The sequence below is a fragment of the Oncorhynchus tshawytscha genome, linkage group LG02 (genome assembly GCF_018296145.1).
Source record: "Oncorhynchus tshawytscha isolate Ot180627B linkage group LG02, Otsh_v2.0, whole genome shotgun sequence".
Classification (NCBI taxonomy): Eukaryota; Metazoa; Chordata; class Actinopteri; order Salmoniformes; family Salmonidae; genus Oncorhynchus; species Oncorhynchus tshawytscha.
In genome coordinates this window covers 27,915,883-28,032,229 of record NC_056430.1, presented here as the reverse complement: position 1 = coordinate 28,032,229, position 116,347 = coordinate 27,915,883, and the positions used below count along the sequence as shown (strand labels likewise).

At 42.5% G+C, this 116,347-nt stretch overlaps 1 protein-coding gene across 5 annotated transcripts; it reads left to right on the top strand.

Moving 5' to 3' along the window:
• The first annotated feature begins 4,838 nt into the window (after positions 1-4,838).
• On the top strand, positions 4,839-110,124 carry LOC112218458 (rho guanine nucleotide exchange factor 10-like protein). Of its 5 annotated transcripts, none has more exons than XM_042296019.1 (27): positions 4,839-5,116; positions 13,801-14,082; positions 14,863-14,890; positions 17,922-18,109; positions 24,187-24,291; positions 24,566-24,696; positions 25,665-25,763; positions 26,411-26,519; positions 27,435-27,538; positions 27,932-28,009; positions 29,071-29,250; positions 30,246-30,362; positions 31,832-31,924; positions 32,799-32,969; positions 34,804-34,949; positions 38,481-38,653; positions 41,864-41,979; positions 43,226-43,353; positions 47,957-48,057; positions 64,632-64,750; positions 75,858-75,944; positions 90,956-91,170; positions 92,039-92,196; positions 94,765-94,907; positions 98,010-98,181; positions 107,006-107,128; positions 107,262-110,124. In XM_042296019.1, the coding sequence occupies exons 2-27, from the start codon at positions 13,806-13,808 to the stop codon at positions 107,804-107,806; spliced, it is 3,906 nt and encodes a 1,301-aa protein (XP_042151953.1). In that variant the 5' UTR covers positions 4,839-5,116; positions 13,801-13,805; the 3' UTR covers positions 107,807-110,124. The 5 variants fall into 5 exon arrangements, with proteins under 5 accessions (XP_042151953.1, XP_042151959.1, XP_042151957.1 ...); XM_042296023.1 differs by lacking the exon at positions 4,839-5,116 and adding an exon at positions 11,751-11,821; XM_042296026.1 differs by lacking the exons at positions 4,839-5,116; positions 13,801-14,082 and adding exons at positions 14,101-14,476; positions 14,613-14,660.
• The last annotated feature ends 6,223 nt before the right edge of the window (positions 110,125-116,347 follow it).

Sequence of the window (116,347 nt, the reverse complement as noted above, 5' to 3'; positions counted from 1 at the left end):
TTGCTAAAAAAAAAAAAAAAGAAGCTATTTTTGTTTCATTTTTATCATTTTATTCGAAAACAATCACAGTAAGGCACTTAATTGTTACCCGGAAATGATTTTATATTGAGATAAGAACGTTTGCATTGGACCTTTAAATGCGATGTTTGCTCTTATTTTTCTCTCAAAGACTAGAGGCATTACACTACCGTTCAAAAGTTTGGGCTCACTTAGAAATGTCCTTGTTTTTAAAAGAAAAGCACATTTTTTGTCCATTAAAATAACATCAAATTGATCAGAAATACAGTGTAGACATTGTTAATGTTGTAAATGACTATTGTAGCTGGAAATGGCAGATTTTTTTTAATGGAATATCTACATAAGCATACAGAGAGCAATTATTAGCAACCATCACTCCTGTGTCGCAATAGCACGTTGTGTTAGCTAATCCAAGTTTATCATTTTAAAAGGCTAATAGATCATTAGAAACCCCTTTTGCAATTATGATAGCACAGCTGAAAAATGCAGTCCTGTTTAAAGAAGTAATAAAACTGGCCTTCTTTAGACTAGTTGAGTATCTGGAGCATCAGCATTTGTGGGTTTGATTACAGGCTCAAAATGGCTAGAAACAAAGTACTTTCTTCTGAAACTCGTCAGTCTATTCTTGTTCTGGGAAATGAAGGCTATTCCATGCAAGAATTTGTCAAGAAACTGAAGATCTCGTATAACGCTGTACTACTCCCTTCACAGAACAGCGCAAACTGGATCTAACCAGAAAAGAAAGGAGTGGGAGGCCCCGGTGCACAACTGAACAAGAGGACAAGTACATTAGAGTGTAGCGGAACCCCTCCGCAATAGCCAGTGAAAAGTGCATGGCGCCAAATTCAAAACAACAAAAATCTCATAATTAAAATTCCTCAAGCATACAAGTATTTTACACCATTTTAAAGATAAAATTCTCATTAATCCAGCCACCGTGTCTGATTTCCAAAAGGATTTACAGTGAAAGTACCACAAACGATTATGTTAGGTCACCACCCAGCCACAGAAAAACACAGCCATTTTTCCAGCCATAGAGAGGAGTCACAAAAAGCAGAAATATGATGATCTTCATCAGATGACACTCATAGGACTTCATGTTACACAATACATGTATGTTTTGTTTGATAAAGTTCATATTTATATAAAAAAAATCTGAGTTTACATTGGCGCGTTACGTTTAGTAGTTCTAAAACATGCGGTGATTGTGCAGAGAGGCACATCAAATGACAGAAATACTCATAATAAACATTGATAAATTATACATGGAACTTTAGATAAATTTCTCCTTAATGCAACCGCTGTGTCAGATTTAAAAAAAAAAACTTTACGGAGAAAGCAAACCATGCAATAATCTGAGTACAGCCTTTAGACAACAAAGCAGCCAAAAGATACCCACCATATTGGGTAGTCAACATTACTCAGAAAAAGCATTTTAAATATTCACTTACCTTTGCTGATCTTCATCAGAATGCACTCCCAGGAATCCCAGTTCCACCATAAATGTTTAATTTGTTCGATAATGTCCACCAGTTATGTCCAAATATCTTCTTTTGTTAGGGCGTTTGGTAAACAAATCCAAAAGCGCGTTCAGTTCGCGCCGAACGAAAAGTTCAAAAAGTTCCGTTACAGCCCGTAGAAACATGCCAAACTAAGTATGGAATTAATCTTTAGGATGTTTTTAACATAAAACTTTATTAATGTTCCAACCGGACAATTCCTTTGTCTGTAAAAATGAAGTGGAACATTTCACGTGAGCGCGCCTGACCGAGGCTGTGGCACTCTGCCAGACCACTCACTCAAAGAACTCTTATGAGCCCGTTCTTTAGAGTATAATCTTCAAAACAGGTTCTAAATACTGTTGACATCTAGTGGAAGCCGTGGGAAGTGAAACATAACTAATATCCCACTGTATCTTCAATGGGGGCTGAGTTGAAAAACTACAAACCTCAGATTTCCCACTTCCTGGTTGGATTTTTTCTCAGGTTTTTGCCTGCCATATGAGTTCTGTTATACTCACAGACATCATTCAAACAGTTTTAGAAACGTCAGAGTGTTTTCTATCCAAATATATTAATTATATTCATATTCTAGCTTTTACGTCTGAGTAGCAGGCAGCTTAATTTGGGCACGTTTTTCATCCAAGCTACCCAATACTGCCCCCTACCCCAAATAAGTTAATTTCTCAGAACAAGAATAGACTGACGAGTTTCAGAAGAAAGTTCTTTGTTTCTAGCCATTTTGAGCATGTAATCGAACCCACAAACATTGATACTCAACTAGTCTAAAGGCCAGTTTTATTGCTTCAGTAATTCAGGACAACAGTTTTCAGCTATGCTAACATAATTGCAAAAGGGGTTTCTAGTGATCTATTAGCCTTTTAAAATTATAAACTTGGATTAGCTAAGACAACATGCCATTGGAACATCGGAGTGATGGTTGCTGATAATGGGTCTCTGTACGCCTATGTAGATATTCCATAAAAAATCTGCTGTTTCCAGCTACAATAGTCATTTACAACATTAACCATGTCTACACTGTATTTCTGATCAATTTGATGTTATTTTAATGGACTAAAAATGTGCTTTTCTTTTAAAAACAAGGACATTTGTAAGTGACCCCAAACTTTTGAACAGTAGTGTACCTATTTGTATTATTTTTAATGACGCGGCTATAGCCCTCATGTAGAGGTCTTGAGAAAGGAATTGTAAATGTCCTGAACTGAAGAGATTACTGTATACAGGGTGTGATTGTAGCTCTGCTCTATAGGCTTTTTATATGAATGTTCTGAGGTGCTCTGTTGGCTGAAAAGTGTTACTGCCCGTGTCTGACTGTCTTCTCAGACAAAGCACTTTACCTGAAGTTTAACTGAGTGCAGTATCACACGGCCTTGACTGACCTCATTCAATTACAAACACAACAATAGATATTGGCCAGTTGAAATAGGAATAACAAATAGGGCACATGTCAGTTCTTAGGCTACTATTTTGCCCCCAATTTAGTGCGTGTTTATCAGTGCTGTTCTGTCCATGGAGTGTACAGTCCCAGTGTTTCTGTTCAGCCTGTTACTCCATTTGTAAGTCATGTGAGGGTCACTGTGTGGACTAGCTATAGTGTAGGTTTGGACAAGACCCACACACCTTGTCATTGATTGAAATAGTGTTACTGGATAGCAGCATATAACAACGCTATGTAAATACTAAGATTTACAGTGCTTTGTCTCTCTCATACTCTTATCGATCATGTACCTAACTACACAGTATGCATGAGAGAAACTGAATGTTGCAGGGTAGTTGCCATAGAACTGCAATGTGCGCACAGGATGTGTTCAATCAAATCCACATGTCTGTTTCCTTACGGAGTGCTGAAGTGACTATGAAATGCAATCAAACTGAAGTCAGTATGAATGTAATGTGTTTGTAAGAAGGCCTCAGTCTAATTCTATAAATATATTTACAGTGTATGTACATGCTTATAAACAAGGCTTCAAAAGCTACCAAATGACCCTGGTAAAGGCACCTTTGTTGCAGTGAATGTACAGCATGTGAAATCTTTTGTATGAAGGTTCACTTTGGTAAAGTTCGTAAAGTTCAGAGATGGTTGCTCTGTGTAGCTAGCTTTGAGAGAGACATTGAATTCAAGCAGTGTTATAATGGTACAGATGTTTGTGCTAAATTGCAAATGAATGAAAAAAGAGAATTGTCATCTTTTACTTTGTACTCTGTGTATTTGTTCAATGTGTTTTAATAAATCCCCTCAACAACAATAGACATACCTCATTGCTTAAATGCACATCTGAGAAAATAAGCTAATTCTCAGTTTGAGTATGTGTGAGCTGTGAAATTATATATTTGAAGGTGACTTTCTTTTGCTGAGAGTGAAACCCACAGGGCAGAAGGAAGGTTGGCTGCCCAAAAAAAGACATGGAACAGCACAAATGAGGAGAAGGTGAAGGCAGGAACCACCTGGAATGAAAATCAAGAAAACGTTCCAGAACAGAGTTTTCTGGAGTTGCAGCTCTGAGGCCCTTTGTTCCACTAGGAGCTGAAAGGAATAAGCCAAGTAAGTCAAGTTGCCTTGAAACATCAATAAAGAGAATTAATAAATAGTTTGATTTTAGAACTGCAGGCTTGTTAATGGGGCTTGTCCCCTGATGTCTGCCAGTGGTCCAGGTCACTCACTGCCTTGCCGTAAAGTAAAAGAACTTAGGAGCAGAAATTGAGCCATTGACATATTAAGTCAGAGTTCAAGACATTCAGCCAATCACAGTTTTTACGGTACATTATTCTCTTTCCTTGAATATATAAATTGACCAAAATGTTTGTGCCTAAAAAGGAGATGTGTTTACTGACAATTGTTACACGGTAGTTATAAAACATATTGCACTAATATTCTCAGGTACTTCTCTTTCCTCTCTACTGATGTCCATCTTAGTTCAGTTGACATTAGTATTTTTTCAGTTTAAAATTTGTATTCCTCAAGTCCTTGGCTTGGTGATGTAATCACTAACATTGTTCCAAACTATTCCCCCTTTCACCCAAGTTTCCCATCCTAATACCTCTTGGCCCACCCTCTACATCTGCATATCTGCTCTGATTGGGCATGTGCCATACTTTAGCATTTCTATTGGCCGAAGCCAAGACTTTTGCTCTGCCATTGGCCAATCAATGCTGAGAAAGCCCTTTGGCCTGCTTTGTGTCTGTTAAGCAGCAGGGGGCAGGAGATTGGAGGAGGGAGGGAGGGACTAAACATAAGGGGAGAGAAAAAGAGGGAAGAGGGACAGGAAGACCGGGCAAGAAATTGTGAGAAAAAGAGCGAGAGGGAGGGACTGAACCATAGAATCGAGAGAGGAGGGAGTAGGGGGAGCCTCATTCAGAGCAGCTAGTGTGAGGAGTGGAGCTGACCTAATGTGGGAAAGTAAACAGTATTTCCAGTCTATTCTGCCGGAGCCCTAGGAGCTCTTAAAGCAGACATACAGGGGAATGAGTGAGGAACCTGCCAGTATATACACGGAATGTTCATGGGAGGTAACCAGGATTAAAGAGTCCACAGGGAGTAACTGAAGCTTGTTGGAGGAAATACTACCGAGGACAAGAAGGTGAGAGGTGTATTTTTATTGTATTCTACTATATACACTCTTCCTCTTTTTTGTTTCACTTCTCTGCATGTTCACCAAGACAAGAGCTTTGTTGAAGGGGCCATGGAGGGAGTGGGGGTGGGTGGGTGTGTTGTTTTGTGCTCTCAGACCCTGGGTCCGATAGCTTGCAGCTTCGGGCAGCGGAGTTACAGAGGAGGAAAGGAGAGCAGAGGCAATACCCAAAGCCGGGTGGCCTCTTTGTTGAATACACTCTTTCACAGACGATTACACCAGGACTAACCTTCAGAGAGGGCTGTGTCTGGGGCTTGGCTACCCATATTATCAAGGGAAAGACCATGAGGCACTCTGGTCCAGAGACATACACCATCAATAGGGAGGATCTATACATTGATTCCAGGCAGAACTGGGCCAGAGATACTCCACTCCAGTATATTCATTACTGTACCCCCTCCATAGCCCCGGGCTGAAACTGGAGTCGTCTATCCAGCCCTAGTCTTGGGGCTCCTTCCTGGAGTACAATAGCCCCTCCCTGAATGAATTTCACGCTGCCTCATCCCCACTAAGGAGAAAGGAATGGGGAGAGGGGGACCTCTGATCTGCATTTTGGAAAGATGTAGTGTTTCCCGCTTTAGTCGGATGTCCCAGCATTCCCTGAGTCAGACTGTTAAACTTTTGTTCGACAATCAAGTTCCATTAATTAATAGTCCATGCATGTCTGGCCTGGAGCTTAAACCACAAAGATTCTCCTATGAATGGGACCCCACTCGCCTTTTCCTCTCACGCCATAGTGAATACACAGCTGAGGCCTTCCCACTCCCGGAAGCCCTAGGGGAATTAGTACAGACAGTTATGGATGAAGACCATCATGAAAATAAAGTAACCGTCATAACCACTTTAAAAAATAATTGGAAAGAATGGCTGACTGAAGACGGGACGGTCGGCCATTTGTGCCCGTTTCCGCTGTAACGTGAAACTTTATTGCTCCTCGCTAAAACAAGCAAGGTGTTGTAGCGAATCATTATTGTAGGCAACGGCCCCTCCCTGCAGCAGCAGCACACATAGAAATATAATATAAAGGGGGGGGGGGGACGTTTTAACAGTGAGCGCGCTCATTTGGCTGACCAATAAGTCATCCAAAATTCCATGACCATCACAGCCCTACCATCTCTCTGTACTGTGTCACATCCTTCATGCTTGCTGTAACTGTGCCGTAAGTTGCATTCATACATTAATAGCAAAGTCAAATTCCTACGACTGCATCAAAGGGACAGCTCAACCCCCCTCTGTATTGAAACAGCTAACAATTCTGTATAATGATACTGAACAACCCTGGCTGGCCAAGACTGAACAATAGGGAAGTATCAACAATTAACATGTACACAAAGCTTCAAACCGAGCTTTCATTGGCCCAAGAAAAGATCATTCAGATGCGCCATTGACAGGGATCACAATGGAGAGTGTGGGAACAGGACACCCAGGTCAGTGAACCTGCTGTCACACAGTGACGTTTTGGTCATTCTGACACCCAACCATAACCCTAGATGGGAATGTTTGATTATTAAGGACTTACCATACACCTAGAATGTTTGATCTTGATCTTTGATCAAATAACATTTTATTTGTCAAATACACAGTAGGTATTTACAGCAGGTATAAAAGGGGCAGTGAAATGCTTACATGCTAGCTCCCTCAACATTGTAGTACGTTATCAATATCAATAATAATAATAAAATAAGTCAATAGAGGATGGTAGTATGCATAGTAATAAAACTGCTATGTACACAACAGGATGTACAATATACATTTATGAATGTGCAATGTCAACTATGACTGCGTTACAAATATAAAGTGGATTTCTACTATAATTACATTGCTATTAGGGAAGTGACTTACCTGCAGTGTTTGGACTTAGGTATGTACTGTGACAAGAAAAAGTATGTGAACCCCTTGGAATTATCTGGATTTCTGCATAAACTGGTTATAAAATTAGATCTGATCTTCATCTAAGTCACAACAACAGACAAACACAGTCTGCTTAAACTAATAACTCACAAATTATTGTATTTTTCTTGTTTTATATTGAATACATAATTTAAACATTCACAGTGTAGGTTGGAAAAATTGTGAACCCCAAGCCTAATGACTTCTCCAAAAGCTAATTGGAGTCAGGAGTCCGTTAACCTGGAGTACAATCATTGAGATGAGATTGGAGATGTTAGTTAGAGCTGCCCTGCCGTATTAAAAACATTCACAAAATTGGAGTTTGCTTTTCACATTGCCTGATGTGAACCATGCCTTGAACAAAAGAGATCTCAGAAGACCCAAGATTTAGAATTGTTGACTTGCATAAAGCTGGAAAGGGTTACAGAAGTATGTCTAAAAGCCTTGATGTTCATCAGTCCACGGTAAGACAAATTGTCTATAAATGGAGAATGTTCAGCACTGTTGCTACTCTTCTTTGGAGTGGCCGTCCTGTAAAGATGACTGCGTGAGCACAGCGCAGGATGCTCAATGAGGTTAAGAAGAATCCTAGTGTCAGCTAAAGAACATGCTAACATCTCTGTTGACAAGTCTATGATACGTATAACACAAAACAAGAATGGTGTTCATGGGAGGACACCATGGAAGAAGCCACTGCTGTCCAAAAAAATACATTCCATGTCTGAAGTTCGCAAAAAAACATCTGGATGTTCCACAGCACTACTGGCAAAATATTCTGTGGACAGATGAAACTATAGTTGAGTTGCTTGGAAGGAACACACAGCACTACTGGCAACATATTCTGTGGACAGATGAAACTATAGTTGAGTTGCTTGGAAGGAACACACAGCACTATGTGTGGAGGAAAAAAGGCACAACACACCAACATCAAAACTTCATCCCAACTGTAAAGTATGATGGAGGGAGCATCATGGTTTCGGGCTGCTTTGCTGCCTCAGGGCCTGGACGGTACGCTATCATCGACAGGAAAATTAATTCCCAAGTTTATCAAGACATTTTTCAGGAGAATGTAAGGCTATCTGTCCACCAATTGAAGCTCAACAGAAGTTGGGTGATGCAACATGACAATGACCCAGAACACAGAAGTAAATCAACAACAGAATGGCTTCAACAGAAGAAAATACACCTTCTGGAGTGGCCCAGTCCGAGTCCTGACCTCAACCTGATTGAAATGCTGTAGCATGACCTCAAGTGAGCGGTTCACACCAGACATCCCAAGAATATTGCTGAACTGAAACAGTTTTGTAAAGAGGAATGGACCAAAATTCCCCCTGACCGTTGTGCTGGTCTGATCTGCAACTACAGAAAACATTTGTTTGTTGCTGCCAGAGGGTCAACCAGTTATTAAATCCAAGGATTCACATACTTTCCCCACCCTGCACTGTGAATGTTTACACCGTGTGTTCAATAAAGACATGAAAACATATAATTGTTTGCGTGTTATTGGTTTAAGCAGAGTGTTTGTCAGCTGTTGTGACCTAGATGAAAATCAGATCAAATTTTATGACCAATTTATGCAGAAATCCAGATTTTTCCAAAGGGTTCACATACTTTTTCTTGCCACTGTACAGTCAGTGGTCAGAGCCCAGATGGAGAAACAGTGGAGAACAGTAACACTCACTGTGACCTTGAGTAGTGTGACTACCATCACAGACTACCTTCGTACACAGTGGGCACAGCAACAGCTTCTGTAGTGGAGGGCAATTGAAGGCCCATGTGGCTCTTGTATGAATAATGTATACCTGCATGTCTGAACAGTGCCGACCATGGCAGTGCGTATGAAAGCAGCGCATCATGAATGTTTCACTATGCTGTCCATACAGTCTATGATGCTGACAAATATTTGTTCTCAATGTTCAGTAATCAGTACACTATAACACAGCTTTCTGTACTGTAGCTTACAATGGAGCTTACATCAGGAGAAAAACAAACTGAGTTCTGGTTTATGATAAATCTGGTTTAAGTTAAATCTGACAGTCAGATAATCTAACAGGTCCCTATGCTCAATGTTTGGCAGGAGTTAGTTGGGGAATCAAGGAGGAGGCATACAATCCATTAGTATGTGTTACAAACACTCCCACTCACGGAGCTCTGTTTTTGACAGCTAAAGGATGACAGACAACTGCTTCTGACCAGATGAACTGTTTCTTGCGTCTAAATGGGTTGTCTCACATCCCTATCTCTTCACGACAAGACTATTTCCTTTGGGATCTTGATATTCAGAAAAAGGAGGAAGAACTTCTTTGGACTGATATGTTCCATTGCATCTCCTGTCTAGTAGAGAGTGGAAGTTTGGAAACCAGTCAAACCACCCTCCATAAAACCAAGGAAGAGTCTAGATAAAAGAAGGCTGTTTTAGCTGCCTTCTGTAAGAATTCCGTTGCTGTTTATTCAGTCTATACTCTCCACCAGCTGCGGCTCTGTTCTATTGTCCATTGATGCACCCTGACTCCCTCTCCTTGCCTAACCAATGACTGCCCCGGCCTGGGCCTTATGCGGGCAGCCAGCACTGGACTCAAGTCTTTGTGGGGGATATTGCACATTCAGTTCAGCAGATCTCTCCCATCTCATGTTCGAATTCAAACATCTCTATGAATCCAGCTTGCAGTTGCACATTCTATACTCCCAAACATTGAATCATTAGGAAATATGTGCCTTCCTCCTGTCTGTAATTGCACCATCTGCTTTTGCATCCAGCAGTGAACAGGGTGTGGTCTGGAAGTCAAGGTCCAACCATACCCCAAAGACCTCCTTGTCGCCTCTGCATCTTCTCCAAACATTACCACACCACGGCTGGGCTGAACTCTTTATTTGCGTTAGGGTGTGTGGTTGTGTTTGTTTCATTTTAATTCTGCAAGGTACTGTATCCAATTTCCTCAAGAATGCCTTTAGGACAGAACTAGTTCAAGCTTAGTTTCCACTTATCCTAGTCTCTTTTGACAGGGAGTCTAAAAGATTTTTCACTTCGAGTTTGGTTTTTAAATTTATGTTGTACAAAAGTATTTCAACAAAAGGAGGGAGTTTCCTGAGTTTGAAGAGGCTATACATTCATGTACATACTACCTCAATTGGCCTGACCAACCAGTGCTCCCGCACATTGGCTAACCGGGCTATCTGCATTGTGTCCCGTCACCCATCCCCGGCCAACCCCTCTTTTACGCTACTGCTACTCTCTGTTCACCATATATGTATAGTCACTTTAACCATATCTACATGTACATACTGCCTCAATCAGCCTGACTAACCGGTGTCTGTATGTAGCCTCGCTACTTTTATAGCCTCACTACTGTTATTTTTCACTGTCTTTTTACTATTGTTTTTATTTCTTTACTTACCTGTTGTTCACCTAATACCTTTTTGCACTATTGGTTAGAGCCTGTAAGTAAGCATTTCACTATAAGGTCACCTGTTGTATTCAGCGGACATGACAAATAAACTTTGATTTGATTAGTCAGGCAGCAAACTATTTTCTGCTGGCAATGTCAAGTGCATTTTTTATGCAAAAAGTGACATCTCATTCATTTTCATTGTGCAATTGTATTGTGTTAGAGTATTTAATACATATTGCTCAATGTCAAAGAACTTAGGGGATGCTCGAAAGATCATATCAATTACACCAACATAACTTATTATGAAAGATTATTTTGCCAATCCTGCTTTTCCTTCTCTGGAAAAAACCCTGGTGATTTTTCCATTATACATGGCGGTAGACTACTAAAGTATTTAACTCGGAGGGAGGAGCAGTTCTCATTGATTTTATCCCACAGATCCTCCATTATACTGAGCAGAGCATGGCTCTGACATATCACATAAAGCACAGCATGGTCATCACCCTCTGACCTGTGATCTCACTCCCAGACAGTCCAGCAGTTCAGTGACCAATGCAGAAACAATGCTTTCTGAGAGTGAGCAGAGCTTTTCCCCTACAAAAGGCTCATTGTTTATTAGAGCAATAAGTGGGCCGTCTGGAGAAACTGGGTTTGTGGTACAGCGAAGAGGATAGAGGCCGTGGTGGGCTGGGTCCACACATGACTAGAATTGCACCAACCGAGTGAGGATATGGTCTTAGTATTACCCCTGAAGAAAAGTGACTGCAATTTTCAAACCTGGCCTACTTTGCCACTCATGTTTAATACGTCTCAAATTAAGATTAGAAAAGTATCCCTGTTTAGTAGTTTCAAGCCATCACCATGCCAACAACATTACAGTACCCCACTCCCTATAACTGACCTAATTTCCTGATAGAACTGTCAGGAGAGGGTTGAGTCAGACTTTGTATTCAGTGGAGGATTTGGGATGAAAATGAATTGTGCAATGATCTCCAAATGGGCCAGCTCCGAACTCTTTTGCCGCCCATAGTCTGGTCCACCCCACTTTACCCTATGCTGTCATTCCCCAAGGGGGCGTGCAAACAGGCCAATCAGGGTCAGGAATGTTCCTGCAGAGGAAACAGTTCAGCACTAATCGAAATGTAAAGCAGATGCTGCACTATGAGACTTCACCAGAACTCCAGGACTCGGGAGTGGTGCTCTGCTAAGGATACAGAGCCGCCCTCTACATGTAGGGAAACCCCCCCAGCTATGAGGTTGAGGTATTTAGGCCAGACACGTTGTATGTAGTGAGAGGAATACCCTATTAAAATGACAAAAACAACCCGTATGGGCTCATCACCGTCAGGGTATAGATATCTCCTTTAATCTTCAGGTAAGCCCTGTCAGACTGTTTAATTATGCTAACAGCCTTTCTCAGCAATTTTGTCCTGCTTTTATACTGGAACTGTAATCCCCTCTCTGTTGCATGTCTCTTCCTTTGTGGTTCTGGAGGCAGCCATAATTCTGCCGTGCTTAAAGGATTGGAATTTTTCACAGTACTGAGAAAGCAAACTAGTCAAAACAACCTGTTGCTAGTGACCCACATTCAGTAATGTAGGTAATACAGCGTAGTGGTCACAACAACTCAACTCTGACCAGACTTAACTATTGTTTTTTAAATTTACATCAGATGATCCAGTGAAAGGATTTAGTGACCTGTGAATCCAGGAATAGACTGTTTCTTCACAAAATATCTTGCAGTTGTCTAAATGTTATTTTGTATTACAATACATGTCTATGTAAACAGTATGAGGCTTATGTTTCCAAACTGGCGTAACATAGTAAGTGTAAATCTGGGACACTCAAGTTAGTATAATATATTACGTTTTGGTATGGTATGTATTCATTTGTGGATGTCCATCATCCATTTCTTATGATATGTTACAAATTGCAATTTTTTGTGGCTAATGTTAGCTAGGTGGCTAAAGTTAGCTAGGCTAGGGGTTAGGGTTAAGGTTAGTGTTAAGGTTAGGGTTTGGAGTTAGGTTAAAGGGTTAAGGTTAGTGTAAGGGTTAGCTATCATGCTAAGTGGTTGCAAAGTAGCTAAAAGTAATAAGTAGTTGCAAATTAGCTCAAATGCTAAAGTTGTCTGTGATGAAATTCGAACACACAACCTTCGGGTTGTTAGACATTTGTGTTATACACCTACCCAACCACCCTACTTTCATGTTTGCCTTAAATTACCTTCTGTCCTATGTAACCATACCAAATGTAACATATTATACTAATTTGTCCCAGATTAACGTTTGCTGTTATGTCTAGTCTATGAGACCAGGCTGATGTTTCACACCATTGTTTTTTCTGGAATTTAGATTGGAATGAAACTAAAACCAGTGGTGGAAATAGTACCCAATTGTCATACTTGAGTAAGGGGAAAGGGAAAGGGGGATACCTAGTCAGTTGTACAACTGAAGGCATTCAACTGAAATGTGTCTTCCACGTTTAACCTGAAGATAATGACTTAAGTGAAAGTCACCCAGTAAAATACTACTTGACGAAAGGTATTTGGTTTTAAATATACGGTACTTAAGTATCAAAAGTAAGTATATAAATCATTTAAAATTCCTTATATTAAGCAAACCAGATGGCACCATTTTTTCCTTCTTTTTACGGATCGCCAGGGGCACACTCCAACACTCAGACATCATTTACAAATGAAGCGTGTGTGTGTAGTGAGTCCATTTTCCTGTCCTGCTAAGCATTCAAAATGTAACGGGTACTTTTGGTTGTCAGGGGAAATGAAAAAAGTACATTTTCTTTAGGAATGTAGTGAAGTAAAAGTTGTCAAAAATATACATATAAGTACAGATAATCAAAAATTTTGTAATAGGGGGAACTGGAGCCCATTCCAACATAATTCCACCTTTTAAGTTTTCACCCTGAGTTCTCAGCAGCCAGCACCCATACACAAACTACAGATTAGAGTCTTAGTACTGTGTAAAGTTTAAACAACGATTAGTCATTGAAAAAAGAGCACAAAGTAAATAAGCTTTACCAAAATAATTTGTCATGTATATGAAATGGACATACCACTTGAAGTGTCTTTAAACCTTTGCATGTTCATGGTGGTTACATAGATACCTTAGTACACTTTATTAGTACTTACAACTGTTATACCTTTTTGTGGTTTGTGTATTTATACATTTAACTATTTATATGTGTTTTCTTTGTAAACAAAAACTCCAATCAGTTTCTAAATTGTAGCAACTTTTGGGAAGTCAAGTGCATGTCAGTTTTTGTCAGACAAGGAACATTATTTCTGTTTTTTCTTCAACATTTGTACTATCCATTTGTCTCTGTTCTCTGTTCCAGAGCTTATGTCCACTGTGAATTATCAGCAGCAACAGAGGGAGGAAGAGGAGGAGGAAGATGAAGAGCAAGGAGAGAAGTTTGAGTTTGATGACAGTGCTGATGAGAAAGACCCAGTGGAAGCCATGCAAACGGCAAACGAGTCATCTATGGAGGCCACAAGCCAACCACAGGACAATGCAGTAACAACACCCCTTGCACACTCACAACAGCACCTCAATGCAATGCCCCCTGCTGGTCAGGAGGACAATCCTTCACAGGGACAAGACTCCACGGCCTCTTCAGGTAAAGTGTTCTTTCTATTACAACACATTGTGAGTGACTCTTCTCCACTGGTCTCATAAGGTGCTAAGGTTCTAATTGAATAAAGAGCAGTGAAACTTGTTGATATCAGTATGCTGTTGACTACCTGAGTCATGTTGCCAAACAAGCTCTGTTAATTACACTCCTTGCTAAAGAAGGAGATTTAAATCTATGTGAACTTCTGTCGGACAAAAGGAAGCGATTAGTGCTTAATTAAAATACTTCTCACGAAGCCTACGCGTAGTAATCCGTTAAGTGGGTTGTGGTGCATTTCTCCACTGGGGAATTCTGGGGTTGATGATGCTGTACGGTGGAAGCCTGTTACCCAGTGGATGGTGGAGGACACGGGCGTCCGGCTGGGACTTTGCCCTCCCAGGTAAGATGAGAGGGCTCACATTGTCTCTGGATAAATTAAATAATAGTTTGAATAGGAATATCTTCCATAAAAGCTGATTTGCACACAGGACCTATATAGCGCTAATAATACAATTCCTGTGGTCTGTTTTCAACAGCGATTGTCTTCTTGGAGACACAGGACCTACCGCTCTTCATAAAACAAGGTCGATTAAGATGAAGTAAAGAGGAAATAAGATATACTTTTGTATAGTTTTCCTCACATTGAGACCTATCTGGATGTATTCCAAACTTTTTAGCTGTCCTTCCCATATGCTACACGTTGTACAAGTTATAGTAACAAACACAAGCATGACGTTACATTAAAAAAAAAGATGTCTAATGTCTCCCGCTTAATTCTCCCCACAGATGTTCCAGTTAGCAACCCACCCAGGCGGTAAGAGACTCTCTGCTTTCTATCTGCATTCCATCTTCAGGGGTTGTGTGGTTTGGCCTCATAGGAGGAAACATCTGTCTTCATTAAGTTATCAATATACTGTATTAGCATGACCCAAAATCAGAAACATCTCTTTTTTCATAGAGAAGGGGCGTGTCAAAGTAGAAAGATAGGTTATAGCAGTTTGCAGTGTAAAAAGTTGTATATGAGTTAGGGGGTTCACTAGAATGTACATTAGAAACATGTTATCAACCTTTTAATTTGGGGTCCCCTGTCTTGGTGGGGGCCACTGGTCCTGGTTAGGTCCCAGCATGATGGTGTGCTAGGAAGTGTGCTGGGAAACCCATGCTGATAGGAGAGCCAGGGCCTGTCGTTCCTGTGGGCTTTCCTGTGCTGAAAAGCGGGTTGTATGTGAGTGACTGTGATAGTGTGTATCTCTCAGTGTGTCTGTGTGTGTGTGTGTGTATGTTTGAACAGGGTTGGATTGTGAGAGAAGGGACTGTGGTTTCTGAGATTTCTCCTCTGGAAGATTTCTGCTGAGTAGACTGTTTCACTGCGGGTCAATATTCTCCCTTTCCTAGTGGAGCTATCAATAGCTTTTTCCTCCAACAAGGTGGAAGGTGTGTGTCAGCACGTTTGCTCTGTGTGTCTGTTTCAGCTCAGATTCAGATATTTTTGCATCGCAAAGAATACTTTGTAGTAGAAACATTGTTGTAGAACATGCATAACATGTCTACAGGTCTATTCAAGTCAGGAAAGCAGAGGTATTGTGTGTGTGTGCGCATGTCTAGGTGCATCTGTTGATTCTAGGACCTTTGACAGATAGCTTTCATTAAGTGAGACCCTTAAGATTGAAAAGTCCTGGACAACGGTCACCATGACAACTTGACACTTGACATTTATATGGCTCTGCTTTATGTTCAGTTGAGCTGTAGCCTTAGACTAGAGGGGCTCACATTTAACACTCCACTGAAGCAACCCCACTTTACAACACTCCTTTTCCTTTTTTCTTTATCTTCATTCCACCTTTCCTTGCTGTCTGCTCTGCACAGTATTCTGCTTAGTGGTAGATCTGCAAGCTGGGTTTGCAACCTGTTCAAGTAAACAATGTTACAAAAGACACCGATGCCGTATACAGACCTGTGTACACTGTCAGGGCGCAGACGCAAGATGCATTTGCTATAGCAGGTGGTGTGTTGTTTGATTAGACTCGTTATAGTAACTGTAGTTACAATGAAGGTCTAGCTAGCCCATCATCAGCATGGTCAGCACTATTTCCATAGAGACGGGAGGAAAGCCAAGTAAACATGGCTCCCTGGTTGACTGTGTTCTGTAGTTAGAGGGCGTTGAAACACATCTAAGGCCTTGCATTCAGGCTGCTCACACTGTGCCTCCGTCTGTTCTATTTGCATTGAAATACGTTTGCCATTTCTTCTGCTATAGACCTATGACTCACAGGGGCTTGTATAGACAAGTGAAGGGCGTAGGCCTACAAAGATGAACCATACAATATATACTTTTCCAGTCTTTTACACATTGAAATAGTTTGTGTTCTCAAAAAACGTCTGGTTAAATACCCATTTGAAACCACAGTAATGAGACATGCGTTCTGTATGAATTTTTTCATTTCATATGCTGTGTTATTAATATGTCTGAGGCACATTCTACCCCAGCATAGTTTTTCTTATAATTTATTTGAGAAAGTTCTTATTCATAGAAAACTGCTTGAGTAGACATTACTCTGTAAAAACTCTTAGCTGTAATATGTTGGGTTATCTTTGCCAGCCCCGTGAGCTGCTTCCTGACTGAGTCTGGTGTCTTTGGGGAGGCAGTGCAATGTGAACAGTTGAAACGTTTATTAGCGGACATTACTAGGAACTGGGTTTGAAGTTTCAACATTGCTCAAACAAGCTTTAGCTAACGCCTTTTTGTTGTCTTGCCAAAGAAGGTAATGCAATAATATATACAGAAAGTCTGGCCAACAGGTTGCTTGCAAGCTATATTTGGCTTCAAAATATTTCCTACACAACTAAACTGTGTAATTCTGTAAACATTGAGGACTGTCAGGCATGCCTGGAACAGGGGAGAGGTACAATATCTTGCTGACTGATTGACATACTGGCTGTTGGCAAAGCCGAGAGGGATGGTGGGAGGGATGCATTTAATGAGATTGGTTTCTCCTCCATCCCAGATCTAGCTGTATAATCAAGCATGTGGGAGAATTGCTGTAACTCTCACTGGTAGCTTGAAAACATAAGAAAGTGGTAGCTCTTTACAGAATACCTACAAGATCAGTATTAGGAGATGTCTCAAAGGCAATATTCCAGGGCCAGTCATTATTATGGTTAGGCTTTAGGAATGTCAGGTGATCAATGGCTATCGTTTAGGGGGATCTTTCATAGCTCACAGTTAATATATCAAGCAGGAGGTAAGGTCACATTATCATATTCATGGTCTCACATGAGTTTACCTGGATCAGATGACTCTCTCCATCCCTCACAACAGCAGTCAGCAGAATCATCACACCACAGTGAATAGGACTGACCAACCTAGCAGAAATGAGCTGCACAAGGAACATATAGCTGTGGCAGGTTTAAGGAAGTGTTACACCTCGTTCACATCAACAGCGTCATTGCGTTTTGGTACACCAGAAGTTAATTAATTTCCAATGGAACTCTGTAATTAACTTGTAGCATTGCGTTGCAGAAGCAGTTGCAGTGTGTTGTGTGGTGCATACGTTGGATTTATCGAACATATGTATCAAATGCATAGACGGCTTGACAAAAACGGTAACTTTTGCTGCACACATTTCCAGATTATGCTGCTCACCATTTTGTGCAATGACACTGTCTGTGTGATCAAGGCGTTAGCATGCTGGGACAGCAGTGCTTCATACTCTTTGCCCCGCCTACTTCACCTTTCCTCCTCGACCTCCTCCTCCTCCACACTGCAATTCACTTGTAATGAGCCACACAGCACCCAGCCTAGAGTAGTCATAACTGCTTTCAATACTCTGCCTGGTATGTTCCAGGGTCTCTGGCCCGGTCGAGCTGGTTGAGCCCATCGCTGCAGCACCTTCAGTGGGAGAGCAGCCCCGGGAGGAGTCCCAGGAAAGGTCTGGTCCTGGAGACATGTTACCAGTGGAGAACCAAACTGACTCGGAGGACCATAGCGTGGAGACTGAGAAGAAGAGCTCCAGCTTGAGAGAACACTCTGAAGGTACAGAACTACATAGATATAGATACATGAAACATGATATAGACAGAAGAGAGCAAGCTTACACCAATTACAGTATAGGCTTTCATAACTTCCATTGTTTTACAGTAATAAAATAAACTGTATTGGTTTGTAATCGTTGCGTGGAACTTCCAAAGGGCAACGGCCAGCACACACTCTCTCCCTCCCATGATTTGATTTCAACATGGACATGACAGGAATTCAATTCATTCAGGATGAGGATCAATAGTAGACTATTGGTCTATTTCCACCAAGGGAAATTGCTCTTGCTGACATTAGGCTATTTGAAGGTGGTCCACTAAGGACTCTGTAAGGAGCCTGACTAAGCCAGGCTCTGCTCAACTTTATTTCACCTTTCTCTTTAGTTGTCTTCACATACTCCCTGTTCTTGTTGATATTGAAAAATGTATGCCTTAGTTTATAATAGTAATCTATTTTAAGTGTGGTGTAAACATTTTCAGCATCATGCATGGATACTGTAGAAATCTGATTTAACAATCTGTACCTCAGTTTTGTGATCAGTTCCTCTGTCCAGTGTCTGTGTCCTTTTTCCCATCTTAATCTTTTATTTTTATTGGACAGTCTGAGATATGGCTTTTTCTTTGCAACTCTGTCTAGAAGGCCAGTATCCTGGAATCGCCTCTTCACTGTTGATGTTGAGGCTGGTGTTTTGCGCATACTATTTAATGAAGATACCAGTTGAGGACGTGTGAGGCGTCTGTTTCTCAAACTAGACACTGTCTTTGTCCTCTTGCTCAGTTGTGCACGTGGGCCTCAAACTCCTTTTCCTATTCTGGTTAGAGCCAGTTTGCACTTTTCTGTGAAGGGAGTAGTACACAGTGATGTACAAGATCTTCAGTTTCTTGGCAATTTCTCGCATTGAATAGCCTTAATTTCTCAGAACAAGGATAGACCGACGAATTTCAGAAGAAAGGTCTTTGATCTGGCCATTTTGAGCCTGTAATCAAACCCACAAATGCTGATGAGCCAGATACTCAACTAGTCTAAAGAAGGCCTGTTTTATTTCTTCTTTAATCAGAACAACAGTGTTCAGCTGAGCTAACATAATTGCAAAATTGTTTTCTAATGATCAATTAGTCTTTTTGAAATCATAAACTTGGATTAGTGCCATTGGAACATAGGAGTGATGGTTGCTGATAATGTGTCTTTGTATGCCTATGTAGATATTTCATAAAAAATCTTCTGTTTCCATCTACAATAGTCATTTACAACATTAACAATGTCTACACTGTATTTCTGATCAATTTGATGTTATTTTAATGGACAAGAAATGTGCTTTTTTTAAAAACAAGGACATTTCTATGTGACCTCAAACTTTTGAACGGTAGTGTATGTAGGGTCGAAGTAACTATGCAACAGGATAGATAATAGACAGTAGTAGCAGCTTATTTGGTGAGTGTGAAAGTGTGTGTGTGTGTGTGAGTGTACAGTTGAAGTCGGAAGTTTACATACACCTTAGCCAAATACATTTAAACTCAGTTTTTCACAAATCCTGACATTTAATCCTAGTAAAAATTCCCCGTCTTAGGTCAGTTAGGATCACCACTTTATTTTAAGAATGTGAAATGTCCGAATAATAGTAGAGAGAATTATTTATTTCAGCTTTTATTTCTATCATCACATTCCCAGTGGGTCAGAAGTTTACATCCACTCAATTAGTATTTGGTAGCATTGCCTTTAAATTGTTTAACTTGGGTCAAACTTTTCAGGTAGCCTTCCACAAGCTTCCCACAATAAGTTGGGTGAATTTTGGCCCATTCCTCCTGACAGAGCTGGTGTAACTGAGTCAGGTTTGTAGGCCTCCTTGCTCACACACACCTTTTCAGTTCTGCCCACAAATGTTTTATAGGATTGAGGTCAGGGCTTTGTGATGGCCACTCCAGTACCTTGACTTTGTTGTCCTTAAGACATTTTGCCTCAACTTTGGAAGTATGCTTGGGGTCATTGTCCGTTTGGAATACCCATTTGTGATGAAGCTTTAACTTTCTGACTGATGTCTTGAGATGTTGCTTCAATAAATCCACGTAATTTTCCTTCCTCACGATGCCATCTATTTTGTGAAGTGCACCAGTCCCTCCTGCAGTAGAGCACCCCCACAACATGATGCTGCCACCCTCGTGCTTCACGGTTGGGATGGTGTTCTTCGGCATGCAAGCCTCCCCCTTTTTCCTCCAACTATAACAATGGTCATTTTGGCCAAACAGTTCTATTTTAGTTTCATCAGTCCAGAGGACATTTCTCCAAAATTTGATTCTGATTTCTTTTGATTTTCCCATGATGTCAAGCAAAGAGGCACTGAGTTTGAAGGTAGGCCTTGAAATACATCCACAGGTACACTTCCAATTGACTGAAATTATGTCAATTAGCCTACCAGAAGCTTCTAAAGCCATGACATAATTTTCTGGAATTTTCCAAGCTGTTTAAAGGCACAGTCAACTTCTGACCCACTGGAATTGTGATACAGTGAATTATAAGTGAAATAATCTGTCTGTAAACAATTGTTGGAAAAATTACTTGTGTCATGCACAAAGTAGATGTCCTAACCGACTTGCCAAAACTATAGTTTGTTAACAAGAAATTTGTGGAGTGGTTGAAAAAATAGTTTAATGACTCCAACCTAAGTGTATGTAAACTTCCGACTTCAACTGTATGTGTGGCGTCAGAATCAAATCAAATTGTATTTGTCACATCTGCCGAATACAAGAGGTTTAGACCTTACAGTGAAATGCTTACTTTACAAGCAGTTTGCATGGGGGCTCGTGTTATGTGTGTGTGTGTTGTGGTATCAGTCAGTGCAAGTATGTGTGAGTGTGGGGAAGCATCCAGTGTGTTTACACTGTTATTGCAAAAAAGGGTCAATGAGATAGTCCGGGTAGTCATTTAATTAACTATTTAGCAGTCTTGTTAAACAGTCTTATGGTTTGGGGTTAGAAGCTGTTCAGGTTCCTGTTGGTTTCAGACTTGGTGCACTGGTACCACTTGCCATATGTTAGCTGAGAGAACAGTCTATGGCTTGGGTGGCTGGAGTCTTTGACAATTTTTTGGGCCTTCCTCTGACACCGCCTGGTATAGAGGTCTTGGGTGGCAGGGAGCTCGGCCCCAGTGATGTACTGGGCTGCACTCACCGCCCTCTGTAGCACCTTGTTGTCGGGTGCCTTGCAGTTGCCGTACTAAGCGGTGATGCAGCCAGCAAAGATGCTCTCAATGGTGCAGCTGTAGAACCTAAAAAGGTGATTTTGTGTCCACTCTATAACTGTATGGGTGTGTGTGGACTTACATTCCTGTAGATTGATACAAATCTATTTGACACATTTGATAACACTGTTGCCATTTAGTCATACTACAGTATGGATGTTCTGTGTTACTATCAGTACTGGATTACTACAGTGTAATAGTAAGTTTGTAACCCATTCAAAGATTCTGGTACCTGGGCTCTGTCATTGAGTTCAATACCAGCTTTACATTTTCTTCTGGTCCTAACATTATGACCAGTTTGGGTCCTAATCCCAGGACTACCGTCAAGAAATGCCATACTGTGCTAAAAAGGTTTTCACCAAACCAAGGTGAAACTTGCCTGAGTTCTGCTGTGTTGCCTTCTGGGATTGTTGGGGAAAATTAACTCAGCCTGAGTGTATTTCTTCAAGCTTTACACCCATGCTGTTTGAAATAATGAGCACTGTTCAGAAGACTGAGTCAGTTACTTTGCAGATCTGCAGATAGTCAGGCTGATAGCCAAGATTCAGTTATTCCCCTTCTTTCGGTACACATTCTTCACAGAGAGAGGATGTGTGCGTGTCTGTGTGTGTGCACGATTGCGTATATAATTCCTATTGTAGTAGAAGAACACTGTCTGTTTTGTCTCTCTCTTGGATTGTGTCCAAGGTTATTTAGAATCTTATATAGAGCTGTGGCGGCTAATCCATGTCAGAATACACATCTCTCATCAGATTAATTGAATCCAGTGATTGTTGATGTTTGAGGTTTATAAGGAACCGTTCCAGACAAATCACAATTTAAAAACGAATCAATAAAGCCCCTAAGCTAAATTAGGCTGAAACACTCCCAAAGCAATTAATTACAAATCCTGCAGACCGTGGAGATAGATAGGGTCGATACATTACAAACAAGGTGGATATAATCATGTTGCCACAATTACATAGCACAACCCCACACTTACCACAAATAACAACAACACACAGGGCCTCCCTGCTAAGTCCCTGCTAATATAATCAATGAACTGTTGATGTTTTCAAGACTATGATATACGGTGGCAAGAAAAGGTATGTGAACCCTTTGGAATTACCTGGATTTCTGCATAAATTGGTCATCAAATTTGATCTTATCTTCATCTAAGTCACAACAATAGACACACATAGTGTGCTTAAGCTAATAACACACAAATTATCGTATTTTTCTTGTCTTATATTGAATACTTAATTTAAACATTCACAGTGTTGGTTGGAAAAGATTGTGAACCCCTAGGCTATTGACTTCTCCAAAAGCTAATTGGAGTCAGGAGTCAGCTAACCTGGAGTCCAAACAATGAGACGGGATTGGAGATGTTGGTTAGAGCTGCCCTGCCCTATAAAAACACTCACAAAATTTGAGTTTGCTATTCACAAGAAGCATTGCCTGATGTGAACCATGCCTTGAACAAAAGAGATCTTAGAAGACCTAAGATTAAGAATGATTGTCTTACATAAAGCTGGAAAGGGTTATAAAACTATTTCTAAAAGCCTTGATATTCATCAGTCCAAATTGTCTATAAATTGAGAAAGTTCAGCACTGTTGCTACTTTCCCTAGGAGTGGCCGTTCTTGCAAAGATGACTGCATGAGCACAGCGCATAATGCTCAATGAGGTTAAGAAGAATCCTAGAGTGTCAGCTAAAGACTTACAGAAATCTCTGGAACATGCTAACATCTCTGTTGACGAGTCTACGATACGTAAAACACTAAACAAGGATGGTGTTCATGGGAAGACGCCACTGCTGTCCAAAAAAACCATTGCTGCACGTCTGACGTTTGCAAAAATTCACCTGGATGTTCCACAGCACTGCTGGCAAAATATTCTGTGGACAGATGAAACTACAGACAGACAGTTTTCCTTGTTTGGAAGGAAAACACAACACTATGTGTGGAGGAAAAAAGGCACAGCACACCAACATCATCCCAACTGTAAAGTATGGTGGAGGGAGCATCATGGTTTCGGGCTGCTTTGCTGCCTCAGGGCCTGGACAGCTTGCTATTATCGATGGAAAAACATATTCCCAAGTTTATCAAGACATTTTTCAGGAGAATGTAAGGCTATCTGTCCACCTATTGAAGCTCAACAGAAGTTGGGTGATGCAACAGGACAACAACCCAAAACACAGAAGTAAATCAACAACAGAATGGCTTCAACAGAAGAAAATACACCTTCTGGAGTGGCCCAGTCCGCGTCGTGACCTCAACCTGATTGAAATGCTGTGGCATGACCTCAAGTGAGCGGTTCACACCAGACATCCCAAGAATATTGCTGAACTGAAACAGTTTTGTAAAAATGAATGGTCCAAAATTCCTCCTGACCGTTGTGCTGGTCTGATCCGCAACTACAGAAAACATTTGTTTGTTGCTGCCAGAGGGTCAACCAGTTATTAAATCCAAGGGTTCACATACTTTTCCCACCCTGCACTGTGAATGTTTACACGGTGTGTTCAATAAACACATGAAAACATATAATTGTTTTTGTGTTATTAGTTTAAGCAGACTGTGTTTGTCTATTGTTGTGACCTAGATGAAGATCAGATCAACTTTTATGACCAATTCATGTAGAAATCCAGATTTTTCCAAAGGCTTCACATACTTTTTCTTGCCACTGTACATCTAACTGATGTAAATGACACTGACAATTACAACATAGAAGTTACAGAACCTTGGGGTATAATGCTTGTGGTTTTGCTCTTGAAGTTTGGTTGCCATGCAAAATAATCACTGACAAACCCTCCTCCTGGCTCTGTGGCTTGGGCTTGTGACTGGTCCTTACTGTCTTCCCCAATAGGTGAGGGGGTGGATGATGATGAGGCCGATGCAGCACTACAGACAGGGAGCCCGGAGGTGATCTATGATGACGTGCCCTGTGAGGGACCACTCTCCCCTGACGAAGGTGAGTTCTGGGGCAGGGGCTCGGGCCACTGACTGCTTTTATTGGATGTCTCCCCTGTCTGATACTGCACCATCAGTCTTTGGACCAATGCACATCAGACCTGGGTTCAAATGCCATTTGGTTCCTCTTAAATACTGAGCTGTGCTTGATTGAGCTTGAGGATCTGCTGTCTGACAATGCACTGTCAGTCCTTGGATCACTGTACAGTCTTTGTGCTTTGTTGATGTCAGTATATCTATGTATGTGTGTGTGTATGTGTGTGTGTGTCTGTCAGGGGACATGCTCTACGAGGATGTGCACAGAGAAGAAATGCCCCAGGGTGCAGGCAATGGTTGGAGCTCCAGTGAGTTTGAAAGTTACGACGAGCAGTCTGATACCGAGAGCAAGCTACCAACCCGCAGCAAGGTAGGAGAGATGGCGTTCTGTTGTGTCTGTCTGTGTGTGTGTCTGTGTGTCTGTCTGTCTGTCTGTGTGTGTGTCTGGATTTTTGTGTTTGTGTTCAATGCATAAGACATGACTCAAAGAGAATATTTCACCCAATGCTACTGCTCTCCCACCAAACTTATTTTATTCATGTGAGAAACTGTTGGGGAAAATACAAAGAACATGAAACATGTATCAGCCCTGTCTGGGTGGGTTAATATTCTCGCTTTGTGGCCTGAGAATAAACAAGCTTCCTTCTCACTTGAAAGGCATCAAAGTCATGACACTGTCCAGAAGCTGTATGTTATAACCATACTGTAGGTGACTGTAGGCTCTCTCTCCGCCACATGGGGGCAGTATATACTCATTGAAGTTGTGCGCTATTCTGGTCAGATTTGGTCCAGTCTCATCCCTGTGTATATACCGTGTATGCCGAGTACACTATGGGGAAGTTTTGACAAAACATATTTGACTAAGCTGGTGCTATTGATACGTAGATTGAGAAAACATTCTATGAAATGATATCCATATACAGAGGGGAGCGATGACCTGCTTGTTATGAACACTTGCTTGTTACGTTTGGGCAGAAACGATGGTGGCTTTACTGAAATGAATATCACAGCAGGAGGTAGTCTATGAACATCCCCTCCTCCCTCTTCATGTCTGCCTCAACCTCCCCCCTGCACTCACTTCCTTCACCAAGATCATTGCTATTAGTCCAGGCTGACATTACCCTTTGACCCAGCGCAGTGCTCTAAGCTTCCACTCTCCACCCTTGTGATTAATCCAGGCGTTGCCTTGCTTGTTTTGTCTTGATCCCTTTTCCCTCAATATTCCGCTGTCTCATCTCCCTTCCTTCATCCCTGTGTCCTGCTGTGTGGTTTAACACAACCTGCCCTGACCTGATTCGCACCACACTGCCCAACACCTGTGGCGTTCCCGTACTGTAGCAGTACTCCCCTGACGTGCGTCGGCTGAGGGAGCGTTGTGCCAGGACCAAACGTGAAATAGCCATGAGGCTAGGTGGGAAAAACAACTATGACACCAAGGTATATAACTGGCAGTAAGAAAACACAACATGACATCAATTTAGAACTCAAACTTACAGCACCCAGAAGGCTATGCAATGATTACAATATTACCAAAGCCAAAATATGCCTGCTGTAGTATGAAGTGCATTATAATGATTCACTTTCTTTACCATCCTGTCCTTGCTAATGTTTCTCTGCTTTCCTCCAAACAGTCGTTCTCATGAGAGATTTGTCTCTCTCCTTCTAGTTTAGTATGAGGACAAGTTTTAGGGATACATGAATGAGTAAAACACATTTGCATCCATAAACACATTGCCAGTTTCTCCAAGTTGATAACCTAGTTTCCTGAAGTGGCATCATTTAAAAATACCACCACCATGGGTATATTCTGGGTCTGTGTGCATCACTGCCAGGCCTCAGTGATGCTCAGGGTGGGGTTTGTGGTTAGCAGAATCTATGATCTCCTCATAGACTTCCTGATTAGTGACTAGATCAGACAGTTACAGACCAACTGAGAGGCGCATATGGCAGTATTCATGGCTTGATGCATCCAGTGTCCCATCTCTCTCTATCTCTCCTTGTGGATTACTCTGCAGTGTTCCCTGGCTCTGTCCTCTCTCTCCTTGTGGACTAACTGTTTTGGCCTCTTTGTCCTTTTGAACCAGGTTCATCAGCTAATGAAGGCCGCTAGAAGTGGGACCAAGGATGGATTGGACAAGACCAAAATAGCCTTCATGCGGAGAGTCTCCTTCCTGCACAAGAAGGACCACTCAGGTAATCTGGGAAAAAGTTCTTCAAAATGACTTTTTGCCAAATGACTGTCTCAGATGAAAGTATCCCTTTTATGGAGATATGTGTAAATTTGTTGTGAAATGAGAGTTTCTGTGGAAGACAGGAGTTCACATACATTTCATCTGCCGCTTTGAATTAAGCTGCTGTGGAGAACTTGTGTGACGCTAGCCGAGCCAAAAGTAATGTTCGAGGCAGATAGAGAAGAAAGCCTCCCATTTCCTTTCCAATCCCAGCTTTAAAAGAGAAAAGACTTGTGGAAAATGATCTAAACGATGTAAGATATTTCAAATGACACAGCTGGGATAAGTTGAGCGGCTCGCGCCGATTAAAGACAGACTCTGTGGCGAACGGAAGGGTTTGATGTGTGGGAGAGGAACGGGCAGAAAATCTCACATGACAGAGGTTGTACCCCAGGAAGCCTCGGTACACAATGGAACCAGATTACCATCCGTTAATGGAGTGTCGAGCAGCTCCAGAAAGCACAGATAACAGAGCCACAAATCAAATCATTTTTCAAACAATCAAAAAGAGGTAAAGAGGTCAGTGGTTCTATTTGTAGCTGTTGATCAGGGGGAATCTGGGCAGCATTATATATTTCCGATACTGACACACGATTATCGTTCCAAAGTCATTAATTGGAGTGGTGTTGGCTGGCGAAAATCAGTTTTAGTATCTATGTCTATATGGTTGCAGGGAAGTTTGGATTTTGTTGAATGCCTTTGTATTCATGCTGTTCCTTTGCAATATCTTTTTCCCTCCTAAGTCTTTCATGCAGAGTGCAAATCTCTTTATATTTGAGAGATAATAAAGTTGGAGTGCATCTGGGATTGTGGCTCCAGTTAAGATGTGAAAGCTGTAAATGTGCCTCAGTGTGCGTGTGTGTGTTCCCCTGTGCAGAGGATGTGGAGGATGATGCAGGGTACCTGGATGTGGCTGTGTCGGAGGTGAAACAGCCTCCTGCACAGCTGAGCCCCATGCCTGAGGGGCTGAGCAGCCAGCAGGTGTGTATGTGTGTATACAGATGTTTGCATGTGTGTGTGTGTGTGTCAGAGTATTCTGTGAACATCTAAATTCATGTGATATGCAGGCAATGATGCAAACAATTTTTTTTATATTGGCAACACTGACTCGGTAGTATGATTGGGAGAAATATGTCTGCTACAGTTAAGTACAGGGCTACTCATTCCAAGGGAAACCTCAGGGTAAATCCGGGCCTCATGAAAAGAAGGCTGCCCAACCCAAACTCTCTTACCCGATTACAATCACACGCCCAGGCATGACTACAGTAGCCTAGTACTATCAAACAACCTGTCACACACTCCCATCATGCCGTTTTCTTTGTGTGACCGTTGACCTCTCACTTGTATGTTTCCCTGCCTGGCCTCCTCTCTCAGGTGGTCAGACGCCACATCCTGGGTTCCATCATTCAGAGTGAGCGCAGTTATCTTGAGTCCCTCAGGAGAATCCTTCAGGTGAGTGCTTTACTCCCTACCATCCCTTCTCCGCCCTATGCTTACTCTGACAGATGTAATACTTTCATCTTTTCAGCATTTAAGAATGCGTCTGAAAAGGAAACTGGAGATGAGTATGAAATTACCAGGCTTGCTCCGCATAAATAATCGTGATAGAACAGATTCCTCTCACATCTTTGGTGCCCCGCTGATGCTAAGAGAGAGATTCTCTCTGTCAGGTGTTCACAGAATCACAGAATGGGATTCTCTCTTCTATTTTTCTGTGGTGGAGAGAGAAGCATTCGTTATCTCCCCTCAGAGATGAAGAGACACACCAGCTGAAATGGAAACAGGCGTGATCAGTGGGAGGGTTATGTTTTCTGTTAAGATACAACGCTGTACTACCTTTGTTTTGTCATGAGATGATTGTGTTTGATAATTGCGAATGTTAATCCTTTTTTTGTGATTTTGCTTTCCATTCAACAAGGCCAGCTCACTGCTAGAGGAAACATAAAAGAAAAAAGCCATTACATTAAGAACTGCGACTTCAGTCGTATAAAATCAGAAATTGCCTGTGTTATGCCCCCTGTCCATATTCCACTTGTCGATAATTAATTTGCTGTGGAGGATTTATGGTTGGGCAGGGGAAGCTTGTAAAACAACAATAGCAGCACTAGTCTATCATCTATTGTTGTTTCCAAACATTGACTTTCATTGCTGATTTTCTGCTTACTGCATCTGGCAGTTTCTGATTTCACAGATTACATTTGCCATATTTAAATGACTCACTTTAAAAGACATTGCAGTAATGTGCACATGTTTTACACAGTCGACTAGTTTTGATACTGTACAGCATCTTAACTAATTGCAGTTGCTTATAGGAGTGTTACTAACTGACGATTGCATCAATGTGCCTTCCAGTAAGGGTCCAAGCCCTGTTGGATGCTGCTGTTGTATCTGTTGAGAGATGTTGCTATTGATGTGTGGCTTTTTTATGATCAGGGCCTACCTGTGTATTTTATATCGTTCTCTACCGTAAAGCACACCTAATCCAAGTTAACTTGGGTGTACTGTTTCCCCAGGAGTACCAGAGGCCCTTGCTAGAGGCGGACCCACGCATCCTGAGCCCACGGAAGATCCGGCCCATATTTCACCGTCTACGGGAGATCACTCAGTGTCACTCCATGTTCCAGATCGCACTGGCATCACGTGTGGCTGAGTGGGACAGCAGTGAGAAGATTGGGGACCTATTTGTGGCCTCGGTTAGTGAGAGTGAGAGAGTGAGAGTGAGAGAGAGATATTTTATTTGTCCAACTAAAAGTAGTCAGTTTTCCCATCAGAAGACAATTTCCACACACAGTTATAATGAGCTGCACTTAAAATTGAGAAAACAACACTAACCTCAAACATGGAGATAATTACATTTTAGATGAATATCTCTTTTGCAGCAAATAATCTCAGAATATGTGTGCTTATTGCATTGGCACTGGTCCATTGGACTAATCTATGAGTGTGCTGCTGTGACCCTCTGCAATGTGCTCATCCATAAGGCTTGCTCATTATTTGCCTATCAAAGACACCATTCCGACCCATCTGCCTTCCTACTGGCCCTGTTTATTGTGATGTTTCATTAATATCCTGACACCAGCCAAATGAGCCTGTTGTGGGAGAGTGAGAGGTGATTTCTCTTTTTCACCTGAGTGTGGATTTGTAACCCAGATGTTAATGATTTATGCTATAGGTCTCACACTTGTATCTGTGTGTTGTTTTTGCCTGGCTTGAAGAGCAGGTGAAGTAAAGGGTTAATTTCTATGTGAGACTGGGTAATTTTCCAGCTACTGCTCCTCCAGCTACTGCTGCTGTCAGCAGCCCGCTTAGTGTTTAATCAAAGGAGAGCGAAGGACTGTGCTGTCACAGCCGCGTCTCAACATCCCCACCTCACCCCCTCTAAAGGATTATGAAGGTTGTTAACAGATTGGGGTGTTAAATACCACATTTAAATGGCAATTTCCTACCCTCCGCAACATTGAAATTATCTGTAGATTTCCAGTATTAGGATTACTAGATGAGCTGTTGAATTTCTAGGAACTTCAAAGATCTGTCAGAAGAAAAATATTGTCAGACATTTTCACAGATCAAATAACCAAACATGACTTGTCCCTGAAATCATTTGTTTCATGAAAAAGCCACCAGATTCCTGATCTGATATCCAAAGGTTTTGTGTTTCCCATAATCCCACCTTTCTGGGTTTCCACAGTTTTCCAAGTCCATGGTGCTAGATGTTTACAGCGACTATGTCAATAACTTCACCAATGCCATGGCCCTCATAAAAAAGGCATGCATGTCCAAACCAGCTTTCCTGGAATTCTTAAAGGTGAGTTACAAAGTAGACTTGTCTATGTGCTTTTTTTTCTCTCTAATTCATTCTATTTTTCTTTAAAGACTCTCTAACCAACAGTAACAGCTACTATTTAATTAGGCTCTTATATTCTACTATATTCTACTAGTGTCTTGATACTTGGTTAAAAATGTAGTTGCTTTATTGTTTCTCTTTCAACAACTCGAAATCCTTTGTTTTATATATATATATATATATATATATATATATATATATATATATATATATATATATATATATATATATATATACACATATAAAAACAAAAAACGATATATAGTGGGGCAAAAAAGTATTCAGTCAGCCACCAATTGTGCAAGTTCTCCCACTTAAAAAGATGAGAGAGGCCTGTAATTTTCATCATAGGTACACTTCAACTATGACAGACAAAATGGTGTCATTTGACAGTTCTTTGGTCTTGGCCATAGTGGAGTTTGGAGTGTGACTGTTTGAGGTTGTGGACAGGTGTCTTTTATACTGATAACAAGTTCAAACAGGTGCCATTATTACAGGTAACGAGTGGAGGACAGAGGAGCCTCTTAAAGAAGAAGTTACAGGTCTGTGAGAGCCAGAAATCTTGCTTGTTTGTAGGTGACCAAATACTTATTTTCCACCATAATTTGCAAATAAATTCATTAAAAATCCTACAATGTGATTTTCTGGATTTTTTTTCTCATTTTGTCTGTCATAGTTGAAGTGTACCTATGATGAAAATTACAGGCCTCTCTCATCTTTTTAAGTGGGAGAACTTGCACAATTGGTAGCTGACTAAATACTTTTTTGCCCCACTGTATATATATTTCCCTCATTAAAATGCAAATCAATTTATAACATTTTTGACATGCGTTTTTCAGGATTTGTTTGTTGTTATTCTGACTCTCACTGTTCAAATAAACCTACCATTAAAATTATAGACTGATCATTTCTTTGTCAGTGGGCAAATGTACAAAGTCAGCAGGGGATCAAATACTTTTTTCCCTCACTGTATATATATATATATAAAAACAACACGATGTATATATAAAAACAACATTAGCAATTAGCAACTCTTACATACTGTACAGTGCACCTTCTCAAACCTGAAGTTTCTCACAGTAAACTGTATTTAATGATGAACCTGTTCGGATGATGTCAGTGTAGCACAATGTGGCTGTTATTATCAGCAGTTTTCTATTCATACACAGCTGTAGGACTTCACTCCCTGTGTTATGACCTACACCCACACCCATATACTGTACACTGACCATCTCCATTTACTCATTCTCTACTGACCCGCACAGACACCTTCCTAACCTAAACCCACTCCTACTCCCACACTCCTAAACTCTATATATCTTGTTCCTCTGAATAAGCACTAAAGGTGTCTTTCTCTTAGTGTATGGATTATCTTCTGACTGTACTATGCTATGTTGTTTATGTAAACCTACTTGTCCTGTGTCGTGTAGAAGAAGCAGGCGTCCAGTATTGATCGGATCACCCTGTACGGCCTCATGGTGAAGCCCATCCAACGCTTTCCCCAGTTCATCCTATTACTGCAGGTATATGCCTTTACCAGAATCTTCATCACTGCTAACAGTGACTAGATAATGTCATATTAGAAAACGTAAATATAAACAATCTGAGATTTACACCAGACAATGTTTTATTGACCTAATCAAGAGTTCTGCACATGGCATGATACTGTACATTGGGCAGATGAAATCTACTATAGCAACATTTTCTAAATCCAACACCAGCCATGGCTCTACTTAGCTAGGGCTGCCAAGTGCATAACCATATTAGCTTTTCATGCAGTCAACTCCTTTTTCTTCCTTTACTCATCCTCTCTCAAGATTGTGTGTGCAAAGATTTTGATTTGAACTTGCGTACTGGAACAGCAGTACCTCATTTCATCCCTCAGTAGGCATCGATTATCCATGAATTCAAAGATAAGTTCTGAATATGAATTAGGCGTTTTCCTCTTGCCTAAAACTCAAAACTCCGGAGAGGGAGTGTCTGTGTTAAATCATACATTACACAGGGAACTAAATTTAAAGCAGTTAAACCCTTCTGGGACTCACACACAGAATACAAGGACATATTTCTGCAGGTCCACAAGAACACACAGTTTCAGGTAAGCCAGACACACACACACACAGATCTGTGATGAAGCTCAATAAATCCTTGGATTTTTTTCATAAATATGAAAACTTAAACGATGGGCTTTTACATTGCTCTGGGCCTTACACACAGAAACATGTGCACACACACACACACACACACACACACACACACACACACACACACACACACACACACACACACACACACACACACACACACACACACACACACACACACACACACACACACACACACAAAACCAACACCTATTCACTTTATTTAATGTTTGTTTCTGTGTTTGTCTCTTAGGACATGCTGAAGAACACACCTAAGGGTCACGTAGACCGCCTGCCTGTGCAGCTGGCTCTGACTGAACTGGAGATGCTGGCCGAGAAGCTGAATGAACAGAAACGTGTGGCCGACCAAATAGCTGAGACTCAGCAGCTAGCACGCAGTGTCAGCGACCGCTTGCTCTGCAAGGTGACCGAACCACTGCGATACACATGGACACACACTTGCACAAACACAGAAAGCACATGCACGGCATAGCATGCACATGCATGCACACACACTTGCACACACAGACAGACAGACACACACAACGACACACACAGTAATCAACCTGCTCACTATGTGGCTAAACCCCAGAGCCCTTCCTCTACCCCCACTGTGGTATAAGCATGTGCTAAACATCTATGCATTAGGCTATATAGCCATCACTTACATTACCATCCCAGACAGTCTAGGAAAGCATTTTTATTTAGAAAAATCATTGCCCAGAAATGATGCCCATTATCGCCCCTGAACAGCATCCAAACACCACGGCAGGGGCGTTTCTTCTCCATTACCACACTGGAATTACAGTCTAGACACTGCAAATCTGAACAAATGCATTTCTGAATAAGAGGAATTAGGGGGTAAATGAGACATTTAATTGGAAACCGTGAGAGAGTTATCTCTCCCCAGTCTCTCGCCTTCTCCTTTCCCTCTCGTTTCCACCCCCCCTCCTTTCCTGTTGCTGTTCTTTTCTTCCCTCTCCATCTCTTTCTCTTGCTCCCTTTCTCATTCTTCATCTCTCTCATTCTTCATCTCTCTCTCTCTCTCTCTCTCTCTCTCTCTCTCTCTCTCTCTCTCTCTCTCTTCCTTCTTCTCTCTTTTCTTTCTACTGGTCCATGATGGTGAATTTTCCAGAGGCCTGAGATGAGCTGATTCGGCCAATCTCGTCTGCTCCACACATAATTCCATTTATTGCAGTGAGACTGCAGAATTGCAATAGGAAGCAGCTCTCTTCCATAACCGTCCAGAGAAATATTAATTATTTGTCTCTAAGTATCTAAGTCAGTGGAATAGGGGAGATAACTCTGTGAGTGGGAACAGGTTGAGGTTTCCATTTTACTCTATCTCTGACACAAAACAGTCACTCATGCATACACATGGTTGACACTTCTGAGGGGAGCTTCCATAACTTACATCTGTCTGCCTGTTGAGGGTGCTGTAGTTCTGTGATCATAGAAGACAGGCTACTGTTTGACTAATGACTCATTTCCCAAGCCATCTGAACATAAGCCAAGCACTGTTACTGATTCCCCACAGATATAACAATCCATTTTGTGAGATGTGACAGGATGTAGAGCACTGTGTATTGTAATATGGACAAAACACAAATTCATTATTCATAAAATTGTGAGTCTATGGAACAAACATAAACATTAAAGTGGGACACTGTATCGGAGTTGCATATTTGTATTTTAGCATTCGTTCAGTCTTTCGGCTTTACTGATGTTGTAATTACAATTTTTTCAGAAGATTGTTTTAGAATTCATAAAACTGACTTGATTCAGCTGAAAATAAGAAGTTACTGGACCAAGTAATACAACTACTTCCTATTATATTACCCTTTGTCATGCACTTTAGGAAAGTATGCCTTATGTGTTTTCACATACTGTAGTATACAACAACATTTCTGTGAATGTGTGTGTGTGTGAGCGTGTGAATGTGTGTGAGCGTGTGAATGTGTGTGTGTGTGTGTGTGTGTGTGTGTGTGTGTGTGTGTGTGTGTGAGCGTGTGTGTGTGTGTGAGCGTGTGTGTGTGTGTGAGCGTGTGAATCTGTGTGTGTGTGTGTGTGTGTGAATGTGTTCTGTTTGCCCTGACTGCACAACCCTACCTTGATCTGCTACTGATTCCCAATGAGACACTCACTTAACCAGACTTTAGCCTGCCTGCTGTGCTCCTTAGCAATTGAACTGAAACCCTGGGGAATTGGCACTTTGTGATGTGTCTTGAGACATTGTCCTGATTGCTCTGTCCCTTTAGCAACTGAACTCAGACCAGGGGTCACTGGTGCTTTGTGAGACGTTGATTGAGACGGTGTACGGGGAGCGTGGCCAGATCCTGAAGTCTAAGGAGCGCAAAGTCTTCCTCTTCAACGACATACTCATCTGTGCCAACATCAACATCAAGTAAGTGGTGGGTGGTTCCACCTCAAAAAGAACAAGAAAGACGATTTCAACACCCACCATGTCAGATTGTTCTGAAATCCTTTCTGTAGTTAGAAACAGATAAGATAAGCATTCCTGCAACATTATTTAGTTGAAATGTAATTTGATCTCTGAATAATTAAGCTAATTGATTGCACCGAAATTGGTGATTTTTAAATGATAGTATTCATATAATATTAAATAAATATAATACATAACATCCGATTTCGACCCCCAAAAATAGAACAATGAGTTAGACATGAGGATTCCAAAGAAATGCTCAAAAGCCTCTCACAGACCCCCCATTGTCTCTCACAGACCCCCCATTGTCTCTCACAGACAACCTCATTGTAAATGAGAACTTGTTCTCAACTGACCTACCTGGTTAAATAAAGGTGAAATGAAAAAGAAAGAAGAAACCCCACGCCAACAACGAGTATACAGTATCAGTTCTCTATTGTTTGACAAGTAGTATGGAGCTGCAGTTCAGAGTATTGTTTTTTCATCCTATGTAATGCGTTCTCAGTGAATTTAGGGATGCCCCCCCCCTGTTCAGAGAAGTTAGTCATTGAAGTTATTAGGTTTATATCCCATCCTACATTCTGATATGACCAGGTTCAGACCACTAGATGGTGCTGTTCCTGCTATTAGATTATATATAAAAAAGAATCCACCCCACCTCAATGTTAAAGGAATAGTTCACCCAAATTACAAAATTACATATTGGTTTCCAATGCAAGTAAATGGTACCTATATTAGGACTTTCATCAGGGGGGTGAAAACATGACTAAATTCACAGAGAATGCATTACATACTAAAGAAAATATGAACACCCTTTGACTTTGTCCCATATTTTGTTGTGTTACAGCCTGAATTTAAAATGGATTTAAAAAAAATGTGTTTGTGTCACTGACGTATACACAATACCCCATAATGTCAAAATTGAATTATATTATTCAAAATGTGTACAAATGAATTGTAAATGAAAAGCTGAAGTATCTTGAGTCAATAAGTATTCAACCCTTTTGTTATGGCCTAAATAAGTTCAGGAGCACAAATGTGCTTAACAAGTCACATAATAAGCTGCATGGACTCACTCTGTGTGCAATAATAGTGTTTAACATGATTTTTGAATGACAACCTAATCTCTGTACCCCACACATACAATTATCTGTAAGGTTCCTCAGTCGAGCAGTGAATTTCAAACACAGATTCAACCACAAAGACCAGGGAGGTTTTCCAATGCCTCACAAAGAAGGGCGCCTATTGGTAGATGGGTAAAAAAAAAAGCAGACATTGAATATCCCTTTGAGCAAGGTAAAGTTATTAACTACACTTTGGGTGGTGTATCAATACACCCAGTCACTACAAAGATACAGGCGTCCTTCCTAACTCAGTCGCCAGAGAGAAAGGAAACCTCTCAGGGATTTCACCATGAGGCCAATGGTGACTTCAAAACAGTTATGGAGTTTAATGGCTGTGATAGGAGAAAACTGAGGATGGATCCACAACATTGTAGTTACACCACAATACTAACATAAATGACAGAGTAAAAAGAAGAAAGCCTGTACAGAATAAAAAATATTCCAAAACATCCATCCTGTTTGCAGTAAGACACTAAAGTAAAACTGCACAAAATGTGGCAAAGAAATTAACTTTATGTCCTGAATACCAAGTGTTGTGTTTGGGGCAACCACAACACATCAATGAGTACCACACTTCACATTTTCAAGCATGGTGGTGGCAGCATCATGTTATGGGTATGCTTGTCATCGGCAAGGACTAAGGAGTTTTTTTTAGGATAAAAATAAATGGTATAGAGCTAAGCACAGACAAAATCCTAGAGGAAAACATGGTTCAGTCTGTTTTCTAACAGGCACTGTGAGACAAATTCACATTTCAGCAGGACAATAACCTCAACAACGCCAAATATACACTGGAGTTGCTTATGAAGACATTGAATGTTCCTGAGTGGCCTAGTAGCAGTTCTGACCTAAAAATGTCTGTCTAGCAATGATCAACAACCAACTTGATAGAGCTTGAATAATTTTTAAAAGAATAATGTGTAAATATTGTACAATCCAGGTGTGCAAATCTCTGAGAGACTTACCCAGAAAGACTCAGAGTATGTAATCGCTGCCAAAGGTGATGCGAACATGTATTGACTCAGGGATGTGAGGAAATAGGAATACTCAGGAATACTTACAATCTGTAAATGAGATATTTCTGTATTTCATTATGTGGTAATGTGTGTAGATGGGTGAGAAAAAAATCTATTTAATCCATTTTGAATTCATGCTCTGTAAAACAACAAAACGTGGAATAAGTCGAAGGGAATGGATACTTTCTGAAGGCACCATAAGATGAAGAAACAATACTCCGAGCTGTAGCTCCATACTTCTTGTCAAACATAGTTAACTGATCTTGTGTAGTTGTTGTTGGGTTGGGATTGGCGTGGGGGGTCATCGGGTGGCTTCTGGCCATTTCTTTGGAATTCTTCGTCTTACGCATTGTTAGAAAAAATGTGGTCCAAATCGGATGTTATGTTTCTATATTTATTAAATATTATATTAAGCCTAATAATTTAAAATGGCCAATTTCAGTGCAACAAATTAGCTACATTTCTCAGAGATTAAATTATATTTCCACAAAATAATGTTGCAGGATAGCTAATATTATCGGTTTCTAACTACAGAAATGATTTTCAGAACAATCTCAGATAGTGGGTGTCATGGCTTGCTGAAATGACATGGAACAAGTCTGGTGTCTCTGTAGAGTAGAATAAATTCTGCTAAACAGCTCTTCAGTGAAAATACACAAACACCTTCCCGGCGCCACAGCATTAGCACCACGAGGCTCAGCCTACAAGGCTTTGCAGGGATATATTTAGGCAAACTGCATAGCAAAGAGTAATATAGCGTTCTCTAGCACTATCTGGAGTTACCAGAGTTTTATCAGCTTTTAACAAATGGCAGGCAGCTTAACTAGAGCAACAGGAGTCTTAGATTACTGACATAACATATTTCTTGGTCCCTCTCCAATTTATCCTCTATGACAGCACCATTGATCACATCTTCTCAGAGCTGAAGGTAAACAGGAAAGATTTTCCTCTATTTGCAAAGCTCCTGTCTGAGACGTTCATACCTCAAAGCTCTCTTGTTCAGCCTTCAAAGTAATTATCACCCCATGTTTTGTTCAACTTGATTCCCCTGAAGTTGACTTTGCCTGCCCTCTAGAATCTTGACAAACTGATCACAATGTTGATTGTGTGCTTGATTACAGGAATATATGAATATAAAATTAACCCTGCTCACAGCCGGGGGTCCTGCTTCTGCCGTGAACACTGCTGATCAGACAGATTCTAATTCTGCTCTCCAGCTATTTTTGTGATAATTCAAAGAGTGACACCTCGGTTCTCCTCCTGTTGGTGGTTTGGGATTAGTGCTTCTGTTAGGAGGAGAGGAACGCTGGGAAGAGCTTTGATTTAACTTGTATTATTTTCTCCACCACCAGGGGGCCCCCTGATATCAGCAGCCTGGTCCCTGTTGGGCCAAAGTACACAATGAAGTGGAGTGCCCCCCTGCTGCAGGTCCAGGTGGTGGAGGTGGGTCAGGAGGCCTCCCAGGCCAAGGATACCTTGTTCCAGCATGGCGGTGCCAAGCACCCTGGCAGTGCCTGTCCCCCAGGTTGGTAAGCCTCCTGAGTCATCCTTCCATGACCTTTCTATCCCTGTTCATCATCTCCTACATGTAGTCCAGTTAATCTCATCACTTGGTCAGACTCCTAGTCTCAGCCCCATGGTCTGACTCAGCACAGCCCTCTAATCTGTTTCCTACTGTCAACTGTCCAAGTGAATTCTGGTGACACAGGGCTGTCACTCTGATTGAGGATGTGTTTGTGAAAAAAATAGCGATGATGGAAAACATTGCCGCACCCTCCACAGTCTCATTTCACTCTCTGATAGACCACAAACGTATCTGGAGTGGTGTCATCAATCTGCAGAGATGATTCGCTTCCTCTCCAGCTCCAATTAGAGAAGCAGCAGCACTAGATAGAAATCGAATGGAGTCCTTTTACCCCCCCCCCACAGAACTCTGTTGCGCATACAGCTTGGTGGAGAGATCCCTGATAAATGTGCCATGTAAAGGAGAAGATACAATGCCTTATCAGGATGTAATGGAACAGCCTTTTAAATTTGGAGCTCCATGACTTCAATATTAATGGCGACTTTTACAGTAGTGCCTGACCGTGTCACGCTCAACGAAGAGAAACAGTTTAACAAGGAGGCCAAGATTAGGCTTAGATTCTCTGCAGATTAAGCCTTACAACACTGTGAGATCATTTAACGGTAAATTTAAATCTCTCTCTCTCTCGTGTTTGAAAAGCTATGGTTAAATAAAACATTTTGCACTGGCCCAATGCAAGTCATTCCCTTAATCATGCCTTTCCAGGAATTTTCCTCTGTGCATCTGTTGAATTACTTTCCAGCCTGCCAGTCACACAGGCTGGCCCCTCTATTTATAGTTCCCCGCCCCCTGTGATGTAATTCGGCGGGGCGTCCTGCCTAAATCCCACGCTCCCACGGCTTTGTGAGAAATTGACATATTTTTCATCTCTGGCCCTAGTCCCCTCCTTTATTGATGGAGAAGGGATCTCTCAATTCTCCCTCTCTCTCTGTCCCAGTCTCTCTCTCTCTCTCCCTCTCTCTCTCTCTCTGTCTCTCTCTGTCTCTCTGTCTCTGTGTGTGTGTGTGTCGCAGTCTCTCTCAATTCAATGCAATGGGCTTTATTGGCATGGGAAACATGTGTTAACATTGCCAAAGCAAGTCTCTCTCTCTGTGTCCCAGTCTCTCTCTGTGTCCCAGTCTCTCTCTGTGTCCCAGTCTCTATCTCTCTATATTGGGGATTTGGAAGCAGTGGCTGCTGTGAATTTCCTCAGGTTAGTTCCCAGAGCTGGATGCAGCACCAGCTGCACGGATATTCCTGCTGGCAGTTGTTACATGAGGTGGCTGCCCTTGGAAGGATGGGCAGGGGCCCCTGTGGGCTCAGCCCTGCCTTGCTGCTACGTGCCCGGCGGCCACTGTGAATAACCTTGTCTGAGTGTGAAAACCAATCCTGCCACACCAACGGGATTACGCTGGATTACAACTCAGCACATTCACCTCCGGGGCTGAGTCCAACTCCAGGCGTGCGGGGACACAGCGGACCTGTGTGCCAGCGAATCCCAAAGCCTCACAGGTTCAGGGAAGCCATTGTGAACAGAGGCTCACAGCAGGCACACCTCTTTATATTCAGATGTCTGCTATTGATCGTGTCTCACAGATGACAGATGTCTGTGCCCGTCCGTGTCACAGATCCCATTAAATCCCCAAAGGTTACAAAGGCTCTCTTTAAGATAACAATACTTGCCTCTCTCCATTCTCGCTGGCTCTCTCTCTGTCTATTTGTGGATACAACCACACACCTAGCTCCACAAGCCACGAGACTCCCACAAAGGACCATGCTTCAGTAACCTGCCTTTTGACGAAGCTGCATAGCTACTTGATTATGTAGTTGTGGTGACAGCACAGGACAGGACAGCTCCACAGCTACATCTTGCTGCGAATGTAATAACGTCACTCTCCTGGAGCGGTGTGTAGAGATGTGGGCCAGGGCAGAAAGGAGGGAGAATGGGAGTGAGATGCAGGACTATTGATCCCCTGAGGTTGGAGACGGAGAATGTGAAGACAGTATGCTCCCAAATTGATTGGTGAATCTCACGTCCAAATGGCCACATTTCTCTATCTGCTTTTTAGTTATACCATCCAGACTACATTCAGATCATTCAACAAATAACGGCAGTGATCGATCCATCAAATATTGATCTCCTTTGGTACTTCTACTAGTGATTGTAGTTCAGGAAGGTAAAGAATTGCAGTTCCATTGGGGATTGCAATAGTTGTTTGAACTTGAGCTCTTACAAGGCCCTCACCCTCCCTTTGGCAAATCAGACCATACATTTATCCTCCTGCTTACAACCAAAAATTCATCAAGTACCAGTGGTGTACTCAATACAGAAGTGGTCCGATGAAGTAGATGCAAAGCTACAGGATTGTTTCCCTAGCATAGACTGGAATATATTCCATGGATTTATCCAATAACATTGAGGAGTTTGGAACAGGCCCTCAGATCCTCAAAAAGTTATACAGCTACACCATTGAGAGCATCTTGACTGGCTGCATCACCGCTTGGTACGCCAACTGCAAGGCACCCAACCGTAAGGCGCTACAGAGAGCGGTGAGTACGGCCCAGTACATCACTGTGGCCAAGCAGGACCTCTATACCAGGCGGTGTCAGAGGAAGGCCCTAAACATTGTCAAAGACTCCAGCCACCCATGTCATAGACTGTTCTCTCTGCTACCGCACGGCAAGCGGTACCAGTGCACCAAGTCTGGAACCAAAAGGACCCACACTGGATTCTACCCATACACTCACACACACACACACACACACACACACACACACACACACACACACACACACACACACACACACACACACACACACACACACACACACACACACACACACACACACACACACACCCCCCAACACACACACACACACACACACACACACACCCCAACACACCCCAACACACACACACACACACACACACACACACACACATTATTGTTATTCACTGTGGATTTATTCCTCGTGTCACTATTTCAAAAAAAAAATTGGTTTAAATCTTTAACTCTGCATTGTTGGAAAAGGACCCGTAAGTATTTCACTGTTAGTTTACACCTGTTGTTTACGAAGCATGTGACAAATAATATTTGATTTGCCGTTCATAATGTAACCTGTTGAAGTGTGTACTATAGTGTGACAGGCCATGTTGTGTTTGGTCCACAGGGAAGGTGATCCTGGGTCCTCCTCGGCTCTACCAGGAGCTCCAGGAGCTGCAGCACGACCTGTCTGTGGTAGAGGAGATCTCACTACTGGTGGGAACGCTACAGGGGACATACCAGGTACACCCCACCCCACTACCCCACCCCACTTCACTACTTAGAACACAGTCCAAACCCCCACCTGTGGGTCTACTATAGTAATTTTTCGCATCACTACACAGCCCAGACTGCCTCAGAGTTACTCACAAAAGTCTATGTCCAAATTACCCACTTTAAAAACATGCACTGCAATCTGACCTCCAAATGCACTGCTTTTTACTTGAAATATATTTCATTTGCAGCTTGACAAATTATTAATAAAGCTGATATTTCTAAATACTGCTTGCAAATGTAAGGTTGATCAAAGGCGATTTGTTTCTACTACAACCCAACTAACTACAGGTTTAAATCCCTGAGAACGCATAATGCTTTGAACATGAACAAAGTGTTATTTTGTAAAATGCTCAGTGCTGTACAACAACAACTATGTTAATTACACATAGATAGAGAAGAAGGGCATTTGGGGTCATCTCTTTCTGGAAACCTTCACAATGAGATTCAAAATGCAATTCAAACATGAGCAAAGAAAAGCTACAAATCTTTCTCGAATCATCAATTGATACCATCATGAATTCATTCAATATCCCCATGCAAACAGTGCCGCAATAGTGATCATATGTGACCCTTCAAATCTGTCACATCTCTGAGCCTATCTCCTGAAGAACGGAGTGCCTCTCTCTTGCAGTGAGCTATGCTGTCTTTAAATCAGGACACCTCAGTAGTGTGTCTGTCTGCCATCATGACTTTAAAGTCACTGTACATAACATAGTCACAGTGTACTCCAGCAATCACCAAAGAGCCTCTCAGTGGAAAGGTGGCCTCTGTTTTTAATGACCACAATGTCCTTAGGTGGAGTACAATCGGCTTTTCTCCATATTACTGATTTTCACACCCCACCCAGTTATAATATAAATGTCCACCAAACAAATATAGGAAATACTTCTGCATGGTTCATTGATTATATTTAATGTGTAAATGATGTGTAAATGTTATATTTGATGGTATGAAAGTACTTTGGCAATGGGTTGATGAAAGGGTGTATAAATCAGAGCAGTTTTATGAGGAGGGTGTGGTCGGTTCTTTTAATAGAGAGTGTATGTCATTATAGTCCATGCATGATGGTGTGACTATAAGCATGGCATACTTATATTATGGTTGTGAATGGAAGGTTGTGAATGGAAGCAGCATAGCATGCACATGGGAGTATGTATGTACTGCTATATTTTCTTGTCACAGCTGGATGTTCTTATGTGTTTGTGGATCATAGAACCTGAACACGACCGTGGCCCAGGACTGGTGTCTAGCTCTCCAGAGACTCATCCGGATCAAGGAGGATCAGATTCAGAGTGCCAACAAGTGCCGCTTACGCCTGCAGGTGCCTGGAAGACCAGACAAGTGAGTATTACCTCAATATTACTGGACCTTGTGTTAAAGTCAGCCATACTGTAGTACCATCCAATGTGTGGATTTCATCCACTATCTTCACTTGTGTGATTTTATGATTTAAAGGGGCCAAATTGAACTGCGAGGGCTTGTTTTACACTGCCGCCTTGACTCCAGAAAACAGGTTGCTGGAGAAATAGCCTAATCCATAACTCGGAAAACAGGCCGTCACACGAGCACATAAAGATAATAGCTGGTGACAAGTATTTTAATGTGCCTGAGCGCTAACGTTATGATGATGAAGGAGCCTGATGCTGCGTTCACTTACCCTCAAAGAGCACATTACCTGGCATTATGCTCAGCCAGTGTTAAAAGCCTGCCCCCACCCACCTCTGCCACAGCTGGCTGGCAAATGAGGTCTGGACTGCACACCACGATGGGACATTAACTGATCGTTACATACAGTATTCACTTCCTTGAGAACTCAAATGGAATAATTGACAGCATTAGCCATGTTATTTTCATAGATTAAATGTGTTTCTCACTTGTTCAGAATCCTTAAAAAAAATGTTATTGTAGTTCACCTCAAGGACACACAGGAAGTGGTCTTTGACTGACAGCTCATTTTGTAATTTTTAGATGTACCAAATCTAAAGGTCTAATGGGAGCTTATATAATTCTGTCTCACTGTGGTGAGTCTGAATGTGCTTATCATATTGTGCTGAAGTGGCTACGGACTCAGCTGAGAGTAGAGGAGGTGGATCGAGAATGAAGACAGATTAAAGAGGGAGTCGTGCTGTGGCTGCTAGTGTGTGGAGGATGAGAGGAGGAGGAGGAGGGAGTATCAGGAACAGGGAGGGAAAGAGACCTTGATCCACCTCCACCACAGGAATATGGCTAGGCAGGGTGACAAAGGGGGACACCTTGCAGCAAAGACCTAAATGTCCCTATCAAACCTAAGGTGACAGCTTGAGCAGCAGAGCACTGCAGATTGGTACCCCCCGCCCCCACTCTCTCTCAGTGGTGCCACAATGGGTCTGCCCGGTCAAGCTGCTTACTCTATGTTTGGTGTAGCTAGATGTCATGCAGGCAGGTTGGTCCCAGCTTCCCTTTTGAGGACTACCCCACCCATGTCATTAGCAGCATCATGGACCAGGGCGAGAGATCCCCTACCCATCTCTGTGAGCAGTATCACATAGTGTAACAGTATTTGTTTGTAGCAGCCTACGGACCTCATTCTGCCACACAGATAAGCAGGTTTCTACAGCGTTGAGTGGGGGGTGCTTTGAGCAAGTGAAGTCCTATAGAGACCTGGACTCTAGTATAGAGTGTAGATTGTGAGAAGCATGAGATAAAACCTGAGGATGAAAGAGAGAGAGCTCCTTTAGGAGAGAGAGCTGGGCAGGGACTCTGATAGCAGACTAATTGAGGCCAGGCCTCTGTGGCGGGTGGCTGTCTGGTTGCTTGGCAGGCAGGGATGTGGGTTGGAGGTGGCAGGGCCAGCAGAGGGCCTTAGGGCTAGGGGTTGGTGGTGATTGGTGGTGTGTGTGTGGGGGGGGGGGTGTGACAGGTGGCACATCTCTCTCTCTACCCTTCTCTCTTTCAATCACACACACATGCACACATATTGATATTCTACACAGTCTAGTTGTGTCTCTGTGAGAGTGGTGGTGTTAGAGTGGGTCCACCGCAGGGCTGCCCTGTACCAAGTTAGTCCTCTCCTGTCAGCCTGGGAGCGTTTCCATCGCCAGGAAGGCAGCACATCACAGCCTCCCCTTCCCTCCATCCCTTCTCACAGAGCAGGGACAGGCTGAGCTGAGGACATGGGGGGAATCTACTGCTGCCGCAAAGGCACCGCGGTATGTGTCAGCACATCGTTAGCACTCGCTTTATCTATGGCTGCTTTAGTATGGCTGTAGGCACACACACACACAGGCCAAATGTATAAAGAACAGTAATCATGGGTCAATGCCAAGGCTGTGCCAGATGACTCGTGGTTTATTTTCTCTAGTGTTCTCTATTCTTTGACTTGATGCATGCCACCTGCATGTCTTTTACTCCTCTCTCAATGAGCAGCTAAGTTGTGACTTTCCCAGTCCAGCCAGGTCCTGGTCTAGGCACACTGTATCTCCCACAGGGGCCTCTGACTGACCTCTATCAATGTCTGGACAATAGGTGTGTGCCGCCTCCCGCTCAGCACTCACTCCAACATCTGTCCCGTCCTTGTGCGTTAGTGTCCCATGTGTGCCACAGCAGTGACCCACAGTCATGTATCAGCCCGGGTCTAGGCTGCAGGGCTGGGATCTTACTCCACACCGCTCGGCTCTGTTCCGCCAGCGTGCCCATGCCTACTTCACCCATGCCTACTTCCCCCATTTCTACTTCCCCATTCTGCCCATGTAGCAGCACACCAGCACACTTGTCAATCAGCCGGTCCGAGGACTCAGAGTCCGCTCTGTTTAGCATGTTTGGAGCTGTGAGAGCATAGAGTATTACCCTTCCTGGCAATCCGACGAAGGGAGCAGTTTCATTCTCATCGTTCTCCCTCTCTTTCCCCTCTCGTCTCGTCTCTCTCGTTCTTCAACAAATTGCTTCTGCTGTATTTAAGCAGTGAAGGGTATGAATTACATCTCGGTGTGAAAGCTCCACTTTTGTCAAAGAAGTTGGAGATCTTACTTACATCTTCCTGTCCTTGTCTACTCTCTCGCTCTCACTCTCTCACTCTGTCTGAGTGAAAATGAATTGGGTGCGGGCCGGGCAGCAGGCAGGTATGACAGAAGCAGATTCTCAGGCTGCACACCGTTCTCCACTCAATTACCCTCTAATGATGTCTGAACGGCTGAATGTGAAATGCCTTCCCTTTGTGAGTGTGTGTGTGTAGGTGGGTTGTGTGCGTGCGTGTCAGGAATGTCTCTTTAACAAGCAGGGCATTGGGTACAGTGACAAATGCACCTTCACTGGCTAAGTGAAGAGAGAGGGAGAGAGATACAGAGACAGAGAGGAATGTATGAGAGCTTCACCTTTAAGATGGGGCCAACTTTCAGGGAAAACAGCTATCTGGAGGCCTGCTGCTGAATCGAGTAACTGGAGATGTGTGCTGCTGTTGTATCTTTTAGCCTGGCACTCAACCTGAAGCAAGTAGTATCCGTGTCCCTGTTTATTCATGTAGAACAGAAGAAAAACAAACAGGTATTTTGCATATACAGATGTAGGATCTTAAGGTTACCTATATTGTCACAGCAAAATAATCCTGCAACAACAGGATTTGAACATTTAGTCCATAATGTTGCTTGATCAGTGCTTAGGCTATACATGGAAAGTGCAGTACTGTTACTATAATCTTGTGTTAGTTTGGATTTTCAGTGAATTGATGTAAATCACTAACTCCTAACTCATCTGCAGTGCAGGAAAATTATCAGCATCAAAAGAGTAATCAAATTAAGTTCCTACGTCTGTACAGACTGCAAGGATGAGAGTGTGAGCCGGGGGACTTGGTGGATGTAAAAGTGTGTGGCATTGTGAGAGGTAACCTGGTGGCTGGTTCACAGCTGCTGATCTCAGGGTACTGAGCCCCTACCGGATGCCTTTAATAGTTCTATACTGAGCTCCCCCCGTTCAAGGATCACGTTATTCCCACATGCAGGACCAGAACGTTCGGCTTTTACACAGAGTGTAAAAGGCATGTCCAGGGGCAAGGAGCAGAGGGTCTCTTTCTTTGTGTGTTAGCAGCTCATGCTCCCCTCTCATCCCCTCTCTTATCTGATCTGGGCATCTCAGTGCGGCGGTGACTGCACGCCAACCTTCAGGGTCAAACGGAGCGCTGCATCATCTGACCTTCACATCACTTCCACTATCCTGATTAAAACGGGGACAAATTTGCTGTTTGTCACAGCTCCGTGGTTATAGGACTCTGACGCTTTCTTCTCCCTTTCCCTCTCCTCTCTCTCCTCCTCCTGCTCCCAGAAGGGCCTCCAAAGGGGAGGAGTAGGCAGTCTTATAGTACACTAGAATAAAACGACAGTATGTTTTTAGTTTTCCAGTGGGGGGTTTGTTTACGACATGTGTAAAATACAGCACAAACCGCTTCAAGAAATCACATAAAAATAAGTTTACACAATCAGGAGCCCAGAATCATACAATCCAACCATATCACAATCTCATGAGATATCCAAAGAAACCCAACATATATCCATAGAACAGACCAGTCTGCAGCACTGTCCTGGGTTTGGAAGCTGGTGACTTCAGTCCCAGAGCCATTTCTTATATGACCCTGCATAGACCAAAAGAGTACTTGACTTTATTGGAATTCGGTTTGAAAGTCTGAAATGGCACCCGGATCTTGTTCTTTAGTCTGTGTGGTCTGTCATTGTAAAAGAACTGGCCTTTGCAGGACATTTGTCTGTGGTATTTGTCTTTGTGCACTGATTGGCTCTATGGACTATGCCACTATTCCTACAGCTTTAGGCTATTTTCCAGTGCAGTGCATGACCCATAAAACACAAATGGGCTTTTTAACTGCTGCTTTGCTGTGGCCAGTAGAACAATGATCTTGATGAGGTCCCCACAGAGCATGAGTCAGATGTTTTACGTTGTGTGTGTGGGTATTCCCCTCTAGGTCGGGACGTCCCGTCAGCTTCATGGTGGTTTTCAACACCCCCAGTCCCCTCAGCAAGATCTCCTGGGTCAACCGGCTGCACCTGGCCAAGGTCGCACAGCGTGAGTACTACATAACATTACCCTTCCTTACCCTTACTGGAATCAATGGGGTGTGGATACAAAACACCAGTTACGTACTTAATACATATTTACAGCTGCAAATTACACATGGTGAATTGATTTCTGTGGTGTTGTTTAGGCTTTATAGAGTAGTGGTTAAAACATTTAATTTACAAATCCTTGCAAAATAGCAGTAATATATCAGACACGGTGGTTAAGGCACATGCTCCAGCTAAGGCCCTGTGTGGTTTGTTTTATGGTCATTGGCTCAGTGAAAGTCTGGTGATATGTGTTATTGAATCAGATTAACCAAAGACCTCCCTCAGGGATAATGTGTGTGTTCTGTATAATGTGTGCTTGGCCTCAGAGGCTGGGCCATATTGAGCTGAGCATGAAAGCACACTCACAGTCTGAGGGGACTGCACCAGCGCTGGTCCCTTTCCAGCAGGGAGCAGCACTGTGCTTTCCTACTGCCTACCACTCCAGTCTCCCCCTCCCCACTACCGAAAGCCTGGCTGTATAGCCTGACTCCACCCATTGATTCTGGAGACCATCCATTGGGAGGTTCATCAAAGCATGTTCTGATCAACTGGCCCGTGCAGAGCCAGGCAGGGCTACTGCACGTGATATTAATCTGATTATTTGGCCATGGTGACACTAGCTTCCCTGCAAAATCATGAGTGGGTTATGTGTGTGCGTGTATGTTTGGATGAGGGTATGCGTGTGTCAGGAGGGAGTGCCTGGGGTGATGGGGAAATAGGAATGATCATCACCATCACCCCAGGCACTCCTTCCTGACACACGCATACACTCATCCAAACATACACGCACACACATAACCCACTCATGGTTTTGCGTCTATGGTGTTGCTCTCTAAGCGCTCTGATATTGTGTTGCTTGGGCACTGCTCTGTGTTAGGCTGCTTAACTCCCAGAGGCCGTTGGTTACACAGTAAGCTCCCGCACAGATCTGTAAAGGTTTCAAAGGAAGTTACTGGAACCAGATTAAATACCACAACATGAAATGCATTTTACAGATGAGCAGCCAGAGATGCAATTGAACAACATCCTGTTGTGCAGCCCCAAGGGACAACTCACACAGTGACCGATGGGGCCGGGATTAAGTGTACTGTCATGTGTTATAGGCTAAAGTCGTGTCTGTTTGGCTATCCCCGGTGTTCGTTTCTCCATCAGACATCTGAATATCTCTATCTGTCCTCAGAAATACCAGTGAAAAGACCAATAAAGTGGATCTCTGCATGGTGCTGCAGCTCTCACAGGGTGTGAGGTTGTGTGCTGGAGTACATCTGTAGGCTCTCCAGCAGAGCCTGTGATGTTGTCTGACTGTGTCAGAAAGGAATTTAAAAAAATCACCATTCACCGCTGCCCACACTTACATCAACAACACAGCAGGAGTACTGATTAGGACATGGGATCTATAGAAACTATAGCATATATATAGCTTATAGCAATCATAGCTACCTCCCTACCCATATGATAATCGTTTGGTGGTTGCTTATATTTGTCCAGTTTCACACAAGTGTGTATTATACAAATGGTAAATGGAAATATGTTTTTTTTTTGCATATACCAAGTCCCCCGGAGACACCCTCGGAGAGTGTGCTCACGGCCAGGGTCAGCCATAATCAGCAGTGAGCCTGGATCAATTAGGGTTAAGTGCTTTGCTCAAGGGCACATTGACAGATCTTTTCACTTTGTCAGCTCGGCGATTCGAACTAACAACCTTTCTGCTACTGGCCCAATGCTCTAACCACTAGGCTACCTGCCGCTCATTGGACGAAATGCAAAGCCGAATTACTTTCAAAACACATTTTAGTACCATTCTGAAAGCTTTAGTCTGCGTAGTATATTCTCAATCCCATTACCGTAGAAACAAAATGGTTTTCTAAGACGAGCTAGGACAACAGTGTGGAGATGTGGTTTGTTTTGTATTTGTTTGGTATTTTGGTTTGCGTTGTTCCCTCCGCTTCCCCAGCTTTTGCCAAGTGCTTGTATCATCCTTTTGGCAGAGCTTTTCAACCTCTGCCATATTGTGGATTCAGAGCTATCTATCTTGTAGAAAACAGAGGGTTGTCTTTAATGGAAGTTTCTCTAATGTTAAACATGTAAAGTGTGTTGTACTGCAGGGCAGCTCTCTTGGCCCTCTATTCTTTTCTATTTTTACCAATGACCTGCCACTGGCATGAAACAAAGCCTGTGTGTCCATGTATGCTGATGATTCAACAATATACGCATCATCAACCACTGCTAGTGAAATCACTGCTCTCTAAACAAACCTAGTGGAGAAGGGTGAAAGTTTTAAGTTCCTCAGCGTACACATCACGGACAAACTGAAATGGTCCACCCACGCAGGCAGCGTGGTGAAGAAGGCGCAGCAGCGCCTCTCTACCCTCATGAGGCTGAAGAAATTTGGCTTGTCACCAAAAACACTCACAAACTTTTACAGATGCACAATCAACAGCATCCTGTCGGGCTGTATTACCGCCTGGTACGGCAACTGCTCCGCACACAACCGTAAAAGGCTCTCCAGAGGGTAGTGAGGTCTGCACAACGCATCACTGGGGGCAAACTACCTGCCTTCCAGGACACCTACACCACCCTATGTCACAGTAAGGCCAAAAAGATCATCAAGGAAAGCAACCACCCGAGCCACGGCCTGTTCACCCCGCTATCATCCAGAAGGTGAGGTCAGTACAGGTGCATCAAAGCTGGGACCGAGAGACTGAAAAACAGCTTCTATCTCAAGGCCATCAGACTATTAAACAGCCATCACTAACATTGAGTGGCTGCTGCCAACATACTGACTCAAATCTCTAGCCACTTTAATAATAAAAAATTGGATGTAATAAATGTATCACTAGTTACTTTAAATAGTGCCGCTTTATATAATGTTTACATACCCTACAACTCATATGTATATACTGTATTCTATACCATCTACTACATCTTGCCTATGCCGTTCGGCCATCGCTCATCCATATATTTATATGTACATATTCTATTAATTCCTTTACACTTGTGTGTAAAAGGTAGTTGTTGTGAAATTGTTACATTACTTGTTAGATATTACTGCATGGTCGGAACTAGAAGCACAAGCATTTTGCTACACTTGCATTAACATCTGCTAACCATGTGTATGTGACCAATACGATTTGATTTGAAGAGTTGCAGTCAGTTTTAGAATGGGTGGCCAGTAATAAACTGGTCTTGAACATCTCTAAAACTAAGAGCATTGTATTTGATAATCTGGTAATGAATGGTGTGGCTGTTGAGCAAGTTTGAAGAGACTACATTATTTGGTGTTACCCTAGATTGTAAACTGTCATGGTCGAAACTTAAACTTAAACAATTAATGAATTGTGTGTAAAGGTGGTGAGAAGTCTGTCTGTGATAAAGATAGACGCTTTTTTGACACCACAGTCCACAAAGCAAGTCCTGCAGACTAAAGTTTTATCTAGATTTCTTTTAAGCTGCAACTGGCCCAGAACAGTGAGCCACATTTTGCTCTTCATTGTAATCATAAGGATAATATCAATACTATGCATGCCCGTCTCTATTGGCTAAGAGTTGAGGAAAGACTGACTGCGTCGCTTCTTGTTTTTATAAGAAACATTCATGTGTTGGAAATTCCAAATTGTTTGCATAGTCGTAACACACACTCAAAAACGAAATAAAGCAACACCTCACGGCACAACGCCTCTCCCTCATGTGACTTGATTTTTGTGTGTATGTACTGACATGTATGTGTAATTGATAGATGCGCGCACACTACATGTTCATGTTTTTAAATGTATGTCAATTGTAAAGTATTTTGTCTGTAATGTCCTTTTCGTCTGTAATGTCTTTTTCATTTTTGGCCCCAGTAAGACTTGCTATCGCCATTGGAGTCAGCAAATGGGGATCCTAATAAAATCAAAAAGTCATCCATTACTAGAAGAGTGAATGTTTTTGCAGAATACACTGGCTGCACAACACGGCAACCCTCCCCAATGCCAAGCTCATGATGCTTCACACAATGTTTTTATGGTGATGAGCAAATAACAATATGGGCTGACACTAATAAGTGGTTGTTGTGGTCTAAGTGTAAAGATCCCCGAAGCACAGATAGCTATTCAGTGAGAGGGACATGCATTTTCAACAGCCTATTTAAAGTTCAATCTTTGGAATGTTTTTAATACAAAACATCACGACCTGCCCTAAGACTTTCTCTCCATCACTTTACCTGCTTGTATGCACTCCATATCCATTTATTTCTCTGGCTTCCTAATGTCACAGGTAATGCTCACTATGCATTATTGCGGTAGTTACATAGATTAGAACTATAGGTTTAGAGACTTATCAACACCGAGAAAATGTGTCTATGCAGGTTTCCATGCCATATTTCCATATTTAGGGGAAAATCCATTGAGGCGTTGTTTGTTGAATCTCTGGTGTGAAAGAGAATGAATCGACACCAACCTGGCCAGAATGTCAATTACATGTTAATTGCATTAAACACACACTTTGCCTTCCCCATTTAACCAAATGTAATTACAATAAGGGAGTTGTTGATGCGATTTTACGCATGGCCTGCAGTCACTAGGCTCTCCTGTCATTTCATGGTAATGCAGGCCTTATGCACGCCCTGGGGAGTCCTCCAGTTCAATCAGCAGTTGCACTCCACTCAGCTGTATCCTGTATGGACAGAGGAGTGCCATGCTCCAAAATGTCTCCAAATGGCTGATGCCCCAAATAGCAAATGCTTTTATGCATGATTTAGTGAGCGACTAGACATCACAAAGCTCATTTTGGAGCCAAACTCTGTACCAGCGTTTATGACTGTTACCGCCATTTATTTAACACACTTATATCCCTCAGGTATGTTTTCATGTACACTCCTTACTGTACCGCACAGAATATGCGTCGTGCCAAATGCTATCCCCAAAGTGTACTTTCAAAACACACATCTCATTTAATTTCTTACACTTAAGCTACAGTACAGGAATATAATTGTATGCCTGAGGTACAATTTGAAGCACATTTATAGCATGAGTTGTCTTTTAGTGTAACTCTTTGTCTTGGGCATTGACATTATATATACAGTATGAAAATCTGCCAGATATGAAAAGTTTGCTGATGTAGAGAGAGTTTTTACTTAGGATGGGACCAGCACCGAGGTCTAACATCACAGATAGAATATAGAACAGATGCCTCCAGTAAACAACATTTGTCACTTTTAGACCACATATGGTGCAGTTATGAGGCCTGGAAATGGAATGGGAGAATTGCCCCACATCGGTGCTGCAGCGCACTCAGAGCTCTGGGCGCCATTAATAATATGAATTGGGGAAAGCAACGTGTTCCACAGCATCTCCCATGCCGCTTCAAGTTAGCCTACTCTTTCTGAGGGGGTCCTATAATAACATAGCCAAGAGCATAGCTTAATGAATGGGTTGATTCTTTGTAGAGCAATTAATTGCTATTTCAATGTACGGACCTCCAGCCTTTCCAGGCAGGGTTAGGACTGCTGATTTGATGAGGCGCTGAGACAGAGAGACGGAGGAATGGAGTGAGGCATGAAGAGAGATATTGAAAGGAGGGAAGGGGGAGGGGGGAGTGTGGAAAGGATGATTGAGACAAGCAATCAGTCCCACCACAGGGAGCAGAGGGTAGGCAGGGGGCTGTTGCCTGCGGTTACCCTGCTATCTCTAAGTGTGTCAGACTCTCCTCCCCAGCAGCCGATCAATAGACAACGCCTGAGAAGTGGAGTGTGGCTTGACCGTCCCGGCACACACTCTGACACGCCCTCTTAATCCACTGCTAGCCAGCACTATGGTGAAGCACCAGGGAGCAGAATACAGGAGACAGGCCATGTGCTTTCTGTACGATGCTGTAGGTTCAAGTACAAATAATTGTCCTTACATGCTGCAGTTTCAAGTACTGTAGCAATTACCACAATGGCATTGGTCAATCTCCTTCAATTTCAAAGCAGGAGGATTCATGTTATGTATTTTGGTTGTTATGCACTGGCATACCAAACAGCCCTGCAGCCAGTGCAAGGCAGGGGGGCCCACGAACTCTGGGGACCCATGCGCCTGTCATCTATGTCTATTTTCTTTAATTTAATAAATAGTTTTGACATTAACCATTCAAAAAGTCATCCGTATTAACCTTTATAATTTCCATATGTATGGACAGTTGAAGTCGGAAGTTTACATACACCTTAGCCAATACATTTAAACTTTTTCACAATTCCTGTAATTTAATCCTAGTAAAAATGCCCTGTTTTAGGTCAGTTAGGATCCCCATATTATTTGAAGAATGTTGAATGTCAGAATAATAGTAGAGAGAATGATTAATTTCAGCTTTTATTTCATTCATCACATTCCCAGTGGGTCAGAAGTTTACATACACTCAATTAGTATTTTGTGGCATTGCCTTTAAATTGTTTAACTTGGGTCAAACGTTTTGGGTAGCCTTCCACGCTTCCAACAATAAGTTGGGTGAATTTTGGCCCATTCCTCCGGACAGAGTTGGTATAACTGAGTCAGGTTTGCAGGCCTCCAAGCTCGCACACACTTTTTGTCCTTAAGGCATTTTGCCACAACTCTGGAAGTATGCTTGGGGTCATTGTCCATTTGGAAGACCCGTTTGCGACCAAGCTTTAACTTCCTGACTGATGTCTTGAGATGTTGTTTCAATATATTCACATAATTTTCCTGCCTCATGATGCCATCTATTTTGTGAAGTGCACCAGTCCCTCCTGCAGCAAAGCACACTCGCAACATGATGCTGCCACCCACGTGCTTCACGGTTGGGATGGTGTTCTTTGGCTTGCAAGCCTCCCCCTTTTTCCTCCAAACATGATGGTCATTATGGCCAAACAGTTCTATTTTTGTTTCATCAGACTAGAGGACATTTCTCCAAAAAGTACGATGTCTGGCTTTTTTTATGGCGGTTTTGGAGCAGTGGCTTCTTCCTTGCTGAGCGGCCTTTCAGGTTATGTCGATATAGGACTTGTTTTACTGTGGATATAGATACTGTTGTACCTGTTTCCTCCAGCATCTTCACAAGATCCTTTGCTGTTGTTCTGGGATTGATTTGCACTTTTCGTACCAAAGTACGTTCATCTCTAGGAGACAGAACGTGTCTCCTTACTGAGCGGTTTGACGGCTGCGTGGTCCCATGGTGTGTATACTTGCTTACTGTTGTTTGTACAGATGAACGTGGTACCTTCGGGCATTTGGAAATTGCTCCCAAGGATGAACCAGACTTGTGGAGGATTACAATTTTTTATCTGAGGTCTTGGCTGATTTGTTAGGATTTTCCCATGATGTCAAGCAAAGAGGCACTGAGTTTGAAGGTAGGCCTTGAAATACATCCACAGGTACACCTCCAATTGACTCAAATGGTGTCAATTAGCCTATCAGAAGCTTCTAAAGCCATGACATCATTTTCTGGAATTTTACAAGCTGTTTAAAGGCACAGTCAACTTAGTGTATGTAAACTTCTGACCTCCTGGAATTGTGATACAGTGAATCATAAGTGAAATAATCTGTCTGTAAACAATTGTTGGAAAAATGACTTGTGTCAAGCACAAAGTAGATGTCCTAAACGACTTGCCAAAACTATAGTTTGTTAACAAGAAATTTGTGGAGTGGTTGAAAAACGAGTTTCAATGACTCCAACCTAAGTGTATGTAAACTTCCGACTGTACTAGTGCTTCAGTTTCTTGGGCTTCAGGAATGTGACTGAAAATGTGCCTCAGGCCTTCAAAAATATAGTTTTTAATGATTGAACATATTTTTAGTGAATGTGGACACCTGCTCGTCAAACATCTCATTCAAAAATCAATGGCATTAATATGGAGTTGGTCCCCTCTTTGCTGCTATAACAGCCTCCACACATTTTCCACTAGCTTTTGGAACATTGCTGCGTGGGACTTGCTGTCAGCCACAAGAGCATTAGTGAGGTCGGCACTGATCAATCAATGAAATGTATTTATAAAGCCTTTTTTCCATGATCTGATATCACAAAGTGCTGATGTTGGGGGATTAGACCTGGCTTGCAATCGGTGTTCCAATTCATTCCAAAGCTGTTCGGGTGAGGTCAGGGCTCTGTGCAGGCCAGTCAAGTTCTTCCACACCAATCTCAACAAACCATTTCTTTATGGACCTCGCTTTGTGCATGGGGGCATTGTCATGCTGGAACAGGAAAGGGCCTTCCCCAAACTGCTGCCACAAATGGGCCTAGCCCGAACCATAAAAAACAGCCCCAGACCATTATTCCTCCTCCAAAGTTTACAGTTGGCACTATGCATTGGGGCAGGCAGCTTTCTCCTGCCATCCGCAAAACCCAGATTCGTCCGTCGGACTGCCAGATGGCGATCCATGATTCATCACTCCAGTTTCCACTGCTCCAGAGTCCAATGGCGGCGATCTTTACACCACTCCAGCCGATGTTTGGCATTACACATGGTGATCTTAGGCTTGTGGGAGGCTGCTTCGCCATGGAAATTAATTTCATGAAGCTCCTGACAAACAGTTCTTGAGCTGACATATCTTCCAGAGGCAGTTTGTAACTCGTAGTGAGTATTACAACCGAGGACAGACGATGTTTACGCGCTACATGCTTCAGCACTCAGCGGTCCCCATTCTGTGAGCTTTTGTGGCCTACTGTACCACTTTGTGGAGCCGTTGTTGCTCCAGATGTTTCCACTTCACAATAACATCACTTAGAGTTGAGCTCTAGCAGGGCAGAAATTTGATGAACTCTTTTTGGAAAGGTGGCATCCTATGATGGTGCCATGTTGAAAGTCACTGAGCTCTTCAGTAAGGCAAATGTTTGTCTATGGAGATTGCATTGCTGTGTGCTCGATTTTATACACCTGTCAGCAACAAGAGTGTCTGAAATAGCCAAATCCACTAATTTGAAGGGGTGTCCACATACTTTTGTATATATAGTGTATAAGGGGATATCGGTGAACAAATGCTGTGGTCAAGGATACGACGGTGCCAGTTCAACGAGAGGAGCTTACTCAGGCTTTCAAAAGCGCATATCAGACCTGGAGCATAATGCTTCTTAGCTAGTTTATGAGTTTTAGTTTAGCAAACGATCTCTCTGCAGAAACGACAGTTACAGGATGGTAAAAAACAGCTTGATTGCTGTAGCAACTTCAGGGATACTGCAGTGAGTGGTGCTTCAAATACAGCTGTTCTGCAACATCTTTAATTGAGCCTCTCATTCTCCTTAATTGCCGGCCTCAACACGTTACGGAAAGAGATGAACTGTATAGGAAGATCTGGGGACAGGTCGTCTGGATACTGGACAGCCAATCAATTGGCAGATGTCACGTCCTGACCTTAGTTATGTCTGTGTTTACCATACAGAACTGTTTCGTGTCGTTCACTCTCTTTGTTGTTTTTGGTCATTTAGTGTTCTGTTTATTTTATTAAACATCATGAACACTTACAACGCTGCACCTTGGTCCTCTTCACCTTCCACCTACGAATATCGTGACAGCAGATGCAAAAAGATTATCATATTTAGAGGACAACAGCTCGAGGGCTTGAACAAAAAAAGTGGTTTGCGATTTTGTTCATACTAGTGAACTGGTGTTTGAGTTGTGTGGTTGCAATTATCAACAGTCCCGTATTTCTTCTATATCTTGGTGTGCATCATTCAAGACTAAGTTTAAATTGTGTACAGCGCAATGGACATATAATGCAGAATGTCTAAGGATGACTGTCTGGGTTGGCAAAACAGTCGGGCCCTCAACCTGAACCTACAGGCTGTGGTGAAAACATTTGCACACAAAAAAAGAGGATTTCAGGAGTCCAGGGAACTCTCAAGTTGGATTTAATGTAATTTACTTTGATTATTGCAGCCCATTTGTGTAAGCTATTAGCCAAACAAAACCTGCTGATTTCAACAATAAATTGCAGAGTGGCTGAATTTATCCTCAAGCCAACTAGATTTTCCCTCATTGCTAGGCTATTTGATGTGTCATTTTTCAATATTTTTTAAATAAATAGCAGCTGTCATGCAGGTTCATGTAGCCTATACAGGACATGCAGCCACATAGACATCGCGCAATTTCAGCACTATGGACAGTGATTGGTTTGTGAGTGGCTGTCTGACTGACACATTTAACTTTTGGGGGGAAAACTCCGACCTTGCTGGGGTCCAAAAAAACTGTTATGCGAGTGTTGTTTTTGGCAACTGCAATTCATTTGCTTTGCTCAAGCAACATCCATTTCAATATACACTGCTCAAAAAAATAAAGGGAACACTTAAACAACACAATGTAACTCCAAGTCAATCACACTTCTGTGAAATCAAACTGTCCACTTAGGAAGCAACACTGATTGACAATACATTTCACATGCTGTTGTGCAAATGGAATAGACAACAGGTGGAAATTATAGGCATTTAGCAAGACACCCCCAATAAAGGAATGGTTCTGCAGGTGGTGACCCCAGACCACTTCTCAGTTCCTATAAGTCCTGGCTGATGTTTTGGTCACTTTTGAATGCTGGCGGTGCTTTCACTCTAGTGGTGGCATGAGACGGAGTCTACAACCCACACAAGTGGCTCAGGTAGTGCAGCTCATCCAGGATGGCACATCAATGCGAGATGTGGCAAGAAGGTTTGCTGTGTCTGTCAGCGTAGTGTCCAGAGCATGGAGCGCTACCAGGAGACAGGCCAGTACATCAGGAAACGTGGAGGAGGCCGTAGGAGAGCAACAACCCAGCAGCAGGACCGCTACCTCCACCTTTGTGCAAGGAGGAGCAGGAGGAGCACTGCCAGAGCCCTGCAAAATGACCTCCAGCAGGCCACAAATGTGCATGTGTCTGCTCAAATGGTCAGAAACAGACTCCATGAGGGTGGTATTAGGGCCCGACGTCCACAGGTGGGGGTTGTGCTTACAGCCCAACACCGTGCAGGACGTTTGGCATTTGTCAGAGAACACCAAGATTGGCAAATTCGCCACTGGCGCCCTGTGCTCTTCACAGATGAAAGCAGATTCACACTGAGCACATGTGACAGACGTGACAGTCTGGAGACGCCGTGGAGAACGTTCTGCTGCCTGCAACATCCTCCAGCATGACCGGTTTGGCGGTGGGTCAGTCATGGTGTGGGGTGGCATTTCTTTGGGGGGCCGCACAGCCCTCCATGTGCTCGCCAGAGGTAGCCTGACTTCCATTAGGTACCGAGATGAGATCCTCAGACCCCTTGTGAGACCATATGCTGGTGCGGTTGGCCCTGGGTTCCTCCTAATGCAAGACAATGCTAGACCTCATGTGGCTGGAGTGTGTCAGCAGTTCCTGCAAGAGGAAGGCATTGATGCTATGGACAGGCCCGCCCGTTCCCCAGACATGAATCCAATTGAGCACATCTGGGACATCATGTCTCGCTCCATCCACCAACGCCACGTTGCACCACAGAATGTCCAGGAGTTGGCGGATGCTTTAGTCCAGGTCTGGGAGGAGATCCCTCAGGAGACCATCCGCCACCTCACCAGGAACATGCCCAGACGTTGTAGGGAGGTCATACAGGCACGTGGAGGCCAGACACACTACTGAGCCTAATTTTGACTTGTTTTAAGGACATTATATCAAAGTTAGATCAGCCTGTAGTGTGGTTTTCTACTTTAATTTTGAGTGTGACTCCAAATCCAGACCTCCATGGGTTGATAAATTTGATTTCCATTGATAATTTTTGTGTGAGATTTTGTTGTCAACACATTCAACTATGTAAAGAAAAAAGTATTTAATAAGAATATTTCATTCATTCAGATCTAGGATGTGTTATTTTAGTGTTCCCTTTATTTGTTTGAGCAGTGTATTATTTGATGTAATTATACAGCATTGCTAAACTTTAGAATTTCCACACCCCAAAATGTATCTGTCAGACTACAAAGATTATCTCAACATCTCACTGTGCTCAAATGTGGGAAATATTTATGATGAGTAAACATTATCAGGGCAGCCAGGTGGAATAGTGAAGGAGCCCCATAGCTGCATTCAAGACTGGAGTGGATGACTGTTTAACCTCCACAGTATCCAACCTCAGTATCCATCCTTAGTGTATTGGTACTAAGGTTTCATTTTGAGTGGTTGACATCTGAAAGCTTCCACACGCAGCTCCTGCCAGCAATTTTTTGTGATGGAGTGTAAGCCGTCACAACTGATCTATTCAAGGTTTTGGCAGTGGTGTACTGACCAGTGGTGTACTAAGTGGCTAGCCCAAGCTCTCTCTTTCCGCTCTCTTTCATTCAGACCTCCTGATGAGACTCATTGTTGTTGTTGTTTATCATTCTCCATGAGGCTTCAGTTTACATCCCTTCATCAAACAGAATAATGGCAGCTGCAGAGAGCGAGAAACAGAGAGAGCGAGAAACAGAGAGCGCGAGAAACAGAGAGCGGGGGAGAGAGAGAGCGAGAGAGAGAGATAGAGACAGAAAGATAGGGATTTGGCTGTGGAGCTCTGGCTTTCTGCTCTGTCTGTGAAAGGTTTAGGGGGTCTTATGTGAATAGAATGCTTTATCTCTGATTCATTAGTGACTTTGCCCCTGTGTGTGTGAAGTGACTGTCTGTCCTCATTAAGGCCTCTGATAGAATGGCTCTGTATTTACCATTTGTTCCGAAGGGCAGGCACCATTATTTGTCGTCATTAATACATAGTAAAGGGTGAAGGCCAGAGAAAAGGTGTGTTCACACACACTGGCAGCATTTCACTTCTCCCGTCCTTCATGCACACTGTACTTATGGAAATCAGAATGGGTAAACACGGCCTTGGGCTTAGTCAGGTATTTAATCATATTTAATAACACCCTCCACGACAAATAACAACAGCAGGACCAATACCTTTGCTGACCCAATAATCACTTGGACGGCGGACATAGCGGAGTGTTATTCATACTAATTGAATGATTAGCTGAAGAAAGTTGCTGAGCGTTCAGGTGCAAAGGAAAGCAGTGGACCCTCTGACCCACACCAACTAGTCCTGGCAATATGCCTTCAATTACAGCCTTTTAATGAATGACCCTCAAAGCCCTGATCATCCCTGGGAAAGGCTATATCTGAGACAGACTCAGAGGTCATCTCAGAGGGGGATCATTAAGAAATCCTCTGCAGGTACTGTAGGAAGATTTTATACATGATTGCAACCCAAACACTAAATAGCCCAACTTCATCATTATTGATTATTCAATCTATGATCTGGCTGAGCCTGCTCCTCTAATTGTTCAGGTAGTCTTCTCTGGGAGCAGAGACTTCATCTTGTTGCTCCTGTCAAATACCATGTCTATTATCTATTGTTCTTACATAGAGCATGTGCACTACTATTTTAACTATCAACACATTTAAAAGCTACAATATATCCTAATTTGCAACCTACCTTTCAACATGGTCCTAAATACGGCTCCTCGGTAATCATAGCGATACAGTATCATAAGAAAATCTTAAAAATCTCTAAGCATTGTTGTCAAAATACTTCTGAAATCTATCATTCAAAAGACGCACTCAAGGTTCCATCGATCCTATTCACAGTGGTTCTGGGAAATATGCTATAAGTTATCATATGAAAACATCTCAACAGAAGGGGCTTTTGTTTTTGAACAATGTTAACGTCGACCATGTCCTCTCACTCTCTCTAAACATCACTGCATGGATTAATATTCTGAAGGTAATCCATCTCAATGACGTTATTGTACTGTATCTCAATTATTGTCATTGTACTGGAAATATATGTTTTAACTGTGGCTTGTTAACATAAAGTTATGCAGAATTCAGAGGTGTTGAATGTGTGTCTCTAGTATACAGTACCAGTCAAAAGTTTGGACACACCTACTCATTCCAGGGTTTTTCTCTATTTTTCTTTATTTTCTACATTGTAATAATAAAAAACATCGAAACTATGAAATAACACATATGGAATCATGTAGTAAACAAAAAAGTGTTAAACAAATCAAAATATAATATTCTTCAAAGTAGCCACACTTTGCCTTGATGACAGCTTTGCACACTCTTGGCACTTTCTCAACCAGCTTCACCTGGAATGCTTTTCCAACAGTCTTGAAGGATTTCCCACATATGCTGAGCACTTGTTGGCTGCCTTTCCTTCACTCTGCAGTCCAACTCATGCCAAACTATCTCAATTGGGTTGAGGTCGGGTGATTGTGGAGGCCAGATCATCTGATGCAGCACTCCATCACTCTCCTTCTTGGTCAAATAGCCCTTACACAGCTTGGCGGTGTGTTGGGTCATTGTCCTGTTGAAAAACAAATGATAGTCCCATTCAGCGCGCATCAGATGGGAGGGTGTATCACTGCAGAATGCTGTGGTAACCATGCTGGTTAAGTGTGACGAATTCAAAATAAATTGTGACAGCGTCACCAGCAAAGCACCCTCACACCTCCTCCTCCAGATCATCCGTTCACCTACTCTGTGTCTCACAAAGACACAGCGGTTGGAATCAAAAATCTCAAATGTGGACTCATCAGACCAAAGGACAGATTTCCACCGGTCTAATGTCCATTACTCGTGTTTCTTGGCCCAAGCAAGTCTCTTCTTCTTATTGGTGTCATTTAGTAGTGGTTTCTTTGCAACAATTCAACCATGAAGGCCTATTTGACTCAGTGTTTGTAACTTGAACTCTGTGAAGCATTTATTTGGGCTGCAATTTCTGAGGCTGGTAACTAATGAACTTATCCTCTGCATCAGAGGGAACTCTGGGTCTTCCTTTCCTGTGTGGGTCCTCATGAGAGCCAGTTTCATCATAGCGCTTGACGGAGTTTGCGACTGCACTTGAAGAAACTTTCAAAGCTCTTTACATTTTCCGGATTGACTGACCTTCATGTCTTAAAGTAATGATGGACTGTCGTTTCTCTTTATTTAAGCTGTTCTTTCCATAATATGGACTTGGTCTTTTATCAAATAGGGTTATCTTCTGTATACCACCCCTACCTTGTCACAACACAATTTATGGGCTCAAATGCATTAAGAAGGAAAGAAATTCCACAAATGTACTTTTAACAAGGCACTTCTGTTAATTGAAATGCATTCCAGGTGACTACCTCATGAAGCTGGTTGAGAAAATGCCAAGAGTGTGCAAAGCTGTCATCAAGGCAACGGGTAGCTACTCAAATATAAAATATATTTTGATATGTTTAACACTTTTTTGGTTACTACATGATTCCGTATGTGTTATTTCACAGTTTTGATGTCTTCCCTATTATTATACAATGTAGAAAATAGTAAAAATAAAGAAAAACCCTGGAATGAGTAGGTGCGTCTAAACTTTGGACTGGTACTGTATATTTAGGCAATAAGACACAAAGGGGTGTGGTATATGGCCAATATGCCATTGCTAAGGGCTGTACTTATGCATGACGCAATGCGGCATGCCTGGATACAGCCCTTAGCCTTGGTATACTGGCCATATACCATAAACCCCCGAGGTGCCTTATTGCTATTATAAACTGGTTACCAATGTAATTAGAGCAGTAAAAGGTTTTTGTCATATCTGTGGTATACGGTCTGATATATCACGGCTATCAGCCAATCAGCATTCAGGGCTCGAACCCAGTTTATCTAATTATCTTTAGAAAAGCAGAATAAGGGTTTAAAAGCAGTGCAACAACCTGCGGTAGTATATCACCTGCAAATTGACTCCCTCTTTTTGTGTACCAGTCCTGTTAAGAGAAACCATCTGAAATGTTATGATTTGTGGAGACCAAACTCAACTAATTGGCCCTTAAGTCTGCTGTATTCCTACCTGCACTGCAACAGCCAAACAACAAGTAAACAACCGTGCCTGTCAAATGAACTGGTCGCACATCTCAAACCAAATGAGGAGTTTAGGCTACACTGGGATGTTAACGCTTTGGAAACAGCAACTCTGTATTTCTGTGGCTTATTACATATTGATGTATGCAGTTATGCACAAGACACAGGGAGTAAATTAAAACAAGCTGTTTGATTGCACACAAAATTGTGTTTTAGTTAGTTGCAATTGACAGTTACTAAATGACTTAATGGAGGAATGTTGGCAGATCTGTGTTGTGCCTGGTGAGGGGGTGCATAGTGGCTTCAAGGTATTCAGACAGCGTGCACAAGCCAAATTCTCTCCTTTATTAACTACAATCCGGCAGATGCCTTTCTCCTGCTGTGGTGGAATCTTACTGTTGTTTTGAATCTCATAAAGGCTCATTACCAGTACCTTAATCAGTGTTGAGGCCTAGCGTGGGGCTGCTACGCGTGGGCTGTACCTGGCCCCATCTCTCCCTGCCTCTGGCTGATTACACACACACAATGCTAATTATCCTACATACTCATATTTCATACCTGAAGCCAATTCATTGTGTTACACTTTGTTTCTGAAACAAGAAAATAGACCTGTGCCCACTTTGTTCATGTATTGCATATTTTTAAGAAGCATAGGAAGCTTTTTGGAGTGGGTCCTAAAGAAATATATAGTTATTTAGGACATTAACAATATAATATATAGTTATTTAGGCCATTAACAACGTATAATTGAGTGGTAGTTAAACCTGTCATCCTTTTCTTCTAGGAGAGGAGAACACACCAGGATGGTTCTGTGCAGAAGATGAAGGGAAGACCATGGCACCATTTTGGCCTTTACTCACCTGCCGTGTGCCTGTCTTCGCCACCAAATCCTCGGACAGGAAGGTGAGTTCCAGCTTCAAAAGCCTCTTTGTTCGGCTCAAGTCGTCTAGTTAAACAGACTAGTGTGCGGTCTTCAATAGTTTTAAGGATTGTTTCTCAGACATGAACTGAGATACACTGTATGGCTTAACAAAATGGCCGTGGCCCATCGACATCACCACTCAATCAATAATCACAGCATCTACAAGCAGAGAATGAGGGGCATGTCTACTGTGCTACATTGCAGTGCAGTTAAACACAGTCTTTTCCCATTGACGGGTAATCAAAGAGTACTTGCTGCTGCACCCCAGGAGCTAAAAATACACCATCTCAGGGAGGATCTCGCTCCAATGGTCCTAGAGTCTTGGAACAGTACATTCCCCAGCAACGCGGGCTAGAAAGTGACGATCAATAGAGCCTGCTAAGAGTTGGGAGCCTCGCATAAATCAACTGGCAAACTGTAAGAGATGGACTAAAAGGTTTTCAGGACTCAGTCAAAAAGGTATCAAATCAATTTGCAGTGGCTGGAAGATGATATTTCTGACTACATTTTCAGCTATAATGTAGTTACAGGGCTTGCAGTGCAAGGTGGGTGGGGGATGCCAAATTACCATGGCCACCAGGGGAGGACGTTATAAAGTGATCATGCAATTACCTTAATGGCTATGGGACACCTAAGCATAAATCAATGTTCTGACATTAGATTAAGATTCCACACAACCCAATAGTCTGTCTGGAAGCCATATGGGCAACGGAGCAAGGGGGGTCCTCGGCAGCTGGAACAGTGGAGTCTGGAGGAGGCAAACATCCCTCTGTATTTTTGTGGGTTTTAGAACGTTCCCAGAGGATCGCATGGGGCTTCTGGATTCTTCTACTAATGTCTGGTACACCTGCTGAGAGAGTGAGCCAAGGCAATTAATGGATTTGGAGCCAGCAGGACCACACTGCCCCAGAGGATTTGCCCACATTCTCTTTTCCTAACACAAACAAATGAGACACCTGAGCATGCCAACCAAAGGGCATGGAAACCATGTCTGTCATATGAGCTGACCACAAAATTGCCTGATAGCGAATTATTTTCTCGGGACGAGAGACGTTGTTGTTGTGTTTACATGAACGTGCGGGTGAGTTTCTGAAATGTATGTGTTTATGCATGCGTGTGTGCCTGCACTGTGTGTCTGTGTTCACATTAGCTGTTGCCGGAGTGCATGTGGAAACAGGGGGCTGGAAGAAGGTGGCATTAAAGGGAGTGACTAAGACTTCCATGCAGAACAGCCTTTGATTAGGGGCTTAACTCAACAACAGACCCCTCCCCCCTCTCTTTTTCTATCCCTCCCTCTCTCTCTGTCTTTCTCTCATTCTTTCTCCCTCTCTTTATCATCCTCTTTCTCTCACTCTGTCCCTCCCTTTCTGTCTCTCTCTCTCTCTTCTCTCTCCAGCTCAGCCTTTGCACTTCCACTGGGAAGCACACGTCTATACGTGCCAAAGCTCCCAACATCTCTTTCTCCAGTGTTGGCAGCCTCACTTGGCAGTCTGACTTACAGTGAGGGCGAGAAAATAAAAAAAAGATGTGGCTGAAGGAGCCAGAGCCGTTTCCAACAGAAAATAAAGTTCTAAAGCAGCGTAGCATGAACATGCGAGCAGAGCGCGGGTCACCTGAGGGAGCTCTGCCAACTGATCACTGCTGTGCGCTCTGGACACTGCTCACTGGGAGGTGGAGCGGGCTGCTGGGCAGATTCGTTAGGCACCGGAGATAACCCTTATCACAAGTCTCTGTTGAGTGAGATCAGTAGGGATTGACTGACACACACTCACACACTTACGAGACCCAGTCTATCAGGCATGGTTTGCCCCACTTCTGAGGCACATAAGCAGAAGCTGTTATCGCTAATGTAGCACATCCTGTAGCCCTTTGTTGTGCTTGAAATTAATTATAATCTCTTGACCATGCAATTCCTCAAACTTTAAACTCTACTGTATGTTGAAATCAGGTCTTTGTAGAATATACTATATGTATTATGTTATTAGGACACCATACCTCTTACTCCATGTGAACTTGATGTTCATTTAACTAATACTGAGGGGTGAAAGAGATGGCTGTTTCAAAATGCCCAAGGAGCTGGCCGTAGGCTGCTGCCTCTGTCTAAGTGCTGGCTGGTAAAATAATTTTAGTTGGCTTACAGTCTGTGGTGCTCAGCTTGAATCCCCCAGACAGGGCCCAGCTCTCCTTCCACCACTTCACTCTCCTCCAATCTCCATTCTGAGTAGGCACCTGAATGTCACAGGGATGTGGTCTGCTGTGTTTCCAAGGCCACCCATTTCCATTCCATCTAGCATTTGTCACACTCATACGCTCCAAGGCCGGACTAATGGAGCGGATGCAATGACGATGATCCCCACTATCCTAGAGCAGATGAGTGGTTTAGTGTATCATATAGCAGCTCCATTGAGAACTTTGTATGTGTGTGTGTGTATGTGAGCATGCGTGTGTGTGTGTGTGTGCGCGTGTCTGTGATGAACCTGTCTTTACACAGCAGAAACCCTCCACGTATCCTCCAGACTGAAAAGGCCACATCCTCAGCGCCTCATAGGGCTCTCACAGATCCAAGACCACAAAGAAAATAAATGTTACCATATTCCGTTTATGAGGCATTAGGAGAAGGAAAGAAGCTGGTGATGGCTGGTATGTGATAGTAGAGCTCTTACACTACTTTTGGGGATTTCATCATGTAGGCTTTGAAGTGGAGAATGACAAGCTGGAAAAAGGGTTTGGGCTGCATCAGGTTAGCTTCCTTTTTCTCTTTCTTTGAGAGGATTATCTCCTGTGTCTCGGAACAGAGACTGGCTGGCTTGCATCTCGGCCTAATACACTCAATTAGTTCACAGAGATCACTAGCCTGGCTAAGCAAGGTCACTGTTATTTGTTTTTAAAATCCATTAAACAGACGTCATGCGAGACCATCTCCTTTGTTTCCTTCATTGAGTGCAGTGGAGAAATATTAAACATGGTCACTGGGGTCTCTGTGCAGTGGAGAAATATTAAACATGGTCACTGGGGTCTCTGTGCAGTGGAGAAATATTAAACATGGTCACTGGGGTCTTTGTGCAGTGGAGAAATATTAAACATGGTCACTGGGGTCTTTGTGCAGTGGAGAAATATTAAACATGGTCACTGGGGTCTTTGTGCAGTGGAGAAATATTAAACATGGTCACTGGGGTCTCTGTGCAGTGGAGAAATATTAAACATGGTCACTGGGGTCTTTGTGCAGTGGAGAAATATTAAACATGGTCACTGGGGTCTTTGTGCAGTGGAGAAATATTAAACATGGTCACTGGGGTCTTTGTGCAGTGGAGAAATATTAAACATGGTCACTGGGGTCTCTGTGCAGTGGAGAAACATTGAACATGGTCACTGGGGTCTCTGTGCAGTGGAGAAACATTGAACATGGTCACTGGGGTCTCTGTGCAGTGGAGAAACATTGAACATGGTCACTGGGGTCTCTGTGCAGTGGAGAAACATTGAACATGGTCACTGGGGTCTCTGCGCTGGACTTGTTGTGCGTGTTTGTGCTGCTTGCTGTGCATGTCCCTCCCGCTCTCCGTCTCATCCAACCTTCCTGCTGATGGTGGGGATAAGAGAGGAGGCAGTGGCGTGTTCTACGACTGGCCCTAAAGGAGTGATTCAGTGCTGGAAAGGAGTTTGTAGAGGGGCCATCATCACTGGTCTCAGGCTGTAAGTGTTGGAGTATATTTATAGCTTTGTTGGGTTTGAAAGAACTGCTGATTTACGACAATACTGACTTAAAGCTGTTATGGCGTTGGTGACAAAGGTGGCTCGATTGGAAGGCTGTATGTGTGTTGCTCACCACACTGTAGACGACGTGCCCATGAAATATGGATAAAAAAAAGAGGGAGAAAAATGGAAAGGGAGAAAGCCTTTTCCCTGATGATGCAACATCCGTCTGTTGATTTCTCTCTCTCTCTCCCCAACATGGTTTTGGGTAAAGTCATCAAGATGACACCTTATGCAATCGCTCTCTTCCTCGTTTCTTCATGAAGGTCGTTCTTTTCTTTTCTGAGCAGCAGATATCATCCTCCTCTCTGATTTGTGGGGAACAGATGCCACAGCATGGATTAAAAGCTCTTCCTTGACACAGATCCGCTGGGGCGTAGCAGGCTCCCTTTCTAGTCTGCAGCGCTATCCCTCTGGCAAACACAAACACGCAAACAGCAGGGTGCAAAAGTGCCTGAGCCTGTCTGTTTGGAAAGTACACACTGTCCCCACAGCCATGTTCCCCAGCTCTCATCAAGGCTTTGCTTTATTAATTGCTAAAGCCGTAACCTCCCCAGCTCCCCTGTCTCACAGGAGTGGTGTGATTCATTAGGAGGGCTATAGATTTTTGGTGAAGGAGGGTTCATTTCAAACAGCCCTAATCTGCTGCTTGTTTATTCATCTCATTCTCCTCTCTCCTGGCGTGTCACCCAGCATCAGAGGAGAACTGATCTCTCCACACAAACAGACTGCCGCTGCTCATCCCCACAGTTCAAACGGGGCAAGGCGACAGGCCCTCGGAGGGAGGATTATAGGGATGCAGGAGGAAGTGTCAATCTGATTTCTCTGTGCTAGCTGGATCACAGCCGACGTGTCGCTTGGACTGATACGGCCAGGCCTCCTGGTCAATGCTGCGGGGTTGCTGGGCTCAGCAAAAGAAAAACTGCTTCAGTCCACCTTGTCACCATCGCGGGGACACAGTGACAGCACACAATCTCATACTGCTTAATACTCCTCATCAAAGAACCACTCACTACAGGGTCAGGGCAAACTTCTGTCATTTAGAGAAAACAACTCACTGTGAGTTGTCTATTCCAACATCTTCACCAAGGTGTAGTGTAGACAGTGTCCAAGCTCTCATCTTTGTGGATCTCTTTATGTCAGCACTAAAGACTATCATATGCCAAGCGTATTGAGCCAAGATAATGTTTTATATTGATGGTGATAGTCAGCACAAACTCAGCCCACCTCAGACCAATCTACACAGCAGAAGGCTATCTCTCCTGTGAGTAGTGTTAGTGCTGTGCTGATCTGTAGAGACTTCAGAGGTAAACTCAAAAAGCACTGATGAAGTATGAGTTGTATTTGAAAAATACCTAAATTATGGTAATTAAATATGTATGAAGACAGGATTAATCACGTGCTTTACATTATCATCCTTTCAGGCCTCTGAATTATGTCGACATCATTATGAGTTGTTTGTGTGATTACCATGGTATTTAAATGGTTTTCACAACCCTCTGTTTTTCCTTGCTTAAAGCTCTTTCAGTCTGGCTTCCATCCATGTCTTCTCTTCTCTTTTCTACTGCTCTCCATACCAACAGAGGGCAGTGTGGTGCTAGTGTTCAGATGCAGGGGCAGCCTGAGCCATTGCACTGCTTGACTGCGAGGTCATCTGCAAAGGGGCTGATCTGTCGTTGTGACAGTTAACATACTAATTACTGTAAATAATACGTTCTCTAGCAATGCCTTGGAGAGGGGAGTGCCGCTCCCGTCCTCCACCCCCCTCCACAAGTGTCTTACTTCACTCTGTTCCTGTCAAGATAGTGCACAGACAAATTGTACAACCAGGAGGGGAACACAGTAGATGGGCTAAATGTTCGCCTGCTGATGTAAACATTCTTCATTTTGTATGATATAAAAGGATACTCTAATGTGTCAGAATATGAAATCCATGCATCACTGAAGAGAAAGCAAACGAGTTCTGCATCCCACCCTGTTCTGAATGTTCCAGTGTTCCTGTGTATTTATTCTGTTGGTTTGTTCTGTCTTTCTCACGGTTTGTTCTCTCCTTCACACTGTTCTTCTCTACTAATTACTCTGTCAGTCTCTCCTCTACCTGAACAATACATGGCCCACTGCCAGGTCTTACAAGAACACTAGCTACCTACATCTAGAAAACCGTAAGACAAAACAAGAGGGCACCCTCTTTTGAGCACATAGTGGCTAATTGACTACCGTGTTCATATTCCATAATGTAATAGTTCTTCCCTGTTGCCAGAAGTTGGCTTGATTTTCTTACTGTCCAGAAAAGTGGGTGAGCAAATGAATCAAGTCTTAACTTACAAAAGCAGAAAACTGATTAATATTTTTGAGAGACTTTTGCATTGAATTCCTGTTTTGTCGAGCCAATCTGGCCACAATAGAATGGGTTCCAAGGATGGCAGGGGAAATTTGAAACCCAAGATATTACTCCTTGATCCTATGTAGAGATGGCCTGGCAACTGTGTCCACGTCCCCCTGTTTTTGTCTCAGTGGGTACCAGAGGACCCTTTGTTCTGAGTTCCATGCCATCTGATCAGGAGGATTAAACAGCCTCTGCCACACACCCTGTGCCTCCCGTTTGGTGCCATCCAGGACCCCTGTCGAGACAGAGTTGTGGTTGTGGAATCTTATAGGTGGGCAGAGATCACCATAGCCTAGCACAACTGGGCCTCATGCAGATAGGTGCCTGGCAGGGATAGATGGAGGGAGGCGATTGACGCCACAGAGAACTCTTGGCCCGTGGTCCTCTTTTGAAACCCATTATTTGACGGACAGTCCATCACTTTCATCCAGGGAAGTTGGAGCCGCCTGCCATTGCCGCTGGAGCCAGCGGGGACGGAGAGAGCGACATGCAGAATGTGCATTACATTGGCCGGACGTGTTGCTATTGCTCAGCAGCTGAGAAGGACACGTGGAACAGACAAATCTGTGTTGAGTCACGAATATCAGTTTGTGATTTCCTGACAATGTCAGGCCACGCTCAGAGCAGATATATGCAAAACTATTCTTCCACTTCATTACACTTATTGCCTGATCTGATCTGTGGAACAGCCAAAGGAGATACCGAATCTTTACTTTACAGACAATACTTATTAAATTGAAGGAGACATCCCTGGCCAGGCTTAATAATAAGCTGATATCCGTATGTTTATTCCAGAGCTTTAACCACACTGTGAGCTTAGCTTCACGACAATAAAGAGTTAAAAACATAAAGCAGCTGCACCCTATTCAATCCATTCCTACTGCTGCAGATGGTTTCATCTTAGTCTTTCAATAACTTTGAACATTCTGAGTAGTAGAGGGCTGCAAGCACAGAAGGTGGTTGATGCTCATTTAATTTAAGTCACTGGATGACATCCAGATCATGAAATGATAACATGAGCAGAGTGTCTTAACTTTGATCCAGCCATCCTTCTGGGTTAGATTCACTGGAGGATATTGAACAACAATTAACAAGCAAACACAGGGCTGTCCCGTTGGTGGCAGTGCCATGTGCTCCTTAGACTGGAAGCTGTCTAAGAGAGTGTCTCTACACATACTGACACTGACTGTGTGTGGGCTTTAACTGACTGCTACTCTATTGATTAAATGCAATTGGGTGCGAGTGCCGGAGCCAGTCAATTATCAGTTAATAAACAGCAGAAGTTTTCTATTAGTGGCTGTTAGTGCGTGTGATAGATTGTTGCTATGTGGATTTGACCAGGAGAGGGGAAGGGAGGTGATGGGAGGAGCGTTGCCTTGGGTGTATTAAACCTAACTCCATTGGGTTGCTTTGTCTTGGCCGGTTTTGTTATTGTAATACTGAGCTTAAAATATAATACATCTGCAAACAAACTCACAATTCTCTGCTGGGCAGGCCCAAACTGTAAGCTCAGGAATCACACTCCAGAATGAATCCCACAATTGGTAATACAGCACACTATCCAATAAAGAGAATCCATTACACAAGAAAGAATGGAGCCAGACAATGCAATGCCTGCTTGCTGCAGTGTGACTACTCATTGATAACGTTACAAACCTCCAGTGGTTTCGATGCATGTGCCTTGTAGAAGTGCGCACAACGATCGTCACACATCTAATGTGTGGTAAATTTAGACACAGTGGAGCATAGATTTCACAGCAGATGCACAGGAACATAACACGTCCACCTGTGTTTCCCTCAGTAAGTCATCCCTCCCTTGTGGAACCAGAGACAAAAGCCTGACAACACATGCCAACTGTATAAATAGTATAAAACATGGTTCTGTTGTGGACTGTTACCAGTGACAATACCTTTAATCAAAGGCCAGATTTTTGGATTTGACTGCAGGTGCTAATGCATATTACTTTCTGGCTGCCATTGATGCAAGCTAAAACATGAATGGTGACTATCATAGGGGGGAGGCCAGTCCCTGATGATGTGTGTAGGAATATCTACGGCTATAGCTCCTTCCCCTGTCTTCCAGCGTGCTGCAATGCAGGCTATGGCCTACACTAACCACAGTGGCCACCTAGAGGTGGCATATGGGCTGGCGCCCCCTTGGGGAAATGGGTGGGACGAACCCAGTGTCGGGAGTTGGGTCATTGGGAACCTACAGCTGGGAGACCGCCCTCTCATTCCATCAACAAACCTCAATTAGCTCACCTGCTGATCACTAGGTAGCCTAGTGGTTAGAGCTAGATTGAATCCCAGAGCTGACAAGGTAAACATTTGTCATTCTGCCCCTTTACAAGGCAGTTAACCCACTGTTCCTAGGCCGCCATTGTAAATAAGAATTTGTTCTTAACTGACTTGCCTAGTTAAATAAAGTTAAAAAAATTTTAAAAAAAAAACCCTCCCTCTCTTTCCCGCATTCCCCAAAGTCCTCCATCAAATATCCCATTCGATCTGGCTTACCTGCCTCCCTCCAACTTGGATCTCCTCTTCTGACAATTGCCTTAGCGGAATCTTGTATCACAATGATTTTTAAATGGTTCCTCACTGCTACCTTATCAGTATTGGCAACCTCAATGGCGTGTGCATCGCTCAAAACCCCACGTGGCCTCTGTACCTTTCAATGCTGATTTTAGGTTGAACTGGTGTTTATACAGCTTGATTTGTTTACACCTACCAGCATTATTTTTAAGGTATTTTGATTTGTGATTTATATTATCGAGTGTACACTTCAGCGGTGGGCAATCGATCTTGCTGGGAGCATTTAATTCCATTTGGTCGAGGTCCTAGCTACATGTGTATATATACAGTATACCTGGGACAGGAAGGGTATATATAGAGGGACAGTTCTGATAGAGTAGGGATCCCTTTAGTATTAGCTGACTTTCTCCAGAGAGTGCTAACAGACAAAGCAATTGCCGTCTGTGAAGATTGCCCGCGAAGGCTAGCTGTCTCCGGTGACTGATAAAACCCACCGTCTGCAGCCCACAAAACCACCAGCATCCCATCGCTACTGCTGCTGTCCCTCTGGTTCAGCTACCAGCCTCTTCCTCCTAACCTCAGGGCTTCCATATGGGGCCCTATTATGACTGCTGTTTAATTACCAATCAAAAAACAGCTCATTCCTCTTAAGGGATGGCTAGCCGAGAGGGAGAGAGAGGGAGAGACAGAATGAGAGAGAAATAGCTCACATGGGCTCTTTAAGCAGAGACAGAAGACAAAGGGTGAGGGAGAGCAAAAAATTGATGGAGAGAGAGAGAGACAGTGCATCTGCATGATGAATGTGAATAGATGTAGAGAGACATAGGGAGTGTGGAGGACAGATGGGCAGAAGCAGTCATCTGGCCGACATAATTTTTCTGGGGATGTGTTTGTGTTTACAAACAGACCCTGCCAGGGAGAGAGGGAGGGACTTAGCAAATTAATGTAATAAATTATCCATGATTTATGTTTGCTGCCTTGGGGACAACGGTAAAAGGCGTGCAGCATCCATAGCTGACCCGGCTGAGCCTTATCCCCACCCTAGCACCACACAATTAGATGTTCCGTCTGCCACATGGCCCAGCATCACCACTTACACACATACATAATAATAAACATTCCCTCACGGCCATGGTGTTGGTCAGGGAGGCTGCGTGCCTGGACAGATGGTCATTTGCAAAGGAGACCTAGGTCTCATGTCTTCCCTGTTAAAATAAAGGTTAAATTAAAAATAAATAAATGCTCACAGTGCTGTGTCTCATGGGGACACTCAGGGATAGAAGCAGCAATTCATTGGCCAACACTGAAAGCCTCCAAGCCTAAGACAGCTGTTGTTGCTATTATTCTCTGGATGTCTATTTCTATACTTTTACAACTGACTCATGGATCTGAGAGCTATGCTATTCTAAGCCAGTCATTGGCTTTTCATTGCAGCCATTCATACCGCTCCAACTCTGGACTGGTCTGTTATTGTCTACTCTAGACCCTCAGGAAATCTCAGGTAGAAGCCATTTCATTTCACACTCCTCCTTTTTTCCCCATGTATACTATAACTTTACAACCTTTTAGGTAATAGAAAATGTGTTGATGCCAAAGTGTCTCTTTCAACATCTATTCATACACCCCCCAAAAAAGCTTCACTCGGGAGTAACGGAAAACAGATTGTCTGTAAGTGCTCTGCTGGTCCCAGGTACTAGCTGTGGTCTTTCACTTGTGAGGGCGCAATTTGATGGGGTGTTGGGAAACAGAAGCTACAAAGGGCTGTGGTCAGTTGGTAGGATATATCTAGACAGCAATGAAACGCAAGGTTTCCATTATAACCATAAGAGCTATGGAGACCATTGTTCAAACTCTGGCCAGTTATTTTAGCCAATCTAACTATTAGACAGTCATGAAAGGCCTTCGTAACAGGAGGTCACTATTACGATTGACAAATGAAAAGCCTACATCTGTGTATTTGTTTATTTCGACATTCGAAACAGTGGATCCCAATCAATTTCCGATGCCTGGTGCAATTTCCCAATGTGGTACTGTCAGTTTGTCAGTAGGAGAACTGTGCTGTGAGCACTGCTTGAAAGGATGTTTCCAATAGGAAATGAGTGGCTTTTTTAGACAGCTGGTTATTTAAATCTAAAAAACACCTCGGTTGACAACTTAGAGCTGCTGGACATGGTAACACTTGTTGATAATGGAACACGTGAACTGACCCCACACCACTGAGAAACGGGCCTACAGTATGTCATGAATGAGTCTAATCCTCCTACTAACTTCTATAAGCCGAGACAGATATAGATCAGTCTCCCACTATAAGAGCAACAGTAGCTCAACCATATGGGGATGATGCATATTGAATGATCTAAATGAACAAAACAACATGTAATATTTATGGTTACTTAATATTTGTTTTGTATCCCTTACAGCTTGAAGCTGCCCTTCACAATCCGGTGCAGTGTGCTTTGTTGGGCTTCTCTGCAGCGAGCACCTCGCTACCTCAAGGCTATCTCTGGGTGAGTGACTTACACATGCACAGTTTACAGGCACACATATACATACATGCATGCATGCACACAAACACACATGTGCACACAGAAGTATTTAAAAAAAACATTAACCATGACACCCTTTGATACAAATATATCCTCTGTAATATTAAATGTGTAGTGGCCTCAGGGTTGATCACATCTATTAATCAAAAGTACAAAAAATGTGGCAATGAAAGGGATACAAATAGTTTTTCTCTACAAAAACAAGTGTTGCCATGCAAACTGACCCTTCACTTTCATTTAGTATGGACCTTTTCAACTGTAAAAAAAACATAACAAGTTCTATATGTACCCACTAGAGGTTCTCCAGTAAACATCTGGCGCTAAAGAGCCCCATAATTGCTAGCTAGCTAGTTGGGGTGGCAGGTAGCCTAGTGGTTAGAGGGTTGCGCCAGTAACCGAAAGGTTGCTAGATTGAATACCTGAGCTGACAAGGTAAAAATCTGTCGTTCTGCAGCTGAACAAGGCAGTTAACCCACTGTTCCTAGGCCGTCATTGTAAATAAGAATTTGTTCTTAACTGAATTGCCAAGCTAAATAAAGGTTAAATAAAAAATGTAATAAAAAGTTGGCTAGCTAGCACAAAATGACAAGTTCGTATTTCTTGATCCAACCAAAAAACAGAACAAACTAACCCCATTCCGTACAATTGTGCGCATCCCCAACATTCAAATGAGACTACAAAGAAAACTAATGTGACTGTAGCGACTGTGTCGATTTCAAAACCGGGGGTGTGAACTAGGTTTCTATTCAAGCGTTGATCGACATGGTAATGGCTCTATAGTATTGGAGAAAAGTTGAAAAAACTGACCCTCCGTTACATCGTGACGTGTCATGCCGTAAAGTACAGCACGCATAAAGCAACTATTTATGTCTTACAATCTCTCTCCACCAGGTGTAGCACTTCTCTCATCTTTTAAAAACAAGAAATGGACAGTGACGGGGGTAAATACCTAGTAAATACCTAGTCATTTTTTGCATCATCATTGCATGCAATCATCATTCTCAAAGCCTCTGTTTACTTCTAAGATCACTTTAGCACTGCCCTAAAAACCCAATTCAAATTTGACGCAAACCTTCAAATAGGTGTAATAATGACACATTATATAAACTCTTTATAGCATTTTATTTAGATTTTAGAGGCGATAAGGTGATAAGTTGGACAGATCGAGTGAATAAAAGCAATTTTCCCACACAACATCTCTCCTTCTCACTATCACGCATTAGTTTTGTGAGTGAGTTTACGTTAGTTATATACACACATTGACTTGTTGCTATCAGATCCACTAAACAAAATCATCAGACAATGTTTATTTCCCGTTAATTATCTGTTTGTTCTGGTGGTGTTACATATGGCTAGCACAGCAAATAACCACAGAGCTAGTGTGATATGAAGGTAGAGAAAGATGAACTTACCTTGTTAGCCAGCTAATGTGAGATGCATTTTTCCCACGGCAGCCAACATTACAACTAAATTAAATGTAGCTAGCATACGAGTACAATGTTTGAGAGACACATTGTTTCCATCAAAAGTTATCCAGCAGCAGTAATTAGTCCACTATCAAACTCTCTCCCCATTCACCAATCTGTTTCTCCTAGCTCTTTGTTTGCTTCCTCCATAACGCAACTATATTTTACCCAGGTGTATTGCCTAGGTGTTTTACCAAGGTATATATGAACCACTAACTTTTGCTAGGCATGAATTATGGACCTCACGTTACGAGACCTAGCTAGTGGTTTGTTTACATGTTGTAAAGCTAGACTACACAAATGCTAGCGCCTTGTGGTGACAATGTTAAACTGCATATTAATTGCACCAGGATGATACATAACATGAAGCAAACAAATTTCAACTTTGTCAACTTTATTATTTTGAAATTAAGTCAAATTAACCTTAAAATATTCCTTTCTGCACACCCTCATGATCGGGATATTTAAGTGTTAATGCCCTCGAAGCCGGTGTTTGGAGGATATATTGGCACGGGTGTTGTTAGGCCTGAGACAAACATGAGGGCCGGCAAACAGTGCCAATATATCCTCCAAACACCGGCTTCGAGGGCATTATCAATTTTTTTTTACAACAGGTTACAAACATATTAAAATAATGATTGACATTTTTTAATTAAAAATGTTATTTTGATGAATTTCTTAATACTATTTCATCCTTCCACAAGATATAGTCCCGATACAAATCTAGGGTTGCTACCCAAGCCGACAGAATGCAACCCAGTTGTTCAGTCTTTTTGTTCTGTATCTATGGACGCGACCCAGCCGTTCGTTCTAAATGTTCCATTGTCATACTGGCTGGCAACATTCTGAACCCTTGCTTGTTAGCTAGCCAACTATGGCTAACTAAGTCACGTCTAAAAGTGCAGCCAGAATAACAGCAAAGTAGCTGCATTTGCATTTATTTAAACTGTTTTCTAGAGACATTTATTTGGATACATCCATAACATTGAGCAAATGAGGTGCGATTTCGCCTGGCATAGACAATATGCTCACTCATCAGGACACTGTTGTTCAGAGGAGCTAGCCAACAACACCACTAACACAAACACTTCAAACTGAAGCTGGAAAGACTGCAAACTAGCTGAATTTACCTTTTTTCAATTGACATTTCTTTGTATACAGTTGAAGTCGGAAGTTTATATACACCTTAGCCAAATACATTTAAACTCAGTTTTTCACAATTCCTGACATTTAATCCTAGTAAAACTTCCCTGTTTTAGGTCAGTTAGGATCACCACTTTATTTTAAGAATGTGAAAATGGCTTATTTCAGCTTTTGTTTCTTTAATCACATTCCCAGTGGGTCAGAAGTTTACACACACTCAATTAGTATTTGGTAGCATTGCCTTAAACAATTTAAACTTAGGTCAAATGTTTCAGATAGCCTTCCACAAGCTTCCCACAATAAGTTGGGTGAATTTTGGTCCATTCCTCCTGACAGAGCTGGTGTAACTGAGTCAGGTTTGTAGGCCTCCTTGCTCGCACATGCCTTTTTTCCTCCAAACATAACGATGGGCATTATGGTCAAACAGTTCTATTTTTGTTTCCTCAGACCAGAGGACATTTCCCCAAAAAGTACGATCTTTGTCCCAATGTGCAGTTGAAAACCGTAGTCTGACTTTTTTTAATGTTGGTTTTGGAGCAGTGGCTTCTTCCTTTCTGAGCGGCCTTTCAGGTTATGTTGATATAGGACTCGTTTTACTGTGGATATAAATAATTTTGTACCTGTTTCCTCCAGCATCTTCACAAGATCCTTTGCAGTTGTTCTGGGATTGATTTGCACTTTTCGCACCAAAGTACGTTCATCTCTAGGAGACAGACGTGTCTCCTTCCTGAGTGGTATGACGGCAGCGTGGTCCCAGGGTGTTTATACTTGCATACTATTGTTTGTACAGAAAACGTGGTACCTTCAGACGTTTGGAAATTGCTCCCAAGGATGAACCAGACTTGTGGAGGTTTCCAATGTTTTATCTGAGGTCTTGGCTGATTTGTTAGGATTTTCCCATGATGTCAAGCAAAGAGGCACTGAGTTTGAAGGTAGTCCTTGAAATACATCCACAGGTACACCTCCAATTGACTCAAATGATGTCAATTAGCCTATCAGAAGCTTCTAAAGCCATTACATCATTTTCTGGAATTGTCCAAGCTCTTTAAAGGCCCAGTCAAGTCAGTGTATGTAAACTTCTGACCCACTGGAATTGTGATACAGTGAATTAGAAGTCTGTCTGTAAACAATTGTTGGAAAAATTACTTGTGTCATGCACAAGATAGATATCCTAACCGACTTACCAAAACTATAGTTTGTTAACAAGAAATTTGTGGAGTGGTTGAAAAACTAGTTTTAAAGACTCCAACCTAAGTGTATGTAAACTTCTGACTTCAACTGTATATCCATAAAAATAATGCCAGCTTATTCATGATTTTGGCTGTTTGAGAAACACTACCTGCCTGTCTGTCTCGTCCCAACTCCCGACACGTTCAATACGATGGGACAGCTGGAGATCGAATTTGAATATTGAAACAATGTTGCAAATGTCGGAGAGACAGACAGCAAGGTTTTTACAAATCTCCACAGTTGAAAATGGCAATGTTAGTCTAAAATAAAAGTGAGATAATGTCTACATGCTTTTTATAGTGGAGATCAAGTTTATAAATTGCTTGGCTGATGAGACAGTGGATTGTGCAGTCAGATGGAACAGAGTAAACAGGCATTTTAACGTCATAGATTTAGCCGGTGGTAACTTGTGGAATAGACACCGGCTGGTATGTGGTTTTAACCAATCAGCATTCAGGATTAGGCCCACCCGTTGTATAACTGCTAATAATGTCTCTCTCCTGTGCATGTCAACCTTAAGGTCTACCTTCATTACAAGGATATGGCTTGCACTAATCCAATTCATGGGGGCATGTACAGTAGCTGTAGAAGTCAAACCTGGTATCCTTCAACATGGTTAGCCTCATTAATTGTCTAATAAAAAAGAAAAACCCACACACACTGATCTTGCCAGTATCAGTCTTTTATTTTCTTTCAAGTTGTTAACAAATGATTCCCACACACATAAGTTCTCAGATGTGTGAGTACTTTTCCTATTTCTAATAGTATAATTTCAAATGGAAGAAACAAATGAACAAAATGTAAACAATGTACAAGCCACATATACAAGTGCATTGGACATGCCCACAAGGCTAATACTAATCCCATCATATGTCTGCATTGGACATGCATGCCATAAATAATATCACTTCTACTGTGAGCAAAAGGGTGGAGCACAGATAGTGGAGGCAAGAGAAAAAATACCCTGTAGAGTGACCACAGTAAATGGTCACTTTTACATGGGCTGCAGAGTAGCCATGTCATGTATGAGTTCCATCCCTGTATGGCTGACCGGGCAGGGATGCAAACCCTAATCAAATGACACTTGTAGCTAGCATGCCAAGCACTGGAGAAGGATGATAGTGAGTGTAGCAGAATGAAGCAAATCAGGGCAAAATTGCATGAGGAGATCCTCCCGCAGCTGAGATGCTTAAAGTATTAAAATATAGATACATTCATGATAGACAGGAGGAGACACTACTTGAAGTCTCAGGGGGATGACATCACAGTGGCTACTAGAACTCACTTGCAGCTCACCTCTGCTACAGTCACACCCCTTTCACCTCCTATGCCACCGACAGTATAACTGAGCTGCCACAACTTACTCATTACTATCCATGCAGGCAATACGGCGCGCTGCGATGCTTCTTTGGAAAATCTATAAACTTTTCTATTCTAAAATAGATTCGTCCCCAGACGTAAAGGACCATCTCACCTTAAAATACACTTAAGAAAACAACTATACTAAGTTCGCTAGCTAGCTGTTTACAGCTGCGACGGAACAATTGTTGTTTACAAATACACCCAAATTTCTTTGAGGTTCCAGAGTTCACTTCCGCTCCAAAAGCCATTAAAAAGGTATATACCAGAGTGTGGGAGAAATAAAAGACTACAGATGTTTTTTTTTATGAGTGGAGCAAATTGCACTGGCAGACAAAAGTGCCACAGTCCCTGGACTTGTTGGAATTTTGCTGGTTTTAAGAGGAACACTTTCTGTGAAAAACCTTGCCTCAGAAAATAAATTGTCTGTTAATCTTAAAGCAAAATGTTTTGGTGCCCCCTCCTTTCTGGGAAGAGTGGGCATTTTGTTGGGTAATCCCCGTAAAGCACATGGATAAATCAGCTGGATAAGGCCCTCTAGGCCCCATCTAGACAGACTCAGCTCCCTCCCACTAGGTGTTGTTTCAACATACAGTCATTTTTCAACGTATTGTGACGTGGAATCTATGTGTGAAATATATTGGATTTACAAAGAGTCATCAACATAAACAGTTGTTTTGGGGGTGCAATTTCAACCACAGGATCATATCATAATCTAACCAATTTTCAACATAGACAAAGGTTGTTTCAAATATGTTGAATGTGTACCTCTGAAACAATAGACCTTCAGTATTCTTTTTTATTTATTTAACCAGGCCAGTCAATTAAGAACAGTCTTATTTACAATGATGGCTTGGCACGAGGCAAAAGGCCTCCTGTGGGGACGGGGGATTAAAAATAAAACAATGTAAGACACGGGCATCAGCACAAATACAACAGAAAACAAACAGTAGATGTGTGTGTGCGAGCAGGCATGTGTGTGGTGTGTTTGAAGTAAAACAACATGCTTCCTTACATAAGGCAACACAAACTAGTGACATCGGGTCTCAAGAACCTGTTCATCTATTTGTCAATTGAACTGCTCCAGGGACACCAGGTCCTAGAATTTAAGGTTGGCTTGGAGGGAATTCTAAGACCAGAAGGCTGATTATTGAAAGGACCCTTTTCCATGCTCAGTTCATTTTTAGGACTGTTAGCATAAAACAAGATTGAGAGCTTAAATGAGTTTTAATTTCGAGCTAGAAGAGAGGATAGATAAAATGGCAGTTTTCCTAAAATGAGAATGAACCAGTGTTTGAGCCTGCGTGTTGCTAGTGATGTTCACCCGACAGCACTGTAAAAATCACAATGGTGAGTTAGACGTCTCTGATTGGTGACAAAATCAAGTGCTGAATGACACACATAGTCAAGAGCCTTCAGTGTAGCGCTTGAAGCTTGCACATACAGTAAATAGTAACACCATAGTCCAACACTGACAGAAAAGTACAACGAAACAACTATTTTCTGGCGGCAAAGGAAAAAACAAGCTTTGTGACAGTAATAAAACCCAATATTTACATTTACATTTTTGTCATTTGTGACTCACAACCTGGATTCGGTCTTATGGAGCAAATTGTTTTCATTTTTAATTTTTTACATCGGATAAAAGTAGAGAGCTACAAAATGGGAAAGTAATTCTGTTTTAAAAGTTGATCAACTTGTAAACTCACTTTTGAGAAAACAGCCTTTGAATTAGGGCTGGGCGAGAAATGTAGTTTTTATGACATATTCAAGTTTATGTTTTAGCTCTGTATCGCAAGAATCGAGGTTCTGTTATAAAGTTGAAATGGTTTACAAATGCAGCATCTCACTGTCTCTTCTCTGCTAGCCCAATGCCGAATCATGTCCTAATTGTATGCAACACGTGCACAGAGGTTATCCACCTATTACAACCCTAGACAGCCTTTCACAAATTGTAACCAAGCTGGAGAAGTGTAGCGGTGGTAAAACTTCCACCAAAATGGAAAATGAGGAAGCCAGCTCAGCCTCTCGTGAGGATGAAATCATCCCCAAAAAGGGCAGCAATATTTTTTCAGTAATATGGAAGTGGTTTGTGTTTAAGAGATCTGATGTTCAGGAAACGAATGGCCTGTGCAAAATGTGTCGAAAGACAATTGCCAAGAAAAGCAGCAGTACAACTAACCTCTTCCATCACCTGCAACTGAAACTTGCGGTGGAATGAGAGGAATGCCGATTCCAGTCGCCCGATTCCCAAAACGTCTGCTAAAAGACAAACTACCATAGTCGCATCCTTTTCAAACATAATCCCTTATGACAAGAAAAGTTTGAGGTGGAAGGAGATAATGGATGCAGTGACCATGGCGAAAGATATGGTACCAATCTTTACAGTACGAAAGCCAGGCTTTAAAAAGCTGCTAGGTACAGTTGACCAGAAATATCAGCTGCCAAGCCGCAAGTATTTCACGGAAGAAGCCCTGTCGTGATTATACACTGCTACCTGCGAAAGAACCGCAGAGAAGCTGGCTAGTGTTTCTTATTTTTCTACCACAGCTGATCTATGGTCGAGCAGAACGACAGAGCCATACCTAAGTTTGACAGTCCACTACATAAATGAAGACTGTAAATTGCAAAATGTCTGCCTCCAGACGTCTTACTTCCCCGATGATCATACGGGTGTAGTAATATCCCAGGGTCTCAGAGACTCTCTGGCATCGTGGAATATGAGCGAAGACTGAAAGGTGTGCATGACAACTGGCAGCAGGAGCAACATGATAAAAGCATTGCGCTTGTACAACTGGACCCGCCTGCAGTGCTTTGGGCACAGACTTCACCTTACCATCGGTAAGTGTGACATTGGATAATTAAAGTGCATTCAAAAAAGTTACGTTCTGTAGGCTAATGTATTAGTAGTTATCATTCTGCCAATCCAATAGCAAATAACCACAGGCTGTTTTAATTATAACAACACATTAACTAAATTAATACATTTTCAATCAAAATGATTATATAAATTACATATTCAAACAGCTAGTGGTCTAACATTCTAAACAATAGAATAGACGTGTGGGTGTGTGTTGTTCATTTGTTTTGCACAAATAGGCCTTGAGGTCTTGTATATATATTTTTATTTTAATAAAGAAGATTCAGTTAAGAATTATGTCTTGGCCTTTTTTAATATGTTTAGAGAAAAACAATAAATTTAGATATATATTGTGAATCGTCCAAACCTCTGAAAAAAAAATGGAGATATTACTTTTAGGCCTACTTTGAATGTTTTGGTATCTAGTGAAGAGCTCTTCTTTGACTACACCCATTCAGCATCATTCACATCCTCTTAAGCTTTAGCACCACCCATCTTGTTTTGATCTCGGGAGCATTCAGAGCGCACACTTGATGCTTTGGCCAATGATTTGTTTACCTCTGGATAACATGAAAACAGCCTAACCCGGCTCTGCTGGCAACAAATTAATTCTAATTTTTTTCAGACGTTTGCTGACACTGGCCATATTCAACGGGTGTTGTACACTTTAGCTTAAGACATGTAGCTAACTAACGTGAACTCACCCCATTCCGTACAAATGTGCGCAAACGCAACATTCAAACGAGGCTACAAAGAAAACTAATGTGACTGTAGCGACTGTGTTGACGTCAAAATCGGATGTGTGAACTAGGTTTCTATTCAAGCGTTGATCGGCATGGTAATGGCTCTATAGTATTGGAGAAAAGTTGAAAAAACGGACCCTCTGTTACATCTAGACGTGTCATGTCGTAACGTACAGCACACATAAAGCAACTATTTCTGTCTTACAATCTCTCTCCACCAGGTATAGCACTTCTTTCATCGTTTAAAAACAAGAAATGGACAGTGATGGGGGTAAGTTGGGGATACCTAGTCATTTTTTGCGTCATCATTGCATGCAATCATCATTCTCAAAGCCGCTATTTACTTCTAAGATCACTTTAGCACCGCCCTTAAAACCTGATTCAAATTTGACACAAACCTTCAAATAGGTATGTAATGACACATTATATAAACTATTTATAGTGTTTTATTTACATTTTAGAGGCAATAAGGTGATAAGTTGGACAGATCGAGTGAAAAAAAGCAGTTTTCCCACACTACATCTCTCCTTCTCACTATCACGCATTAGTTTCGCTTCCCCACCTGCCATTTTTAAAAACACCCGACGGGGCTCATTGCCTGCTTGAATTATGCAGAAACGGGCAGCGTTTTGGTCAGGTCATTTATTTTGTTGGAAAGGGGAGAAATTGTGCTTTACAATGTTATTGACATTACAGTTGATCTGGAAGTATTACGTTTTTGGGGCGCTAAAATAAGGTCAATTGTACGGACCAAGGCGATGTACGAGTTTACGTGAGTTTACTATAGATGGGTAAACAATGAATCTTGGTAAACAACGTGTAAGATCATACATGTCACGTAATTTTAGATAACGAGCCAGACAGCTAACGTTAGCTAGTTTAGACCAGAGGAAAGAGTGCCTTCTACTGGCCCTCCAATACCACTTCCAGTAGCATATGGTCTCCCACCAGGACCAACCCTGCTTAACTTAGGAGGCAAGCTAGCAGTGGGATACAGGGTTGTATGTTGCTGGTTATGCTGCTGGTTCAATTTGACAAGTAGTCCACAAACCACTCTGGAGCATGACAAGTAATCCCAATACACTTCAATCTCTGCACCAAGACAGTATGGTCCACAGTGTTAAATGCCTTTGACAAGTCTATGAATACAGATACACAATGTAGCTTCTTATCCAGAGCACAATGCATATCATTCAAAATCTTCAAAGTTGCTGTGACAGTGCTGTGGCTAGAACTGAAACCTGATTGCATACCACTCAAGGTATTGTTTTCCTGGAGGAAGGCTTTAAACTGCTTATTGACTAGGAACTCCAATACCTTTACCAGAACAGACAATTTAGATATGGGGCGATAGATATTCCTTTGATTTGGGATCACCTACTTTCAAAAGAGGTAGGACAAATGCTGATTTCTACATCTTGGGGTTTTCATTACAATCTATGGTGATGTTAAAGATGATCAGAGTCAGGGGATTTTTTTACATCAATTGTTTCAGGGCACTTCTGAAACAGAGAAAGGCAAGAAGGAGAAGCAGGAGAATGAGTGCTCGGGAGTGTCAGGTAATTTCACATGGGGCTCATGTTGAACTCAGGTTGATCAAATAATCTGCCTGCATCAAGAAAATGTTGATTGAAAGAGTTCAGAATAGAGGTTATCACAGTTACCACCTGTGAGTCAACCAGCAGTTGTTTAGGGAGCTGTGCATCTTTAAACCTTTCTCTACTTGCCCACATTTTGAGATAGTGGTCTGCTTTCAGCTTTCGGTTCATAGCCACACCCTTATTCCAAAGCCTTATGAATTCTGACTAGTTCATCTGACAACTAAGGGTTGTCTCTGCCCTTAATTTTGTATTGTTTGAAAGGGTTGTGCTTGTTGCATACATCCTAGAATGCTTTATGGAGGTAAGAAAAGGCTAATTTAACATCAGAGATGTTCAACTCTACACAATGTTAAAAACATTGCCAAATCTTAAATGCATACAAGTTCCTGAGTCAAAGCTCACAGATGTCCACAGGCTTCAGGTACAATGCAGATCAGAGACTGAAGTTTGTAAGTGTACGTGTGTGCTGAAGCAGTGAGCGAAGCTTGGGGGTACCTGTACCAGACGGGGGGAGCATTCCTGTGTAATCAGGAGCAGACCGAATGGTGGTGACCAAGCAGTGCAGCACACCATGGGAGTAGCCTAGGTATCACACTCACTTGGTAGAGGCTTGTGTCGGGAGGCTGGGTAGAAGAGGAGGCTTTCAACCAGACAGGTGCATGGCCCAATGTGGTTAGGTAGACAGGTAAGGGCAGAAGGCAAGGGCAGCACCTTCTAGTGGAAAATGTATATAGCAAGTAATTTCTTGACTATATCAAAATATTACTGGAGTATTTGGAATTATTTGGAATGATTAAAAAACAGGGTTCAGCTGCCCTGTTGATGGGAATATGGACATATACTTTTTTAAATGTATTTTTTAAAAACTTATTCCTAATCGGATTACTGAAGGAAATGGCCTAGGCTTTCACCTGGAATTGTTTATTAATGTTGGACAAAAAATTAAATAATTCAAACAATATTTAAATTCCATGCATCTTATAAAGGCTTCATATACACTACATAAATGTGTCACAAATCAGGGTAGCCTAGTGGTTAGAGCGTTGGACTAATTGGAAGTTTGCAAATTCAAATCCCCGAGCTGACAAGGTACAAATCTGTCGTTCTGCCCCTGAACAGGCAGTTAATCCACTGTTCCTAGGCCGTCATTGAAAATAAGAATTAGTTCTTAACTGACTTGCCTAGTAAAATAAAGGTAAAATAAATAAAAAAACGTATGTCATGCTCTATAAAGGGTTCATAGCCCACTATGTCAAATATGACAAAAAACTGTGCTTTATAAATGGTGGCAAAAGCACTGCTTAATAAAGGCTTTATAAATCATATTAAATTGAGGCTTCACAAAGTATTTATAAACTTGTCAGGCATTGCAACACCAGGATAGTGGGTCCGATTTCCGTGACCACCCATACTTAAAAATGTATGCACACATGAGTCGCTTTGTATAAAAGTGTCTGCTAAATGGCATATATGATTTTGTATTATATTACTCGAAACCAAATATTTCACCTTCTTTATTACTTTACATGTGATGGGGGAAAGGGCCATGAAAAACGCAATTTTTCTTCATTCAGATGACTCTGGGTAAGTAGAGAAATGACCTACATCTCTCAGTATCCTTTTTAAACAGTGCTTTACGTGCCCATGCGGTGTTTGTTATGTTATGTTAGCTCACAAAACAGAATATCCTTTAAACCTTAATAAATAAAGCATTACATTTAGAGGATTTGCTTGATATTATCAAGTGCTGGAGTTATGTAGGCCTAATCTGTGACAAGTTGCAACACATGACACGATAACTAACTTGAAAGATCAAGTGTTTTAAGCACCTAAGTAAATGTTCTTTCCAAGACATGTCACATGCCTGTATTTTATTCCGTAACATCCCAAAGTTAGGAGAAAATGGTTTAATGAAATACACAATATCATTATAAGAGCCAGTGGATCCATGAATAAACAACTGATCAAGTGGTCTGCTCTGCTCGGCTCACTCCCCCACTTGTCTCAGATCTACCTCCCTGGCAGGCTTGTCAAATGAGGGATGACACTAATCATGTTAAAGTGAGATGGGCTAGTGGGATTCTCCTGACTTTGATCAGAGTAATGACATTGTTTCTAATCAACCTGATTCACATGAATGTCCCTGTTTGCCTACATTACCGGTTCACTCCACTTTTCTGACTGGTGTTTTTCCCACATATACCATAAATTAATTTTCCTCTCACCCACTCCATACTACAGACAGGTTCAGATTAATCCTCATGGTGTGTAAAGGTGTTAAAAACAGCAGGTTTGAAACAGAACATGAGATAAAGTTTAGAATGAGTCATTGTCAATCTTACAAAGGTTAATTTTAACACATTGTGACTAATAACATGGACTTGAGCATTCATTCAGCGTCCCCACATTGGCATGTCCATGATCATCCTCTCCCACTGCCTCCCTCGGTCCAGACCGATCTAATTTCCGGGGCTCCCGAGTGGCGCAGGGGTCCAGCACACTGCATCTCAGTGCTAGAGGCATCACTACAGACTCTGGTTCGATTCCAGGCTGTATCACAACCCGGCCATGATTGGGAGTCCCATAGGGCGGTGCACAATTGGCCCAGCGTCGTCCGCGTTAGGGATTGGCCTGGGTAGGCCGTCATTGTAAATAATAATTTGTTCTTAACTGACTTGCCTAGTTAAATAAAGGTTAAATTAATTAACACTGGTAGAGTTAGTTACTTTCAGGAAGTTTCTTATGCACTCTGACAAAACAGATATCTATTCCCACAAACAAGTAGTGATGAGTTTGTCAGGGCACAGTCATTTCACTGGATCTGTGAAGGAATTGGATGAGTGAGTGCTTAAGTGTAGGAGAATGTTGAAGTTGGTGTTGCTTAGAGCTGTGGTTGCACAGAGCCATTTGCCTTTAAGCTTTGTTTTTGGGGAGCTCGTCTCTGTGCAACAGTCCATTATTTTCTCTGGCTCGCTCTCCAGAGCTCATGGGTCTACTCCTGTCCAGCATGCTGACACAAATCTAACAAATGATTGCATGCAAAAAAGGCAGGGCAGGGGGGGTGAAAGGGGCTAAAGACTATATTTATCCTATGTCTTATTCCCATAATGTGACTCGGGGAAAATCCTTATTTGATCTTCAGTGTCAGTTTTTGTGAGGAACATTACACTTCAGTTGGACAGTTGCACCAGTCCCATATCTAGAGAAAAACAACTTTGGTGAAAGAATCCTGTGAAAACCCATGAAGATTTCACTTATGATTGGAGAGTGATTTGGAGCCTCCTAATTGAAATTGCTACAGATCCAGGTTTACCCCCTGCCTCTCTTCCCTTACCCTGTATTGACATTGGCAGGCTTGACACAAGGCCAATATGAGTGTGACACTTGCAGAATCAAGCCTCTATTCATGCATGCAGCCACTCAGGCCTACAGCAGAGAGTGTAGAACCCCAAGGGGGAGTTGGTGATGATTGCCTGGTGGTTTTTTGATTATATGAGGTCCGCTCTCTTGTTTTGGCAGGGATTCTTATTGGATTTTGGACTTTTTTAGAAGTTGGACTGCTATTCATGACTCACTCAGAGTGTGTTGGTGAATAGGCTATGTTGAACTCAGCCCTAGCAGACACTATAGACTGTGAGTAAAGGAAGACCACCAACATACAACAACTGCTCAATGTGCCCCCTCCTAATGACCAATAACCTTGTACCATTCTGTCCATTCAGTGAAGATGAGTTTTAATAGGGTCACCTTGTCTCCTAATTCAACAGTCAACTGCTGTATTTCATCCCTTCATTGGGATTGAGTGTGTCATTGCTAAGTCCCCGACTCAAGCATTAGATCAATCATCATCTTATACAAACCCTCAATTGTCAAGCGATGCACAGTCTTTGAAAGTCTTTTTTTCATCTGTCTGTTCTCTGCTGATGAAAAGATCTCTGTTTTAGAAATGGTTTGATGTTCTAGAGATGACATTGTGAACCCATTGCGGTTTGTGGTTTCTGAATCTGAGGGATATTTAAAAGTGAGGGAGGAATATAGACAGGATTTGAAAGGATATTTGATTTTAACTTTACACTTTGCTGAAACTGCCTGGATTTGCTAACAGGTGCGGATATCAGAGCTAAGACGTATTACAGGAGAGTGTTCTGTGTCTTCTAAAATTATTCAGAAATTCTACAAAGACTTAAGCATGAGCAAGTAACTCTCCTACGCTACAGTACATTTTCTAAACGACCATCCACCCTCTCCACCTGTGCTATGTTAGCTGTTAATTGTGTGACCTACAGTCTTTACTGACCTTTAAATGGACACCTCTTTCTCTCTAGGTGGCTAGTGGAGAAGATGTCTTGACCCAGATATATCTTATTGACGATAAATGCCCACGTGTCTCTCTCTCTCTAGGTGGCTAGTAATTGAGTATCTTACTGACCTTACATACCTAACTTCCCTCTCTGTAGGTGGCCAATGGAGGAGTATTTTACTAATCTTATATACCCACTTTTCTCTCTAGAGGTGGCCAGAGGAGGAGAATATCTTACTGACCTTGGATACCTACCTTCTCTCTCTGCAGGTGGCCAGTGGAGGAGATGCTACCCAGGGGCAGGTGGAGATCTTCTCCCTGAACAGGCCCACACCACGCCCCGTGAAGAGCCTCCAGGTGGGGGCCCCAGTGAGGTGTCTGGAGTATGTGCCTGAACCCAGCACCCCAGAGGAGATGGAGGCTGTGGCCCTCAGGAGCCCGACTGGGGTGGGGAACACCATTTGTCTGGGACTGGATGATGGAAGGTGAGGTCAACACAGCTTTTAGAGAAATTGTCAAATACAATGGTGTAAGTTACATTTAAGTAATGTGGATGGATGCATGGATGGATGATGATGATACAGAAATATTATTGTATTTATTATTGTTGGTCACCACTATTATCCTACTTACAAAGTCTATTTGTTTTGACAGAGAGTCATGTTCTGTATCACCATGCAGTATAGTATGTTAGGTTAATCTCAAGACTAACAAAATCTGTCAATAGTAGATGGGACGAAGAAATCTGAGTTGAATCCTGGTGCTCAACCATATCTTATTTTCCCATCTACTGTTTATATTTTCAGATTTTACTGCATGTAATGAGGAATAGTTGAATCTCAGACTGTTACAGTCCTGGTGATTACATTACTTTCTAAGAGAAAACAGTCCCCCTGCATCTCATATTGCCAGTTGACTGTAGTTATTTTCCTCTGCAATTTGTTTGTTAATCATTTGGGCACCAGAATAAAATGAAAAGTGTGCAGTTTATTTGTTTATGTTGACTCATTCACTATATGTGTCCTGAGAGGAGGGAAAATACAAAGTGTAATAGAAGCAGAATTTCAGCATTTATTTTTGTGGAACACAATTGACTGTCAACTAGTTAACGTTCTCTTTCGAGAAATAAATGTATTTTTCCAAAGGTGTGCATTTGTTCATTGTAAATTTAGGAAAAATGTGCAGAACAGTCAGTGAAGTTCAGATGGAATCTTAAACACAAGAAAGAGCAAGGGGCTGCACACACGCATTATAAGGTCCAAAGTGCCCAGTTACATCAAGGTACCCAGTCTTCATAAATGATGTTCATTTATCATGTACAGTGTACATTGTTCCTGCTCCTTTTGCCACCAGCATCCTGGTGTATGGCAGTGTGGACACTGCAGCCCAGTGCCTGTTGACCCTGTGTAACCCTCAGCGCTGTCCTGTCCTGTGCCTCAAACACTCCATCAACTTCCTGTTCGCTGGGCTCAGAGATGGAACCATGATGGTGTATGGACGAAGTAATGGTGGTAAGGTCTTTCCAAGGTCTCCCCCTGTATGTCAGGAAGATAGTCATCAGATTTCAATCCAAAATGACGGAATTGTTGAATCATCACATTACTAACATAGCAATTTATTTAATGTTAGCTACATAGAAGTATATATTTCAAGCCATCACCATTATAGCAAGGAAAGCAATCACAGCACAATTAAAGCAGGAGAATGGAATAATTTTATAATTACGTTACGCCACTAATGCTCTTAGCTAGTAATTTGTATTAATTCAGGTAATCATTTCATTCACTCATTTGCCTACTGTAGCAACAATGTTTAAGCATTGTATTGTATGAAATGTGACATTAAAATGGAATAGTTATTTTGATATTAGACATTATTAACATGATTAAAATGGCTTTTAATTAAGTAATCAATCATATTAGTAGTGCAAATATTAATCTTATTGTTTCCTTGTTTCAATTTGTACATCTTTCAAATTCCCATGTATGTCTCTTTCTTTTGCAGTGAATGCCTCCGTAAGTGTGTGAGAAATATCATTTCTGTCATGCGTTCAGTCTGCATGAGGAGACGTGCTATGAGTGATAGGATTTTCAGGGAATCCATCAAGTGGATGCGTTTGCGAAAGGCCAATTAATTTCAGACAAGCAACCTTGGAAAATATTTGAAATACTTAAAATACCTTTCATGCCCATTCTTGGTGATCTTCGCTACCAGTTAGTGTAAGGAAATGACTCCTGAAGTCACCATACAGTGGTTGGTGTGCTCATGTTGTGGTCAGACAGGCATATCATAGGACTAGGAGCACCATCTCAACACTCATTCTCCCAGTAGGTCATCACAGCCTGCGGTAGCACAATGGCTGCCCGGTTGCGGTGTGGTGCATCTTACCTGGCTGTGTCAGTGTGGCTGCCTGCATCCACCCAGCACTCTGCTGTCCTCTCACCTGCAGCCAAGCAGAAAGGATGATTAATTACGCCAGTGTGCTGCGTGCCGATTAAATATTACTATTCATGTTATGTAAAATAAATAAATAATAAAGAGGTAGAAGACAGGGAAAAAGCTCTGGAGTGGAGCGTGGATGGTGCCAGGCAATGTTTGTGCATTCTGCACAGCTGTTAAAGATTGATGCCCCTGGATGGCACACTGCTGCCTGGAAACCATGTCTGCAAGAGTAGGAAAATATCAAGTCTTCACATGGGATTTCTATCAAAATGCATATGAATAGCCTGCCCAGCACATTGTTGCTTAGCGGAAAATCCCAATTTCTTTTCTCATATAAATATAATTCATACTGTTCATAGTGTTGAAGGTCTGGGTTTCAGAAACTTATTTAGAAAATCTTTTGATGGTCTGAAACCGTTTTTGACCATTTTCTAGTGTTTTGCGGTGGTGCGTGTGGTAGAGCTGTGACATGGCCAAGGCTTGTGCATGGGGCGAGGGGGACTTAAAAGAAAGTGAATAAAAAAATGTGGAAGAATGACATTTAGAACACGCCAAGCAATTAACCTGAGGAAGTCAGAAGGCATTGTGAAGCTATTCTGATTTGAAAGGCATGAAATAAACAACTCAAAATGTTAATTAAATGGCTGGGCGCACTTCCTTCTCTAATTTTGCTTCATTAAAGCACAGCAAAGGAAAAGCTTATGTAAGGTGCTTCATAATGCACTGCCAGGGTAGCTGCAAATGGTGCCCTGTGTTTACAACTCAAAGGAAAAATGTCTGCTTCATTTTCACACCGACGGGCGGAAAAATTAATTGGCGATAAAGAGGTTAGGAAGCTGATTAAATTGTATGGCAGTTGTTAGCATTTGGATGTTAGGAATGCCTTATTGTTTAGTCTCAAAGTATAGTCCATAGACACTTTGTTTTCATCAAATTGTGATTCACGCTGGTTTTTGTGTGTGTGCGTGTATGTCTGTGTGTGTGTGTGTATGTCTGTGTGTGTGTGTGTGTGTATGTCTGTGTGTGTGTGTGCGTGTATGTCTGTGTGTGTGTGTGTGCGTGTATGTCTGTGTGTGTGTATGTCTGTGTGTGTGTGCGTGTATGTCTGTGTCTGTGTGCGTGTATGTCTGTGTGTGTGCGTGTATGTCTGTGTGTGTGTGCGTGTATGTCTGTGTCTGTGTGTGTGTATGTCTGTGTGTGTGCGTGTATGTCTGTGTGTGTGTGCGTGTATGTCTGTGTCTGTGTGCGTGTATGTCTGTGTGTGTGCGTGTATGTCTGTGTGTGTGTGTGTGCGCGCACTGCGCATGTGCATGCTTAGTTGCACATGTGTGAAACAGTAAGTGTAAGTATTTTCTTGTGTTTTCACTTTGGAATATTTGTCTAGAGAACACCAGGGCAAGTTGCTTGAGTGTAAGTAGAAGCAATGTAGTTTAATTGCCTTGCTCAAGGCAACAGCTGCTGAATCACCACACTGCGCAGTCAAACGGAAAGTTTTGCATGTATTTAAAACATAATCATAAACTGGCGATAACAAGTCATGATTTTGTTAGCTGTTTGAGCAAAACTTTGTTTTGTTCTTAGAATAGTAAGAGTTTAAAGGGTTCTGATTCTGAGCATTTGTTGTGTTGTCTTCTCAGGTGAGCTGTGGGAGCCAGACACCTGCAGGACTGTGAGTGTGGGCCCGGAGCCTGTGCGAACTCTTCTGGTACTGGAGGACTCTGTGTGGGCCAGCTGTGCCAACTCTGTGACCGTCATCAAGAGTTCCAGCCTTTCCACTCAGGTACAATAGGAGATGCACCAAGTGCTTTATAGTTTGAACAAGAGCACACAAATACAAGCCTCTCGAAATGCTCCAGGAAAGCATCTTTACCTCCATTTTGCATCCTTTTCAAAACTGCTTAAGAGCAGAGGCTCATGCACAGAATTGTCTCGACAATACACTGTCCTTTCCTTCACCTAAACACACTTTATGTTGGAACTATAAACTATATTGGAACTCAAAACTCCTTGAGTTCTACATTGATACTTTGACCTAAAGTACCTGTGGGGATGTTGGCATCAGAATGTGTTTTCAGGCAGCAGTGGCTCTTTATGCTTGTACACTTTCCTCCCTGTTCAATTCTCTGGAGATCAGAGCTTAGCCAGCTGAGTGACCACGCAAAGTAGACAAGGTTCTGTCTGGCTCATCCCAGCATATCCCCTCTGCATGGTGAACAGGCATGTGTGCTTGCGTCGGTGCTGGTTGCACCTCTCTTAGTGGGGGGGGGGGGTGTGTGTCAGGATCGTGATCGCTCAGACTTACCCCTCTTCTACTTTAGCGGTCTAGCCCGCTTACCTAAGTCAGATCAGCCTTATTGTCCTCCTCCCCCCACTCCTCCTGTGTGTGTGCTTGAAGGGACCCTTGTGTGTGCTCTGCATTATGACAGAGCTCCGGGAATGACCCATGTGCCCAAAAAAAAAGAGGCCTGTCATCAGAGCCTAACCAGGCAGGACTGTGAGGATGCAGGGCATGGCATGACATCCCTCCCTCCCTCCCTCCCTCCCTCCCTCCCTCCCTCCCTCCCTCCCTCCCTCCCTCCCTCCCTCCCTCCCTCTACTTCCCTCCCTCCCTCCCTCTACTAGAAGAGAGGATGATGCTTACTCCCCCTCCCTCTCCTCCCTGTCCTATCCATGCCCACTCCCCTCCTTCCTTCACCTCTGTGGCTGTGGATTTGCTCCTCCTGAGAACAGACACCTTGTCACTCAGTATAATGCAGGGCTAATGAGCTGTTCAGGCGGTGGGGCTTTAGCGCTGGGTCTTTAGCCTGCAGTGATTCTCCCCTCTGCTGATGAAGGACTTGGTGCTGCTGTTTGTGTGACAGTAGTGCTGGGTGGAAGGGGCATTTTACCTCTGTCACACTGCTACCACTCTCATGGCTGTAAGCAATGCAGAACTCATCTCGCTAATACCAGTGTGTCAATTGGGTGAACAGTTGTTGCCATCAGTTATTTGACACCATCCATTTTTAGAAGAGACCTTAGTACCAAATATGTGCTCTGATAGGCTCTCCAGGTAGTATCCAATTTTGTCAAGGCTGGCAGTCATGCAGCCCTGTAAACAGATCTCACTTCCACTAACCTCTTCTATTCAATTACCCTACCAGTTAATTCATTATTATTACTGTAGCTATGGCATTGTTTTACATTTGGCCTCACTGGGATACAGGGGACAGATCAAATTGAAAGCAGTCAGATAATGACATATCCAGTGAAACATATGCTAGACAAGGTGTCATGATGACAGGGTGTCAACCAATAATTAGCCTGTTAATTAACAATGTGTCTGTTCATGCCAAAATCACAGATTTTAACCCGCCCCATGATTTTCTAATGGTTCACTGACATTTTCAATGCTCTTTTAATTAGATTTTTTTTTTGTTTTACTTTATTTGTATTTAGTTAGTCAATTCTTTGAAATAGGGTTCTTTGAACTTAAATATTTTATAGAATTTAATGGTTGCACTTGAAAATGGAAGGGATGCGATTTCCTCTCTTCCTAGGTGGAGCAGAGCAGGCACCTTCTGCCGTGGAGTCAATTAAAAGAGAAAACACATCAAAGGGTTCTCTCCTCTCCCCACTCTCAAACAAAGGAGGTCCCTCTGGCAAGGGCACACAAACAGGTGGTAATCCCCGTCCTCCGGTGCACAGGGGGAGCACCCCTCCTCAGCCGTCTCCCTGACTAATCTCTCATCCCCGGACTCATGAACCGAGAGTGATAGAAGCGGGGAGACGATGCCAGAGCCAGCCCCTGTCATGGTGCAGACCTCGGGGGGTAGCATGCCTAACTATGATAAGGCGCGCTGCTCTTCCTCAGCTACTCATTAAGAATGTGTGCCTGAAACGCCTCCTCTTTTGCTGTGGTCTTGAGAAATTGGAGGGTGGGAGGAAGATATATACTGACACAGTAGAAAAGATGCCCCTGTCTGTGAAACATTGGTGTAGTTCATTACAATCTCAAGAGAGACACGCTATAGCCTTTTCTGGGTTGGTGCAGGGTTGTTAAATCTCCAGTCATCTGGCCGACTTGGGTTTCGTGAAAGAGCTCTAAAGAGGGGTACTCAACCCGACGCTCAGGCATTCTATTAGTCTTTTGTTAACATGTAATATCCGAATGTAATTTGTTAATGGTGTTCATGTGTAATTCACTTTGTATGATTATGTCCGTGCACATTAGCAGTGTTGTCCATGGATACAGTGAACTAGAACTCCTGGAGAGGGGTTCTTATGACATGGATGCACAATACTTTATGCATTTGTTTAATGAAGTCATACTGTAGATCTAGGATATTATAACTTCATTATGGATTGGATGTCTACGTACAGAGACATACATTTAACAATGTGCAGAGCAATGGTAAAGAAGCAATTACAGACAGTAACATCACACTTTATATGGTAATCAGTTATCCATAGAAACATATTATAGATTTCCAGATTTCTGTAAGAACCCCCCCCCCACCCCACCCCAGACTGGACCCAAGTACCTCAGTAGTTTTCCCATTATCATCATATCTGACAGCAGAGAAAGCCAACCCAGACAAAATCCTGTCTCAAATATTTTCATATCAAATTCCTGACAAGGCATATCACATCTGTTTTGTTGTATTTAGACCAAGATGTCTGCATGTAACATTGATCGGATTCATAAACTCAGATCTACAGTATATTTCATTTAAAAGACCAATGTAAACCGGGTCTAAATGGGGCTATACTGTTTATTTAAACTACATGTTCTGTGTAAGCATTTGCTTGGCAGCTCTATGCCTATTCTCTATGCCTAAGTCCCATCTCTACTATAGTTTCCAATATAGTTATTCACTGCTTCTCTCCTTCTCTCTTCCAGAGGTTTGAGGTGCACCCAGAACCCATGGTGAGCGTGGCCCATATGGTGCGGGCTGGAGGAGGAGTCTGGATGGCCTTTAGTGAGGGCTCTTCTATTCGCCTGTTCCACACTGAGACACTGGAGCATCTGCAGGAAATCAATATCTCCACACGAGTATCTTTGCACAACCCAGGTACAGTTCAAAACGCCTACACTCAGGTTGCTATAGGGATTCGTCTTGACCTCCTCATTCCGGGGGTCAATGTTTTCTTTTTGTTTATACAGTAGAGTCAACTCCACAAGTCTTTGCTAGGGTTCTGTCACAAAATCTATTTTGTCATGAGCCTGACCTGCTGTATTTGTGGGGTTAGGAGGAAAACATATGGCATACATTAGTTCGTTTTTGGGGGCCCTCATTGTACAAGAGCAATGAGATGGCACCAAATAAGCCACGTCGATACTGCACTTCTCGCTGGAATGATATTCTGGTCTTGTCTTGCTGGAACTGCTCCTTTGGCCCTGCACTCCGGGACTGACCTGAATAAGTAGCCATCTAAAGACCCTGAGAAGCCCCGATGGAGCCGTAGGGTGAGAGGCAGGAATTCACAAAAGTACAATCATTGACGAGCTGTTACAATGCTGCCAGACAAAGGTTTTCATTGCACGAGTTGCCATGAAAGCACTCGTCTTTCCTTCAATATCCTGGCAACACTTGTATTGTGCCAGTTTTGTTTTCTTTTTACCTGCGTCTCTATTTTCTTTTCTTCTCTCTCTCACGCTTTCTCTCTTCTCATCTTATCTTTCTCTCTTTTATTTTATCTCTCACTGCACCCCCTTTAAGATGCTGTATACATTCTCCTCACTCTCCATCTTCCTTCATGATGAATGAAATATTTATCAACCAATCCAGGTATTTCCAATGTTAGTATGGGGGAGTCAGGGTAAACACGTCGGACTGGCTGAAACAGAAACGAGCCTGTTTCAGGGTGGTCCTTCCACACATTTTATCAATTTGATTCAATATCAGCCCAGGGACCCATGGCCCAGGGAGCCATTACAGCCTACAATCCTGGGGCCTCAACTCAGTCAAGCCTGTGCTCCCTTTCACCTAATGCTGTCTGGATTCATTCAGTTTGATATTCTGCACGTAAAAAGGACTGAGGATCAGAGTCAGACAGAACTCAAAGGAGAGAAAGGCAGTGCACCAAATCAAGCTTCCGCAGCCGGACACAGGGAGTTTTTATTTAACCAGGTAGGCAAGTTGCGACCTGGCCAAGATAAAGCAAAGCAGTTCGACACATACAACAACACATGGAGTAAAACAAACATACAGTCAATAATACAGTAGAAAAATAAGTCTATGTACAATGTGAGGAAATGAGGTGAGATAAGGGAGGCAAAGGCAAAAAAAAGGCCATATGGTGGTGAAGTAAATACAATATTGCTGTAATGGTTTTCCTCCTCTTCGTCTGAAGAGGAGAGGCGAGAAGGATCGGAGGACCAATATGCGGTGTGGTAAGTGTCCATGGTTCTTTTAATAAGAAATACTCAACCTGAACACAACTGATACAAAAACAAGAAAACCAAAACAGTACCGTGTGGTGAAAAAACACAGACACGGAAACAAACACCCACAAACAAACAGTGAAACCCAGGCTACCTAAGTATGATTCTTAATCAGAGACAACTAATGACACCTGCCTCTGATTGAGAACCATACTAGGCCGAAACATAGAAATCCCAAAATCATAGAAAAACAAACATAGACTGCCCACCCCAACTCACGCCCTGACCATACTAAATAACGACAAAACAAAGGAAATAAAGGTCAGAACGTGACAGTACCCCCCCCCAAAGGTGCGGACTCCGGCCGCAAAACCTTAACCTATAGGGAAGGGTCTGGGTGGGCTTCTGTCTGCGGTGGCGGCTCTGGCGCAGGACGTGGACCCCACTTCACCACAGTCTTTCTCCGCCTCATTGTGGCTGAATGGCGGCTCCTTGCAGACTGGTGGCTCTGGCGGCTCCTTGCAGACTGGCGGCTCCGGCGGCTCCTTGCAGTCTGGCGGCTCCTTGCAGACTGGCGGCTCTGGCGGCTCCTTGCAGACTTGAGCACCGAGCCTGCCCAACCTTACCTGGTTGAATGCTCCCGGTCGCCCTGCCAGTGCGGCGAGGTGGAATAGCCTGCACTGGGCTGTGCAGGCCAACCGGGGACACCATGCGTAAGGCTGGTGCCATGTACGCCGGCCCAAGGAGACGCACTGGAGACCAGATGCGTAGAGCCGGCTTCATGGCACCTGGCTCGATGCCCACTCTAGCCCGGCCGATACGAGGAGCTGGTATGTACCGCACCGGGCTATGCACCTGCACTGGGGACACTGTGCGCTCCACAGCATAACACGGTGCCTGCCCGGTCTCTCTCGCCCTCCGGTAAGCACAGGAAGTTAGCGCAGGTCTCCTACCTGGCTTCGCCACACTTCCTGTGTGCCATCTCCCCAATAAATCTTTGGGGCTGACTCTCGGGCTTCCATTTGCGCCGCCGTGCTGCCTCCTCATACCAGCGCCTCTCCGCCTTCACTGCCTCCAGCTCTTCTTTGGGGCGGCGATATTCTCCTGGCTGTGCCCAGGGTCCTTTCCCGTCTAGGATCTCCTCCCAAGTCCAGAAGTCCTGATTGCACTGCTCCTCCTGCCGCTGCCTGTCACCACGCTGCTTGATCCTGTTTTGGTGGGTGTTTCTGTCACGGTTTTCCTCCTCTTCGTCTGAAGAGGAGAGGCGAGAAGGATCGGAGGACCAATATGCGGCGTGGGAAGTGTCCATGGATCTTTTAATAAGAAATACTCAACATGAACACAACTGATACAAAAACAATAAACGTGAACTGAACGAAAACCAAAACAGTACCGTGTGGTGAAAAAACACAGACACGTAAACAAACACCCACAAACAAACAGTGAAACCCAGGCTACCTAAGTATGATTCTCAATCAGAGACAACTAATGACACCTGCCTCTGATTGAGAACCATACTAGGCCGAAACATAGAAATCCCAAAATCGTAGAAAAACAAACATAGACTGCCCACCCCAACTCACGCCCTGACCATACTAAATAATTACAAAACAAAGGAAATAAAGGTCAGAACGTGACAATAGCAAGTAAAACACTGGAATGGTAGATTTGCAGTGGAAGAATGTGCAAGGTAGAGATAGAAATAATGGGGTGCAAAGGAACAAAATAAATAAATAAATACAGTAGGGGGAGAGGTAGTTGTTTGGGCTAAATTATAGATGGGTTTTGTACAGATGCAGTAATCTATGAGCTGCTCTGACAGCTGGTGCTTAAAGCTAGTGAGGGAGATAAGTGTTTCCAGTTTCAGAGATTTTTGTCGTTCGTTCGAGTCATTGGCAGCAGAGAACTGGAAGGAGAGGCGGCCAGAGTTACTGTCAACAGGTACATTGTTGTTGCCCTCTTTCAGAAGTTGGATGGAGAAGGAAAGAACAAAAAGATACATGGTTCAGAAAGCCCAAACTTGTCTTTCTCCAGTCAAAGTTTATTTTTGTTAGGCACTTGACGAAGAAGACATTTCTATCGGTCAAGATGTCTAGACTTTATATAGTTTGGTGAACCTTAGGTAATTTCCTCCCTACTCCAGCACTTCCTGATGAAATATGCAGGATGTTTGAGAATGAGAGAGGGAGGCAGGTTGTCCTCAGGGGAAGTTAGGAGACAGGGCACGAAGGGGGTTAGGGGGGGCTATGATGAGGGGTGGTTAGAGGGCTCCTGCTTTCTCTTCTGCTGTGCTCATGGGTAAAGGAGCACTCGGTTCCTCTGGATACACATGAAACATGGAATACTGATACAGTTATTACAGATCAATGCACTTCCATTCCCATCTGTCTCTCCCTTAATTTTGATAGGACAAGAATGAATGATCTACTGCCCAAATCCTCGCCCTTTAATGTGCTGCTCCTCATCGGGGGGAGTGTTCTGTCTGATGTAGTAAACAGCTGGGAATTTTCTAACGTCGAGAAGAAAAACCTGTGTCTTTTGCTAATGGATTTAAAAGTAATTTTCTATGAAAAAATAAATAAATGTCATTCAAAAGGTCCTCATTGAAATATCACAGCGACATAGTTATCTTTAGAGACTTAGATCCTTAGATCAGCCCACTGAAGACCTCTGCATTACTGTAAAAATTGGAGGTGGAGGATTGCTTAAATACCTCCCTAATCTCCTGTCTTTGTCATTATCCTCTTTCATTGCTGTTCCTAGACGATGCCTGGCTGGCACCTACATGCTCTTAACTTGACAGTTCTTGTTAAAGAAACATTTCACCCAAAAAACAATATTTTTGCATATGATGCAAAATGCAGCATCATATGATACAAAATGTATCATACCGGCTGTATTTCTGTATTTTGAAGACTTGATTGCTGACATGCAAAACATTTTGGGACTATATCAACAATGGACTAATAAAACAAATACCAAAAGATCGTTTTTGGATGGAGTTTTCCTTTAACTCTGGAGTGGGTTTCTCCAATTCTTCTCTACAGAGCCTCTCAAGCTCTGTCAGGTTGAGTGGGGAGCATCGCTACACAGCTATTTTCAGGTCTCTCCAGAGATGTTAGATCAGGTTCAAGTCTGGGGTCTGGCTGGGCCACTCAAGAACATTCAGAGACTTGTCCCAAAGCCACTCCTGTGTTGTCTTGGCTGTTTTCTTAATGTCATTGTCCTGTTGGAAGAGGAACCTTGGCCCCCATCTGAGGTCTTGAGCGCTCTGGAGCAGGTTTTCATCAAGGATCTCTGTACTTTTCTCCATTCATCTTTCCCTCAATTCTGACTATTCTCCTAGTGCCTGCTGCTGAAAAACATCCTCAGTGCATGATCCTGCCACCACCAGGCTTCACCGTAGGGATGGTGCAGGTTTCCTATAGACGTGACGCTTGGCATTCAGGCCAAAGAGAACAATCTTGATTTCACCAGAACAGAGAATCTTGTTTCTCATGGTTTGAAAGTCCTTTAGGTGACTTTTAGCAAACTCCAAGCGGGCTGTCATGTGCCTTTTACTGAGGAGTTGCTTACATCTGGCCACTCTACCATGAAGGCCTGATTGGGGGAGTGCTGCAGAGATGGTTGTCCTTTTGGAAGGTTCTCCAATCTCCACAGATGAACTTTGGAGCTCTGTCAGAGTGACCACCAATTGCTCTGTTTGGCCGGGCGGCCAGCTCTAGGAGGGGTCTTGTTGGTTCCAAACTTCTTCCATTTAAGAATGATGGTGGCCACTGTGTTCTTTGCTGCAGAAACATTTTGGTACCCAATTCCTTCGGCCTCTTGGCTTGGTTTTTGCTCTGACATGCACTGTCAACCTTGGGACTTTAAATAGACCGGTGTGTGCCTTTCCAAATCATGTTCAGTCAATTGAATTTACCACAGGTGGACTCGAATCAAGTTGTAGAAACATCTCAAGGATGATCAATGGAAACAGGATGCACCTGAGCTCAATTTACTCTCATAGCAAATTGTTTGAATACTTATGTAAATAAGACATTTCTGTTTTTTTATTTGTAATAAATGTGCAAATATTTCTAAAAACCTTTTTTCACTTTGTCATTATGGTGTATTGTGTGTAGATTGATTAAATATTTTTTTATTAAATTTAGTCAATTTTTGTACAAGATTGAATTCTTCACTGTGCCTTTAACTCTGTCCTGATCTTCTGAGATCTTTTTCCTAAATACCTCACTCTCTGCAGAAGCTTAACATGCACCTCAGCGATGCTGCCTCAACTCCCTCCTTGCAAAGCACTGCTGCTGCTTCCAAACATGGGCTGTGTTCATGCGTGATGAAATGAATCAATTAAGGCGCTCTCTAAGCACTCATGCGAATCACACGTCATAATCTGAGCGTGACACAGAACAACCATGTAAATGCAGCTCTATATGTAAATTAGCATTCTCTCAGTAGCGATCACATGACTGATGTTGTAATTCAATTAGGTGGTTGCCGTGGATATTCAGTGAAACTCTACATATCAGGACCACAAGAGCCAATAAGCCAATGACAGAGACCAGAAAACCATAAACATCATGTATTGGCTCCTATTTTGTGTGTAATTTCACAATTATACCGTTTGCATGTACAGTTGAAGTCGGACGTTTGTATACACCTTAGCCAAATACATTTAAACTCAGTTTTTCACAATTCCTGCCATTTAATCCTAGTAAAAATGCCCTGTCTTAGGTCAGTTAGGATCATCACTTTATTTTTAGAATGTGAAATGTCAGAATAATAGTAGAGAGAATTATATATTTCAGCTTTTATTTCTTTCATCACATTCCCAGTGTCAGAAGTTTACATACACTCAGTTACTATTTGGTAGCATTGCCTTTAAATTGTTTAACCTGTGTCAAATGTTTCGGGTAGCCTTACACAAGCTTCCCACAATAAGTTGGGTGAATTTTGTCCCATTCCTCCTGACAGAGCTGGTGTATCTGAGTCAGGTTTGTAGGCCTCCTTGCCCGCACATGCTTTTTCAGTTCTGCCCACACATTTTCTATAGTATTGAGGTCAGGGCTTTGTGATGGCCACTCCAATACCTTGACTCTGTTGTCCTTAAGCCATTTTGCTACAACTTTGGAAGTATGCTTGGGGTCATTGTCCATTTGGAAGACCCATTTGCGACCAAGCTTTAACTTCCTGACTGATGGCCCGATGATTTTGCTTCAATATATCTACAATTTTCCTGACATCTATTTTGTGAAGTGCACCAGTCCCTCCTGCAGCAAATCACCCCCACAACATGATGCTGCCACCCCCTCGGGATGGTGTTCTTCTGCTTGCAAGCCTCCCCCTTTTTCCTCCAAACATAACGATGGTCATTATGGTCAAACAGTTCTATTTTTGTTTCATCAGACTAGAGGACATTTCTCCAAAAAGTACGATCTTTGTCCCCATGTGCAGTTGCAAACCGTAGTCTGGCTTTTTTATGGTGGTTTTGGAGCAGTGGCTTCTTCCTTGCTGAACGGCCTTTCAGGTTATGTTGATATAGGACTCGTTTGACTGTGCATAATGATACTTTAGTACCTGTTTTCCTCCAGCATCTTCACAAAGTCCTTTGCTGTTGTTCTGGGATTGATTTGCACTTTTCGCACCAAAGTACGTTCATTACTAGGAGACAGAACGCGTATCTTTCCTGAGTGGTATGACGGCTGCGTGGTCCCATGGTGTTTATACTTGCGTACTATTGTTTGTACAGATGAACGTGGTACCTTCAGGCATTTTGAAATTGCTCCCAAGGATGAACCAGACTTGTGGAGGTCTACAATTTTTTATCTGAGGCCTTGACTGATTTCTTTTGATTTTCCCATGATGTCAAGCAAAGATGCACTGAGTTTGAAGGTAGGCCTTGAAATACATCCACAGGCACACCTCCAATTCACCCAAATGATGTAAATTAGCCTATCAGAATCTTCTAAAGCCATGACATAATTTTCGGGAATTTTCCAAGTTGTTTAAAGGCACAGTCAACTTAGTATATGTAAACTTCTGGCCCACTGGAATTGTGATACAGTTAATTATAAGTGTAATAATCTGTAAACAATTGTTGGAAAAATGACTTGTGTCACGCACAAAGTAGATGTCCTAACCGACTTGCCAGAACTATAGTTTGTTAACAAGACATTTTTGGAGTGGTTGAAAAACGAGTTTTAATGACTTAAGTGTATGTAAACTTCCGACTTCAACTGTATACTGATAACTAATGCCTATTGTACTGAAACAAAGAAAGTGCATGGAAACACAACAGCACAACACAACATGCATAACTGTGTACTGTTGAATGACACTAATAACTGACGTGATGTAAACATACTGTATGTGGGGCCAGAAATAATAATGCGGTTTTAACAACAATAACCGTAACATGAGTTATTGTTTCATTTACATAATGCTATGAATACAGTACTTCTTACGGATAGGCGGGACAGTTGCGTCTCACTTGGGAAAATGCAGCGCGGCAAATTTAAAAAAATGATATAAAATCAAACTTTCATTAAATCACACATGTAAGATACTCAGTTAAAGCTACACTCGTTGTGAATCCAGCCAACATGTCAGATTTTAAAAAGGCTTTTCGGCAAAAGCATAAGAAGCTATTATCTGATGATAGCACCAGCAGTAAACAAAGAGGATAGCATATTTCAACCCTGCAGGCGCTACACAAAACGTAGAAATAAAATATAAAACATGCATTACCTTTGACGAGCTTCTTTTGTTGGCACTCCAATATGTCCCATAAACATCACAGTTGGTCCTTTTGTTCGATTAATTCCGTCCATCTATATCTAAATGTCAATTTATAAATTGCGTTTGATCCAGAAAAAAACAGCTTGCAAAAAACGCAACGTCACTACAAATTTATTTCAAAAGTTGCCTATAAACTTTGCCAAAATATTTCAAACTACTTTTGTAATACAACTTTAGGTATTTTTAAACGTTAATAATCGATCAAATTGTAGACGGGTCTTTCTGTGTTCAATACAGGAATGAAAACAAACCAGCGATAATTTTCACGTCTTGCACAACTCTCAACCGTGTACCCAGTTCCTAGTTGGCCTACTTCTTCATTGCACAAAATAATAACCTCAACCAAATTCCAAAGACTGGTGACATCCAGTGGAAGCGGTAGGAACTGAAAACCAGTTCCTAAGAAATATCGTTTTCCAACGAGAACTCACTGAACAGACAGAGACCTAAAAAAAAAAAATCTGAACGGTTAGTCCTCAGGGTTTTGCCTGCTACATAAGTTCTGTTATACTCACAGACATCATTCAAACAGTTTTAGAAACTTCAGAGTATTTCCTATCCAAATCTATGAATAATATGCATATCTTATATTCTTAGCATGAGTAGCAGGAAGTTGAAATTGGGCACGCTATTTATCCAAAAGTGAAAATTCTGCCCCCTAGCCCCAAGAGGTTTTAACAAAACTCTTATATTTCCCTATTCCTATGTTGTAGGCCAGAAGAGCATGCGTGTCACCAGCCTGCTCCTCTGCCAGGGGCTTCTGTGGGTGGGGACTGCCCAGGGAGTCATCATCACCCTGCCCGTGCCCAAACTGGAGGGCATTCCCAAAATAACAGGTACAGATGAGGGGAGGAGGATATTAAGGTTTTCACTATGACAAATTATCCATCATCAAAATGGGAATACTAATTGCTTCTGGGGATATGTATGTCAACATTGTGCTTTTCTGGTTGTGTCTCTGTCCTGCAGGAAAAGGGATGACCTCTCTGAATGCCCACTGTGGTCCGGTGGACTTCTTGGTGGCCACCTCCAGCACCCTGTCCGCAGAGCTGCTGAAGAGGGACTCTGTGGGGGATGGACCCGACTCTGCCTGCGGAGGGGAGGACCGCAGTGACTCCTCCTCCCAGGAGTCTCTTCAGCAGTCAGGCTGCTCCCAGGGGGAGGGGCGGGGCAAGGCGCGGGGTGTGCTGCTACAGTACAGGCTACGCTCCACGTCGGGGTTGCCGGGGAGAGCACTGACGGCACGGGGCGACGAGGCGTCTGACTCCTCTCTGGAATCTCTGGAACAAAGACTGGAGGACGGCTCCATCTATGAGCTCAGTGACGACCCTGAGATGTGGGTGCGGGGGCGCCCCTGTGAGCGAGATAGGGGGCGTAGGGACAGGGTGACCTCGGCCGCGGTCATATCCGGGGGCAGGGGCTTCCAAAGACTGAGGGAAGGGACAGCAGAGCGCACGGGTGTGGAGTCTTCAGAAACAACCCTGATGGTATGGCAACTACCACTAACTGTGTGACCTGGACATCAACATTCAGGCAGTGTAGAGTGGAGAAACAGCTCTTTATCCCAGCCCCGAATCCTCTCCATTCAATAATGACAGGAACTTGAACCATGTGAGAGAAGTGTATTAGTGCTGGCACAGAGCACAAGGCTAGGCAGATGGCTCCTTGTGTGGGTTCAGGAACTCCTGCATGCTCCATCTGAGGAGACCTGCTGGTGGCCTGTGAGGCATGGGGCACTGACATCCCATTGGTGGCTCTGTGTGTATACTCTTCCTCAGCCACAGGCCCAGGGCATTTCTTGTGACAGCTTAAACTAGTCCTCTCCCCACCTTGCCAAAATGGATATCCCAAAATCAAGCGTCATTAGACTGACTGTGCTCACCTCACACACATTTATCTCTCACAGTTGACAGCATTCCTCTGTAACAATGGACCACATTCCTTTGAGAGCGACCGTTTGTTGAATTTACCATGCTGCAGTGCTGGAGATGGACATCTTTTATCTGATCCTTTGGGAGAGAACCCATCAGTTTAGAGCTGAGAAACTACTGTTGGTTTACGAAGGACTTATTTAGTTCTGTTAGTTCATTAAGCCTCGTGCTCACTCCCTGGCAATGTGAAATATGTGAAATGTCTGTCATAGTGTGTCACAATTGAATCTGTGCCTCTAGGAAATTAAAGTGTGTTAGACACTGACTGTGAGTCCTTAATCGTCTGATGTTTTACAGTATACTGCATAAATAGGCGGGTTATCTGAGGTATCATTGACAAGGAGGATTCCTGAGAGGGAATAGAAGGCAGATGTGTCCTGGTCTACCGCAGTTTAGAGGTTTTAACTTTAAATGTTCCTACTCGAATTACTGCAAAATGCAAAACAGATACCATACTGTAGATCTTTATTGTCGATGACGAAGACATTGTACATTGTTAATTTTAAGTTAGTTAAGCAAACACATAGGCTCACAATTATTTAACCTTTGTTACACATCAAAAGGCCTACTGAATTAACTACAAAATACAACAACTGCAGCCACCAAGACATCATTAGTGGCTGTGTATAGGCAATCGGAGGGGAGAATGCTTCATATGGGGTTCTGTGGCAATTTAACACACGCAAACCTTTGATAAATCTATCCCCTAGTAGCATTTCTGTCTCCTTTCCTTCACTTCCTTTGTGAAGCCATTGCCATCGGTGGTCTGGTGTGCTAACAGAGACATGGTATTATCCTGCTCTGTTCCTGTTTCTATTCTTCCACAATGGAAAAGACCTTTGACAACATCTTTGAAAAGTGTTCATTTACAAATTAATTGAGATGTTTGGCTATGAATGCATGGCATTGAAGTGTTCTTTTAAATTGCCTGTGCTGCTGGATGGAAGTGATGGTTGATTACATATTTTGTCACGACTTCTGTTGAATCTGTTAATAATTCCAGTTACATCTCCACATCTGAGTACTCTATTTCATCCCAGTTGAAGGCCATGTTTTCTAAGGTTTTGAACATTCTTTGTCATTTTACTTAATCTCCCCGGCATTGACAGACAGCAGCTTTTCAATAGAAAACACAACTCAATACAGAGCGTTGAGGTGTTTCTATCCAAACGTACACATGAGAAAAGCTGTTTAAAGCATACTGTCAAAAACCACAGGACCTATTTAGTGTTTCTATGATAATACTATTCCACAACACTTTTCTGGAGGTCCCCAACAAGTCAAGGTTGTTTGGATGTAGCCAGAGGGTACATGAGGGTATGATTGAGTAACCTTTATGTAGTATAGATTATTCATCCACAAACACTACCTGTATGTACAACAATTGTTTCAGTGGTTTGCCTTTCCCACTGCTGGGGTGTTTGCTCAGACGTTATTGCACCCTATATCTTAGTGTGTTTCCACTCTCTCATCCTTTCTCATCCATTCACACTCATTATTATTTGATCTATTCAAACTCCTAAATGGAGATTGTCCATTATAACTTCACACTCATACCGACCATACTGTCTGTTCTCATAAAACCGATTTGTGCAGCTTCTCGAAGCTTCCCATAATTCAACTTTCATTCACATAACTGAAAATAATGTGCACTTATAATACTAAAGACTTCGACACCCCTGTGGTAGAGGAAGAGGCTTGTGATGAGTCGGCTGGTTTAACTTTTGATTATGATGAAATAATTATGTGACTCAGTTGTGTACGTTGATAGAGTGAGAAGTCTTTAACATTAGATTAATAATGTTAAGTTACATTGCACATATAAAACATTGCTTTTCTCCATTACATGTCAATTCCAATGTCCTATTGGTACGTTAATAAACACATGCTTACATACTGTACTGTAAAAGTGTTTCATCATTCATGTGTAATATGTCAATGTTAAATAAATACTTCATAGTGATAACATGATTCTAATCATCCTTTGTGGGACTCAAATTAAGGTTGGTGTGTTGATTTGAAGATTTACAAGTCTGAACCAGTTCAATGACCCACAAACCATAAAATATGGCTACATTTTGACCCATTTTGTGAAGCCTAATAAGAGTCTGTCTGTTAGAGGCCACTGTATCCAATCCCTTGGCTCATCCCCAGACTTCACATTTCTCTGGAACCAGACTTCACATGTCTCTGTTCGTACAGCCCATAGCAGTATGGTCCAGCCCAGTATGTTGGATAACTGGACCTGGTGTGGCCCTCTGTGCTCAGTCTGCCCATATGTCTCCACACCTAGGGTTGCAAAGGGAGTGTATATTACTGGAAACCTTCTAAATTTACCAGTAAACTACCAGAATTGTATATAATCACAAGACATCTAGTGGCCCGTTTGGGTACTTCAGATAATCACAGGCATCTGTAATTACCTCTGGCCCTCTTATCACATAAAATATATGACATCATTAAAAAAGGGTAGTGGCTCCTAATCTGTGACAGGATCTTTCATTTCTGAGGCTCCATATCCAGTGCGCAATTTCTCCCAGTATCTCACAGGAATTTGGGACATCACTCATTTTCTCATGCTGAAACTGGATTAGATACATACCGGTAGTTAAATCCAAGTTGAATGACAAAAAGGTGATATTCACAATATCACAAAACAAAAGACACAACAACAAAACACATCAATAGCCACTACACTGTCAAAACATGATTTTGTCATGACTATGGTGTAGCGACATTAGCTAGCTAGCTAATGTTAACATAGCGTCTGCTACATGATAATCAGATGGCGTTAACTAGCTAGCATTAGCTGCCTAGCTCAGCCTAGCTAGCACTAGCCCAATGGAAATTGATGCAACCCTGCTGGGTAAGTGGCTAGCCTGATGACCAGTGGTGACAGTCAAATCAAATCAAATTTATTTTATATAGCCCTTCGTACATCAGCTGATATCTCAAAGTGCTGTACAGAAACCCAGCCTAAAACCCCAAACAGGTGTTGAAGCACGTTGGCTAGGAAAAACTCCCTAGAAAAGCCAAAACCTAGGAAGAAACCTAGAGAGGAACCAGACTATGAGGGGTGGCCAGTTCTCTTCTGGCTGTGCCGGGTGGAGATTATAACAGAACATGGCCAAGATGTTCAAATGTTCATAAATGACCAGCATGGTCAAATAATAGGTCTGGGACAGGTAGCACGTCCGGTGAACAGGTCAGGATTCCATAGCCGCAGGCAGAACAGTTGAAACTGGAGCAGCAGCACGGCCAGGTGGACTGGGGACAGCAAGGAGTCATCATGCCAGGTAGTCCTGAGGCATTGTCCTAGGGCTCAGGTCCTCCGAGTGAGAGAAAGAGAAAGAGAGAGAGAATTAGAGAGAGCATACTTAAATTCACACAGGACACTGGATAAGACCGGATAAGTACTCCAGATATTACAAACTGACCCTAGCCCCCGACACATAAACTACTGCAGCATAAATACTGGAGGCTGAGACAGGAGGGGTCAGGAGACACTGTGGCCCCATCCGATGATACCCCTGGACAAGGCCAAACAGGAAGGATATAACCCCACCCACTTTGCCAAAGCACAGCCCCCACACCACTAGAGGGATATCTTCAACCACCAACTTACCATCCTGAGACAAGGCCGAGTACAGCCCACAAAGATCTCCGCCACGGCACAACCCAAGGGGGGCGCCAACCCAGACAGGAAGATCACATCAGTGACTCAACCCACGCAAGTGACGCACCCCTCCTAGGGACGGCATGAAAGAGCACCAGTAAGCCAGTGACTCAGCCCCTGTAATAGGGTTAGAGGCAGAGAATCCCAGTGGAAAGAGGGGAACCGGCCAGGCAGAGACAGCAAGGGCGGTTCGTTGCTCCAGAGCCTTTCCATTAACCTTCACACTCCTGGGCCAGACTACACTCAATCATATGACCCTCTGAAGAGATGAGTCTTCGGTAAAGACTTAAATGTTGAGCCCGAATTTGCGTCTCTCACATGGGTAGGCAGACCATTCCATAAAAATGGAGCTCTATAGGAGAAAGCCCTGCCTCCAGCTGTTTGCTTAGAAATTCTAGGGACAATTAGGAGGCCTGCGTCTTGTGACCGTAGCGTACGTGTAGGTATGAAGGCAGGACCAAATCAGAGAGATAGGTAGGAGCAAGCCCATGTAATGCTTTGTAGGTTAGCAGTAGAACCTTGAAATCAGCCCTTGCCTTGACAGGAAGCCAGTGTAGGGAGGCTAGCACTGGAGTAATATGATCCATTTTTGGGGTTCTAGTCAGGATTCTAGCAGACATATTTAGCACAGTGAGGTCCTTATGAGATTCAAGGCTTTAATAAGTGTCATCATGCAGAAATTGCAAGAGAAAATATTGGTTGATGAGCTAAGTTAGCTAGCAAGACAGCTATGACAGTCATCAGTGGGCATGCAGAAATGCATGATGACACATTGTATCGAAGTCAAGAAGTCATGCAGAATGGACTGCCTCTGACTCTGGACTTCCCCATCTAGCTAGCTAGCTAGTAGAGAGGTACAAAAACACCGGTACACAGAAGCTCATACAATTATATTTTGTTCAAGTCAATGACAATACATGTTGCAAAGTAAATATCTGCATCAAATATATCTCATTGCACTGCATGCTAGTCCATAAAATATCTAGTTGTGTTTTTTTTGTTTTATGGGAAAGGGGACTCACCCAACCTCAAGCTTGTGAAGGGGGATACAGGTTTATGATGGAATTGGCCGAGAATGAAAAACCCAGTGACCACTAGATGTCCTCGTATACCCATATTTACTGTAGACTTGATTTTTCATCAGTACTGTTTGAATGACAAGCCCATTCAATCTATTTTGGGTATCTATAATCATATGTATTTTTTGTACTCAGCAGGAAGGGGGCCTACGTACTTCCGAACATTTGTGTTCATGAATGGTTTAATGTAAGCTTGGTTGCATCCCCCATCTTAAAGTGTAAGAAGGCATTTGATATCACAAAGTATGCTGTATTTCCATTTCTCCTGGCTTGCCATTTGTCATTTAGTTAGCCCAACCTTACCTTAGAAATACAAATCAGTTGTCAAATTAATTTAAAGAGAAAATACATAGTATGTACTGTGTGTCAAACATATCCATAAGGATTCTCAAAAATATGTTAATATACAAATAATATGCAATAGTGACATTTGACACCAGCGCAGAAAGTGGACTCTATCAGTGCTTCATTTGTAAAAATCGGGAGGTCCCGGAACAAATTGTGAGCTCGAGAGTGGAGAGTGATCAAGTAGACTCTGTGGTACCTGAAGGCATGAGAAAAAGAGTGACAAACACAACTTAGCAGTGCAGAAGACGGAGTAAACAGCCATGTAACCTGCCATATGCATAGCCTATAGTATGCCCACATACCTGAGTATTGCTGTAGGGCTTCCACAAGTCTGAATTTCATATAGCCTTATTTTCAAGACATCAATGTACAGAAACATTTGTAGACATCAAAACACCTGCCATATGCATATGCACACATACACATCTGTGGGGCTTACAAATTTCATGTACATTTCAAGACATCATAGTAGCAGTAAAACAAACGTCACAATTTCTGAATATACACTACCGGTCCGAAGTTTTAGAACACCTACTCATTCATGGGTTTTTCTTTATTTTGACTATTTTCTACGTAGTAGAATAATAGTGAAGAAGACATCAAAACTATGAAAAAACACACATGGAATCATGTAGTAACCAAAAAAGTGTTAAACAAATCAAAATCTATTTTGAAATTTTTCAAACAGCCACCCTTTGCCTTGATGACAGCTTTGCACACTCTTGGCATTCTCTCAACCCGCTTCATGAGGTAGTCACCTGGAATGCATTTCAATTAACAGGTGTGCTTTCTTAAAAGTTAATATGTGTAATTTCTTTCTTTACTTCTTGGCGCACCCATCCCGTTAGCGGGATCAGTTTCGTCAACATCCACTGAATTGCAGAGCGCCAAATTCAAATTAAATTACTAAAAATATTAAATGTTCATGAAATCACAAGTGCAATATAGCAAAACACAGCTTAGCTTGTTGTTAACTCTTGATGCTACCCATCCCGGATCCGGGATCGTGACTACGGCTCAAGCTCATTAGCATAACGCAAAATGCGAAAAAATATTCTTAGAAATATTTAACCTCCACACCTACACAAGTCCAATAGCTCAAATGAAAGATAAACACCTTGTTCATCTACCCAGCAAGTCAGATTTCTAAAATGTTTTACGGCGAAAACATAGCACACATTTATATTAGACCACCACCGAAACAAAAGGCAAGCGGCGGCCATTTTGTCCCAGAAAATATAAAATTTAAAAGTAGGATTAAAAATAAATAATTCACTAACCTTTTGAAAATCTTCATCAGATGACAGTAATATTACATGTTACACAGTACATTTTTTTTTTTTTTTTCAATAATATGCCATTAATATCCATAAATCTCTGTTTCCAATGACGACATTTCAAAAAATGCTACTCAAAATGTCCGGAGAAATGATGATAGCTCCGACAGATAACGTCAGATAACAAGCAATAAACATGACTAAATATACATGTTCTACATATAGTTACAAAGATACACTTCTTCTTAATACAACCGCTGTGTTACATTTATTTTTAACGTTACAGAATTCTTTCACTAGTCTATGCTATGAGTCGGCGCTCAGATATTAGCAGTGTCTCCTCTACGTTTGGAGTCCACAGAAACCCAAAATAACCACATAAATATTCCCTTACCTTTGATGTTCTTCGATCAGAAGACGTAAAGGAGTCATACTTACCCAATACATCGTTTGGTTTCAAGTTGTTTTGTATTAGCATATGCTAACAGCTTCAGCTGAAATGCACCCAAAATAACTTCTGCTCCTTCTGGTCCCGCACTCTTGCATCAAATCTTCAAAATTACATATTATATGTCGACTAAACTGGTCAAACTAAGTGCAGAATCGAGCAAAATGATGTTTTTATCATGTAAAACAATGATCATCGCAACAAACGAACCGGCTTCAACTGGTGTCTATTGGAAAAGAACGTTCCCCAAATCGCAGCGCAAATGCATGTATGTGAGAGTGAACCGGGCATTTTCGCCCGCCAAATGAGGGAGCGCGAAATTCAAACAATGAACGTGCCAATTGAAAGCAGACATCGCGCTGAACAAATACATACTGTTCCCAGATCGGTAGCTGCCTGGGAAGGGTGGGGGCGATGACGTCAAAGTTGACCCAACTTTTCTCTTGACAAGAGAGAGTTTGGGAGAAAGGCTGCCCTGAGAGTTCTGCTTTACATACAGACATAATTTAAACGGTTTTAGAAACTTTAGAGTGTTTTCTATTCAATAATTATTATTATATGCATATATTAGCAATTTTGGAAAAAAATATTTTCAGTTTACTATGGGCACGCACTTCCTCCAACGGGGGCAGTATTGAGCCATAAACTCAAGAGGTTAATCCACCTGGCATGTCAGATTAAAAAAAAAACTTTACAGCAAAAGCTATCCAAGCGTTTATGTTAGGACATCTCTTTCAGCAGACAAAACATTACAAACAGCCAGCAGCAAAGTAGATTGGTCACGAAAGTCAGAAAAGCAATAAAATGAATTGCTTACCTTTGATGATCTTCGGATGTTTGCACTCACAAGACTCCCAGTTACACAATAAATGTTCCTTTTGTTCCATAAAGATTATTTTTATATCCAAAATACCTCCATTTGGTTGGCGCGTTTTGTTCAGAAATCCACAGGCTCGAGCGGTCACGACGGTGAAATTCCAAATAGTATCGGTAAAGTTTGCAGAAACATGTCAAACGTTTTTTTTTAATAATCAATCCTCAGGTTGTTTTTACAATAAATAATCGATAATATTTCAACCGGACCGTAGCTTTATCAATAGGAGAGAGAGAGAAAATGTCTGCTCCAAGCTGTTGCTCATGCAAAACTCTGCTAGCACCCAGCCATCCACTGAAGCGATGTGATGGTTCTCACTCATTTTTCAGATGTGTGCATTTCCAAATGATGTCCAATCAATTGAATTTACCACAGGTGGACTCCAATCAGGTTGTAGAAACATCTCAAGGATGATCAATGGA

Coding starts and splice junctions, on each gene's coding strand:
- LOC112218458 (XM_042296019.1), top strand. CDS start 13,806: ATGTCCACTGTGAATTATCAGCAGCAACAGAGGGAGGAAGAGGAGGAG. Junction 24,292..24,565: donor ACCACTCTCCCCTGACGAAG/GTGAGTTCTGGG, acceptor TGTGTCTGTCAG/GGGACATGCTCTACGAGGAT. Junction 94,908..98,009: donor GTTCCAGCCTTTCCACTCAG/GTACAATAGGAG, acceptor TCTCTCTTCCAG/AGGTTTGAGGTGCACCCAGA.